Source organism: Fusarium vanettenii (genome assembly GCF_000151355.1).
Source record: "Fusarium vanettenii 77-13-4 chromosome 8 genomic scaffold NECHAsca_10_chr8_2_0, whole genome shotgun sequence".
Taxonomy (NCBI): Eukaryota; Fungi; Ascomycota; class Sordariomycetes; order Hypocreales; family Nectriaceae; genus Fusarium; species Fusarium vanettenii.
In genome coordinates, this window is record NW_003315874.1 from 484,656 (window position 1) to 586,895 (window position 102,240).

A 102,240-nucleotide genomic window follows, 5' to 3' on the forward strand; every position below is an offset into this window, starting at 1 on the left:
ATGATCAATTGACATGAATTGAAGCTCAGAATTCATTATCTCGACGACGGAATCATGATCTGCCCACCATTGAACCACCCCGTAGTAGCCCTGGAGCAGCCTGCAGCGGCATGCCCCTATAATTGGGCGTTGTAGAGGACACCTTAATGCTCACTACCGACGCTAATCTTGGAAACCTAGGGGGGTTCGTGGCCTTTCCCAACCAATGGGCGCCCCGAGAAGCTGCCGAGGACCCTGTTTTTTTCACCGCCCCTCTCTCAATTGGCAGTGACAGTGCAATTGCTCCAGGGTCAAAGCTCCCTCCCCTTCCCCCACGAAATATCCCATCCCATCCCGTCCCCTCAAAAAAAAAGAGCCGACTCTCCCTCCTACCATTTCTTCCTCTTTTCAACATCTACGAGGTTCTGGTAAAGTCATTGGGTTCTGTCGACACCATGGCAAAGCCCGCCAACGTTACAGGCGTAGACTTTGAGTTTGTCAAAACTCCCGTCTACCCCAAGCCCGACTTTGATAAGCTCGAGGATTGCGGTGTTCCCACTACCAGGGTGAGTTTTTGCGCCGCTGCATGATGTTTGCTGTCCTTTTGGGAGAGTTGACGAGCTACTCCGAGCTTGGTTCGGGGTCAATTGGACCCTCACACTCACGATATCAACGCCAATGGCCTTGTTCAACACAATTCTAACACCTTTCTTCAGTTCCCCGCCATCAAGAATGCTCCTCTTCCCGCCGACGGCTCTGGCGCCGACACCTTCAACAACTATGTCCTGATCTCCATCCTCACCCTTGTGCCTTGGTACATGAGCTGGAAGGTTGGTGGTGGCTTCAAGACCACCATCTTCTTCGCTCTCATCGTTGATCTTCCCCTCCTCGGCGCCTGGTGGTTGGTCATCTCCTCCATCAGCCCTCGCAAGACTGAAAAGGTCCGCCTGCCTGGTCGCCCTGTCGAGTTCTACCTCGACTTCAAGAAGGAATCGGACCGCCTCAAGTACCGCGGCCACAACAAGATCCCCATGGAGACCTTCCACGAGATGTACTTTGACGGCGAGGTCGACTTCAAGGGCGACTGCCTCGAGGTCATGGAGTACCGCCATGACTGGGCCAGCTTCCGCTTCACCATTGGCCTCATCAAGTTCTTCCTCTTTGGCATGATCCCCGAGGTCATCATGCACACTCGTTCTCAGGGTATGTATTTGCGCTCATGGCTGTTACCAACGGCGACTAACCTGGCATAGACGAGGAGCAGGTCCGTGACCACTACGACCGTGGTGATGACTTTTACGGTTGGTTCCTTGGCCCTCGCATGATCTACACTTCTGGTATCATTTCCAACATCAACCGCGAGGAGACTCTTGAGGAGCTCCAGGACAACAAGCTCACCGTCGTCTGCGAGAAGATCGGTCTGGAAGAGGGCGACAGCATGCTCGACATTGGCTGCGGCTGGGGTACCCTTGCCCGCTTTGCCAGTGAGCAGTATGGTGCTCGCGTCACCGGTGTTACTCTTGGCCGCAACCAGACCGCTTGGGGCAACAGCGCCATGCGCAAGGTTGGCATTCCTGAGGAGCAGAGCAAGATTCTTTGCATGGATTACCGTGACATTCCCGTTCCCGAGGGTGGCTACAAGAAGATTACCTCGCTCGAGATGTCCGAGCACGTTGGTATCCGTCACTTCTCCAGCTTCCTTACTCAGGTCTACAACATGCTTGACGACGATGGTGTCTTTTTCCTCCAGTACGCTGGTCTCCGCAAGGCTTGGCAGTACGAGGATTTCACCTGGGGTCTGTTCATGAACAAGTACATTTTCCCTGGTGCTGATGCTTCCACTCCTCTGGGCTGGGTTGTCGACAAGCTTGAGGGTACTGGCTTTGAGATTAAGCACATTGACACCATTGGTGTCCACTACTCTGCTACTCTCTGGAGGTGGTACCGCAACTGGATGAGCAACAAGGACAAGGTTGAGGCCAAGTACGGCAAGCGATGGTTCCGCGTAAGTTGATTCCTGCTGGTGTTGCAAGACAATGAGATGCTAATTGACGTACAGATCTGGGAATACTTCCTTGCCTACTCCACCATCATCTCTCGCCAGGGCAGTGCCACTTGCTTCCAGATCACTCTGGTCAAGAACATCAACTCGACACACCGAATTGAGGGTGTTCCCACCCAGTTCGCTCTGTCGGATGCTCTTAACAGCTGCCGGGCCGATATCGAGGCCTGGGCCGCCAAGAACAACGTCAAGACTCCTGCTGAGTATCTGTAAAGGTGCAGCCTAGAGATTGACGCGAACCCCTCGCGAGCTGCTGAGAATGCAGCAAGGCATCCAACTAAGATGCCCAACGAGAACCAGGGATCGAATTGTCACTTGGTTGATGACGGAAATTGGGAATTAGATCTATCCATATAAATGTCCCAGATTGCGCCCCCTTGGCCGATTGACTCGGTCAGGGCTGGTCCAGATGTGATTGGGAAGTTTCATGTTTCTTTACGACGATAGACGTGATGACGGCAGCGTTGAGGGAGGATATGAGACAGCAGAGCTGATAGAGTGCCACGGCACAATGATGAATTGAAAAGTTTTGACGGTGCTTGTTGAGTCAAGTGTAGGGTGAAGTCGATATGAAGTTTGAAGCTGGAGCTATCATGGCTATCATGACACCTCGCTCAGCCTCTCCAATACCTCGAACTGTGGCGTCATGCTTCACCTTGAAAAAACTTGTTATCAACTTGACGTGAATTATTGTAACCTCATTGTGCGATCTCGACTCGACAGCTCAGGATTGTCAGTTGAGTTGAAACTCGGCTATCAGCGGCAGTAACCTTTTCGGGTGAAACGAAACATTCAGCTCAACTCTCACTCGGCATACGAAATCGATCATCAACCAACCACCAGACATCAACCCATCTAGCAACAGCAATACAGAGCTGAGGGCATACAAACAATACCCAGCCAACATGAGGATCCCACTAAGAAGCGTCTCTGCCGTCAGCAGCCGCCTCGGACGCAGGACATACAGCTCACCACCAAAAACCCTCCCCTCAGCGGTAGAAGCCATCAAAGCGCATCCTCCCAAGATAATACCAGACTACCTCACCCCGATGCCCTCACACCTCCTCACAACAACCCTCACAGACCTCATATCCCCTCAAGCCCCAACCACATCCTCTCCCAAGATATCTTCCCCGCCTATCCCTCTTCTACAGGGCCATCACCTCGTCTACTTCCCCATCCAACTTCCCCCATCAAAACTCATCCCCGACGGCGCGGATCCAGATCATTCGCCTGGACCGCCGTTTACGAGACGTGTTTGGGCGGGTGGAGAGGTTATTTATGGGAAGGGGTGGAGGGAGATGGCGCTTGATGGGAGAGATGTTGTGTGTAGGGAAAAAGTGGAGGATGTTGGCTTGAGGGGGAGGGAGGGTGAGGAGAAAGTGTTTGTGGATGTTTGGAGGAGATATGGGGTTGGGCATGATCAAGTTGAGGAGAGGAAGGAGTGGGAGATTGAGGAGAGGAGGACGTTGGTGTTTATGAGAGAAGAGGAGAACTCGACATCATCGCCACCTCGTCTCATCAAGTGTGAGTTCCCATACCAACGATGCGAGTTAAACAGTGCTAAGGTATCTAGATCCCCATCCTCCATCTCACTCTATATCCCTAACTCCCACGGCAACTCACCTATTTCACTTCTCAGCCCTCTCCTTCAACGCCCACTCGATCCACATTGACCCCGTCTACGCAAAAGAAGTCGACGGCCACAGAGCCCTTCTTGTTCATGGACCTCTTACCCTCGCGTTGATGCTCCGCGTGCTAAACGACCACATTGGCCCAGCCTTGTCAGTAAACAAGTTTTCCTACAGAAACTACGCACCTCTCTATGTCGATGAACAAATGACGATTCATCTCCGTAAAGTCTCACGAGAGGATGCCGTAGAGGAACGTTGGGATGTATGGATTGAAGGACCTGAGGGAGGCATGGCAGTCAAGGGTACTGCCCATGTTGCCCCGGTAAATACAGACACATCATGATAGAGAGGATATTTCAAACATGTAAAGAACTCGATTTGTATTCTAGAAAAAATGCCGACAGGCTACAATTGACCAGTCCAACACTGGCATGACCCAAGGTAGACAGAACGCCCCTTTGTCACCCCTTCTATTATCCAGCATCCATCCATCAATTTTCCTTTTTCACATAGTATCACACAAGATACACTGCCACTAAATCGTGACAAGATGTACGCCATTAGCTATTGTACAGAGTAAAAAAACACATCTACTCGGCCCATCCAAACACCTCACTTAAAGCAAGCGTGTTGCTGCGCAGACCTGTCAACGTGACCACAATAGCCACGAGATCAAGCACTAAGAGCGTCACGCCCGCAAAGATGAATCGAGGGTTGAACACGCGGTAGAGCATCAGGTGACGGCGCAACCAACCGGCCCAGCTCATGGTAGCGAGGGCTTCAACGGCAAAGTAAGCGATAAACACACCCAGTCCGCGAGTCGCCGTCTCCAGCACTCCCCTCTGCTTAGGTCCAACCTTCCAAAGAGCGAGGAGAGGCACCGACGCCACAGCCAGGATCTGGGCGCCAAAGGTGTTGAGAGCAAGGACAATGGGTGTCCAGGGGTAACGAACAGTAAAGAGCGGGATAAAGGCACTGTCCCACTGGATGCTGGAAAGAACCGCCTGGTGACCTGTCTTGAAGAAGTAAAAGTTTCCAAGGACGGCGAGCATGACGGGTCCGATCGGGTTCGTCTTGAGCTCGTTGAGGTCCAGCAACTCAGCCAAGGTGAGGATCTGCCAGAACATGAGAGCAAGTGCTCCACCACCCATAGGCTTGGTGAGGAGGAAGCAGCCCAAGAGAAAGTTGAGAGGGAGCAGCAGATAGCGGGCGCCGATAGCGTTGCCATATCCGAGAATGCTCACAAGAGGTCGGCCATTGGCTCCAGCGGACGACAGGATAGACACGCAAGGAGGCGCCCAGACAAAAGCGGTGCTTCCAGCAACAAAGGCCAGGGCGAGCACCATTTGAGCCACATAGACTCCAATCGTCTTGGGGGTTCCCTCAGGGAGTCTTCCATCAAGCCAGCCTCCGTTGTCTGCGGCGTCGAGAACCCAGTGGGCAGCAGCAAGAAAAAGACCTCCGCGGAAGACATAGCCGATCCAGGTGGGTGCGAGACCTTCGTAGGATCTGCTTGAGACGAGGAACGACTTGATGATGGCCGGAAGAACAATGAATACAACAAAAGGAATGATGAGTTGCCACGTCGCAGAAGTCGATGAAGTTGACGAGGCATAGTAGGTCGAAGTACAGTACGGCATCTGCTCCTCACGACAGAGCTTGGAGTATGAAGCAAGACGACCAAGAACAATGAAAGCGACTGAGTGGTAGACCGCCAGGGTCTTGTCGCGACGAGACTCGATTCGGAGTCCAGCAACAGCGCTGGCTACACCGAACGTAGTGATGAAAAAGAGGAGGATGGAATCTTCCCAGATGGTGTAAGAGTTGGACGCAAATCCAATCGACTGACTGACAGTAAAGACGACAGCCATCCAGCCCCAGAAGGACGTTGGAAGAACGTTTAGAATAGTCTTGCCGACTTCATGGAGAGACGATGCGACGCCAGCCATGAACAACACTGCCACGAGAGCAGCAAGGCCATCCATTGGCTGCTGACGATACAAGCCGACTCCGGTGAGAACAGAAACAGTAAAGAGAATCTTGGGATCCCAAAGGCCCTTGAGAATGTTCCTGTGAAAGACCTCGGCTTCGTCCTTCTCGTTCTCCTTAAAGGCCAGAAGCTCTAGCTTCTTCTCGGCGTAATCAAGCTCAGCATCGTTCAGGACAACATAGTCGTCCGCCTCATCTCGAGACGAGTACATGAGAAGTAGGATAACACCGACGCCAAAGACAACAATGCCCATGATCATGCGAGGGACATCGAAGCGAGCCCAGAGATCCTTGCAGACCGTCAGAGTTCCCTCCTGGAATTTGGAGAAGGCGGTGTAGATGTCGCGGTCATTCTTGACAATTTCGAGAGCAGAAGACCAGAGAGCCGCGGGTGATCCAGCCTCGTTGCTCTGCGAAATACCCTGAGCCTTGTGGTAAGATTCTTGGTATCTTTCAATACCAGCCGAGGCGACACGCGACACGGCGGCAAGGTTGCGCCAGTCGTTACCCTTGACACCAGCAAAAGCCTCCTCGATGGGACCTCCGAGGTTGTTGTAGGGAATAGGGATTCCCAGAAGCAGAGCAAGAGTCGGCACGAGATCAATCTGGTTCACTGGTCGGATCTTGGCATTGGCTGGAGGTGTGGCGTACTCGGGTGAAGTTCTACCGAAGAAGGGCTTCTTCGAGTACATCCACAGCGCAGCCTCAACTTCGTCATCACTCTCACCACCATGATCACCCTTGCTGTCCATGCCGTGATCTCCCATAACAACGAGGAGAGTCTTGTCGTCCAGGGTCTCAACAACCTTGCGGACAAACTCGTCCATCTGTCGAAGCTTGGCACCCATGGCGGGATGATCAGGTCCGTATCGATGACCGGCATGATCAACACCCAAGCAGTGCCCAATAAGCAGATCCCAATCACCCTTGCGCTTCGAGTCCAACAAAGGGAAAATGTTGTCAATGACACCATTATCAACAGTGTGAAGGTCCCAAACGTTGAAGCTGTCGTAGGCCTTGCTGATGTTGGGCTCAAAGTACCCAGGGAAGAGAGACCACCACGTATCGTCACCAAGATGAGCAATCTTCTTGCCAGCATCCCTCAGCTGCATCAACAAGTTATCCTCCTCGATGGCCGTTCCCGCAAAGTTGCTACCCGCGTCAAGAAAGGTCGGCAGGGTTCCGGTGGTGAGACCCTTGAGCCTCTGCAGCGTAGTCGTGGGAGGATCGGCGATGAAGGGACGAAGAAAGGCATTCTGAGGCGACTTGGATGCTGTCTCATAGAGATAGGGGAAGCCATTGTGGAAGTGGTGGGCCTGCTCCGGATCCTCGGGAACCGTAAAGTCGTAGCGAAGCGCGTCGACCAGAATGACAACAGCTCGATCAAAAGACTTGGGATGCCAGCAGCCGCGGTCGACGTTTAAGTAGCCCTTGGTGTTTTCAATTGGAGGCAACGTGCAGTTGGACTTTTCCTCTAGCACCATCCGGGTGAGGAGGAAGCCGCTGGTGAAGAGCCAGATGCCAAGGGCGTGAACGGCGAGCACCCAGACCCAAAAGGCTACAGCCCATCGCCAACGCTTCTCGTACGTCTTGGATCGCCTCTTATCTAGAGCTGCGCGTCGTCGCTCGAGAGCCTCGACATTCTCGTCGGCGGGAGGAAGACCCTGGGTGGCAGCAGCTGCGCGCTGTGCTTCGCGGGCACGTTCAGCCTTGGCCCATTGTTCGGCGATCTTTTGGTGTTCGGACTGGGGTTGTTGCTTGGCCTTGGCCTTTGGTTTGGGGCTCTTCGGAGGCATCTTGGGAGTCTCTTTCTTGGGAATCAGGGTCGCAATGGCAATCGAATCGAAACCGTCGTAGGGGCCATTGGGTTGCCCACGCGGCGAAGTTGGAGGTTAAGAGAAGACGGTGTTGTTGGGTTGGACGTGGCCTGTGAGGGACATGCAAGTGATAAATGCCCTGAGAGACTTTTGTGGTGGAGCTCCCGTCGTTTCAGTGGAGTCTCTAGCCTCGGTCTCCAGGGGAGCTCCAAACAGGGACTCAATGATGTCAGTCTATTACTGCGCACCTCGATGGCCTCTTGGCAGTTGAAGTACATGTTACTGTAACAATTATTGTTGTAGGAGAGAAAATAGGATTTCATTATCATCAGTCTGTACATGAATACGTATTGCTCTAGTACAAAATCACAATCCCAACCAACAGCTGTCCTTCTCAAGCCAAATTGCCCTCTCACTCTTTGAGACGTCAGAGTATGGTCGTTCGTTCATATCTATCTGCAAACACAAAAACATGAAAGTCGACGTGGCATGATTCCATCCCTGAAATTCCACCCAAAACGCCTTTCAAATGCTTGGAACCTGTCCCACCATGCATTACCTTTTTCAAACTTGTCGTCCCCTGAATTTCGAGATTGAGCTGCAAAGCATCATTCTCTAGTCATACATATCAGCATTGGTCTGAGGGATGTCACCAGCTCCGCTGGCTCGTCTCCTTTCTTGTCGTCGTCTTTGACGTCGATTGTCCGCTGTGGATCCAGCCTCAGTTGGTGGCCCAGGAGGAGGTTGGGTTGGTCCAGACGCTATAGGAGGCGATGGAGATAGACCACTCCATGTACCGTGGCTCTCTGGACCTCCCATACTTCCCAGACTCGAGACTGTCTGGCCTCCAAACGGCGTCATTCCGGATGGTCCAGCTTGCGCCGGCTGTCCAGAGTAGTAGGCCGAGTCCTTGGGTCGTCGTTGCTTAGCAAAGGACGGGTTAGGGGGAGATAGAGTAGGCTCTTCCGCTCTTTGCTCAGCTCCCGTCTCGCCCCGCCGTTGACTCGAGTCTCGTCTGTATCGTCGCCGCCCATGAGTTGGAGATTCCAATCCGGAGATGCTACTCTCAGAGTCCCTGCGGCCGCGAGCACGGATCGCCTCTTCCTCTGTGAGTCGTCGAAGAGTCACGTTCCTTTCCTTGTCGTCGTGAACCTTGAGCTTGACACTGAGACTGGCTGGTGACGCATACCGCTCATGAGGGTCTCCGTCGCCGCCTGTCAATCTGATCGTGCTTCGTTCACCCTGTCTGCTCTGGCGAGATCGATGGGGTCGAGAACCTGGAGATATCCCTGAACCAGTAGTTTCAGTAGGTACCAGCGCAGGTGCAAGAATACCCTGAGGATCCGGTGGCATCGATGGCATGGAGGCATGCTCGACGTCTTGTCTCGAGCGAGATGCTCCTTGACCGCTGGTGGCTGGTTCAGGGGGTAACGTGCTCATTTCCGTAGGGGGGATGTAGTTGCCACGAGGAGGCCGGGGTTCAATGGTCGACTCGGACATCTCGGTTGAAAGCACCGTCTCTGCGGCAGGATAGCCCGTCTGTCGCCGTTGTTGAACAGGTCGGCGAGATGCTCTCCTCGTGGGAGAGGGGTGTCCATCTCCAGTAAACCTAGACAGCGAGGTACCGGATCTCAAGTCCTCTTCGTCCCTCACGCGCTCTTCCTCCTTTGCGTTCCTCCTGTCTGCCATCTTCTTGGCAAACCAGCCCATACCGAATCCACCAAATAGTCCCTTAGCAAATCCACCACTTGGTTTCTCAGGTTGCGGCCGACGAGACGGGCTCACATATGATGAATAATCCGATTCTTCGAAGACGCTACGCCGAGAAGCCGGTGGTCGACGCGCTGCTCGTGGTGTTACTGACGGCGGGGGAGAGCTCATCATGGATTCAGTTCCGTCAGCCGCGCTCCTAAGCTGAGACATGACGGGCGGTGGACGACGGTTTCCAGAGGGTGGGATAAGTGAAGTTTTGGTGATGTCTGGTTCTCTCCTGTGTTCCGGTGTGACTGTGCTGGTGTAGTCGGTCCTGCTAAGATCGGTTCTCGTAAACTCAGTCCTTGTGTAATCCGTCATCGTAGGAGCGCTCCGGCTTGAACGATGTCGCCGTGGTGTTTCGGTTGATACAGCCGTATACTCGGAATAGTCTTCGTCTCGGGCTCGATCCTTTTTGGCAAAGAGTTTTCCAAGACCCAAGATGGCCAAGAACTTTGCGAATCCACCACCTCCCTCTGCCTTCCTGGTTGGAGCCTCCGAGTACTTTTCCCCTGTCATGCCGGTAAGATAGCTAGCCGAGCCATTCCGAGATGGGAGGACTTCAGGTCCGCGGCTTCGGTCGAGAGATGGAGATCGGCTGCGAATTCGACTCCGGTCGTCTCCGTCCTTGTTCTTGTTTCGTCCTCGAGCCAGAGCCGCAAGTCCTGCTCCTGCAGCGAGAGGGCCCAACCATTTAGCCTTGCTAGTGTGACCAGTTTGACCAGTATGATCAGTCCTATAGTCGGAGAAATACTCAGACTCGGTGATTCGTGTACGTGTATCCTCAGAGGGAGGCACCTCGGATCTCGCCCCACTCATGTAATACTCTCGTCGATCTGCTGACCTCCAGCTCAGAATAAAGTAAAAGATGAGCAGGAAGAACATCCAGACAGCGTAGAGAATGAAACAGTATAGAGGTGAGCCGTATAGGGTGAGACCCAGTGGGACCTGGACAATACCCAAAAGGGCAATCGTCCTGCCGAACCATTGGTGGAGCATGATGCGGAGCGATCGGGACTTGGTGATCCTGAGTACCAGACGACCTCCAAAAAGTTGGATGAGGAAGAGGGTAAATATGGCGACACCGATTCCATGGTGAGGGTTCGTAAGGCTTCTCTCGGGTCCAACAGCAAAATATCCGAGAACGAATACGGCTATCAACATCAATCCGGCAAAGATGTTGACCTGGGCATGATATTTGACGGCCCAGCCCGGACGGTTGGCGTAGAATCTTGCCGTCATGACGGAGAAGGGGATGAGGAAGAGGAATATTATCACGGCCATGATGGCGTGGGCTAGAACGAGGCTGTGGTATTGTTTAACCGTGGAAAATCTGTTTCCCATGCCTATGACGAGCTGTTAGTCTTGCCACCAGTAGAGGCAATGAAGGACCAAATACCATTGTATCGCATGGTTTCGTAATTGAGGCCCTGAAGATTGGGCAGTAGAAAGGTATTCTTGTCAAAGTCCCATGTTCCATCCCCTACAACCATGGTCTCCGAATCATAACTCACTGCACCAGGTGCAGAGAGTTCATCTGTTGCCGGCGCCATGATGGCGACGACGAGATGGAACGAAGTGTTTCAGTCAGGACGGGTATAGTGTCTCGATGGCAGACAAGGAAATAGTCGATTTGGTGAAGCGGAGGTGGTCTCAAGATAGGAATGCTGTGGCTGTCGTCAACGATATCGTAGGGCCGTTTTGTAGGTTGGAAAGCGGTGACGAGTGTCTTAGGCCAAAGAGCCTGGCGAACACATGTTGGTCGAGGGTGATGTAGTCGTCGTCGTCCAAGATAAGGGGAGTTTATTGATTATCGCAATCAATTTTAGGGAGTAAGTTTTGTGCGAGGAAAAGGAAGCTTGAAAAAGCCAAGCACACGTCACGGCGTAAACTAAGAGCGAAGACCTCGGAGGCAGCTCTTCAAGTTCTGACCCGACTCGGTTGCTGGGACTCGTTGGTGGGGAAACGACAGCGCATGTGGCTGCCGAGCTGCTATCTTTGTTTTGTGGGGCGAATCCTGGAGTTGTGGCTGGGGAGTTCGTATTCTTTTGTTGGGATGGAGTTGTGGCTGGGAGAAGGTTCACGTGATGAAGCACGTGCACCCTTGTTACCCATCATGATTCATGATGGACAACCTTGTCATGATGTCAAGTTGCACAAATCATCAGCACAATTAACTGCCTATAATTTTGCTGGCACGTGCATAATCTTTTCGAACCCTCTGCCAAGATGGAAATACTTGTCGGTAATCCATAGAATTGGCGGCCGACCCTTGCGCCACTCCATTGTTTCAGCCGTAGTCCGAATCATCCGTTTCCATCCTCCTGCCTGAAGCGGCCACGCTCTCATGATGTTCAGACGATGCTAGCGCTTAGAAGTTAACTTACCTCTGACAATAAAAACACTAGGGCCTTGGTTTATTCCAGGATCTGGAAACATTCTTCGTCCCAATGCAACCCGGTTGGTGATCGGTCGATCCTCGATCAGCGTCTTCAGCCCCTTTCCATCAACAGATCTCTCCGCAGTAGCACCTGACTTTATGCGTTTCTCACATTTACATAGAACGTTTCATCATCTTTAATTAAGGCAACTGTACAATGAAACGTTTACCTGCAGCTCTATGAGCCCCCTGAGAGCGGCCCCACCGTTGATCGAAACATCAGAACCAGGGTTGTGGGATGAGATGCATCTTTGCAATGCTCCAGGGCTGAAGATTCCCTGTACAGATCAATCGGTCCGCAAAGACTCAGCTTCAAGGTCAGGGTTGTATCCTTTGCCTTCAAACGTTGTACTGCATGTGAATCCTTCTCGGGGGCATGAACTAGCAGTCCCTTCATGTTATTAGATCCGGTTCTACCCACCAAGATGGTGGCTTATAAATTCGGCCTTTCCGTTCATCTTGTATCTATTCATTGACTTTCAAATCAACCATCTTTCTTTCTCTACTCTCTCTGATTATCCCTGTGACTGACTTTCGAGTGCTGGTCACTTGGTTCATTCGAAATGTTGACTTCTTCCTTTTTGACTGCCCTCGCGGCTTTGGCTTCGTCCGCCCACGCCTGGCTCCCTACCGATGACTCTCATGCCGGCCTTAACAAGCGTGACGTCGCCCTTTTCACGTACCCTCTGCACCCAGACTCAAACAAGAGATGGCTTCCCAGCAGCAACAAGATTCGAGGAGTTAATCTTGGTTCGCTCTTTGTCTACGAGCCCTGGATCGACAGTCAAGAGTGGGCCAACACTGGATGCGAGGGGGAGAAGTCCGAGTTTGACTGTGTCATGAACAAGGGCCAAGAAAGTGCAGATAATGCTTTTCAGGAGCACTGGAAGCGCTTCATTACCCAGGAGGACCTTGATGAGATGGCCAGCTACGGCTTGAACACAATCCGAGTTCCTCTGGGATATTGGCTGAAGGAGGATCTTGTGGATGCCTCGGAGCACTTCCCCAAGGTATGACTATCAGAAAGTCAGCCAGAATGTCACTAACATCATCGAGGGAGGGCTGGACTACCTGACTCAGCTCTGCGGATGGGCCAGTGACCGAGGCTTCTACATTATCCTTGAGTAGGTAATATGTCCAAGATGATCAACCCTTCTAACATCAAGTAGTCTTCACGGTGCCCCCGGTGCTCAGGAGCCCAACCAGCCCTTCACCGGCCAATACGCTCCCGCAGTCGGATTTTATAACGACTACAATTATGGCCGCGCCGTTGAGTGGCTCGAGTGGGTCACCGATATCATCCATACCAAGAACGAGTATCGCAACGTCGGCATGTTGGAGATCGTGAACGAGCCTCTGAACTGGGACAAGGCGGTTGACTCTCTGCGAAACACCTACTATCCCAATGCCTACAAGGTGACCAAAGTCCCCCTTTTCTATCTTCAAATGCTCATATTGTCAGGCCATCCGCAAGGTCGAAGACAACCTCAAGGTCGCCACCAACGACCGCCTCCACATCCAGATGATGGGCTCCCTCTGGGGTAGCGGCAACCCCACCGAGTTCCTCGACGACAAATCCTTCACGGCATTTGACGATCACCGCTACCTCAAGTGGGACACGAGCGTCGAAGTCTCACAGAGCGCCTACATCCAAAAGTCGTGCCAGGACGATCGCAACACCGACGGACCTACCATCGTTGGCGAGTGGAGCATCGCCGTGCCTGATAATGTTGAACAGACGGATGCTTGGAAGCCTCAGAGTCAAAAGGACTTTTATAGCAAGTGGTTTGCTGCTCAGGTTCATGCTTATGAGCAGCATACTCTTGGTTGGGTGTTTTGGACTTGGAAGACCAACCTTGGTGATGACTACCGTTGGTCTTACAGAGGTACGTGGGTTTAACTATTGACAGGGATCTGATACTAATGATTTACAGATGCTGCGAGGGCCGGTGTTATCCCCAAGGACCTCAACTCTCTCCCAAGCGTCTGCTAGACGACTGCCCTAGGGCTGAGCTAGCTTTGAGTCGACAACAGCTCCTGTGGAGCATGTACATTATTTCTTTCGCTGTCTGTCGTTCATGGATTTGCCTCGCTTATCGTTCCCTGTACATAAAGCATCTTACTTTGAATTATAGAATCAGCACATTGGAACTTGAGGCCGTATGGAGCTGGCTTACAGCTGCTATAACACCAAGAGAGAGCACAAGCAAGACTAAGCAACAACATGCACTTATTACTCGATATTATAATTCTAACTCACAGGCAGTCATAGTTTCCTATCCAAGATGCCTCCACATTAATTACCTCCTCAAGATCAGAACAAGCCAAGCCGCCAAACGATATCCAGCAATGATGGAAATCATGATTCCGACATCCCGTCCCATATGCCCTGTCGAATATCCATATTGATCCAGCACAGCCTGTCCATCAATCTTGCATTGATCCGCCAAAGGCGAGTCATACATGCAGCGACATCCATCACCACAACCATACACGCGCTCCGAGAATTCGTTGACCATCATGCCCTCAAAGACGTACTTCTGGTAATCCCAGTAGTGAAACACGTACTTGTAAAACACGTTGAGAACAGTGGGAGGAACCATAAATCCACCGACAGACATCCACAGGCCGTTCGCAAAGGCCACGAGTGCTAGCGAAATAACGAAGCTGGGGAACAGCGACGTCATGAACACGACGAGCGACTCAGCCGCCAAAAGGTCAAGGAACAGCCACATAACCCACGTAAAGAAGGCAGTCGCCGTAGGCTGAAAGTTGGAAAGCCAGTAAGAGATGACGGAGAAGAGTATCGAGATGAGGAACAGGTACGGGATGCCGATGAAGAAGTTGGACAGGATCAGCTCTGTCGCTCCGTATAGACCGTTGTGGTGCTCCTTGACGTACTGCAGCCTGTCTTCGAGGAACGCTGGGACGTATGCGACGGCCATGAAGCTCATGAATGCGGATCCGAAGAAGAGGGCGTTGATGAAAGGTTGGATTGACTCTTGGTCTGCGTCGAGACGCACCCACACGGTACCCATCATGATGGCAAGACCAAGATACATTGCAATGCGGATACCATACGCCACCACGTCGCGATAGCTCTTGACAAAGCTCCGGTGAAGGAGCGTGAGCGTCAGACTAGGCATGCTAGGCCTCTTCTCAACTGCTTCGATGCTCAAGTTGCCCCCAACCGACTCGGCGGTCGTGATGGCGCTGCTCAACTCACTTGCTTGTCGAGATGACTGCCAGGCTGCATGAAGCTTGTCCAGCTTACGCGCCGCCTCTTCCCTATCCTGGGCAAAGTCAATGTTAACCAACTCGAGCAGATGCTCAGCCGGGTTAACATATTGCGGCAGCGCAGCGCCAGCCTCTGCATAGTAAGTCGCAACATCTGCCACAGGACCAAAGTAATGCGTCTTGCCTCCAGATAAAAGCAACAACTTGTCAAACAAGTTGAACGTCGACGTAGAAGGTTGATGGATGGAGCACACGACGACTAGGTTGTTTCGTTTGGCGACGGCGCGTAGGTACCGGACGACCTCGCAGCTAGCAGCTGAGTCGAGGCCGCTGGTAGGCTCGTCGAGGAAGAGCAGCTTTGGGCTTGTGATGAGTTGGCTAGCAACACCAACACGGCGTTTCTGACCGCCAGAGATACCCTTGCGAATGGGTGTGCCGATGAGTGTGTTGGCTTGGCCAACGAGACCGAAGGATTCGAGGAGGCTGTCGATGCGCATGAGGCGTTCGCGCTTAGGGAGAGAGCTGTCGACCATGTTAGAAGTGTACTCATGATATCAGTCATGGATCAACATACCTGGTGCTGGCAAGTCGTGAAGAAAACTCGAGCGTCTCGCGCACGGTCAAAGATCCGATAAGAGCATCCTCCTGCTCAACAAAGCACGACACTTCTCTAAAAGCCGCTCGCGATAGGCGACTCCCATTGACGAGAACTTCAGCCTCGACATCGCTCGCGTTTGTCGGTCGACGAGCTAGGACGTTGAGAAGTGTCGTCTTGCCACAGCCTGAAGGGCCCATGAGGGCGCAGATCTCGCCTAAATTCGTAAACAAAGTCAGATACAGTCGTCAGCGACGGGCGGACTCAAGGTCAACTCACCTGCTTCAACGACACCCTCGACATTATCGACAATAGCCTTTGGCTCCTTCGTCTCGCGATCCTTCACCGTAACCGTAACACCTCGCCACGTAAGGTTCTTGACAGTCGTGTTAAGCAAATGCTTCTCAGCAACGGGACGCTCTTCAAGATCCATGTTGGGCTCGAGGTTATCCATGAGATAATACTGATCAACCCTCATGGAGAAGAAGAAAAAAAAAGAGCGGGGGGAGAGAGGCAAGATATATAAAGGGTAGATCGATCTGCCTGGGCAACACAAATTATGTCAAATTTGGGAACGAGAAGGGCGGCGTAAGTGAGACAGCTAGCTCGCAGCCAGGTGGCACCCACACAATCTTGGAGATTTGATATCGGATCTCGGGGTGGTGTAGAACTTGGCTCAAACCTTGTTGATTTTCACCATTGATAGCTGTAACCAAGTCTATATATTGTCATCCAAGGCCTCCTTTCACTGCCTCTCCTTCTTTTATCGAACGACATTCCAGTTGCTCTAAAAATTTTCCAGACTCAAGCAAAAACCCCAGCTGAAGCATCCCAAAATCTGACATGCGTAACACAGACCCATGCCTGCATCTCCTAGCTACCGAAGCTAGGCAATCAACTCTACAGCGTGTAAGCGCGTCCACCCCGGACCAAAGATACCAGAAAGGAAGTGCCCCGGCGCCTCTCGTCCATTCCTGTGGTACGGCACGAGGCCCGGTATCCGCCCCCGAGACCCTCAGCCCCGACTGTGGAGCCCGGTGTCCCGTTCCCGCTTCGGGGACCTGTGACTCCCTTGATTCGCCCGTTTATTTTCACTTGGTCGGCGACTAGGGGACTTTCCAGGTTGTAGGGCTGAGGCGCAAGGTCGCCGACGGCCCGATACGGAGTGAGCGGCCACTCTCGTCGGTCTCGGCCGATGGCAGCGTCACAGCCACTCCTACCGGTATAGTGGTACGGATACTCTTGTCTGGTTATAGCAGGTGCCGATAATCCGTATTGTATCATTCGTCTAATTGAAGCTTTCCATCACTCCGCAACAAATGGGGCTATTATGCTTGATCCATCTTGATGCAAGGTACCAAGAGGGATCCATCCATACAGGACACACTCTGTCCACCAGAATAGCCAAGACTCACCCTCAGATCAAACGATTCTTGTAGTTTCATATGAATTTAATATCAAGAGTTGAGTGAAGTACAGTAAATAGTCGTAACTTGTGGATATCTGCATGGCCCTTAACGCCCTTTCAAACTCTCCAGAGTCTACTCCCAATCAATCCCAGGAACACTTCCTTTTGTCTAATATCCATCCCATAAATCCATGCCAAGCAAATGTCACATTAAACCAATCAATGCATTTCCATCTCAAAACCGTCATGTTGAGCCCGTAATCAACCTATCATGCCTGACAATGCTGGCATGCTCTGCATGTTTTCAATCTCGTTGATGATAGAATCGTCGGCCGCAATGCTATTCAAAACCTCCTCTTGAGAAAGACCGAGCCAGTACTGGGGTGTCATCTGCTGCTGCTTCTTGGCCCTGTAAATCTCCTGCGCAACACCTTTGACCTGGCGTCCGGCGCGGTCGGCGTTGCCCCAAACTAGAGACATCTTGGAAAGGGCCCCGATGTTGAGGCGAATCTGCTGGCGAAGGTTGTCGTCGTCGTGAGGAACAAAGAAGAGAGCCCACTTGCTCAGATGCACAATGGAAGAAAGCGTAATCACGCAGGTAAAGAAATGCGTGTGAGAAAGCAGCGAAACGCGTTGGGTGATCAACTTGCTGATCTCGCCCGCCGACTGGATCGTGTGTTTGGTGTGGGCGTTGAAGGCATCGCCAGAGGGAACAGGGGCGTGAGGCGCGCAAGAGTTGACCGGGCGAGTCGAAGAAGAGTCTAACTGTGAGTGTGGCTGATGAAGAAGAATCGATGTGGCATGCATCATCATATGAGCTTGAAACATCATTTCGTCTAGACGGCCGTCTTTGCCGAGGGAATCCTGTTTCGATGCTGGGAGATGCAGGCGCCAGTTGGTAAGGAGCGTTTCGATGCGAGCAAGATTCTCGTCGTCGGGCCCGTAGATGGGAGGAACTCTCATAAATTTCCCCAGATTTCGAGCACATTGAATACGGTAGGCAAAGGATGAAAACTCGCGATCCTCGCCCGAAAAATCGATATCGTCCATGTCTTCAAGATACATGGGCTGCGGTATGTCCTTGACACGGCGCATTAGCATGTGAGGCAATCAGAGAGAACGAGGTCGTCATACTCCTGAAAGATACTGGTATTCCTCGCATGGCAACGCGACATCACAGGGTTCATCAAAGAGGAGGAAATTGGTGCTGCGATGAACGCCGGCAATCATTCCGTCCACCACATAGAGATCCCACCACGTCCGTCGCCAACTCTCTTCAAGCACCGCCATTCCGCGGCCATGAAGGGTAGCAAACGGGCGGGTGTTGAGCCCAATTCGAACAGCCAGGCGCTCAGCATCGGCCAAAATCTCCCGTGCCTTGTCTTGGTGGCCTTGTCCATCAAGACCAATCAGGAGAAGCAGCAGGGCTTGCACCAAGAATCCGTCCTTAGAACGATTAGAATCGTACGCAAGACGGCGGGCTTCTTGGAAGAAACTGGCACGATGTGGACACGCCTCGATGTAAAGCGAGCCGATCCAGCGCATGGCAGCCAATAGTGGCTCAAGGGTGGTCTCTTTAGCGATGCGAAGGAGATACTCCTTGGGCAACACAAAAGGGTGGGCGGCATGAAAGTGGTGGTAAAATGAGTCGAGGCAACGCTCAGCTGGTGTTGGTATAGGGACCTGTGCAGGAACAACACCCTGGTGGTGGCTCAAAGCCAGCTCTGATGCCTCGATCGCAGCTCCATCTGTCATGCCATAAGGACGAAAGAGTGAGATGTCGCTGTTGCCATTGCCATTGGAAGTCAGGGCGGGATCAAGGAGAGAAGTAGAAAAAGGAGACGCCGCAAGGTCATCGGTTAGAGCAGGGTTCAAGCAAGTGATGGATCTCATCGAGACTGAAGTCGCGGGCGCAAGGGACATTGGGCCCTCTGTGCTGCTGGTAGATTCTCTTGCGGGAGACGAAGCATGTCGCTTGTTAGGATTGCGCGCAGTACCGCGACGCGGGCCTTTGTAACCGCGTCGCGAGGCGACGTAGATGCATTCTGAATTGGAGCTGGTGCAGCGAGAACAGGGGTTCTGGCCGTCGCATTTAAGATGCTTACCACGCTGTTGGAATTGTTAGCAACTTGAACAATGAATCAGGCTGGCGCGTTATGCGTCAAGGGCAACATACACAAGCAAGACAAGCTGCTGGGACAGAGGGAATGTTGGCGCGAGACTCTGTCCCAGCAGAAGGCGACGCCGATGGGGATGCCATGCGATCGAGGCCGAGGATCTGTGAGTTGGGAGAGGCGGAATTGGATGGTGGGTCTTCGGGGCTGGAGAAGCCATCGTCTTTGCCGCCATTGGAAGGCGCTGGCTGTAGCGAGGTTGCGGCGTCCATTACGGGAGGATACCAGATGTAGGGGGTATTCGGTAGGCCGGCGTAAAACGTGTAGGGCGAGGCTGATGACGAGGGAGGATATGTATATGATGGAGTTGAAGAATAAGAAGTGAAAATGATCCGAGAGGAAGTACCCGGACCGCTTGCATAAGGGAACGACTTCATGAGGAAGGCGCGCCACCGGCCGGGCTGTCGGGAGTCGGTTCGGGATTGTTTGGTGTCGAGGCCGATTGAGCGGGCGCGCAAACACGGGGTACAAGTGTCTGGGCTGGGGAAAGCTTGGGACAACTTGTATATCTGATAGGGGGCGTTCGGGGTTTGAGTTGATCGGTAGGTAGTTGATCAGATAAGGGTTTTTGAGCTGATGATGTGTAAGCCTCTTGCTTAGATATTCGAAGGCAATGGAATCGGTTACATACAGAATGTGTTCTTTTTAGGTGCGGTCTAATCGTGTACTTGGCCGTTGAAGCAATCGTGTATGTATAGAGTCTCGTGGTTTCAAACGGCGATTGACTGAGTGTGGCTAGAGCTGCAACCACCTGGAAGTATCTATCTGTAGTTGCCCAAAATGATGGTGATATCTGAAGGAATGGATGAATGCTTCAAGCACCATGGAAACATATGGGATATCTCGGCATCTAATATCTCTCCTGGAACTCCCCCCAAACCCATTTTAACCCTAAGCCCAACTACCACCGATTGGAGCTATCGTCAACCCTGGCCCAACCACATGCACCCCTGGATCCTCACACTCAACTAGACTGTGAGATTGGATTGCCAAACCCCATGGCGCACGCAATTCGAGGCGTCAGGGTCTCTCGGCCATTAGACGGACGTTTTCCCATCTGGGAGTGGAGGCTGGGGCGTCCAGCACCGCCCAACCTGGCGTCCGCCGTTTGGATGGATGGATGACCCTCCCATCCATGCGTGCGTCTTACATGGAAGATGCAACTCCAGCCCTAGTGGGCTCTGGCATCCCCATCCCCATCCCCATCGGCCGCCTTTTCCAAACCGCTAGGTTGGGTCCCTTTGTCCCGCCGCCCCAGTATCCTGGTACTCTACAGTAGCTTCTGCAACGTGCCACTCGTCGTGGTGACAGGAACCTGGAACTCGTCAACAGAAGATGAGCGATGGCATCGGCTATCGCCGTAGCTCTGCGCGCCTATGCGGGGCAAGGATCCTTCTAGCGAGAAACACAACTGCTTTCTCGGACCTGGGCCAACGAACTGCCCTTGGTTGACTTCAAGAGACCAACTTCACCGGTGAGGGGGTTGAGCTAGCGTATCCAGAATGGCGGATGCACGAGGGGAAGCTTTCGCCTCGTGGCCGAATTGTCGGGACCGCCGCTGTATGCTGCCGGTGACCTTCTGGGGTATCATGTGAAGCTTTTGGATGTGTTGAGACATCTCGATGCAGCTGTCGTCGACCATCAGCTTCCACTACTGCACATTGAACATCTCTGCCATCAGCTATCAACGCTGCACATTAGACATCTCCGCCATTCACTATCACGGCCGCATATTCGGCACAACAATCGTCACTCTTGGTCCGTGGCTGCATCTGAGGCCAGATGGGTGGGCGCCATGATTGTAGGACAGGTGAGCTTGAGTCACCCGGTATAGCCCAAGCAGGCATGATATCAAAAACAACAATCAAAAGCCTCCATCCGTGTTTGTCTCTGTAAACGAAAACAAGAGAAAAAAAACGCCTATGATGTCGGCGTGGGTGCATGCATGCATGTGTGCACGCACGGTCTTGTCCCGTTGTACCGGCGGCTATGCATCTGAATCTCGGTGCTTGGGGGGGCTGTGCCCTCTCAACGTCAACAACGTGGAAGTGAAGCATCTAGACCCTCAATCGAAAACCCTCTATTCGAAATATCGGTACGTACTGTCACCGCTATTCTGCGTCTCTTGCCGGTGAAGCTGTCTCCATCTGGGCATCGGTTATCTGCGAGATGCAACCCCCCTTGCAGTTTTGATTTGAGTCGACGCCGCCATTTGGTGGTTGACGACCTTTGCGATTCCGCCTAGATCAAGTTTCTGCCCTACGCAGCAAGGGAGCCTACCCCCGGGATGAGGGTCACTTTGAACAGGCGGGCCTCTCTAGCGCATTGGCAACGGCTTGATACAACGTCGGGTTGGTTCAGTATCATCGCCCATTGAGTCCTTGGTGAGAATTGGAGAAGCAAGGGGTGTACATATAGATGACCGAAAGCGGAGGTTAAGCCACGCCTGTCGGATTCAATGCCATCGATGCTTGATCAACACGTCAATTCCAGATCAGCACGTCGCCTCGACAACTGTTCAGCTACTGCAGTTCATCAAGCCCCGACCCAAGCTTTCGCCAAGTAACGTCTTGCATTCATAGGTCGATACAGCCTCAAGCCACGCTCCCGGTGCGGCTGAGACATGCAGCTAGCTGGTCGTTGTCCATCCACAACAATCACAGGGCCCAAACATACCAAAAAATGATCCTTCCCGCGTTGAAGGAATATCAATCTCTGATATATCCTTGATCACGGAATCACCGTCTGCGTGTAACATGCCTTTTGCGTCTCTACGCAGTATTTTTCGCTTTCCCACTCTGTTTGGCTCCAGAAGGAATAAAAATTCTCCCAGCGAATAAAGACGATGGAAATGTGGAAGCCTTCGGTCCGCCGACAGGGTTCACTAGAGCCGTCCCTGTCGCAAACGGCCGTGATGTCATGCATGGCGTTTGCTAGCGAAATGCGGCACGTTTCAAACATGGGAGATGAGCGGTCTGCTTAACAATTTATTTCTTCAACCTCAGGCCAAGACAGGAGAGCATGGGTCAGTTGGCATTCTGGAACTAAGGAATAAGGTGAACCAAACTTCTTACAGCCGCGCCTATTCCAGAAGGAGGACGAGGTGAGAGATGTGAGAGAGCCATCTATCTTGTGAGAGCCCAGTATTTCACCCACACCCAGTGATTGACGCGTGAGAGATTGAATACATCAGCTAGCCACAGGGACCAGGACAATCCACAACCGTGTCAAAATTCCAAATTCTCTACTCCAGAAAGATCCATTATCAAGGCGTTACTCTCATCTACTTATAGATCTCATCCCCTTTTTTAAGCTCATTCTTAGTAACTTCTTACAACGAACTGTGCCCACCCAGCCAGCATAGGCAGATCTACACGGCATTGGACGATGCGACATAACCTCAGCGACCGCAATCAAACCGGGGGGATATACAGGCCAAGGTATTAGGCCGTGGCCAATCAAGCTCTTGAATTGCTCCCTTTCACCATCATCAGCCACATCCGCCTCGAAGAATGCTTCCTGTTCTGGCTTCAGTGGTGATCACTTCTATCAGCCCTATCCCCGTCCCTGTCCAGAATTGGTACTGTACCCGATGGGCCAGATACCAAAAATACTTTGCAGGGGTGACATGAGGAGGGGCTGTCAAAATAAAATGAACACATCACTAGCTAGATAACTCAAGACTGACCCTCTATTACTGTCACTGCTCTGTAAGCGCTGTGCATTTTGCTCATCTCTTACCAACAAACCCAGCCTCCGCCACACTTCAACACCCATCTCAACCTCAACCCAAGACCCTCTGCCACACGCCGCCCCTGTCCCTTCTGCTACGTAGTAGAACAACCTACCGGCAAAAAAGGGCTGAGTCTGTAGGGCAGACCATGGATCCCGTCTCCCTAGCCGGCTTGGCCATCGGCGTCGCTTCCATTGGCCTACAGGTCTATACAGGATGTATCCAAGGCACGTCGTCTAACTTCAGCGCAGATGTAACAATATCCTAACTTGCAACTTTGACTACTTCAGGGATTCAGCTTCTCGTAACGGCCTTGGGCTATGAGGATGACTGCAAATATCTCAACCTGCGCCTCCGCATGGAGCAGCAGCGCCTCTTTGCCTGGAGCGAGACGTCTGGCCTGCTTGACCTGGATGCGAAGAACCAGGACAAGATTCTCAACTCCAACGTCTTCAACTTGCACCGCCAGACGGTACTTGACCTTCTCGTGCAGATTCGATGTCTCTTTGATGAGTTTACAGAATATCAGCGGAAACACAACAATCTCTGCACCGTCGAGGATCATGATGGCATCTTGGGAGCCCCTGAGAAGGACGCCAAGTTGGCAAACTATCCCATGACAGAGAGGAAGCGAGACTTTATCAAGAAGGCCATGCTTGGGCTCAAGACCAAGTCGGTTGAGGGCATCACTAGGCTACGCTGGACGTCGTTTGACAAGACTGGGTTTGAGAGGCTGCTTGCCAAGTTTTCCATCCTTAATGATAACATGACCGATCTCCTTGACCACTCCCTCCAGGTCGAGATCAGGAACACTGTACAGGACACCAACAGGGGTGTCTTGCTCCTGCACCACAAGATCGCCGACCTGAGCCATCTCGTGCTGGCCCTCAAGTCCCAACTCGATGCTGGCAGTCCCGGTGGCCCATCTTCCATGTCCAAGATGGAGCGAGAAGCCAACGCTGATGCACTGAGGCAGTTGTCAAGACTGGCCAAGTTCAAGGCCTTTAATGAGACCATTGACCCAAAGTCTGAAGGTCCCGCTGTCATCGATGAAGCCGCTGCAAAGTTCCTCGAGCTTGCAAAGCCTGGCCATCAGCGCAACCTCTTCGTACCTCGTTACCTCGTCGAGGTAGAACCCGAAGTTGACGAATCGGACGAGCCAAGATGCGAAGCTCTCATGAAGACAGCAGAGGGGAAGAAGAAGGTCTGGATCGAGTGGAAAGATTACGATAATGCAGGACCCCGGCCAGGATCTCTATCCAAGGCAGACATCATCGAGAGAGTTCGGAAACTTGCTGCGCTGTTGAATCACAGTCCAAAACCTGAAGCCTTTCGCACTCCCCACTGCTTAGGCTTTTTCGACAAAGCCGATCCCAACATGCCCGAAGATGATGTTGATATTCTGGACCGCCGACTGGGTCTCATCTTTGAGCGTCCATCTGACGATAACCTCGACACCACACGTCCCCCAGTCTCGCTGCGTGAACTTCTCCAAGATCCAAAGATACGCAAACCTCGGGTTACTGAACGAGTCCGTCTCGCACACGCCATCAGTAACTGTCTCCTCTACCTGCACGCCGTACACTGGCTGCACAAGGGTCTCCGAAGCCACAACGTGCTCTTCTTCCTCACGCGGGATGGCCACGTGGAATACCGCCAACCATACCTTTCGGGCTTTGACTTCTCTCGCCCTGGTGGCTCTGACGAGATGACAGATGCCCCGGGAGATGATGCGGAGCATGATCTGTACCGACATCCCAACGCCCAGTCGAACCGCCGACGGGAGAGGGAGCGTTCCAAGAAGAGCTTCGATATTTACAGCCTAGGCGTCATTCTTGTCGAGCTCGCGCATTGGCGACCCATCGAAGAGGTGCTAGGCATCGATATGCGACGTGCACGAGGTCGCCCTGATGTAGTGCGAAAAGTGCGGGATGCTCTTCTGGCTGAAGATAGAGTCGCAGCTGTGGGCGCCGACATGGGTGAGAGATTTGAGGATGCGACTCGAAGGTGTCTGGCTGGTGGAGAAGAGCTGGGACTGCGAGATGGCGATGACGAGACCGAGGACGATGTTGCTGAACGCCTGTCAATCAAGTTCTATAAGGAGGTTGTGAAGCGATTAGAGGACGTGGTTGTATGAGCGTCAACAGCTCTAGCAAAACAATATACAAGACTTGGACGAAAAAGAGAGGATGAAGCATAAAACTTTGTATAATAAGTCTATCGAAAATTCGTTGCATCATTAATCGAGTGATGGCAAACCCAGCCTAATTCACTCGAACGATCCTGGCTCGTCCATTAAACGCCGGAGAAAGCAATTGAATCCCAAGTTCTCCAGGGATCGCGATTAACAGCAGCAGTCTAGACACTCGAAGCAGCAGAGTCCAGCGCAGATGCCGCAGCAGATGGCCTATAGAAAGTCAGTCAAGCTTGACAGTAGAGGGTCATTGGATCCTTACACCACCGTCACCCTTGCCTCCTCGCATTCCCATGGTGGGTTGATTCTCCATGGACATGGGCTGAACCGGGCGCTATCAATGAAATTCAATCAGTAAAATTCCCCAGAGTAAACGACCGCGCAGATAATCGAATCTGCGCATCAATGTCTTGGTAACGCAGCCAAGCCCGGAGGCCAAGACGGAGGGAATGCACGACGTACCGGCTGCTCGGCGTTGTTCTGTCCGGCCGGGAACGCGGCGGGAGCCGGCTCGCGGGGCATTTGCATCGGCGAAGTTGAAGTAGAAGCGGGCATGTTGATGATGGTTGATGGTACAGATATCGTTTGGTAGAGTAGTAAAAGGCAAATGAAGCAGGTGTATACGAGTGATTTACAAAGTATGGATGTAGAGGAAACAATCAGAGCTGTCACAAAGGGCGCGGGCCGTTGATTTAATAATGTCTTGGGTCGGCCGGCTGATGCAGGGTTCAACGTTTGGCGTGCGCGGGTCTTGGGCTCGAATTGGATCCCCTCTTCAAGCGAGCAAGGCAGGGCGTTTCGGTTCGGTATCTGGGGAGGGATCGTCATCAGCACATGGATTTTCAACTTCTAACAAGATCCATGCCTTCTAGGGCAACGCCTGACCAGGCCAGCTGCGAGATTGTGCCGTGACCTCCCGAGGGTCAGCAGGATTCCCCCATCAGGCAATATCGGCTGCTGCAGGTAGCACGGCAAGTCTCGCCATGACCTGAAAAGATACACTCTCCCACGGGGTCATTGCTATGGTGGTGAGAAGTCCCCCATGCCGGGTACCCATTGAGTCAAATCTGTCATGTGGCTGCTGATGGCAGATGCGAACCACCCAACGGCGTGCCCGACGCCCTGCAGTAGCATCCATGGCAAGGCCTTGTCAAAGAAGGAGCAAGAACAAAGACGAAAAGCGAAAGCGAAAAAAAGCAAAGTCCCCTGTTATCGGACCATGACGTATGCCTGACGAAGCAACTTGTTCATTTCGTAGAGTGTTTGCAGGCTATCCCTTGCTTTCCCATGTGGAGCGCGAATATTCAATTCGGCTCTTTGAAGAAATACGATCTATTTCTAGAAAAAAGTCCGAGCCAGAACCGCTTTTTCGGCTTCGCGGCAAGGCTGTTTGACACAAAGAGCCACAGCCGCGCGTCTTGCCAAGTCACAACGATAATAGTTCGGCCGAGAGAATGGTTCATGGCGGGTTTCCTGGACCCATAGGGCTGAGCCTAGGGTAGTTCACCTCGAGGAGCAGTCGGATCATCAGGTTGACAAACTGACAAGTGTAGGTTAAAAATACCGCATAATTCAAGGCAAATCTTAGATCCATGCTCATCTCATCACGTCTTGTTCTTCTCCAAGTCGACTCCTTTTCCGCAACCGGTCGAGTCGTTGTGGCGGCCGCGTATATGGATCCATAGCCTCGGCCGTACTAGGAGGCAGTGCCTCAACCTTGAACAACTCTGCCATGGAGTCCAGTATAAACGACACCAAAAGGCTTAGCAAGCACGCGTCAGCTAGCCATGGCCTCGAGGTTTATCGCCCCAAAGTAGAAGCGGAGGACGCAGCAGCATTTGCCGAGGATCAAGCTGTGAAGTCATCGCGACAGCCACCGCAGCCATGACTCGCTTTTTAGTTCTGGAGCTTGGGCCAAGATGTCAGGCAGACGGTGGGATTTCTTAAAGAGCACCGTCGGGAATGTGAAATGGATATTGAGCGGTTTCGGAGTCCAAATCATGGGGAACCAGAGAGTCACCGTTGAGCCGCTTTACTATACTGACAGATGATCTGAAGATAAGACAAGTTCAGTAGAAAGTCATAGTCGTCACCTATACCGTCATTGCTACTCATTTGAGACTCCTTGTATGAAGATCATGTCTCTCTTCTACCCATCAAAAGCTCCTTAAAGAGCTTCTTCTCAACAAAGGCTTTGTTTTCCTTGGCACCCAACCTCCCGAACAGCCTAAGGCGTTCTATCTGGAATTGGTTAGAAACCCGGAACTCTATCATCTAGCATCCTCGTATGGGTCACCCTCTGGATGACACTTACGAGCGTCTTTTGTAAAGCCTTAGAGATGTTTGCGCGGCTTTGACTTCGACCTAGACTTGTGCCGGTGCCCCGAGCATTCCACTTCGTGACAAGTGCTCGCGGGCTGTTGTCGGCGTTGTGGAATTATCATGAGATGATGATTACACCATGAGTTCAGGGCATATCTTTGTGATCTGTAAGATGAGATACTATCCTGTTGCCTGTTACACGTCCCCTGACGAAGCCAATCAATGATGTGCAGTCTGAGCCTCAATCAAGATATTGATCAACAGTTACGGCTCTACATTCAAGCAAAGATCATCACCTCCCTCGCAAAGAGAATGCCCACAAGTCCCGTTGAACATGGGAAAACGGTACTGCATCGGGAGAAATGTGATTACTGAAAGCCGCCTGGCCGCTCGCCAAGTCGGCTACAGCCTCCCCACGCACGTTTAACACGCAACTCAAGGTTGGCCATGACGTTGAAGAAACCCAAACGCACACGGGGAAGCTCTAGATAGAGTGCCGGGACGCTCGTCCCGCTCACCCACGAAACGTGAACGGCCCGGCGCGATTGGCCGCGAAGGCATCCCAAGCCCCAGATATCACATATCTCGCATGACAGCCACGTTTATCTGGGCGACCGTTTTCAGACAATATTGACTAGTTGCGTTCCTTGCATCGGACCACTCTCGGGAGCTGAAACATGACGACGAGGCTGGGTCTGGACGTGAACTGTATCGGGTTGATTTCATTGATCGCGTTGGAGATGAGTAGGTATAATAGACGGCCGTCACTTACACGACTTTGCATCTGATTATCCATACCAAGCAGTTTCACACAAACAAATAAACAAACAAACATCCTTAACACAACATAAACACACACAATGGTACAAGTCACAATTCTCACGGTCCTGGCCGCCTTTGCTTTCACTGGCGTCGATGCCGGCCTGCACAACCCCCTCGAATGTCTCATCGAGGCATTCTGCCCCCATACCGAAGACCCAGCACACCCACCAGTTCAAACCACCAAGGCTGCAGCTGCTCGGGACGTGTGGAGCTTGAAGGCTAGCACTCCCGAGTACACGGAGACGGCCCCTCCTCCAGAAAAAGACCTTGATCCGGAATGCTATAATGTCAAGAACCCCGGCTTCGAGGACGCGACAGTCTCCCCTTGGAAGGTGTCAGACCCTCGATCCATTAAAGTCCAGACTTCACGTGGACGATACCAAGCCCAGAGCGGTAGAAAATTCCTGTACGTTTCTCTGTGTCTGTCTCTGAAACTGCCGCTGACGAGACGCGATAGCCGTTTTACAGTTAATGATCCCAAGGTGGAGTTGAGCATCAGCCAACAACTACACGGTCTTGAGCCCGGCAACCACTGGATCAACTGGGCCGACACGTGGACTGAAAAGAACAACACGGGCGCGTCCGAGTGCACAATCAAGATCAAGCTTGACGACGAAGTCATCTTGGAAGATCACCACTGGGTGCTCGACCCCTTCTACTGGGGCGGAGGTTCCTTCATCAAGAAGATTGCCTCACCCGACCCAGTTCTCAGCTTCAACTTTCTGTGCCCAGATGCGCCCTCAGGTGGTGTCGAGTTTCTCATGGATGATATAAGTGTCTATCCTATTGGTACGAATTGTAATGGTGAGGAGGTTTCAGATCTTTAACTGGCGAGGCGTTGATGGACAATATTGGCTTTTAATGAATAATGTTGGTGGTTAGTAGTTTCTAAGAGACATACATTCTTAAGATGTTCCTCTCCATGTGGAGTGGTTTATGCAAGCGTAGCCATCCTTGACAGCTGAAACACATGAAACATGACGAGACGAGTAGAAGCTCTGCATCAACTTTTATGTGAGATTGAAGAGAAGCACCCGAGACCTTGTATCCGTCTCAACATGTCAAAAACCATGGACTTGGCTGATGTCAGTAACGAAACCCTGATTCCACCAAGTTGAGAACTGAAAAGTAACCTTATTTACCGACAATTTTCCGTCCAAAAGCCTGAGGCCTAAAATGGCAGCTGCCGTGGCTTGCACTGGTTTCTGGGGGCGGCCCAGCACTAACAGGTTACGGGGGAGGAGGCTGAGCCACTGAGCGCCCAGGCCAAGGACCGCTATGATATGCCCGCGGCCCCGTACTAGGCGGCCACTCCATGGATCGGTCCCTGGCACATCCAACATATCTCCCAAGGGGCCATGCAATGTGTTTCTCTGTCAACTTGACCATGCGCCCGCTCTGAATTGCTCAATCACTTGATTGTGTTTGATCCAATGCCTTGAATCTCCAACTTTGCCGTTCCTTATACATCGATCGATTCCTCTACCCTTCCAGCGCCGTCTCCCTCTCCCCTACGGGGCACCCCCTCGACCGCCCTCGCTTCCTTGGCTCTTCAATCTCGTGCCCGACGACCTCTCCGTCATCCATCACCGCGATCGCTCTTGAACCTCCCATCGTCGTCCTTGTTCATCGACCTCCCCGCTCGAGATGGCTTCGCACGGCCAGTATCCTCCGCCTCACCTGGCCCCAAAACACCATCATCATGCCCCCTATGGCACTCCGCCCGTGGCCGTCCCCGGTGGCGCCCCGGCCGGCACCTTCTCGCCCGGTACCAAGATCCAGGTCGGAAGCCACCGCGTCGTGATTCAAAAGTACCTCTCAGAGGGTGGCTTCGCACACGTGTACCTCGTCAAGATGCCCAAGCCCGTCGACGGCACCGACCTGGCGGTCCTGAAGAGAGTCGCGGTCCCTGATAAGGAGACCTTGCGGGGCATGCGCACCGAGGTCGAGACGATGAAGCGCCTCAAGGGCCACCGGCCGATCGTCACCTATATCGATTCGCACGCCTCTGAGCTCAGGGGCGGCGGCTACGAGGTGTTTCTGCTTATGGAGTTTTGCAACGGGGGTGGCCTCATCGACTTTATGAACACTAGGCTGCAGCATCGCCTAACCGAACCCGAGATCCTCAACATCTTTACCGACATCGCCGAGGGTGTCGCATGCATGCACTACCTAAAGCCCGCGCTTCTCCACCGCGATCTCAAGGTTGAAAATGTCCTCATCACCGCCAAGGGCTCCTCCAAGCGCTTCAAGCTCTGCGATTTTGGCTCGGCCGCGCCGCCGCGTCCCGCCCCCACAACCGTTGTCGAGTGTCGCCTCATGGACGAGGATGTCCAGAAGCATACCACCCTTCAGTATCGGAGTCCTGAAATGATTGATGTATACCGAAAGCAGCCTATAGACGAAAAGTCTGATATTTGGGCACTGGGAGTTTTGCTGTATAAACTATGCTATTATACGACCCCGTTCGAGGACCAAGGCCAATTGGCCATCCTCAATGCCAGCTTCAGGTTTCCGAGCCATCCTGTCTTTTCTGATCGACTCAAGAAGTTGATAGGTACAGTTTCGCACCTCGGATGAGTTTTTCATGAGACTGACCTTCTAGCGTCAATGTTGAGAGAAAACATGCAGTCGAGACCAAACATTTACCAGGTGCTCAAGGAAGGCTGCGCCATGCAAGGGCGAGATGTCCCTATTCAGGATGTAAGAGGATTGTTACCGTTAGTAGAATTCGTATTGACTTTACCCAGATCTACTCAGGCGAAGCCCGATCTCATGGTCGAAATGACAGCCCTCAGCGTAGGCAACAATCGTCAGAGCAAGCACCAGTCGTGGGTGCCGTCTTCTCACGAGCTGAGCCAGAAAGACAAGTTATCCCTGACGTTGTTCCTATGAGAAGAGGAAGACCGGCGGCGTCACCAGCTCCAACCAAGGCAGCACAGAAGCCAGAGCAATCTCCCATGCGAAAGACTGATGGAGATCCCTTCGCCGCTCTTGATTCCAAGTCAACTCCCCAGGCCGGATTTGACGAGCTATCATCGAGGTTCCCTACTCTTGACCAATTCTCACTATTACACGACCAAGGGAGCAAATTCGATTTTGACGCCTCCTCGCCAACCTCACCAACTCCTAATGCTCCGTCTGATCTCAACCAGAGGGTTATGGAGAGACTGGCGGATGAAGCCTTTGCCATGCCTCAGCCAGGCGATGCACGCACCCAGTCAAAATCGAGGCCGCACTCAGTCACGCCTGTTGCCCACCAAGCTGCGGTTGCCTCGCCTACCCCAGAACCTTCGCTGCAAAAGGTCTTGTCTGCACCAAGCAGGCCAGAAGTTAGCAGGGCGCAGTCCATCATTAGTAACAATCCCGAGCTGCAGGCGATTTCCTCTCAAACAAGCTCGAGATATGTGTCTACTGGCACGATGACTGCAACTCCACCGCCTGAGCCATACAGGGAGTTGGAGAGACCTGTTCAGCGAGAGTCTCACGAGTACGCACGATCCAGCAGCGCTACAAGGCAACCTGAGCAAAGTGCCGGACAATGGGGAGCTGAAGAGTCACGCCCTGCTTTCCCTGCCCGGGGTTCATCCTATCAACCATCTTCGCATACTCGCCAGCCGTCTTCTTCAAGACCCTCTCTTGAAGGCGGCCGCCCTCGCGCAGACTTTTTGGAGCCTACACCCCGTAATTCTGCCACAATCTCTCGACCACGACCTGCAAGCACAAACCTCGAGGGTACCACGCTTGATTTCCTGCGTGAAAGAGAGGCTGCTTCCCGATCCTCAAGTCGGCCACCCCACTACTCGTCTCAGGTTCCGTCCCCTGCCCAGGAACCTGTGGCTGATGACGATTCGCGAGTTGCATCCAGTGATATGGATTTCCTGAGGAGCCTGGAAGATTCGGAGCGGACCAAGGCGAGCAAGCGCTCTAGTCTGACATCATTGTCTGGGAACAAGAACATCCTTGCTGGCAAGTTTGGAGATGCCTTTAAGCGCTTTGAAGGCGGTTCTCCTGGAGGTGTGAGGAACCCTTCGCCACAAAGGGATGCGGCACGCCGTGATCTTACTCCTATCGCGGGCTCTGAGGCTACTGATGGGCGCAGCGATGACGGTCATATTCAGGAGGATGAGGATCACATGACGCCTGAGATGAGGCGTGAGATGGAACGCCTTAAGCTACAAGAAGAGGAACAACGTGTTGAGGCTGCCCAAGCTGAGTACCGTCGACGTGTGGCCTCAGGAAACCGTGGTCCACCTGTCCCGCCAAAGAGCATTGGGGGAGTTTCCCGTGCTGTCAGCATCCAGAACCGGGTCCAAAGTCTCTTGAACGAGGATCAGAAGTCTTCAAACGTGCAGAGAACTGCCCAAGGATATGGAAAGTACACCGACTCATCGGAAAGTGGAGGCAAGCCTGAGAAGCCGCTACCTGTCAGGAAACCCCTGAACATCGCCAAAACTAGAGTTGAGCCTCCTCAGAATCGGCCAGCCAGTACTGGCCCGGCCTCTACATCCTCTGCACCTCCAGCTCTCGGACCCAAGCCCCCAGCAAAGCCGGTCGCCCCTAAGAAACCGGTTCATCTGAACAGCCTCCCTACCGGACCACGTTCATCGTCACCTTCAAAACAGAGCCGGGCGCAGGCATCGTCAGCTCATGTGATTGCCGTGGACCTCCCTGGACAACCTCTGTTGGACATGACTGCCAAGGAGAAGGACGATTACATCCAGGACTTTACAAAGCGGTTCCCCAGCCTGGGCACGATTGAGATGGTGGAGCGGGAAATTGGCGGACAGAATGGGGCATCAGGACGGTAAGATAGACGACATTGAGAATCTAGTTTCTCATGCAGCATATACACTTGAATATACTCGGCGCATAGCATTATTGTGCTTGTGGACTTGAATCATTGGCGTATTCTTAGAGAAGGAGTTCAAGGGGACGGATGCATAAAGCGGGGCTATGCATATATGCCCTTTTATCTTATCGCACCCCAGCTCCAAACTTTTTTTTTCTGAAGCAAGCCAAGTCCCCGTAGCTTTTCGCGACAACTGCCAGCAGCAACGACAAGACTTTTACAACACGATACAATGGCCAAACGCAAGAGACAAGCCGTCGCGCAGAGCGAACCTGCTCCCGAGCCTGCATCCAACAAGAAGGCCAAGGCAGTTCAACCTCCAAAGGAAAAGCCTTCAAAGGAAAAGACTACGACTCCCGTCTCGACAACTACGACCGCCACCTCTACCGGCCCGGAGACGATCCAGATCGTGGTGGGATCTTACGATAGAATCCTTCATGGATTGACGGTGTCGATTGGACCCAAGGATCAGGCCGACTTTGCCGACACATTCCTCTTCAATGCCCATACCTCAGCGATCCGATGCGTCGCAACGTCGCCTGTCTCGGCGCCCGTCGCTGGCCAGACGCAGAACGTCATGCTCGCCTCTGGAAGCACCGACGAGCGCATCAACCTCTACAGTCTGTCGGCGCACCCCCCGAGCCGAAAGGACCAGGACCTGCTCGCCAAGGTAGCACCCCGACCGATCCTCGAGAACCCCAAGAACCGAGAGATTGGAGCGCTACTTCACCACTCGTCGACTGTGACAGCGCTGCGATTCCCCAATCGGTCGAAGCTGTTGTCATCAAGCGAGGACTCTACGATTGCTGTTACACGCACAAGGGACTGGTCGCTGCTCAGCAATATTAAGGCTCCTATCCCGAAGCCACAAGGGCGACCCAGTGGTGATACGGCACCTCTCGGAGGCACACCGTCTGGTGTCAACGACTTTGCGATCCACCCCAGCATGAAGCTCATGATCAGTGTCAGCAAGGGAGAGCGGGCAATGCGACTGTGGAACCTGGTGACGGGCAAGAAGGCTGGAGTGCTGAATTTTAGCAGGGAGATGCTACAGGAGGCTGGAGAGGGAAAGCACTCGACGGGCGAGGGCCGACGGGTCGTTTGGGGCAATGTGGATGATGCGGACGAGTTTGCAGTTGGATTCGACCGAGACATTGTGGTGTTTGGCATGGATAGTGTTCCCAAGTGCCGAGTTATGGGATCAATCCGCTCAAAGATTCACCAATTCTCTTATGTCCAGGTGGATGAGGAGGCGGACGTTACACTTTTGGCTGCGGCAACCGAGGACGGCCGAATCCTCTTCTTTTCGACCAAGGACGAAGACCTCACAAAGCCCGACGACGCGGACGACAAGAAATCCGAGTCTCTCCCCACAGCTAAGCTTGTCGGGCAGATCGGTGGCAAGGCAGACGGAGTGGATGGGCGGATCAAGGACTTTGTGGTTATCAAGAGCGCGACAGATGCGTCGAGAATGTACGTGGCGGGCGGTAGCAGTGACGGGCGGGTCCGGTTGTGGCGAGTGTCTGTGGATGAGTTGCAGGGGAAGAAGAAGAAGCAGGCCAAGAAGGGTGATGATGCTGCTGATTCTGCTGGTGTGGGGAAGCTGTTGGGGACGTACGAGACGCGGAACAGAATCACTTGCATGACGGCGTTTTTGATGATACCCCGACCCGAGGGAGTAGAAGAGAGCGAGTACGAGTTCTCGGACGAGGAGGATGAGGAGGAGAGTGATAGTGATGAGGATTGAGCGTGGGGGGGGGGGGGTTAGAAGGAGAGATAATTTGACCGCTATCATTTACATGATGATGGTGTTTCCATCATGACCTGACCTGAGGCGTACAGTACATTGACGTCGACCCATGAAGCCAAGTGACGCGCAAAATCACATGTCAATTGATTTGTCCTGTACCCATTCCACGTCGGACACAAAGTCCATTCCTCTTCTGCACACAGCCGAAACGGGTTGAATCTGTAAAACGCTGTTGCATCGCCAACCGCTTCCCCCCCTCTTACTCTCTTGCTGCTGACAGTGTCGCAGCGCGCGGCAACTTTGTTGGGAGGTGGCCGATCAATGGATCTTGGACAGAATCACGAGGGCGCGCAATACGATGGAGCCCCGAGATCTGGCCAACCAACGGGTGTGGAATTGGGGCATGTCACGCGGGTGAAGAAATAAACGAGACATGGGAACGAGAACGAGGGGGATCAAATGCCTTTCCAATGATATACATAAATAGATATAAAATAGAGGAAAATAGGACGAACAAGGATATTCTATTTAATGCAATTTCCTATCTCTTTTATGTATAATTCTATTACTCTTTAGGAGAGGAAAGCTAATGCCGTTGTACAACTGTCTGGTTTTTTCCTTGACCCGCGTGGTTGCTAGCAAGGCACCTAGTGACTTGACCCCTGTGCCGAAGCAAGCTCTTGTGGGGTAAAAAGCACATCCAAGGATGAATATTTCCTGGGGTCCAAACTCTTTGGTCTCCAGCAAGCATAAAGATCGAGTGTCTCAAAGCCTATCACACAAAATTCAACATGCAGAGTTTCTCAATCACCGCCTTCATTCCTATAGAGGTCAAAGCCCAAGTCTTATTCATGCCTTAATAGAGGACGTCCGTGAACAACGAGGCGGAAGAGCGGGCGGGGAAAGGACCCGACGCAAAGCATACCATCCTAAATGGATGGCAAACGCCCACTAAAAAGGACCAGATTTCGGACCCCAATGGACAAGGGGGCTGCATTGGATTGACCCTTCTCTCTACGTAACTGCTGGGCCCTTGGGGTCTGGGTCTGGTCTTGTGAGCATGTGAAGAGTCCGTCGTCGGTGGTTTGGGTTTCATGGCTTATTCTCCTCTTCCTTCTCTTCTTATTCAAGCTCGCATTCTTGACTTTCCTCTCTCTTACATCCAATCTTCATTGCTCTTCTCCGCATCGTTCATAAACCCTTCATCAACATCTCCAACAAGTAAAGCATTGATTTCCATATACGCGTATCCACGACGAGGCTCTCACCCGAGACCATTCATTCCCCCCCCCAAAGCCTTGCTGATTCGGATATCCCGGTTCTCAGCAAGCCACGTTTGGGCGCTCGTTCACCTGCGAACCGCACAGATCGGCCTCAACAATATCCCATCGTCCCGTCCCGACCGTCCCGGGAAGTGTAGCGTCAACATCGTGAACTGAGACCAGTTGAGACCAGTGAGTAACCTTGGCTTCCGAGACTTGTCATCTCGCCTTGCCTCCAGCTGAGGCGAGAAGACCTTGTTTGCCCTCTATCCCATCGAGTCTTCGCTCACAACTTATTCTAGACCCTCAACAACCACTCCAAGAACCTTGAAGTCGACTTCTCACAACACAATGGCCGACGACGGACCTCCTCTCCTCAGACCCATCCCCCGAAGACCCTTCGACCTGAGCCTGACGAGCCCAACACCTCCCGATGAGAACTCCTCGCCCGCGACGCCAGCCCCGGCGCAGTCTGTGGACCTGAACAACCTGCGCTTCCTGCAGCCGACCCCCGAGCCCGTGAGCCTGAGCCGGCCGCAGTCGTTCCTTAACTTGACGTCGTCGACACTGTTTGGCATCTACTCGCCCACCGCGTCCAACTCCCGCGACCGCATCTTTGCTGATAGAGACGAGCTGGACACACCTTGGGGTACTGGCGCCCAGACGCCCATTAAGAGGGCTAGCATTGATGAGGCGACCTATGAGCTCCTTCGCGACCGATCCCACCTTGTGCGTCGCCGATCATCATTCCGCCCTGTCGAGGCTCCGAGCCCTCTTGTCCCTGCGCCGTCGCCTGCGTCTTTAGCCCTACGAGGCCTCGTCCTTTTTGTGCTAGGTGTTGGCTATGGTATACTTGTCACCACGCGCCCGGACAGCCTGAAGTCCTTGAGGGGGAATATGATCCGCCCTGCATACAATTGGGCGCATCTGGCTTTCTGGGGCTTTGCTGGTGTAGCTCTGGGTGCGCTGCTTCCTTGGCTTGACCGTGTATGGGAGGAGTCGTTTGGGGACGACGGTGAGGAAGCCGTGGCTGAAAATGATGGCGCTTCGACCAAGGATGATGGCCCCAGCACCGACTGGGCGCTTGTCGTCCGAGCCATTGGCGCCTTTGTCGGCATTGTATTTGCTATTGTAAGTTGGATTCCTGAAGAATTTGTCTTTGTGTGCCGTCTAACAGGTTTGGCAGCGCAAGGTGGCCTGGGCGTCGACCCTCCAGGTATCACTGACATTGGCCCTCGTGAACCCCCTCCTGTGGTGGCTCATTGACCGATCCAAGCCGGGTCTGTTTCTTTCTGCGGTCGTTGGCCTCACGGGTTCGGTGCTGCTTCTCGGTGTCAACCCTGAAATTATGCCGGCGCCCACTCATGTCGCCCTTGGCAACTTCTCACTGGGACAGGATGGAGACCATGATCTGCCGGTACTCGGAGGCTTGGCTCGCCAAGAAACACTCGAGACGGGAGTGTGGATGCTCAGCGTACTGTTCTGCAGCTGCGTGTGCTTCGGCAACATTGGTCGACGACTTGCGGTTGGGCCTGCTGCGACTGCAAAGGGTCGCTGGGCCGGTGTACGATGACAGCTTAAAGCTATGTTTATCGTACTCTGTATATCATGATGTGTCCATGATGTTTTGTTTAGTATCTGGGACTTGGGTCTATGGTTTGGGGTTTCTTCTCGGACGGTACGGCTGGGTTGGTCACAAGACTGGATAAGGGGACTTGGGGGTAAATAAATGACCTGGGATGGGATATCAAGGGGAATATTCCTTACTCATGGGTTGGGTTGGGCTGGTGGTGGTGTGTTTATGACGGCTACATGTTTGAACTCGGCCTGGCAGCTTCAGGTTGACAGCGAATTGATAAAGCAGAGCTTGATGGAATTGTTAAGCATGATGAACCTGCTACCAATTGCATTACCCAGTTCCCAATTAATCGTGAATATGTCCGTGCCATGTTTTTGGCGGTGTGATTCCTCCACCGACCTGGAGCTCCTTCTGAGGTAGCTCATGCAAATGCCCTGATGATGATGATTTGTATTTTATATCCTTTTCATATTTTTTTTCTCCTTTTTGTTTTACTCATTCTACATCTATTCATCCACTATCCACCTACCACCCTGAGTAGGTAGATGCGTGGTGGACGATCCCTCGGCTCGGCACGACGTCATATCCATCAACGGGCCTTGGCGAGAGCTTCCTTGAGGGCACGTGACTTATCTCGGACGTTGTCGCCAAAGTCAATGTTGGACAAGCCGAGCATGACGAGCATTCGGGGGTTATGGATCATCTCGTCGATTGTGATGGTGCGAGTGAGGACGTCGTGGAAGGAGAGGGCGGCGGCTTGGGGGCCCGAGGTGGCTATATTCACGGGGAGAGATGAGGTAAGTCTGGGTGTTTCTTACGGAGAGGGAGAGATCAATTGGAGCAAGGAAAATAGGTATTGATTTGAACAAGGAGAGGTTTCATATCAATGGCATCAGGAGAAAAAGCTATAGGTACTCATCGTTCAAAAGGAGAACTTACCACGGTCATGCTTGGGAATCTGTTCCGGATGCTTAGTCGGCCTTCCGGCGTAGATGTTGTCAAGCTCAGTCATGATGTAACGGGAACGGCAGACAAAGTCCCAGACGTGAAAGAGACCACGCGGGGGAGACGGCGGTGTCCACGACGGGTGCGCCTCGAGGGCCGAGACGAGGTCGCTGAGGCAGGCGGTGATTTCCTCACGGACCTCCGGGGCGGGGAGGCCCGAGTCGGAGGTTGTACCGGGACGGGATGCGCTGATCATGGTGTGTGAATTGGGTAGATGACAAGCTGGATGAGAAGAGAAAGAAGCAGAAAACAAGAATATTAATAAAAAAGAAGAAGAGAAAGAGAGGAGAGAAAGAGGAGTAACGTCGAGGCAACGTCAGAAAAAGCTTCCCCGCTACCTTACGGCTTCTGTCCAATTGCCTCTAGATGCAAATCTTGGGGTCTCCCTCGTAGCTACCTACCCTTACCGCAACCAATCCCCTAATAAATACGGTAAAGGGTCATATCAGCCAGGGGGGCGGGCTCTCTTGAGTCGTGTCAACCCAGACTCGGTTCGATAGTTCCTAGGCCCCCCTTGTCACAGACCCTTGGAGTGACGCAAGTCCACCGCCGTCTGTTGTCAAGTTTTTTTTTTTTTTTGTGACGAGAGGAGCATTCGGTTAGGTAGGGCCATATCATGGGCCGTGTTCAGTGGATACGGAAACGGGGGATTTTCTACTCTGGCCGTTTCTGGAAAACGGGGTGTGTGTATTGTTTGGGGACGAGGGAGAAGAAGCCATCGTCAAAGGAGAGAGGCGGCGTTTTTTTGGGGCTGGCGGTAAGCCCAAGCCACCCCATGAACCTCGAGACATTGACATGTGATGGATGCGGGACGGAGTACGCCGTGAGATAGCTTTTCCTTCCTTGCATGGACATCAAAACATGACAAGATCCAGAAACCTGGAATAGACCAAGGAAAACGAGAACGATGAAGGTGGGAGAGCTTGTGTGGGGAACCCGAGGTTTCTTTGGTTCAGAGTCCTGGAGCTTGGGAATTTGTCGTGTGATGAGCTTCCCCCTCTGAACTTGAGAGAGAGAGAGAGAGAGAGCGTTCAATGGGAGCAGCAGCTGAGACAGAGATGGTCTGTCAGCCCCTGCGTCTTTGTTTGGCTGACTCGTCGTCATAGGTTTCATTGGTTGGCAGGGCCCTTGCTCTTCAGCTTTCAGCACGAACGCCAGCACCTTGATCCGGGAACCCAGGTCAAGCACCAGTACAAGGGCATTAGCCTATCCTATCCAAGGGATGTTGAATAACGTGCGATGAGAAGAACTGAACAATGGATAGAATGTATCTAAAATATTACCCCTCTTAAGATATCCCTTTTGTTAATTTTAGAAGATTTTATATGGATCTATGATGTGCTTGAGAGGAATAACTCGGCCTCAGCTGTTCTGGTGTCCCTTGACAAGGATGGAGGGGTCTAGATGGGCGTCATGAGTGAGCATGGGTTTCTGCGTCTTACCTCAGATGGTACTGCTGCTGGTACTTATCAAATGTACACACACACACGCGGGTTGCCAACGTTGCGCGGAGAAACCTGGAGCTGCATTTGTTGGCCATCTCGATCCGGGCCGCCACACCTTAAAAGTAGCTCATTGGACCAAGGTGATGGGTGACCACGCGGGCCATGATGCGTAGATTAGATTTTGTCAAACGTTGGCTTTTCCATCGTACTCTTTGATAAATGAGCAGTAATAGACTAGAGATGAATAGAGAGAGAGAGAAAAGATAAATGCCACCATTACTCAATAGGTATGCGGGGAGCATCGCCTCCATCATCATGGATAATCTACAGAACCAACAAGTCCCCCGTCCTTGGTGGCCAGCCTCATATGACGCCAACGACTTTTTTCCCCATCTTCTCACAGCCTCGCCTTTTTTTCCCATCCTATCCCGCGCCAATGGCGATCATCTCCCCCCCCCCTCTTTTTCCCGTCTTTTCCATGTCTCGGATCTTGCCAGCCCGTTGACGGATGCGATTTTCCCTCTCCATTAAGTACATAGCGCCGATGGCCGCTTCTTCTCCATTGACTTCTCGATCGCCAAAACGGCCTTGTCATCAGCATACAGCGCTGTCAACATGCCCCGAGGGAAAAAAGGGGACTCTTCTTTTTTGTCTCGTGGCAGTGGGCAATGAACTAGATCGGCGGAAAAGGTGGGATAATGTAGGGTCCCCTTGTCGCTGTCGAGTACCATCTACTTTGATCTTGTCTGGCTGTTGCATCGTGATCTGGGCTGTCATGGATGCAACGAGGCCATTGGCTGTGTGGTGCCCGCGATGCGAGTGCGAACGAAGGTTGCCGTTGATAGCTCGTTTCCCCCACAGCCATCGTCAACCTGGATGCTTCTTGTTGGACGAGAATCTTTGGGTTTGGTGTTTTTATTCATGATATGTTGATTTAAACCTCTACCTTTTGCTGCACGAAAGCGAAAGCAATGCTTCCACGGCGGTTTCTATCAACGGCCAACTCGCATCGTTTGCATATAACCGTTGGAGTAATAAAAAAAAAGCATGACAATTTATCCAACGTCATGAGTCCCACGTCCTAGATTGCTATCGTCATTCGTTTTTTAAAACTCTTGTTATGCTTGCTTGTGACACTGAGGAGAACTGGGGTCTAAGAGTTGTGCCGAGTACCTTACCTAGCTGTCATCGACAACTAGTCATGGGAAGAATGCACGGGACGGAATCATCATTTGAGGATGCCAGTTGAAAAGCGGAATAGGTTTTGACATATTTGATCATCTAGTTAGTCATCTCATAACAAAACCCAACAGTTCAGAGCATACACTCAAACTCACTGGCCAAAGACCAGAATCTAGACCCCCAAGCTACGCTACTACGCAGGGTCCTCCTCCACCTCAGGGACCAGACCCCAATGAAACCTCCAAGTATCCGGTACCCGTCAGCGACTCTCCCACATTTACTAGATCCCCATTGGTATCATCACCCCGAGCTGTGACGCCCTTGACTTTTCCCTTCTCCTTGATGATATGGATATTTCGGGTCCTCGCGCGTGCTACAAGTATCCACCCCTCCTTCTCTCCGTGCCTGCGAAGCTGTTCCGGATTGGTAAGATTTTCTTGATTGTATGACGATCTCTATCCTTGACGATTGCTTCTTTGGCTGGGACTCAAAGACACACCATCCTCTTTACTTTTCTTTCTTCTCCTCCTCTTCATCTTCTCTCCTTTCTTTTCTTCTGCTGTCAAACTCTCGCCCCGTTCATATTCGCATTAGACCCCTCATCTCGACTCTATCCCATCTCCCCTGGTCCTTCCCCCTGTCAGCTGTCAGTCAGCTCAGCGCAGCTTGTGGAGGCCCGTTTAAATCGTATCCATCCATCCATCACATCACCTCGCACCCACGACACCGCAGCGCATCCTCTTCCTCCACTGTCGCCATATATCCATGGCAATGCTGCACTCCTCGCCTCCGAGACGATACTTGTAGCATCTCCCTCACGCAGAATCCATGTCTATCTTGCATCCGGCTCGTCCCCGTATACTGGACAATCCCGCGTCCTCCTTCATGCACTCGAAACGAAGTCAACGGTTACGCGAAGACATCAGCAATATTCGTCTTCGACAACGAAGCCCTAGACAACCACGAAATCATCTGTTTTGGACAATTAGCGGACGAGAAACGACATAGATCCCTATCGACAGGCGCACCGATTTAAAATACCTCCCCCACCAACACATCATATCGAGGCTCGCACCTTATTAGAGAGTTTTGACGCCACGATAAGAAGAAATAACGAGTAACCAATTCGAAAAGATACGGGAAAAAATACTCATCGTTCGTCATCCCCCGAGAAAAAGACGCCAATGCCACCAAACGCTACGCCGCAGCAACCTGCGGCCAGACCCTCCCCCGGCCCCGGCCCCGAACCGGACCCCGGCCGATCGCAGTCGACGACTCCTGCTCCGACCCCTCGGCATCGCGATGTCGCCCCGCGCGACTTTGTCCGGCTCTTTCAATGCCGAGTGTGCTCGTTGCCTCTGCGCGAGCCCGTTAGCCTCCCATGCGGCAAGACCATGTGCCGACGTTGTCTCCCCGAGACGCACCGCCGATCAAACATCACCTACCCCGCCGCCCCGGACCGCCTCCGTGGCTTCAAGTGCCCCTTTTCCGACTGCGCGAGGGAGCACGCGCTAGACGACTGCGCCGTTGACGTCGTCCTCAACAAGACGGCCGGGCACGTACGCGACGAGATTGACCGGCGCAAGCTGATGGTCCATGAGTCCACGAGGGTCGAGTGGCCGGATCCGTGGGCTGCTGCTGGGATCACGTCGATGAGGGAGGACGATGCGTATTCAAAGGTGATACAGGGAGGAAAGGTGGTTGCGACGTATACCCTCGCAGAAGAGGGCGATCTGTCCTACGACACCGACATCACCTGCAGCTACATCCCCTCACCTCCGACATCGCCATCACCAACCCCAACCGTTGACGATGACGACGACGACGATACCAGCCTCATCCGCAAGGCGCAGGATGCCACGCGGGCTGAGATGGACTGCCAGGTCTGCTACGCCCTCTTCTATGATCCTCTGACGACACCTTGCGGCCATACGTTTTGCCGCTCGTGTCTTCATCGCATCCTCGACCACTCACGATATTGTCCCATCTGCCGTCGCCCCATGGCTATCAACCCCGTACTCAGCCAAAAATCTTCACCATCCAATGAAACGATCACACGCATTATCGAGGCCTTTTGGCTGGACGAGGTCGACGCCCGAAGGGAGGCTCTCGATGCTGAGCGCGCGAGTCAGATGCAGGACTTTGATCTGCCGCTCTTCGTCTGTACGCTGTCGTTCCCCCTCATGCCGACATTTTTGCACATATTTGAGCCGAGATATAGACTCATGATCCGTCGAGCTCTTGAGGGTGACCGGACTTTTGGCATGGTTCTCCCAAAGAGACCTCAACACCCTGATGATGTCGACTTTCACGACCTAGGCACGTTGCTCCGAATCGTCAATATCCAGTACTATCCCGATGGCCGGAGTCTCATCGAGACGGTTGGCCTGTCGCGCTTCCGTGTCCGCAACCACAGTTATCTTGATGGGTACACCGTCGCCAAGATCGAGCGCGTTGATGATGTCAGCCTCGAACAGGAGGAGGCCATGGAAGCTATGGAAGCCGTACCTCCCACGGAGCAGCCCTCAACCGGAGAAGATTCCTCCATTCAAGGCGACAAAGATTCACAAGATTCACCCTCATCAGCTTCTCCCCCTCCAACCATCGACAGTTTGCCCATGCCGGCCTCACCCGAGGACATTGACGCCATGTCGACACAGAGCCTCATGCAGTTCGCCTCATCTTTCGTCGCCCGGATGCGTGTCCAGAGCGTCCCGTGGCTTACGGAGCGTATGCTCACCATCTACGGCGAGTGTCCTGACGACGCCGCCATCTTCCCCTGGTGGTTCGCCAGCATGTTGCCCGTCAAGGACCTTGAAAAGTACCGCCTTCTAGGCACATCGAGCGTGCGAGAGCGCCTCAAGATCTGCTGTTCATGGATCATTGAATGGCAGACATCTCGATGGTAAGCTACCCCTTAACCAGAACTTCCCCCTGTCACATCACAACCCACCATGCCGTTACGCCTCTTACCCCCCTAATGACGCCCATGATTCCAATCCAATCCATCCAACCAACCCGCCGTCATGACAGCAAAAAAAAGAGGCCTGGGCTAAATCAAACGACGTCTTCCCCCTCAGGACCAAGCTGATTGACGGCCGATCAGGTCTCTCCACGGCTGCACAATCCTCTGATTGACTGCGACTGCCCTTCTACTTCACCCTCGGCATGCTTCTGCAACTGCTGCTTTTGCTCTGCTACTCGGCTGCTCAGGCACTACACAGAGAACAAGACTGCTAAAGAGAGAGACGTGTTGTTTTTTAAAATCTATTCTTTGCAATCTGACACGAACAGGACCATCATGACACGACAGATAGGGTGAGGCTGGGAGATTTACAGAAATGCAATATGGCATCGAACCACAAAAGCCTCGGAAAGGTGTTTACATATGGGATGGATATCAGTTTGGGAGGCATATAGCCATAGCCATTGCAGTACAGTGATTTTGCGGATACCAAGTTCATCTATACTAGATATATTTGTCGTCAAGACCTGCTTCACCAGACGACCCCTCCCTGTGTATCCACGGCCGCGTTAACGTCTCCCCAAGCAGGCACACCAGGTGTCTCAACCCATGATCCAGGCATAACGTTGTCAGGCTTCTCTTCATCCTTGCTCTTGTCGCTCTTTTTCGACTCGGGCGAAACCACCTCCACCACGCGGTCGGTAACAACGTCCCAGCCCACCACGTTGTTGTCTGCCGCCGGGCCCGTTGTGCTGGGAACAGTGTCTTTCTGTTCCTCCCATTTGTTGAAATTGTTGCCTCCAAGATGAGTATCGTTGCCCCAGTGATCACCACGCTTTCGAACTGTCCCGTTGCTTCTGTTCGATCCCGAGGCCCATTTCTGTCCGTTGTCTTCTTGTTTCCCACTGCCCGCATCCCAACCACTGTTCCCGTTCCCATTCTGATCCTGATTTTGATCCTGATTCTGCCCCCAAGTATTATCGTTCTGTCCACTTCCATTCTGGCTGTGGTCAGGCACCGGGTGCCAATCAGTCTGGCTGTTTTGCTGGTTGTTTCCATTCCCATCGTTCCATGATGTTACATTGTTGTTCCAGTTGTTCGACCCAGTGCGGGCAGATCCATCGCCCTTGGAAGCAGTGCGAGCGCCATGACTTCCATAGTTTTTGAAGACTGATCCTGCCCGCTGGGGAAGATAGGGGTTGTTTGGGCCCTGATATGGTGAGTTAAGCCCAGTGTGATGTCCATGTACTCCAACTTACGGTAATGCCTGGTGGCATAACATTGTTCTGGCTCGTCTTGTCCTTGTCTTTGCTGGGTGGCAGAGCAGCGTTCTCCGTTCCGCCCATGACTTGAGGGTGGGCCGGAGGAAATCCTTGAGGACCGTTCACAGCAGACCATGCGTGTCCAGGCATCCCCTGGGTAATAGGCACATGCATATATCCCTCCGGTGGTGGCATGGGATGATAGTACGGAGGATACGGTGGGTACTGACCATAACCTGGTTGAGGATAACCATAGTAGAAAGGGGTTTGAGGCACTGGAGACATTCCAGGAGGCGGTGTGCCACTGAAAGCGTTGTGCGCCGGATAGAGATTTCCGTGGCTGTTTACAGTCGGGAGGCTTTGGAACTGCCTCATGGTGTTGTTTTCTGGATCGTAGTAAGCATTTGGTACCGGATCTGATGGTACCTTGACGATACGCTCCATCTGAACGACTTGGGCGCGGATCGGCTCAACGAGTCGGGGATGGCGAGGATGCGGCAAAAGCAGGCCTTGGGGATGGGGTCCCCAGAAGAATCCATTCTGATGCCTGGAATTCTTAAAGGCCACACCCTTCGGCGCTGCGTTCTCCTTTTCTCCCTCCTTGGTCCTCTTTCCTCTTGTATTTTTGTACTTGCCTTGGTTCTCTTGGTTCGAAGCTTCGGCAGCCTCCTCGTCTTCAGCTTTGTCTTCTGGCTCCTCGGGTGCTTTCTTGGCTTGCTTTCCGGCCTTTTGCTTCCCTTTTTTTTTCTGCTTGTTGCCTTTCTGGTCCTGTTTGGCGTCCTTCTTTTCGTCTTCGTTCTTGGGACTATCAGCCTTGGCCTTGCCTTTGTTCTTCTGCTTCTGCTTCTTTTTCGGCTCGGGCTCAGGCTCGCTCTCTGCTTCTGTTTCGTTTGCCGAGTCAGAAGGCTCGGCGTCAGTCTCCGATTCCTCAGGCGTTTCGTCCTCCTTCGCGTCCGACTTGGGGGACCCTTTCTTCTTCTTCTTAGGCTTGGGGGACTCAGCTTCCGATTCAGACGTCTCGCCTCCGCTGGTCGATTCCTCGACTTTGGTGTTCTTCTTCCCTTGCTTCTTGGGTTGCTCCTTCTTTGGCTGCTGCTTCTTGGGAGGTGACTCTGATTCAGACTCTGAGGTCTCCTCAGCAGATTCAGAGGTGTCCGTCTCGGGCTCTGGTTCCTTAGCCTTCTTGCCACCCTTCTTTTCCTTACCACACTCCTTCTTCTTGGGCTTGGGGGGTTCTTCGGGTTCAGGATCGGGGGTCTCGGTGCTGGGGGAAGTGCTATCTTTGCTATGTTTCTTGCCTATCCTCCTCAATATCTCTCTCCCCTTGGTGCATCGCCGACACTCACAAGTAGGGTCCGGGTCCGAGTCCCAGTCGCTTTCGGCGTCTTCTGTCACTGGCTTCTGCTTGACCTTCTTCTTCTTTTTCTTCTTGGGGGATGGGGCAATGTCTGAGTTCTCTGCGTCAGAGTCACTGGCGTCCGAGCTCGAGACGTTATCCGACTGACTCGAATCTGATTCCGGCTCCGAACCAGAGTCGGACGCTTCTTCCAATGCTTCCACGGGGGTGGGAGACTTCTTCAAAGCCGACTTGGGGGTGTCTTCGAAGCGAACCCTCTTAACAATGGTCTTGGCTTCTTGGGGAGGCGGGGTGCTGCGTCCGGTGCGCGGGTATGTGATCTTGATGGTATCCTCTTCAGACTCGTCATCTGTGGTAACCTCGACTCTGACGACGTCGCGCTTCTTCGGTTTTTTCGGTTTCTTGGGGATGGGTCCGAGGGCGGACTCGATGGTGGTTCCAACTACCCATTCGCAAAAAAGCGACGGGCGTTGCTTCTTGTTCGCCATGATACAAAACTGATGTACCCAAGCGAGCTGAAGAAGGTTGAGGCGGCGATAGGACGAGGGGCAAAATTGAGATGGATGAGGTTTTTGTTCTGTAGGCGAGTGATGGAGATTGGTATGGCAGTGTCGGCGACGGGAAGCGAGTTGAGGGTGACAGCTACCGACAGCTGCCAACAGCTGCCAGGGACAAGTCGAGCCCAAGTGGCCAACTCCCTGATGATGGGGTCAGCTGCTTAGATGGAATGAAGTTGGCAAAGGTTTGAGTTGGCGATGAAGATGAGAGATGTAAAAGAGGATCTAGATATTGTTGGTAGATAGATGAAAGGTGGAGTTGAGAGAGGAAGGAGCGAAGCTGGGTGAATTCATCCTTCCTTCCATTTCTGCCTCCTCGCTAACGCTGAGAACCATCATTCACAACTTGTGCTTCAACTTCTTCTCCTCCCACTCCTCATTAATAATAATATTCTGCCAAAACCTCCACGCCGCAACAGCAACAGCCAGCGGAGGACAGCCAAGCAGGAACCATGACCACCAATCCGGACTCGTCCTCCTCAGCGACCCAATCGCCTTGTCCAGCTGCTCCCTCAGCTCCTCTTTCGTCCCGTCGTTCCAGAGAACCACACCCTTGCCTTCTCCTCGCTCCTCGCACCGGCGGGCCTTCTCTCTCACGTCGGTCTGGCTGCGAACCCGGTTCTCTGCATCTTCAGCGCTGAGATGCGGGTCGCGTGCGCGTAGTCGTTGCATTTGGATGGCTGGGTCACGGACTGCCACGACAGCAGCCACGCCGCAGAACCTATCGAGGCCACTCTCGAAGAGGAGGGGGATGTCGAGCACAACCGCCCAATGACCCCGGAAGTAACACCCGACAACCATCTTGAACATCTCCCACCGCACAGCTGGGTGCACGATCCCATTAAGAACTGCCCTGTCCTTCTTGCGCTCCTCGGTGTCGCCAAACACGCGGCGTCCCAGGGCCGGTCTGTTCAGTGGTCTGCCCTTGCCATCGGGGCCATTCTCGGGCATGTCCTCCGAAGGCTCAACCAGGAGATCAGGTGTTGTAGGTCCAAAGTGCTTCACGATGGCATTGTATCCGCGAGTACCGGGTTCCACGACCTTGCGTGCCAGGATGTCGGCATCCACGGTTGGGAGCTTGAACGGCTCACCAGCCAGTATCGATGAGACTGTCGATTTGCCGGTGGCAATCGAGCCTGTGAGGCCAATGAGAAGCATGGTTTCGGGTATCTGCCAATTGATTGAGTTAAAGATGAAATGAAATAGACACTGCGGATGAAGTGAGGTTGAATGATGATCTGATAGCCACTGGTGGGATGATGCAATTACCGAGGCTGTAACAGCTTGAGAACGCCAAGCTCGAACAAAAAGCTGGGGAAGTGGCTGGGGTATTCGAAGCACGTAATCAAGATTGGTAGACATAAATAATGCTTCATTTTTCACACAATTTTACGTCTTAATGTGGACTTTATTTTGGTCGAAAATTTTAACCTCAAGGTTGCATGCCGCATCCGACGACATGTGATGAATGTGACTTGGGCAATTGCATCGTTAACATAGCAACTTAGATCCATGATATCGGGGAATCCGATTAGGGTCATAACGGTAGGATTAATACAGCACAATAAGTGCAGTATTCCAAAAAGTTTTCATCTCAGAGACATCATCGCGCAAGAGGCGATGCGATGCAAGTTCCATGTCCACCTATCTCAACAATCAAGGTCCTTCCACAATCCCATGCCACTATCTCAGAACCATTGACCTCAAGTCCAGCATCCCTCATGCTTCATTTCAACCACGAGTGTGGATGAGTACGTCTTCCAGGTAGGATCCGATCGAAGTTGAGGATAGCCGAGACAAGGGTCTTTGAATGCAAATAGGTAGGGTTTCTGTCAGCAAAGGTCAGTTGCTGTTGCATGACAAAGGTCGAGTCCACATACTTGAGAGACACCAAAAAGAACGAGTATCAACCGTGAATAAGGCTGCTCCATCAGGTATATGCCGAACGAGAGTCGACTGGCCAGAGTCAGCACAAACCCTCGACACCGGAGTTGTGAACCTCACAGATATTCTATAGGTGCGCGCCAGTAGGGACGGTCCTTCGTATCGGGTACGTCTGCGATTGGCATCAGCTCCATGCCACCACCAGCACAACACGGATACTCACAGGGTTTGCCATCTAGCTAGGCAGGCGAACGGCATAGAACCAACCCTCGTCGGTCACGTACCAGCGGCAATCACCCATGTGATCAATGGTAAATCGGTTGCGCTGGGTCCAGTTCCCGTCAACTTCACGAACATAGTAGAAACGGGAAGGGTCATCATCAGCGGGCTTGAAGTCCTGGGGCTCGTAGAGCCTGTTCTCGTGCGCGAACTGGATCTGGCGGAGCTGCTCCTCGCCAGCAGTGCGGCCGATACCAGTGACATCGGGGATGTGGCCAGAATTACCTGCAATGATGGGGACTGCGCCGTGCATGGCAGCAACCCCACCCGCCATGCCGACCGCTGGGACAGCGCCTGCGACGTGCTGAACCTGGGGCACATAGTGCTGCTGAGGAGCATGCATGAGGACAGGCTGCTGCTGACCCATGGCCGGCTGCTGGACGAGGTAGGGCTGCTGATGAACGACATAGCTAGCATGGATACCAGGCTGGGGAGCCATGGCACCAACGACTGGCTGCTGTAGAGACGTTAGCAAGTGTTGATCAAGACTGCCAAGCGAAGAGAAAGAGAAGCGCGGACTGCTAGACCACTTGGCGATGCTGGGTGAACCACTTGATCCAAAGAGCAACAATGAGGGGAAGATTCAACAAGACCACTTGCATAATAGGTGTAGCCATTCAGATAAAACGTCTTTGGCAGCACCACGGTAGTGCATGCAGCGGTGGTGATGGGGGCGGGGGCAGAAACAAAATGAGCAGGAATGGGAACGGGAACAGGAACAGAGGCAAGAGCAGAAGCAGGAGCAGGAAGACCGACTTGAACACCAGCGAGTCCCCCATCAAAGCGAGGCACGTAAACATGCTGCATGGGCCCGAACGTGGTGTCGGGGACGGGAGGCTGGAAGTGGACGCCGTTGGTAGGCGGAGCGGCATTCTGATAATCGCCCATGGTGTTGCTGCTTGGGGGTCCGACGCCGATGTAGGTGACTGTGTTGTGGCCTGCGGGCGTGTTGATGTAGGATGCGGGATGAATTTGAGGATGATGTTGCTGAGGGAGAGAAAAATACGCTGCCGCCTGCTGAGGGGGAGGGGAGATGAAACCACCGGGACCGGTCGGCAGCTGGTGGCGGAGGCTCTGCGTAGGGTTGGCACTTGTATGCCACTGCAGCTGGCTGTTGGCCGCGACACCGAGCGCAGGGAAGCTCGTGGGCTGGTTATCTTCGCTCGCCGTGACTGCAGGAGGAGTCTTGGGCGGCGCTGCCTTGGAAGAACCGGTGACAGTGTTGGCGTTGAATCCTCCGCTGGGCGAACTAGCAGTCGTGTATCCCGTGATGTTTTGACCCTTGAGGATTCCCGGAGTCTCAAAGTGCACCTGGCGAGCTTCGGGGGTCTTTGGAGGTCGGCGAGGAGGTGCCTTTGGAGATTTGGTGTCGTTGGTGCCTGCCGCGGCCATGGTTGCACTCTCTTATGCTCGAGTCTCTTCGGAGAAGGTGGATCTTTGTCGTTGGCAAAGGCCGTGAATCAGGCCCCTCGTGAGGCTCGAAATTGTAGCCTCGAGGCCGCGATGTAGGAGGAGAGAAAGTTTTCGGGTTCCAATGCCTCAGGGGTCAAACTCGAGAGAAGGCCAAGGGACTCGAGTGCTCTTGGCCGTCCAAGTGCCACTCAAATCGAGTCCGAGAGAAAAACAACTGTGCTTTCGCTAGGAAAAGCAGGCCTTGTAATGTATTCTTCACTGCTTCACAGCTGGCAGCCAGCCGGCACAGTTCACATTTGCAATGGATCCATCACGGAAGCGCTCCAGCATTCACCGAGGCAACTCCCACAAGCCGCAATAATAAACAAATGGCAAGTGAATAACAACAAAACATTGCAGTAAAAGAAGAAAAAAAACTCATGCTCACCACTTTCTGTAGCTCCCAGCTCTGTCCGTCGTGCACCCAGACCGACTGCTCCGGAGCGTTGGCCAGGTTGTCGTAGGGATCCTCGTATTTGGTCCAAGTCCACGGAAAGCAAGGAAGGCACATTTTCGAGGATGTTCTAGAATCGGTTGGCCTGCGGTAATTGCAAATGTCGTCGCGTCTCTCTGAAGCGCTGCTGTGGAAATTGAAGTTGAAAAGATGGAGTGTGAACCTTGGCGGTCCGATCCCGAGCAGAGGAGAAACGGGTCGTCAGTGTCTATTGGCACCAACCAAATTATCCCCAGGAGTACCAAAACCTCTTTCAAGAGTAATACATCTAACAATGATTAACTTGTTGTGTTTTCAACATGAAAAGTTGCCCGACATCCATCACAGACCCTCTACATTCGACAACCAGTTCTACACTGGCACACGGCGACGTCCAACCTCTCCCAAACAGTCCCGCACAATCAAACCCATTCCCCTCTCCCACCTTTCTGGCTTCCTTCAATTTCTTCACGTTTAAAGGTCGCTTCGTCGTCCTTAGGCGGGAGGCTCGATGCCGTCCTGATCTCGACAATGTCCAGTTCCCCCTATTCATGTCCGACATCTGTTCATTCCAATGGCTTCCGGACCCTTTCTAATGCCTGGATAAACCGCCTCCCTTGCTGCCTTTCTTGATCGCTATGCTGCGCTAGGAGCTCATCGACGAGGTCAAGCTGCTCCAACGACAATTCTGGTTCGCCAGGAGCGGTTTCAGGCGGGAGTCCATCGTCAAGTTCGTCGATGTCGGGCCACATGCGTCGTAGTCGAATCTTCCAGGGCTGTACACATGTTAGCACAGATACAATAGACAGCCACAAACAGGATCGTTTGCAAGAGGTCTAGACTCACTCGGACAACAACTGGATGCTTTCCTGCACGAACCCCCTGGACGAATTCGTCAAAGGACGCCTCTTTGAGCCCTTTCCAGCGCCTGATATCGGCCGGCCCCTGCGCTGGACGGATGTAGTAGTTGACGTTGTGATTCAATTTGAAGACCCAAGTATCCATCTCGCTTCCTTCGCAATCCACCTTGAAGGCAGGTTTGTTCAGTTGGTCGAGCAAGTTTTGAGCCTTCTGTATCGCCGCCGTAGTACCGCGCAGCAAGACCCTCTCCAGCTTGGTGCGTACCAAGTCTAAAAGACGCCCATCGTCCTCGCTTTTGGAGACAGACCAGCTTTCGAGTCGTGATAGAAAGCCCTGTAGAGTGATGTCGGGCGGCATATTGACTCGTTGAAAAAGCATTTTGCCGTCGACGGCAAGGTCGAGGACGATGACTGTATAGTACCCTGGCAGTAGTGCTCTTCCATCGGCCAAACGACCTTTGGCCACCAGATTGACTTGTTCCGTGATGCCGTACTTGTGCCTTACGTCAGACCATTCCATCGGCGGCAAGTCCTTCTTATCCCAGTTCTGATCCCACTGGTTTTGACACTTGGTCTTGATCTCCTGTTCCAGGACAACCTGCAGCCGAGGTAGGATATACTCTCTCTTGGACTCGAAAATCTCCTTCATTTCCTTGCCCCGTCGTTCGAGATCGTCCGCAATGTGTTGCTTGTCCTCTGGAAGCGGCGTGGCGACATCAAAGGGGATGAACCAGGTGCGGTCAAACCCATCAAACAAGCTACAGCCTTTTTGTTGGGGGACAACGCCTGCCCATTGGGGGCTCCAGAGGGGAGTTGCATCTCTCTGACCGGTGGTGTAAACGACCGCGGCCCTCGCTCTCCAGTGGTCCAGGCGATACAGGATCATCTCTTCGGCGAGCTTTTTGACGTTGACGCTGCTGTTGTTGTTGCTGCTACCACCTTTCGGAGTTTGTTGGTCTCCTGTCTTGGGCGCTTTCTGTGGTCGTTTCGAGTCCTTCGTGGGTGGTGGGTTCGGTGTATCTGCATTTGTGGGTGTAGTCTCAGTATCAACAGCATCCGACGGCCGAGTCTTTCGAGCCTTCCGTGAAGTAGAACCTCGATCTGCACGAGTTGGGCCAGGGGCTGCATCAGGAGGTCGAAACTTGTTCGAGCGCGATCCTGCGTTGGTCGTCTTGTCGTTTGTATCCATGTTGGTGGTGTAAGCGGATAGGGGTATCGACAGCGTCCAGTTCGTTTCAATAAATTGACAGAGAAAGAGGCGGCAATAGCGCGATTGCTACTTAATAGGAATAAAGGGTGAAGGCGATGCTTTTTGAACTTGTTGGGATGGCAAACGGCAGACAAACAAACGCTGCAGTCACTATCACGGCAGGAGGCAGGTGTGGAATCGCACTGCCAACGCACTGTCACGGCCCGAGCAGCTCCAAACGCGCTTGAGTGAATTCCTGAAGGGTATCTGCCTAAGTTTAGGGGCCTGTCTGATAATGGGCATGTCTATTTTATATATCTTTTGTTTAAGAAGTTTAAAAAGAGAAGGAAGGAAATACTTTTTTTTAAGTCTTAAGTATAACTTTATTGCCTCTTTTCTTCTAAGATTATAAAAAAGTTAGCAAGATATACTTATATGTTTTGATTAGGATAGATGGTAGCCTTAGCCAGACATAGATGTTTAAGTTGGTGCCCTGAGTGCGCTCCTCACTCCGTGCATGAAGTGTTATTGGATGACTGCATCAATCCGTTTGCTTCTCAATTCCACTAACCGGCCTCATGCTCTACTACCGAAGTCCATGCAGGGTGTGTCATGTAAAACGTTGAAACCATCCATTCTTTTCATCAAGGACCAGACGCCAGCCCCCGTTGGTCTAATGCTCGCTGACCGAACCTCATGTAATGTACAGTTGTTAAACCCATGGGAGGAGAGATGTCCGTTAACCATGCTACCAAACTCCACCCAACGCTGTATCCCCAGCATATACAAGGGAAACGCTGCCCCGTGTCCCGTCTCCGGCCCGCGGCCTCCTCTCCCTTTTTCCAATAGATGGATTTCTTTCCTCCCATCCGCGTGTCCGCAATTAGAACTAACCGTCAAACCGGCCCGGCGCCAGCGGCAAATAAAGATGTCATAACGTAATTACAGAGTCAGCTCCTCGGTGGGTGCGGGAATAGGCTCTGGGATGGGGAAGAAGCTTCGTCGCACAACCTAGATGATCATTAGAAACGAGACGCCAAGCAATGGTTCCAGCGTTGTACTTACAGCCCAACCAGCGGCGACAGAAGCCACAATACCACCAGAGATCATCATAGGTCGAATACCACGAGTGCTCTTGAAGAGCATACCACTCAGCGCACCAGCCAGGACAGTGTTGCCGGCGTCGTGCTTTCCGCGCAGGCTACCAATCAGGGAGTTGATACAGTTGTAGATAATGGCGACAACACCAAGCGAGTTACCCAAGAAAGGACCCCGCCTAGTGACCGAGTTGAGAACAGCGTTCAATCGCAACTTAGGAGGCTGACCGGGTGACCTCCTGAGACCCTCCTGCAGACCCCAAGCACCTCCAATACCCAGACCAGCCAGGTATGTGACGCCGGTACCGTAACACAGGTCGTCTGTGAAGCCGCGCGAGGGCAGAACTGATTGGCCACCGGGCAGTTCGGACAGGGCTGAGTCTTCGAGGGAGATGTATTCGAGGGTGTCTCTGTTGAGGCCGGCGAGAGGGTGTAGTTGTGAGGGGTCGGCAAAGGCAGAGCTCTGCAAAAATGACTCGACGCCTTGTCCCTCGGTGGGATCGAAGGAGAGATGCGCGGGTTCTTGTGTCGTCTGAGGCTGGTGCTGCTGCTGTTGCTGCTGAGAGTGAGGAGGCTTGTTGCCGCCCGTGAAGGCGTTCCAGAGAGAAGCCATGACTGCGGATGGAGGATCGGGGATGCGAGGACACGGCGCGTGCGATGGAGAATTGGAGGGGGCACAATCGGCGGGCGTTGAAGAGTCGCAAGGTTTCTTATCCGAAGCTCGGGGGAGTCCCTCCTCAATGATGCCGGCTCAGAAAATTTTGGGAGCCACCCGCCCAGTTGGTCCGTGCACGCCGCCGGATTCCCCGACCTTCTTTAACTTCACGTGACTACGGCGGGCTTGGGCCATTGACCCGAGATATCAGATCACGGAGATGGTCGGGGGTTCATGGTCCGTAGATGCGCGGTTCGAATCACGGAGCGTGTAAATGGATTTGACCTGAGGACGGGTAAAATTTCTGCTTGGATTCATGACGCTAGGCTATGGTGCCGCCAACGACGTGAGCCTCCAAGCGCCTCTCGTTGTCTGTGCTCTCCAGAGAAGCACCTGGACAGCCAGAGCGCAGCATCAGGGTTCTCCGACGTCGCTCAAAGACTTGAGGTCCGATATGAGGTCCGGCAGCAAAGACGCAATATTACAGGATCGCCGCAATCGAGCTCGATGAACGATGAGTTGAGGAACAAGTCGAGCAAGCATTCTGGTCGTGACCAAGGCTTCATGCGCAACCTAGCCGCGGGCTTGGCACAAGAAAATTCTAGCGCCCCACGATGGTTGGTGAATTTTCCATGTCGCGTCAAACGTCGACAGGATAACCGTTGAAATAATCACGAAGCAGAGAAAGGAGTGTCGTTCTTCGCGACATTACAATCTACGTAGAAACCAAATCTGGAGATATGGTATGTCGAGACCACCCCACAGTCACAGTACCTTAGAGGTCTCCTGCGGCTGAATAGGAAAGAGTGTTCACATTTCTTCTTGGTGGCCGGGAACGGTGGGAGAGAGACTGAGGAGAGACACTAACCCACAGCAAGCCGCTTGCGCGGAGCCGCCGTATTAAAGTAATATTTCACATGACGGTGAAGTATTACCCCAATGATGACTGAAGAGAAAAGAAAACCAGGAAAGGTCGTCGGGAGGAAGAGATTTTATAGCTGAGGCTCCTGGGCCAAAAATGCGCTAGTGCGTTTTTGGTGGGGTGGGTTATGTAAGCCGTCGAGCCCTCCCAACCTCCTCCAAGAGAGATTGGACCTCCACTGTGAGGGTTCGAGTTACGACGTCGCAAGCAGAGTTTTCTCCTGTTGGTGGATATGGATTTTCATTACGGAGTAAGGATCCAATTTTCTGGATACTGTTTGTTTAGATTGAGTAATGAGAACTGTGAGACGGGATCCTGTACATCTCGTCCAAGAATTCTTGCTTTGCTGCGTCGTGATACGTAGAAACCAGCAGTCAAGAAAAAGGCCAGAACGATGACCAATTGACATGTATACATACTCAAGCTTGAAGAATAACCATGACTGAAGCATGTATTTCCACACAGAGTCCAATATTGGCCCATTATGTCGGCTTTGTAGACAGTTATCTCAGTCCTCTAGGGTACCACATCAGCATAAAGAGAAAACCCTTCATCAACGAGAAGAAACACATGAACTGCTAGTCCGCCTCGTCAGAGCATTGAGATTGAACGGGGCTTTGGCTCCGCATTATGGGCCATGGCTTATCTTGAGGCTGTTAGCTTCATGTGAATGAGGATTCTTCACTTGATGCTTGTCTCGCTTCCATGAGGCTCTCCACCCAAACATATGCCGTCGACTGTATGCCATGACCAACACAAGAAGGAAGAAGCAAATGTTTGGCATGATTTACGTTGATTTCTCGTTTGGTGCTGTGTTGTTACTCGCTCCAGCGGGTGGGCATCTTGCGGCGAACCGACAAGTCCACAGATGCCATTTCCTGGCCCTTGACTACCTCGAGGAGGAAGTCGAAACTCTGCAAGGGTGACTTGACGAATTGAAATTGAGCGCTAGCAAGTCCATAAATCGGTCAATTTCTTGGCAGAGTCCACCTCATGTCCATAGAGGCGCGTCTCTATGCTCTCATCGCGAATATATGCCTAAGTGAAACTGAAGTCTAGCACATACGACCATACCCACCGGAGAACTCGGGATCCCGTCCGCTCTCCCATAGATAAGCCGGTGAGGGGCGGATTAGTAGTTGGGTCGGTGACGACCAGCGAATCCCCGCTGTTGTATGTTTATGCTTTAAGATGTGATATCTTTTTGTAGTGTGGTTCTCTTTTGCACCTTGGTTGGACTACCCCCTCGGCTCGGGCCGGGACATCATGACCTGTCCAGGGTGGTGTTGTGAGCTCATCGCATAAAGCAAACCATGATAAAGAGCTAGAGGACGTCTTGAGATGCCCTTTGTGCTTGTTTGGTGCCCCAGTCCCCTGGTAACTGCCCTTTGGACCGGCCATTGGCCTTGGTTGGAGTTCACTCATTCTTCTGTCCTTCGTCGTCTAACAAGGGTCATAAAATAAAATAAAATAAAATACAAACTGATCTAATTCGAAGCCTAGTTCTTCTGAAGTCTCTTTATGTATTTTCCTTTCGTGAAGGCTTTTTTGTCTCATTCTAAACATCCACGAACTTCTATTCCCATGTATCATACAGGATCCACGGCACCCCAATGGATGATTAAGTACATGTGCCTTTGCTACATCTTCAATAATGATGCTTGTGCTTGTCCTCCTGACTCTATCGACCAAGCCAAGAATCACACCAACTTCACATGTTTCTTTCATCTTCTGCATCAACCTCAAAGCAGCACCATGACCAAACATCTTTCCATGCGCAATAATCGGTATCTTCTTTTTCGTACCTATAATGAACTCTAACCTATGACTAATGATTTTCAGAAAGCAATACGCATCTTGCAAACTCCTCCGAGTAACCAAACCCAAACTCGGCGCAGATTTTCCCGTTTTTATTTTACCTCGCGGTAGCGAACGCCTTTCATATTCCCGTTCTTTACATACCCTAGAAACGTTTAAGAGAAAGAGATGATAACAAAAAGAAAGTAGAAGCAAAACAAGAAACTGCCGTCTGAGGCGTAGACTTCAGAGTGTGATAAGAATCAGGGGTAGACAGAGTCGCCCCTCTGAAGCAATGGGCGTTGGTCCCAGCGATCCTCGTCAATGCTCTGATCGTCGTCGTACTCTTCTTCGTCTTCAATGGGGTTGTTGCGCCTTTGGCGACCATCAATGCTATTACTCTCGGGGTTGCTGTACATGAAGTACTGGGCAAAGACGCCGAGATCGAGGAACAGAGTGACAAGGCTGCCAGCGAGCCAGCTGAGGTTGACAAGGATGTATCGTCCATAAATGTGGCTGGCCTCGCCGGGCTTGCAGTGTTCGTGCTTGCACTTGGGCTCGTAGGCGAAGATGGAGAGGACGTAGGTGATGTTTCCGAGGCAGGCAAAGAGGAAGAAGAGCATGCTAAGCCCATCAGTCGTCTTGCGCCGCCAGTTGAGGATGAGCTGAGGAAGGCGAGAAGCGATATAGGCGACAGTGCAGAGATATCCAAAGATCTGACCAAGAAGATTGAACTCCAAAGAGTCCTGTTTTTCGCCACCAGTATTGTCCTTGTCGCCAGAGGCCTTTTGGCCGAGGAACCAACCAAGAATGCCGGCTGCGATGACCATCATGACGATGATGGAATTCCAGACCAGGGTTTGAAGGACAGTGGGTTCTTGCGGAGTGGCATCTTCAGCGATATGCGGAACAGCTGGAGACAGGCCCGACCAGTCTGAGCCTCGGCGCTCGTGGTGATGATACCCGTTTGACAGTAGACCAGTGCGCTCATTGGGTTCGCCCGGGGCTGGGTTGGCCGGTTTCGGAGTGTGGGCCGGAGGGTCGCGCCAGGTGAATCCGCGATAGTAAAAGCACTGGCCGAGGAGGACGAGATCGGCGATCGTATAGTAGATGGCGAGAATGATCTAGAGAGCAGATGGGTGAGCAATTGGCGTTTGGGTGAGGGGGCAAAAAACGCGAAATCGTACCATGGTCGGCAAGACGCCCTGCAGGACAGCACCAAGAATATTGAAGACATCGCCAAGTAGCCAGACGATGATGAATTGAATGGAAAGGGCATCGGCGCTGCTACGTTGGAAATTCTGGATGATTTGGGGAGAGAAGACAACAACTGGGCGAGGGAGTCAGCTTTGCTCGAGATGGTATGAAGGGAGGCGCAAGACTTACCCCAACAGGCGATGGAGATGGAGCTGCAGAGAAGGCCGAGTCAGCTACTGCATCGATTGAGAACAAAAGGACGGAATATACTAACCCACAAATGCCCGAGATGGCTTCAACATCGAGGTTGAGGATCTGAGTGGGAGGCGTCATGGTGCTGAACCAAGTCATGATAACCCTGGGCGAAGGATCGCAGAGCTCTGCAGCTGCAGCGGCACCCTAGCTTGCAGCAAACACGTCCAGCCGGGCCGATCGATGAGGTCGTTTGCTATCGTACTCTGTCGTCCCAGTGCATTCGCAGCTCAAAAAAGATCCAACCGATGTAAGGCGTAGTTGAAGTTGACGTCGAAGTAGGTTTTAAAGGGAGAGAAGAAATGTTTGGGGGGTGTGACTCGGAAAGAGAATGAAAGACTTTTTCCACAATCGCACGCACGCACGTTCGTTTGCGGGTGCAGGTGCCAAATTTTTTTTTTCTCCAGTCGCGACACAGCAGGAGCCTCCTTCCAGAAAATGGATGGTCCACGTGCCACCAAATATAGTTCCAAGGTAGCGGCGCAGACGTCACCGCACCTGGAAAGAATGCGGGGGAAGCATGCACTAGCGACATGCCCTGGACTTGGCCGACTCGCCTGGAGCATGTGCTGAAGAAGGATTTTTTCCAGGGGACCTCGGTGTGCCCGGGGCACCGCGGAGTGGCCCGGCGGGCGGGAGATGCAGATCTGGGCCTGTCCGTCTTGGGGCCTTTGAACGGCCAATGCATCCATGCTGTCCCAGGAAGGCTTGAGTTATCAGTTTGACCAATTGAAGCTGTTGAATAGATTGACAAGGGAAGCAAACCCAAAGCTGGGCAAGCAATTTCTTTGCATTCAACCTGAGACTTGTTGGCTGTGTTGAAAACAACGCTTGTGAGATCAAACAATGTGAATGAGGCAATTGGACGGCATCATGACGATCACCCAGGGCTTCAGGTTCCCCGGCTTACAAGACTGTTACAGCCTCCAACTCTGGATGGAACAAAAGCAACAAAGAAACCAATCACGATGCAGACCATATCAAGAAACTGACTCATCACTCAAGCTTCATCCCGCTCCGCAATTCATCCCGCTTTCGCCGCAACGCAACGTGGGTTGGGTTGTCTGTAAGCAACAGGTAGGTACGGAGCTGTAACCTCCCCTCACCGCTGGCCCACAATGGATCCCAAACAACGAGCGGACCCTAGATTTGAGTACGGGTACTTCGGAGTACAATCCGACGACCGTTTTTAAAATCTCGCCTCTTTTGCTGCAAACACCATCACAAAGTCATTGCCCGCGTTGAAAGATAGACTCAAGTTGAGTGTCGATATTCATTCACAACTTTACCCTTCACACAACTCTCACTGGGCACCTCCAACTATCAACACCTTTACGTTACACGCATTACAAATCCATCCCAGCGCCTCCGCGCAAGCCATCTATCCCACGTCCAATGCCAGCAGACGCCCCGCTGTCCGAGCTGCCCATCATTGCAGCTCTCCAAGACGACGACTCGATGCTGACTCGCCGCTTCGGAAAAGAGGTTGTCAACTACTATGCCGGTGGCCGCATCAACCGCTATTCATTCCTCCGCGCTGATGCTGCGTTCCTGCGGAAGGCTGCCGTGAGCCCCACCGCCCGGTACTTGGCTCTCAACGACCTGAACCCTCTTGTCGTGGACAAGAAGAAGCTCGCATATCTCACATTTGACGAGGTTCAGTCGCTGGTCGGCCCGGACCCGTTTGGTCTCACTGAGGATGAGGCTATTCAAGCGTTCGACTCGGCTCAGACCAAGCCTCTTATCGTATTCCTTGGCATGTTAGAAGGAGAAAATGAGACTGATCATATCGCTTCCGGAGATCACGGTGATATCAAGGGCCACCCTTACTTTGCTGTTGACATCACCCCCAAGGGAACCCATGCCGAAAAGGCGACGAGCTTCTTGGCGGACAAGGAGGGCAAGGGTCTCTCGCTTGACAAGAACCCCCGTGCAATGTCCCATAACCCCGACGCTGGTAAGCCACCTCCGATTACCCTGTGTATTACACAGTTGTTAACGTTCCTGCAGCCGCCCTGTACGCCCAGGCAAGGTCTATTGTTGACTGGAACGCCCGGAACCCCTTCTGCGCCGGCTGTGGACAGCCAAACCTCTCTGTTCATGCTGGTTACAAGCGAGTCTGCCCCTCAACGGACCGCAAGGGCGGCGACAGCGGGGAGCCTCGAGCTGACTGTCCCACACGCCACGGCGTCTCCAACGTTTGCTTCCCCAGAACCGATCCCACCATGATCGCTGCCGTTGTCTCCGCAGACGGTAAACGACTCTTGCTTGGACGCCAGAAGCGTTGGCCCCCTTACTGGTATAGCACTCTTGCTGGTTTCCTCGAGCCTGGTGAATCTATCGAGGAATCTGTGCGCCGAGAGGTTTGGGAGGAGAGTGGTGTTCGTGTTGGACGGGTTGTTATTCACTCGAGTCAGCCGTGGCCGTACCCCGCGAGTCTGATGATCGGTGCCATTGCTCAGGCGCTTCCCGGAGAGGGCGAGAAGATTACCCTGAACGACAAGGAACTGGAGGTGGCAAAGTGGTTTGAGATCGAGGAGGTCCGCAAAGCTCTTGAGACGGGGACGAGTCCCTTGGGAGAGGCTGCCCCTGAGGGATACAAGGAGGGAGATCTTAGACTGCCACCTATCCAGGCTATTGCCAACCGGTTGATTACTGCTGTTGTTGAGGGTTTTTTGAGCGCGGCTCCCAAGATCTAGGAGCGAGTCTTCATAGATACATAGAATAGGAAGGGAATATAGAAGCGTTGAAGCATGACTTATGCGTACTGGAGTAGATGGTTGGCACGCATCCACTGAGCGTTTGGCAGAAAGACAGGCTATGCTTAGTGAACTCTTATGGGTATCTCTCTATCACTTTATGTTAAAATAATCTAAGAATGAGTAAAACAAAGGATAATTATCGTAGTATTTTAGGTAAGAATCATCAACCTGTCGTCAGCACAGACTCGTTCCTTTCGGGGGTTGAACTCACGGCTCATTGATTGCAGCTGCTCCAACCGCAACGTTGTCTCATCGACCGTCAGGTTCTTCGATTGCTCATCTGCGAGCTCTCTCATCACCGACCGAAGGGCAGCACGTCGAATGATACGGTCGCGGTACTTCTTGGCGCGGGCACTCCCGTCATGGGTTCGCAGAGCTCCTCGTCAACAAGCGTGATTCGGTTACCTTGACTTGAATATTGGAAATAGGTAATTGCCTGCATCTTGCCTGTCTGGAGATGCTTCTCTAGCTTGTCCTTCCCATGTAATGAATGTGGGAACAGCCAGCCCTCCTGAGCCCCACACGCAGGCGCCCCCAGTGTATCCTCAATGCCCCGGTCGATGGTGAGGTTTGATGGATGGTCGTAGAAGCCTTGCTATTGTTCCTGACGAGTCACCACCACACAGCGATGGCACTTGGCCTCCTCTTCGGCCATGTGGGCAACGGGATCTGAAACATGAAATGCAAGTACCTTGGAGGACGAACGAGAGACTCCCTACGACGAGCGCGGGAAGGACATGGAGAGACCAAGATGACAGTTGGAGCTAGAGAGTTGTGAGAAGTTACCACTAGGACCCCTTTGGTGATCTTGGGTGGTGGAAAGATCAGTGACCGCAGGGGAAACACATTGGGACGAGCCTTGTTCAATAAATTCCCGCGAGACACGACAGGGCAAGATAAAAGAAGGCGACCTTAAAGATTCTTAAGGATAAGGGCCACTGGATCACTGCCGCCTGTACCCTAAACCTGATTGCTACTCAGCATAAGACACACCAGCAAATCCATTCACAAGTCGGCACTTTGAGAGAATGGGCTTTTCGGCCCACCAGGCTCATCAGCACGCTGAAACCTAAGTTTCTGAACCAACCTTCTCCTCTTTTGCTACCACCATTAGACCAGGACACTTTTAGGACATCCAATACCAAGACTGGGAAGGGCTTCCTACTCTACTAACTTGCTGAATTTCACACTCTCTTCATAATTTCCTTCGTGATACTTGTTGTCATGATGGGAGCAATTGAGGTCCTCCTCTTTACTGCCACCACCATTACCAGACCCAGCCTCCTCCTCACTGCCCCTTGTTGGAGCATCTACCCCCTCCTCTGAACCTGTAAGTCTATACTTGTCGCTTCTAATATCCATGGGGCCTTCAGGGCGAGGATTGGCGTCTTGGCCCCTGCTGCTGAGTAGGTTCTTGATAATAACTTTCAGACAAGGGGGCATTTGGAGAGACAAAAGACGCTCGCCTCGCCCTTAAAGGCACTGCTCTTCTTCGCCACCCCCATGGTAGTGTCTTGGGCTCTGATGGATTAGGCAAATGGTTATTCAACTTGGGAGCTCGGGGTAGCTCTCGAATAATCTTGTTGATGTCTGACTTGGAGAACGTCTCGTAGGACTCATCAGTGTGGATATCAACTGTACAGCCTGATCTAACAACTCAGCCGAAAATGGATATCCATGTCGTCCTTCCCAGTGAGATACTTTGACCAACACTAGATCTCGCCTTGAAAAGAAGTACTCAGAGCATAAGATTATGACAGACCTAGTCATACTGACGCATTATCTTTGCGAGAGTAATAGGAACAGGGTAAGGTATAAGACTGCCGTGACGTTATCTATTCATTAGGTGTAGTATAAGAAGCATCCCAGAAGGTTAATAGACACGCAGGTAAAATATTACAAGACCACTCGCCGCGTAGAACCTGTGTGAAGGGTCAGCTTTGTTTTCTATTTCGCGTGCCAAGGTTATATTTGGCGTAAACCATGGCGGTGGAATCTGTTGTCTCTGCTTTCAGCAATTCCGATGTGTGTAGGCTGGATGACCATGCGAAAGAAAGATCTATGGGAGGGTTATCAATGTTATGTCTTTTGTTCCTTGGGATAATTTTTGCCAGGTAAACCTTTTTGTCCTATGTAGGGACATGCTGCCGCGTTTACAGGGCGGCGATCCATGTTTATTCCCGTAGGAAATTACGAGAGAGTATATTTACAGAAGGATTATAAAAGATTAATATTCTTCATTTCATAAGACAGTGTCTCTCAGAGTGTTAGAGGTATTACTGAAACTAATACTTAGTTGCGGGTAAGTTCATTCATTCACAGGCAGTGTCTCTGGGAGCGTTTAAGGTGTTAGTTACCACCCAAGCTGCTGCATCGGCGTAATCCTCTGTTCTAGAAACCTCCTGTCCGGGCACTGTCTCTGAATTAAAACATTCACCAGAGTAGTAGATGTCGTTTGCTATTGTTCATGATTCACTCACAAAGCCCAACAGGGTCAGTTGGGTACCTTCTGCCGCAAGGCAGGTACGAGGAGGCAAGATTTTTGAGAATCACCCGAATTGGGCGGTTATGTCACTGTAAAACGGAGATCTAACAAATGTTTACCTACTCTTGACCTTGTCTCTCTTTTCGTTTCCATCACTCAGAGCAAAAGCCTCAACCCTCATCAACCATACCCTACCCTCCTCCTTGAATCCTCCTTCCCCCTCCCGCAACACCAACTGCTCTGGGGCCAATTTCCACCTCCCATTCGTACCAACGCCACTTCGTTCCATCCACCATCCGACTCGAGTTCAATATCCGTCCTGACACTCTCTCACCCCTCTCGCCTGTGGAGTATTGTCCGCGGGTCGTCCCTCAACTCATCTCCTGCCGACTCTGGGCCCGCCTTGATGAAACGAGAACCGAGGACCACCTGGAGTACGTCGCTCAGTGGATGCTGAAGGATCTCGAGGTGAGCTTCTCAACACCATCTTATACCGCTCGAACTCTTGAAATAAGGCTCTAACTGGCCGTTTGAAAGGCCCCGGGTATCAATGCGTTGTTTCTTCAACGACAGCGACTCTCCACCATGTCTTCCAGTGGCTCAAGCGACGATGAAGAGCAGCGTTTCGACCAGATGCTAGGGAATATAGAGGTCGATGATCTTCATGAGGCAGATATAGAAGCCATAATCAACCAAATGGTTTGCGAAGTGTTCAGGCCGGCTGGAAGAAACCCAACGGATCACTCGACCTGCTTCCAAGCCTGTGTTGACATGGTGAAGGATACAGATGTCATTCATGCTACCAACTTCAGGGAATGGGAGAAGCATCGGTACGTCCTGGCTGGCCTGTTTGCCCTGCGGTCAGTGGCGCTCGCAGCCAGGCCAGCTAACCCAGTTGAGTTTTGGATGATCAATGCTCCCGTGGCCGTCGCAGCTGCAGCAGCGCTCAGCCTACCCCGGATGCAAATTCAAAAGGACAGCCCACTCATCAACACTTTCAACGAGAGTAATCTCTGGGACTGGGTTGGATGTGCCATCGACCTTTGGGCAACATCAGCACGCCAATTCGTCTCCACACTCCCACGTGGATCGATTGTTCACCCCATGCAACAGGGGAAGAAGACAGACCTAAGCGGCCTGCTACCATGCACTGCCTACCCGTTGCAATCCGTTACCCTCTCACTCTTCGTTCATCTTCGCATCTTGAAAGCCACAATCCCGCGTCAGAGTTGGCTTCAGGAGCAGATGGTCCCGAGACTCGCCATCACTCGCCGAGAAGAAGCCATGGAGAAGGGAAAAGAGGTGCTGGCGAAGCTTGGGAGTGAGCACCATGACCAAGCCGCTCTCAGAGAGCCGTTGAATGAGTGGCTTACTTACAAGTTCCTCCTCGTTCTCCCAAGAGATGTCAAGGACAAGCTCTGGCTATGGTCTCGTCAACACAACTCATTATGGCAACCCTGGATTCTACGAGCCAGTCAAGACTTGACTGAACACCATAAAATTGTCCACTCATCACAGATTTCTGCACGGCTAGCATCTCAAGACCTCCGGCGATGGTTGGATCATGGACGATGTCTTGTCATTCTCCTCGAAGATCGAGTCTCTAGGGGCACCCTAGTCCAAATTGTCCATTGGATGCGATATGAACACGGGAACGAACGACACATTGTGTCGTCAGAGATCACCAAACTATGGAAGATGGTGACAGAGAACTTGAAATCAAAACTGACTCCTGAGCGCTTGCCTGTTCAGAGGTCCCAGGAGCCATTGTTCGTGGGCCCCAGAGATGAGGCTGACAGAGAGGCCTTGGTCAAAATCATCCAACAGATTCTTGATGCAAGCATCTGCGTGAGTCCAAAGTGTCCATCTATTGTGGATACCTGGCTGGTATTGCTTCCAAAGATGGGCGACACTCTGCTTCCCAGCTTCTGCTTCGACTCAGACAAGGCGAAACAGAGACGGGCTTTGGCCGAGAAGCGCCCCTGGCAAACAAGACTGGACGACGAAAAGTTTTCCGAAATGGCAGCTACGGTAAACAAGATTGATCCAGAGAGTCTGCTGATTGCCTTCATCGTTTTCCACGTCTACGTGCCTCAGATCCTGGACGATAAGGATTCCGAACTGCTGGCGCAGTGTCTCCAACCCCCCGAGGCGGTCTCAAAGACGTCGCCAAGGATCGTTTTCAGGAGAAAACGGAGATACTCAGAGGTTGAGCCTTGAGTATGAAGTGGTGATTTGTGCCTTCTGGGAGCCGAAGCTGGTGGCTTGGAGAGGAAAATCGCAAAGGGTGTAGGCGCAAAAGCCAAGATTGAGGACTCGAGAATTCAGGGGTTTTGGACGGGGCTTCTGTATTTCTAGACTTTCGCTTCAGTACAAATCGATTTACAACAATTTTACAAATCTGATTTATTCAGCGCTTATTGCTACCCGTAGGCATTAAAATATCCTTTAGAGGCAGTGATCATGCCAATGGGTAATGAAAATACTCGCCTTGGTAGAGATTGTCCATTCTAACAGGGCCACCCTTCACGAATTCTTACGATCATCTGATCTCATTTAATATCATAGTAATCCATAATTGCAAGAAAGAGATCTAAACCAAAGTAATGCTCTCATGGAGTTCTTTCAATTACTTATCCCATAAGACACAAGCCATGGATGTACTAATATCAAATGACCAAATCGGCGTGGTAAATATCTTCTCCCTGGATCATCAAGGAAGAAGTCCCAAAGGAGAGTCCCATTAGATAAAATAAAGAGCACATTGTGTGGCTTTTGGTAAGAAGGAAAAGAAGGTTGTACTTGATAGTTACATCTTGACAGAAATTAAGGGTGGGAGGCATCGACTTTGTTCAAGTGGGAATGCCCCTCTCCCAGGTACCACGGGAATCTCACCGGGAATCTTCAACAAGAGCACTCTAAAGAGACGAATAAAGTTCATCTATTATCAAGGCTATCTACAAGCCTTTAATTTACCAATTTTCATCATCATGTTGGTTTTATTGGACAGTCTGACAGACCTCAACACCATGGTCTATATGTGAAATTGCGAGACGAAAGAGGAGCGGGTTTTGCCAGTCACTCACCTTTTTTCGCACTCGTCGCAATAGGGTTACCGAATATGAGCAGAAATTCGAGATGAAGCACTGGTATCTTGAGACATCAAGGAGTTTCCCGGGCGCTTATACGCCAGTTGTAGTACATCACTTAGACAATACTAGAGTGAAGTCATCTACATTATATATCATCCCTACGCAGACTTTCATCTTTAATCAGGGCCATTCAAGTCTTCTATTCCCTACCAAATTATCATCCGGTATCTATTTCTTCTGCAGCCAGCTCTCCCATCATCATAAACTTTGATCAATCCCGTTGAAGCTTCAACCCTTCTCATCACTTGCAACCTTCAACCCCTTTCCACCTGCAAGTCTCAACTCTCGCTCAAGGACTTTGCCACTTCAGCCACCTATTTGGACCACCTAATCACCTCTGCCATCTCCTTCGCAGGCCTCGAGTGGAGCTAGATAAGCTAATACCTCAACAATCTCCATCCTTCACGGGTAGGACATCGACCCATGGGGCCTTGCTCAGCAGCACTGATCCAGATTATAGGAGAATTGAGTCTGACCCCCCAAGCACCAGTCAACATGGGTCTCTGGGAAGTCAAAGACGACAAGAAAACCCTGAACAAGGAACTATTCCTCGGCCTAATGGAGCAGCACTGGCTCGACTGGGGAGCAGAGAAGCTGTCGCGAAAGGAGAAGCAAGCATGGATTGGAATCACTGAGATTGTCTACAAAGGCAAGGTCAAGGTCATGACCGACCTTCCTGAGCCCGACACTTGGGCAGAGGTGACCACGTACAAGGTCCTCTTCCCCAAGGAGTTCTTCTACTCTCGATACGCCGCCGTTGCCCAGATCAAGTTCCCACAGGCCGATCTTGCAAAGTGGGAGCCCAATGTCAGCGGGCCTACGACTACCCACGCTTTCCAGCAGAATCGCTTCATCAAGCAGAAGAGACTGGGGGAGTGCTTCAGACAGGCTACGGAGCTCTCTAAGCGTGCCTGGACCCCCGAGCCGACACAGAGCGTGTACCCTCTTGCCAAGAGATCTCGCAACCTCCCAGCCAAGGAAGCCCCCGTTGAGACTGGCCCAGTGAACCAGGTGGACGGGCCTCTCATTTCTAAGCCGGAAGATGTTTCCAAGATCTTTGGCAACATTGAACAGCAGCTTGCTTCGGTTCGCGCCGCGGCTGAATCCAACACCAAGATTCATCAGCATGCCGTCGATGAGTTGCGGAAGTCTCACGAGCCAGAGCTCAAGAAAGTCCAGAAGTACGCTGAAGATACCATCAAGTCTATTCGCGAGGGCCACCGAAAGGAGATGGAGGATACCAAGAAGGCTCATGAGGAAGAGCTCACCAAGGTTTGCGGTACCTACCAGGCGGCCATCTCTACCCTCAACAATGCATGTCTCGATGGGATTGCCGCGCTTGAGAAGGCGCGTCAGAAGGCTCTCAAGGCCTGCCTCGATGGAGCCGAGTAGGCTTCTCCAGAGCAGAGTCAGGTGGTTTGGCCCTAGGACAAGGGGTAGAAAAGCTCATCATAAAACACCTGAGTGCTTATGACAAGTAGTGGACACTTCAGCTATGAATGGAAACCTAAAACCGTTGAAATCACATCACATGGCAGAAACATTTGAGATATTTTAAGAAATTGCACGTGCGTATTGTTTCTATTTGCAGAATATGCTAAGAACGCTACCCGCCTCGCTGATATTAAACGTTGAAGGATATTACAGTCCAAAATGTACAATTGTTACTTCTTCCGCTTTCATATATGGGTATCTCTCCATCTCATTCGCAATCAAACCACTTAGAACAGGTTTCGGAGGGCCCTCTTGGGCAGCTGGGACCAGACAAGGGGCTCCTTAGGCTCAGGCTCGTCAAGCATGACAGCACCAGTGGCCAGATCCATCTCGGAGGAGGGGATGTACATGCGCCACTGGCGGGTAAAGATCTTGTAGCCAAAGTAGAAGAGGGCGACGGTGAAGAAGGCGAGGTAGGAGCTGAAGAAGGCCTCGGCGTTGGGGGAGGCGCCGGAAGCAGGGTAGAGGGCAGTGTAGAAGGAGGCGACCAGGGCGAGGATGTTGAGGCCAAGACCGAAGTAGCTGCCAAAGACACCGAAGGGGGTCTTGTAAGGGATGAGATCCATGTTGAAGCCCTGAGCACGCATACCAGAGCGCATGCGGATGTGGGCCAGGCAGATGCTGCCCCAGACGAACAGGAAGCCGAGACCAGTAAGAGCCAGGAGCCAGCCGAAGATCTCACCACCGCTGGGGGCAGCGCCAATGTAGGCCAGGAGACCGAAGGCGATCTGGAGGAGGACACAGTACAGGGGGCGGCCCTTGGAGTCGATGTACTTGAAGAAGGAGGGGGCCATGTTGCGCTCAGCCATGGCCTGGATGGTTCGGGTAGAGCCGAAAGTGCAAGAGTTGGCGACACTGAGGACGGAGATGGTGATGACAGCGTTCATGATGCTGGGGAGGACCTTGATACCGGCATCCTGGATAGCAAGAACGAAAGGAGAGGCCTTGGTGTTGGCACCGCTGGCTCCCATGAGACGAGGGTCGTTGGCGGGAAGGATGAGACCGACGATGAACAGGTTCAGAATGTAGAAGATGGCAATTCGCCAGAAGACCTGCTTGGAAGCCATGGGGATGGACTTGCGAGGGTTGGCAGACTCGGCAGCGGCCAGACCAACCATCTCAGTACCACCGAAGGAGAAGGCGGCAACGACAAAAACACTGCAGAAACCCTTGAAGGTGGTGAAAGCACCGGGGTCGTGCCAGTACTTGGCGCCGATGTATCCCTTGTCGCCGGCACCACCGCAGTTGATGACAATACCGAGGATGATGAAACCAACACAGGCGCAGATCTTGATGATACTGAGGACGAATTCGACTTCTCCGTAGCCGCGGACTCCGAAGATCTGTACGATGATGAGGGCGACCAGGAAGACTGAAACCCACACTGCCATGTTGATATCTTCTCTCCAGAACTTGATGGTGATGGAGGCAGCGATCAGCTCGAAAGGAAGGACAGTTAACCAGGCAAGAGCGTATTGTACACCCATACTGAAGCCCCAGGAAGGATCGACGAATCGGCAGATGTAGGTGAAGAAGGCTCCGTTGATGGGGTAGAGGACGGCCATCTCGGCGAGGGCCAAACAGGTGCAGAGAAGCATGACACCGATAATCATGTAACCGATGACGAGAGAGGCAGGACCACCCTTCTGAAGGGCACCACCAGAACCGACGAAAAGACCAGCACCAATTGCGCCACCTGTTGTTGTTGGTTAGTTGTTGAGTTCCAGGGGTGGTGGAGTTGAGGTCATACCGATGGCAATCATCTGCATGTGGCGGTTCTTGAGATCTCTCTGGAGAGAACCAGTCTGAGTGGTCTCACCAGCCTCGACATCCTGAGAAGATCGGACGTCGGTGACGGCTTCCTTGCCGTAGTCGGCGGGAGGTGTGGAAGACATGATGTTGATGGTGTAAGTGAGAAAAGGTAGAGAGGGGATGTAGAGATGAGAGTGATGAAGCTCTTGGCCTTCGAAAACAGAAACGGAGGGGAGGAAGGGTGTCTATTTGTATCCGTTCCAGAAGGTGTCTCTATGTGATATCCTGTAAGGTCGTGTTCAAGATGCTGATGCTCCCCCTCCCCTCCTGGTCTAGAGTGGCGCCGGGGAGTTGGCCCCAAAAGATGGAGGGTGACCCATCACCTGGGGCGATGGTGTGCAGGGTCAGGCCCCGGGGACTCTAACCGGGTTGAGAAAAGCAGCTGCCTATCCTGCTCGTTGGCCCCGGAGAGTTTATCTTTGAGGCTAAAGAGGGTGCGCAAGCTTGGGTTGTGGACAGAAAAGGCTGAGAAGGCATGGTTTAAGGATGTGATGATACCCCAGATTTTAAAGAGGAAATTATGAAGATGAGGATAATTCTATAGAATAGACCTTGAACATTCTTGCAATGTCATTTTTGGTATTCTTAGACCCCGTTTAGAGACACAACCAAAGCGTCGAGTCGCGACCCCATTCTCAAGGCCTCGTCCTCTGTCTCTCCCCCACCGCGTATCGTGGGTGGATACAAGATTTTCCCACCCACCATCCGTTCGTTCGTTTGCCTCTACTAGTCTACTGGTTCCTCCCCATTTTAGTTTGCCCCTATCTCGGTGCCGCCCGTCGCGCTTAGCCTGCTAGCTTGTAACAAGTTGTTCGGCGAGAGCGAGAGAGTCGTCGTGCCGGTCGTGTCATGGGTGTTTACCGGCCCGGTTCGGCTTGGAGGCGCTTATCGCTTGTTCTTTTGAGTCTGCTTTGTTTGAAAGAGGGAGATTGAATGCCATGATGATCATGACTCGGACAATCAAGTCTGAATTTTCACATTGTGGCTTTTCTTTTCTTTACTCTGCTTGTTTTGGGGGATTTTTGTTTATGCACTGCTGATGCACCTCGTCACGCAACATTCCTTGGCCTCTCGACGTTGGCACGCCTCTTTCAACTGCCGCCGCAGCCACTGACCGTAAAGAACCTCTCGGTTGTTTTCCGTTGGGCCGCCCTTGTCCAAAAGATTCATGGATCTTTGGACTGGAGCAATGTCGTTAGGTGCCCGGTATGGGGCCACCAAGGATGTGATCCTCTTTCCCCCCCCTCCTCCGGGCTTCATACACCATGTCCACAAACGATAAGCAAGCTGGGCTGCTTTGGGAAGGTCATGATGATGTGTATTCCTTGTCTTGACCTCTAAACCCGGTTCAATCAACACGAGACGGACTTCAAATTGAAAGAGTCCATGTTTTGGTTGAGAGGAACCGACTGTTTGGTTATCCCAAGATGCCATCTCGCGATGCCAAGTAAAGTGCCTTGCAGGACAAGACCTTGGCATCTCGGGAAGCCGTCTCGGCGATTGCCAAGGACACATCTCAACGCCAAATCTACTTGGCACACACACATGTCTCGTGTTTTCTTGTGAGGGAGGGTAGCAAGCCTCGAGCTAGTCACCGACGCTAGAAGGCTTCTAGACTGCATCTCTGACCTGTTTTACTCTATGCCTCTGATTGGATCCCTCTCCGCTCCAACAAGCCAAAATCGACCAAGCCTCCGGTGGGATGGCCAGGGTGGATTAATTGACAAAATCTAGGCTTGCACCAACCGAGTTGGAGGCATCCCCCCCCCTCCCTCTTGTTTTCTCTTCAGCTGTCGCGACGCCAGACAGGGGTGCTATCTCTTCCATGAGACGAGCGTATCGAACACTATGGCTGATATCATCGGGGACCCCTTGATTGGCCGATGCCACTGATATCAGCGGCGGCAGCGAAGTGTGTGTATGTGTGTTGTGTAGCTCTCCTCTTCTTCTCCTCACCAGGTTGCTTTTTTTCCCCTCACGTTCAAACAGGCGCGCGTGTGAGGCTCAGCCCCTCCCAAACCCATCTCTTGGCTTTTCTGGGGAAATGGAGATTCAACCATCTGAGCGCAGTGGTCACGACGAGGACCCAGAATCCGGGGAGCGATCTGTAGGAGGATCCTCCCCCAGAGTCGAGACTGTTAAACTCGAGATTCCATTACGAAATCGTTTGCCCTTCTGCGGTCATGATGCGACCGCGTATCTGGGGTACTGTAAGATGGACGAGAGGGAAAGGGGTCAGACCAGAGGGGATCCAATACATTTCGGAGGGGGATACGTGCTACTCCAACTAATAGCCTCACGACGCTAGCCCCTTGAAGAAGGTGTGAATAGAGACCCATACCCATGAGGCCTGCTCAGGACCCCATGGTCTGGTCGGTGCGGAGAAGTTTGGCCAATGTTCCCACTGCGGAACCGTCCACCATCAAGATCTAGGCCTTGGCCTCTTTATTTTTTCCCCACGTAAGCTTGTCCTGTCATCGGATCAATCTGTTGAACTATTCAACTTCTCGATCCACGAAGAAGCCATCGCGGCTACTGTACTCCAAAAAGCCCTTGGACGGTTTGTCCGGTGGCGCCCCTAGCATGGCCTGCTAGCCCCGCGAGCCGCGCGAGACATAATGAATCGTACCACCGGCATTGGTGATGCCGGTTCTGACTGACCATTCCAGAGACGCTCCATGGCATGATTGGCAAATGTCCATCCTGGGTACGGGTTTCAGCTGTTTTACTCTAGTTTGTCGGGATTCGCTTCGTTAGGGCATTGCGACGGTAGCTGGCCCAAGGGAGTGGTAAGTTCTCTCTTACTGTACTGACACTCGTGTCATCCTCGCCACACCTAGGTAGGTTAAGCATAGTCGCATGTGACTTGACTTTCCGTAGATCCCTCCCCCTATCCTAGGGCAGGTACAGTATTATAATGTATAGTATAGGTGCCATTGTAAGAGCTTCTTCAGATGAGTTATCTTTGCCTGTGTGTCAACGACTACTAAAGGCCCAGAAACCAGGATCAACTAAACAGATACCAAATATCTGGCTGAATGGATTCGCATCTTACCTACTTCTTCCAGCCTGCTAAAAGATACTCAAATCTCCCGCAGAGCTGTCAGCAGACTTCTGCATGTCTACACCGAGGTTATCACGCCAAAGCATATCTGCCTGAATGTCATTTAAACCACCAACCAACTCGTGCAGACTAGTTCCCGTTGAAACCTTGACGTAAATCTTTCTCTGTAAATGTGCCAATTAGGAAACTCGTTGCCAGGTGGCGTCTCTAGCATGCTTTGCTGATAGCTAATCACGGAAAGGCCAAGTCCCTTGGCCGGCAACGAGTGTGCCGGCTTGCATCATCATTCCAAAGCCTTGATACTGCAGTCTCTACCTTTACTGAGCTATTGCCATGGCAGCAAATACAATGCCATCCATCTGAGGTGTTGGTAGAGGCTCGACATTCCCTCGCTCGTATCGTACCAGCCACACCGCGTCCCCGTTGACAGCCTCCAATGCCTCCCGCACCCTGACGTTGCGCTCCAAAACATCTGACAGTAGGTCCAGAATGTCGTCAAACATGTCCTCATCCACGTGAACGTGCGACACTATTGCTGTCAATAGCTCGATCGTGGCCTCCCACACTCGCGCCGGCGATGCAAATCTCCCCAGGTCACCACCAGAGTACGGTGCCACCGCCTGCGGGTTGCCACCGAAGCTGCCTCCGCTCCTCAGGGGCATCACAATTCGGCTATCGTCGCTCTCTCGTCCCCGCGTAATCCTAACTTCCCCACGGGGTTTGGTCTGCCCCGGTCGCCCGGAAGCTTCAAGCTTAGCCTTGCGACACCAACCCCGAAGCCAATCGGCCCAGTCCGTCTTGAACCGAGAGCTGAGAAAGTCTCCTGCTGCTGCGCAGAGCCCAGCCAGAGCGTGGCACGCCTCGACCGCGATATAAGCTTCAGGATCATGCAGCCTGTCAATCACCACAGGCCAGATCGAGTTGACCAGTGGCAAGAATGCGTCCTCATCGGGAGCCAGAGCTGTAGATGCCGTCGTCAGCAGCTCCAGCAGTGACCTCCGCAGTGTTGGCGTCGGGGATGTCAGATAGTGCTGGGTTAGGTTTGCCACTCTCAGCAGCAACTGGTACGTTTGAGAGTTTGGAGGTTTTTCTTCCTCGGCTGGAGGATTTGCCCCTTCTTCGTCGTCGTCTTCCTTCTTGTCCTCCTTCTTCCAAGGTATTTTTGGGTGGCCGCGCACTTGATCTGTCTCTGTCTCGTCGCGAGAAGTTCTCTCTTTTCTCTTTGCCAGGCTATCCAAGAGAGAAGATATGTCATCCGTCTTCTGTGCTTTCTTTCGGTGGTCTGGCTTTGAGCTCGTCTGGTGTTCTAGCAAGAGCATGTCCGAACGAACACCTTGATTCACCACCTCTTTAAGCACACTAAAGAGGTTTTCCACAAACACCGGGTAACCGTGATAGTTGTCCAACGCTCCGAAAATGGAGTCAATGACGTCGTCAAGGTAAGGAACTAGTCGAGGGCCTGCTAATCGGATCATCATAGTCAAGACATTGATCGATGCTGGTGAGATATCCAAAGTGTTCAGCCGCAGAGAGACAGAGTTGACCATGTAATCAACGTTGCTGATTATGAGCTCCGAAACACTGGAGTATCCACATGAAGCTGCTATGCTGTTCAACGTGACGATAGCGTGCTTCTGTAGGCCTTGGCTACTAGACCCCAAGAATGTTGCGATTGGAAACAACACATCAATCAATTCTGGTCGAAATGATTCTCCTGATCTCTGGGCTGTGTAGGCAGTAACCTCCAAAGCAAGAGCTTCCAGTCGCCAATCAACAGGCTCTACCTCTGTGTGGCGGTCGAGAATTTGCACTGCCGTCGTATACAGCTCGTTGAAAACGCCCTCCACATCCCCAGCCGGGTCGCTGAGAGATGATAGGTTCAAGAACATGTCCTCCTCTGCTGAAGCACTATGGCTAGCCTTGACTAGTTGGAAGCAAAGCCAAAAGGCACAAACTTGCCCCACTGAGTTTCCAGACTCTTGGGCCTGCTCCAGCATACTGCTTGCGAGCCTCACTTTCTGGGAGGACGAGCCAAGGAAAGAAATAAGCGACGCCATCTCACCCCGAATATCTTTCTGGCTCTCGGAAGGTAGAAGAATCGGCTGGTATTGTGCGTCCCTGTATTCGCTTGAATCTCCCCCAGCAATCAATTTCACATCGTTGATCTCGTTTGTTGGCTGAATCTTCGATGCTTGAACAAGTGAAATAACGCTGTCCCGAAGCATGGTCGACATTGAATCTTCGAGAGTCGACGACTGTATGTGTAGGCTTCTGAGTAGCTCGAGTGCTTTCAAAACGTTGCGTATCGCGTCTCGTTTCGCTTGTTCGTCTGCCCCTTGCATCAAACGCGACAGACTAGACATCCAGTTGTAGGCGGTAGTCTTGACGATCTCGCCGAGTTCTGGATAGATGCTAACGAGATCCTGCAGGCTGGTTTGTGTCAGGGATGTCTTTTCCTCTGTCTCCCCAAGAACGACTGCCGTTTCGATCAAGATATTCGCGCAGTTGTCCAGGGTCTTGTGGCATTCATCCAAGATGATGACACAAAGTTTGTTGAGGGCAGACCTAACTTCGGCAGAATCATGGGCTCGTAGCCTCATCATCGTAGAGAGTGCCTTCTTCACCTGGATGGTGGATGCCTTGAGCCATGAAGGAGAGAGAATCTTGTTGTCATGGTCTTCATCCTCCTGTTCAGCCTCAGACTTGGCAAGTATTGACCGTGTCTTAAGATCAGCCAGAACGGTTGTCAACACCAGACTCACGGTCTCGAGACACTTTGCAAGAACGTTTCCTTTGTATCCCTTCGGTAAGGATGCAACCTTTGCCAGCGAAGATACAGTACCTGGAAGAAAACTAGCCAGCGCAGCAGGCTCTTTGATGGTGCGGTACACGGCTTGCAAGGCTCGCAACGCTTCTTGTTGTATTTGGGGTGTTGCGCCACTGACAACCCCATCCAGCATGACAGTGACACCGTGGCCGAGCGCAGGTATCGTTTCTGCTTCCGAGAGTCCCGATGCTGCCGTGGTGGACGTGCCAGCTGTGGTGAAAAGGGCAGTCAACCCACGAAAAGCTTCCAGCGCCGTCTCCTCGACCACAGGTCGTTTTGGGGCAGAGCCAGGTGTTCCGTCCAGTATAAAGGTCAGAAGACTCAATATTTGTTTCACTAGCTCTGCAGAAATTTTGGTCTTCCATCCGTGAGTGATCAAGATGGCGAGTGCCTTGATGCAGTTTTCGATCAAGGGCATAGGATACTGATCCATCTGACGGAAGATGTGGTAGAGCGGGAAGAAGACATATTCGGAGAGCTTTTCGTCAAGTGCAAACGGATTTTGCCGGATCTGCTCATTCAGAATTTCCAGTACTTGCCCTGTGAGCTCAGTCAACTCGCGAGCGGAAGCTGGATTGTCGGCCTCCCGTATGGCCAGCTGGCTGATCTTGACGCAGCATGGCTTGAGCTATTCATTTGTTAGATATTTTCGAGCAGTGAATAGAAAGGTAGCTAACCTTTTGGAAGAACTCATTCCTCTCCTGGCTGCTGGGTGTAGATGCCATTGTAGGTGAAGCGAGAAGCTTCTTACCAGCTACACATGCATACTCTCCACAGCCCAAAATCAAGAATAAGCGAATACGAAAGCGAATGCACCAAAACTCCCTGGCAAATGTGCAAAAGCGATGCTTATGTGAGTTTCTTGGCTTGACAACAGAGAAGGTGGTTTAGATGTGATGAGAAGCGTCGCTTGTGAAGCTAGAAAAGGTGGAGGGGCACTTCACGATCTTTAGGAACTGAGATGTGGCTGTACAGTGTGAGATTTCTAAAGACTGTACAAATGAGGGTCCTAAGGTGCTAAACAAGGCCAACAACACAACCAAGAGCTCAAAGCGTTAACAACCTGGGCAAGTAACACAATTGACAAAATTATGTTTCTACATATTCACCAGTCTCTCATTTTCTACTGCAATACTATTTCATTGTAGGAGCATTCTGCGCAACCTCTAAACCATCCCGCGCCTGGTGATGTCATCATGCACTGTGCTCTATCGTAATCGTATCCGTCCGATCTCGCAGCTACACACAGAGTTGAATGCTCTCAACTCCAGCATGAAGAGGCTTGTTTCCACTGGAAAACTACAGACTTGGCTCTTTCAACCAAAGTCTCCTCGATTGAACCATTCGGTAAGAGAACGAGGGACCCACTGTTCCAAACCCAGGACAGCAGCTTATATATACCGCATTAGTTTGTCAAGACGCTCTCCGCACCTGTGCTCTCAAGGAACAACCACCACAAAGCTCATTCAACCCCGACAACAAAGACCACGGCAAATAAATCAATCATGGCTCCTTCCGGTCCTTTTTCGGTTACCGTTCATCCTTTCGAGTCCAAGACTCGAGCCTCTTGCGCATACGAGATTGGACTTGCCTCAGCTAAGAATGCTGTCATTTTCATCGGTGGTCTCACAGATGGTCCTCACACTATCCCCTACACCCGGCTCCTAGCTCAGCGATTGGAGGAGGCCAAGGAACTTGGCTACTCTGTTTTCGAGATCCGCATGCGCAGCTCCTTTATCGGATTTGGTATCTCAAGCCTTTCCAACGATGTGGAGGACATCTCCTCTTTGGTCAAGTATCTTCGAAGCATCGGCAAGGAGAAGATTGTCCTGTTTGGTTCTTCCACTGGTTGCCAGGTATGTCCGCGAGTCACCTTCATTGGCAACTTCTGACATGTTATAGGATTGTATCGAGTACACCAACTACGCCAAGCACAACAATGAGCATGTCGACGGCTTCATCATGCAAGGCCCCATCTCGGATCGCGAGACACTGGACCTCATCATGCCTGACCCTCAGCCAAGCCTTGACCTTGCGGCCAAGATGATTGCCGAGGGAAAGGAAGGCGACTGTATGCCTTTCGACATGATTCCCGCCGTCTTGGGGGCACCCATCTCGGCCTATCGATTCCAGTCTCTTGCTGCCCCAGGGTATGTTCCATGGTGGAGTATGTTTGCCACAAGCTGACGCCGTGCACAGAGGTGATGACGACTACTTCTCGTCCGATCTTGACGAGGAGAGAGTTGCGGCGAATTGGGCTAAATTCGAGAAGCCAGTTCTGGTTCTTCACTCTGGAAACGACGAGTACGTGCCTGAGCGCGTTGACCAGGCAGCTCGCAACAAGAAGTACCAAGAACTGAACCCAGTGGTTAGCCCCTTGTCGGGGCTTATTCCTGGCGCGAGCCACACTGTTGACCAGCCTGAGGCTCAGGAATGGCTTACCAAGCGGGTGATTGAGTTCCTGGGAACTCTTGAAAAGTAATTGATCTATGTCAGTATAGTCATGTTTTTTGCTAGGTCCAGGTTGTAAGAACGGGGCCATACGCAGAGCTAAGGTGCCTATTGTAACTCTGTGAGTCAGTCAGGATTGCGTGGCGTCTCTGGGTAAGATTACGGGTTTTCAACACAAGCAGGATGACTCATTAACAACGCCTCAACAAGATAGCACAAAGGAATTCAAGATGAAAGCAATTGAGACTCTAAATCACGTGAAGATATTTATCAGAAAGGTTAATTGAAGCTGCAAACAGCGAATGACCGGAAACGTCGTATCAAAACACCAACATGATTCCATCCATTCAATGTGCAGGGTAAGTTCACAATGGCTTAGATACATACAATTGCTGCAGGGTTAGGTAAGCACGCAAGCGCAAGTAATCCAGGCAACTATCGCCGACATCTCCGTGATTGCCATGCTCATCCCCACCTGCCCCCCCAGCTGCGATGCCTGGGGTCTGCGTTAGCGCGTACCTTTACGTAGGATTTTTGACGATTTTTAGGACCCCAGCTTACCAACCATCAGCAGGTCATTTCGACAGGATTCTCGCTCTCGTTCTGCGGCTGGACTTTAGTCGGAAGTCGCCCAGGCAATTTTTATCTTTGCTCCTCCATCTCTCGTTAAAGCGCTGACCGGATCTGGATCTGGCAGCATCAATCAGCGCAAGCCACAGGCAGATCTTGGCCTGCCGAGCAGATCCCGACCCATCTTGCGCCGTCGCGAACAGCGACCTGACGCTCTGACGTCGCGCAAGCTTGCCGAGCCGCACCCAAGCCTTGACGGCCTGCAACTCCGAGCCCCGACCGATTCTGACGCGCCACCGACTCTGCAGCCTTGCCTTGCAAGAGACGAGAGCTCTTTGCTCTAGCATGCGGCGATAGTTACACCAGACACTCGCAACCCCGCAGTCTTTCTCGAGCCACGGGACACAATGGCTCTTTACGACGAGCAAAAGGTTCTCTATGAGACCGGCTCGTTCACGGGTCTCCGCCCTCTCCGCGAGCTGGGCGTCAACTACCTCTCTGCGAGCCCCTTCAAGCAACCTCTCTGCGGAAACGAAGAGGGTTGGGGCCCTCTGAGCCCTCATCGATACGATTTTACGCCATGCTTCATCGACGTCTGGATCGCTACCGTCTCCGTCTTCGGCCTCGTCTTTGGATCGCTCGCCGTATGGTGGCTCCTCGTAAGGAAGCAGCAGCAGGAATCGCAAGCCAAGAACACGCAATTCTACATCAAGCAGGTAATTAACCGCCGCGACAAACTGGGACTTCGTCATGGTTCAATTGAGCTAACTGTGCTTGCCACTACTAGACCCTCCTCGCCGTCATCATCGTCGACGTCATTGCTCAGCTTGTCATCCAGATTATCTCTATGCCAGCCATTTGGTATGGCGACTTCAGAGTATTGACCACATTCTTGACAATTCTTTCGCTTTGCGTCGTCTTCTCCATCCAATGGGTCGAGCACTCGCGCATTCGATATCCTAGCGGAGTTGCCCTCTTCTACTGGCTCCTGCTCCTTATCTCATTTGCCGTCAAGCTGCGATCCCTTATCTCGCAGCAGCTCTACCGATCGGAATTGCCCTACTTTATCGTCTATTGTGTTGGTGTTGGATTGTCTCTTGTCGAGTTTCTCATTGAGTGGCTCTGGCCGCGAAACGTTGGTCCCAATGGCTACGAAGCGATTGAGGAAGAGGAGGAGTGCCCTGTCGAGTACTGCAACGCCTTCTCCCAGTTGACCTTCTCCTGGATGACCCCGATGATGAGATATGGCTACAAGGTGTTCCTGACCGAGGATGACCTCTGGGCATTGGCCAAGGACGACCAGACTAAGAACACCGGATCACGCTTCGATAAGGCCTGGCAATACGAGCTGGAGCATCGGAAGAACCCCTCTCTGTGGATCGTCCTGTTCAAGGCGTATGGCGGACCCTACATGCTGGCTGCTGTCTACAAGATCGGAAACGACATCTCGCAGTATATCCAGCCTCAACTGTTGCGTCTCCTCATCGCGTTTGTGTATTCGTACCATGACCCCAACCAAACCAAGCAGCCCGTGATCCAGGGTGCTGCAATTGCGCTGGCTATGTTCGCCTGTGCTGTCTTCCAGACAACCATGGTGGTAAGTGTCGAGCACCTCACTCAACATATTCTTTACTGACATGGTCGCAGCACCAATACTTCCAGCTCGCTTTTGTGACGGGTATGCACATCAAGGGTGGATTGTCTTCGGCCATTTACCGAAAGTCACTTAGGCTGTCGAACGAAGGCAGAGCCTCCAAGTCAACCGGCGACATTGTTAACTACATGGCTGTTGATGCTCAGCGTCTGCAGGATCTCACCCAGTTTGCTCAGCAGATCTGGTCCGCTCCGTTCCAGATTATCATTTGCATGGTCTCTCTGTACAACTTGGTCGGATGGTCCATGATGGCGGGCATTGTCGTCATGATCATCATGATGCCAGTGCAGGGCCTCGTCGCTCGTATCATGAAGAACATGCAGAAGACCCAGATGAAGAACAAGGACGCTCGAAGCCGTCTCATCAATGAGATCATCAACAACATGAAGAGCATCAAGTTGTACGCCTGGGGTTCTGCCTTCATGAACAAGCTAAACTATGTCCGAAATGAACAAGAGCTGAAGAACCTGCGAAAGATCGGCGCTACTCAGGCTTTTGCCAACTTCACCTGGACAACAGCCCCCTTCTTTGTGTCCTGCTCGACCTTTACCGTCTTTGTCCTTACCCAGGATAAGCCCCTTACCACCGATATTGTCTTCCCTGCGTTGGCCCTGTTCAACCTCTTGACTTTCCCTCTGGCTATCCTCCCCATGGTCATCACTTCGATTGTCGAGGCTTCTGTCGCTATTGGACGTCTCACTGACTTCCTCAAGGCTGAGGAGCTCCAGCCTAATGCCATCACCATCAAGCCTGCTCCTGAGCAGCTTGGTGAGGAGAGCATCATTATCCGCGATGGTACCTTCTCCTGGAACCGACACGAGGACAAGAATGCCCTCAAGGACATCGACTACACCGCCTATAAGGGAGAACTCTCGTGCGTCGTCGGACGTGTGGGCGCTGGTAAATCATCCTTCCTTCAGAGCATCCTCGGTGATCTGTGGAAGGTCAAGGGTTCTGTTGAGGTGCGAGGGACTGTTGCCTATGCTTCTCAGCAAACCTGGATCTTGAACGCCACCGTCAAGGAGAACATCATCTTTGGTTACCGATACGACCCTGAGTTCTACGAGAAGACCGTTCAGGCTTGTGCCCTCTTGGACGACTTTGCCCAGCTCCCTGACGGCGATGAGACCGTTGTCGGTGAGCGAGGTATCTCGCTGAGCGGTGGTCAAAAGGCTCGTGTTTCCCTGGCCCGTGCCGTCTACGCCCGTGCAGATATCTACCTCCTCGACGACGTTCTCTCTGCTGTGGACTCCCACGTTGGCCGACATATCATTGACAATGTCCTCGGTCCTCGCGGTCTGCTCTCCTCGAAGACCCGTATCCTTGCTACCAACGCCATCGCTGTTCTTCGCCAGGCTAGCTACGTGACCCTCCTCAAGGATGGAGAAGTCGCTGAAAGGGGTACCTACAAGCAGCTGGTCGCCATGAAGGGTCTTGTTGCGGATCTTCTCAGGACAGCCGGTCATGAATCTGGTAGCAACAACAGCAGCGAGCCCAGCTCCAGCGCCTCGAGCAGCAAGGCGGCCACCATTATCGAGCCCGACTCCAGCCAGGCCAAGGAAGAAATGGAAGAGGCACAAGAGCAGGTTCCCGAGATGGCCCCTATCAAGGCCGGCCCCGGATCCAAGCCTCGCTCGAGCAGCATGGCCACTCTCCGTCGCGCCAGCACTGCCAGTTTCAGGGGTCCCCGTGGCAAGCTCACTGATGAGGAGCTGGCTGGTACCTCCAAGACTAAGCAGGCTAAGGAACATGTTGAGCAGGGCAAGGTCAAATGGTCTGTCTATGGCGAGTACGCCAAGATGAACAACATCTACGCTGTCGGTCTCTACCTGTTCATGCTTCTCGCTGCGCAGACAACCAGCATGCTTGCCTCTGTCTGGCTGAAGACGTGGTCCGATGAGAACCAGAAGAACCACTCGAACGAGCACGTTGGCAAGTTTATTGGCATTTACTTTGCCGCTGGTATGGGATCCTCGGCCCTCACTGTCATCCAGACCCTGATTCTGTGGATATTCTGCTCAATTGAGGTTCGTATTGTGCCATGGCTCTGATATCACTCCAGCTGACTTATTGAATAGGCGTCTCGAAAGCTTCACGAGCGAATGGCCAATGCCATCTTCAGGTCTCCCATGTCCTTCTTTGATACTACCCCTGCAGGACGAATTCTGAACCGATTCTCGAGGTGAGTTGATGAATAAGCCTGTTAATGAGATCTATGCTAATGTGTCGAAAGTGATATCTACCGTGTCGATGAGGTCTTGGCTAGGACATTCAACATGCTTTTTGTAAACATGGCTCGATCTGGCTTCACTTTGATGATTATCTCGGTCGCCGCGCCGGGCTTTATCGCCTTGATCATCCCCCTCAGCCTGGCCTACTACTGGATCCAGCGATACTACCTCCGGACCTCTCGCGAGCTTAAGAGACTCGACAGCGTGAGCCGCAGTCCCATCTACGCCCACTTCCAAGAGTCTCTCGGTGGCATTACCACTATCCGCGCCTACCGCCAGCAGCAGCGCTTCGAGCTTGAGAACGAATGGCGCGTCGACGCCAACTTGCGGGCTTACTTCCCTTCCATCAGCGCCAACCGCTGGCTCGCTGTTCGCCTGGAGTTCATCGGTGCTGTTGTCATCTTTTCGGCTGCGGGCTTTTTCGTCATCTCCGTGACCACCTATGGACGCCCAAGCCCTGGTCTTGTCGGTCTGGCCATGTCATATGCCCTGCAGATCACCACCTCGCTCAACTGGATCGTTCGCCAGACTGTCGAAGTCGAGACTAACATCGTGTCGGTGGAGCGTGTTCTCGAGTATGCGGCTCTGCCTAGCGAAGCCCCCGAGATTATCGCCAAGAACCGGCCCGCCGTCTCGTGGCCCGCCAAGGGCGAGGTTGACTTTGTCAACTACAGCACCCGGTACCGAGAGGGTCTGGACCTGGTTCTCAAGAACATCAACCTTGATATCAAGTCGCACGAGAAGATCGGCGTGGTCGGTCGTACAGGCGCGGGCAAGTCATCCCTCACGCTCGCCCTGTTCCGCCTGATCGAGCCTGCGACTGGCCACATCGGCATCGACAGTGTCAACACATCCTCGATCGGCCTGCTTGATCTCCGGCGCAGATTGGCCATCATTCCCCAGGATGCGGCTCTCTTCGAGGGTACCGTCCGCGATAACCTTGACCCTGGTCACGTCCACGATGACACTGAACTCTGGAGCGTCCTCGGTAAGTTGAACCACCCACGTTGCACCCCTACCACGCCGCGCCCTTGCGGATGTTTTGTCAGCAGACGTTGTGTGACATGTGTGCTGACATGTAACTAACCGCCCTACAGAGCACGCACGATTGAAGGACCACGTTTCTAGCATGGATGGTGGGCTGGAGGCCAAGATCAATGAAGGAGGTGAGTCGCCGCCCCATGCGCTTTCTGTCGGCATTCCTTGACCGGTCGGCGATTTCGTCTGACCGGTTCACCAACCGTCTGGTTCGATCCGTCATGGCTCCTTCGGATGCCCATGCCTTGCCTTCCCTTCCCCTTGCCACGACGCTTGCAACATGTTCCATGCATCCATCTTCTAAACAAGATTCGCTTGCATGAGCGTCTCGCATGAAGATCAAGTCTCGTGGCCTGGGTAGCTTGGCAAAGTGACTCCGTCTCACGGATCGGTCACGATGCAAGCTCTCGAGTTGCGCGCTCGTACCTCCACCAAACTCGGTAGCAGCAGCAGCTAACGCATCTTCTCCGCAGGCTCCAACCTCTCCCAGGGACAGAGGCAGCTCGTCTCCCTGGCGCGCGCGATGCTCACACCCTCTAACATCCTGGTTCTCGACGAGGCTACGGCCGCTGTCGACGTCGAGACCGACGCCATGCTCCAGAGCACCCTCCGATCACCCCTGTTTGCCAACCGAACCATCATCACTGTCGCTCACCGTCTGAACACCATCCTCGATAGCGACCGTGTGGTGGTACTGGATAAGGGCGAGGTGGTCGAGTTTGATACTCCAGCGAATCTCTTGAAGAAGGAGGGCATCTTCCACGGCTTGATGAAGCAGGCCGGACTGGAACTCGAGTAGACAGACTGACGTGGGATCTCTTTTTGGTATTAGCGAGGAAGATCAAAGACAGAATGCAGCGAGATCATGTAAACGAACGAAAGAGGAGGAACTTTTTGTATAATTGGAAAAGGTTTGACGATTTCTCGCAATGTAGCACCGCATAGAGTAGCAGCGAGGCACGGAAAACAGGCCAAAAAAGTGTTATACCGTATGTATTATCTTCATGGGTTCGCTTGCTTGTTTCTTGCACATTCCAAGCATCTGATGAAACGGTCAAGACGGCGACGGGGGAGCCTTGCTGATGCTGCGTAGATCACGCCGCCTTGACAGAGCGGCAAGCGGTCGAACCATTGCGGCCGCACATGTTGGCATTATCCCCGGTGATAGCGTGTCATCGCCTGGATGAGATGGTGGTGAGTGACTGGTTGACCGTCAGGATTGGAGCAGGGATCATGGCCCCCCTCCCCCTTGAACGAACCTGAGGAGACACAGAGTTGACCAGGGAGTCCGGCGGCCGGCAGTCAAGCACATCCATCCCATCTGCTAGGTAAAGCTACCTTACTGCTGGGGTAGCATGCCCATGCCTTGACTAGTACTGCATCGGGATGTCCAATGAGCCTTAGCATCACCAAGTGAGCCTCCCGCAGCTTGACCGCACCTACCTACATACATCAACAGGTAGCATCACGTAAGATAGCAACTCCAAGATTCCAATCGACTTGGGCCCCGTTTCAGTTGATTCGGAATGTCCGTGACACCTCATACGGCCCCGGAGCCGTCTCTCCGGGGCGCCGGACGTACGTTGAGGCATCCGTGGCGTCAGCGGTCTGTGTGCTGCTCAATGCAGAGTGCGCTAGGCCAGGCCGGTCTTTGTGTAACCCAACAGACGACATCTAGACGCAGTGGCAACATGATGCCTGGCCAGCCCCGGCATCAATACCGTATTCTGGAGCAATAAGACGGGGGCTGAGTGCAAGCTGCGCAACCTGCCTGCTGACACCTTTCGAGCCCTTGTCCTTGATGCCCCAGATCTCCGGATGAGCCTGAAACCTGATGTGTTGCAATGTAAGCCTTGGGAGGCAACGCATCTGACGTACCCCGTATCTTCAACTAGCTTGATCATGGCTTCTTGAGCAAAGACTCCTGGCGGAGATTAATGCCATGGCACCGGTGTATAGGACTCTCGCTAGCGTGTAGGAGAAAGCATTGAGGTGCTGTCTCGTAACGGCCCTAGTTTCCCTTGGACAGATTGGCATCTCTGTCTCTGTAAACCTGCGTAGTAGTGAGGTGACTAGAGACACGTGTGTCACCAGAAAACCATTGACCAAATCAGCGCCATGGTCAAGCAACCCATGGCCAACATCTGACCGAGCCTAACTGATGCTGGGAAGTGCTGCAGACGATAGTCCCATTGGTGGCGTTGCGTGACGAAATCTGTTATTTGCCAAGCAACGAGATATGGATGTTGAGCAAGTCTTCATGTACGATCCTGGAGGCTAGTGGTGATGCAGGGATGGCGAAGACGCAGGCCACATAGGAGGTGAAAGGAGAGACCAACGAAGACGTCCGGATGTCGACCCGGCATACGTCCAGCATAGAAGCCATGCAAGTCTCAAAGGGCTGGCAGGAACTCTTTTGTTGCAGAAACATCTGTCGTACCTCGGCCACAACGGTCCAGGAACGCATTGCCTCTGTATGCTTGACGGCAGGCAGCGTCGATCATAATGACACCAACAGTCTCATGTCTTTACCAAGTCTGGGTCAACAGGAGTCCCGACTGTAGGTCAAGACGCCCTTCAAGCCAGCCCCTTCATAGTTGCGAGGATCCAACATCATGATGATGATCATGGCTGATTCTTTAGATGCATTGGCCTGGCTCGTAACCGTTCCATTCATCGTAGGAAGGATTCCACTGGAACTCTGTTAAAAAAAAGTAACTTCAGAGAAGAATCGCCAGAGACTAGAAAGTAGTCTTGAGTCATTCTGCGCCCTTATTCAAGGCCACAGGAGCAACCCATTGTTTCGAATGGTTGTCCCCTAACGTTGAGGCCCGAGTCAGACTACCAGGAAGCACAAGCAGCAACCGGAGAGGCCGTATCCCCAGGTTGAGGAGGCCGTTTGCCAAATGTAGCCATGCGAGAGTTAACTTGATCACTGTGTGAATATCCTTTAAACCGAACAGAACCAACCAGGCGAGACAGTTCGAGTTAAATGTGCTGGTCGCGTGGAAACATGGCAGCGGGCCGAAGACTGACACTGGATATGTAAATCATCATGCTGCCCTAGTGCGTTGACTCCTTGCCTACAGCAAATAAAGCCATAGTGTAGCTCATGCCACGCTTGTGCAACGGCTGTATATTGTGAGGATCTGTTTCTGAAGCTCGTGGGTTGTGACACTACTGCGCAGCAGACGCCTCCCTGCGGTCGGCCCTTGTGCGATCCAACCACAACTGTAAGCGGAATTTTGAGAAGAAGGGTCCGATGGAAATGGCGTCCATAGTTGAGCTCATGACGTTAGGCAATTGCCAGTTGGCAGCAACAAGGTCCAGAATCGTCCCTGGGCTCTGGCGTGGGGGCCTTCCCATATCGCAGTCGTGGACTGTCGGCTTTGGATGCCAGGACAGTGCGGATCTGGCGAGGGATCGGCCAACCTCAAGAGACAAGAGCCGGGCTGCTCAAGAGCCGTGGACGCAAGATAAGGCGGCCTTCGCTTTGCCCCCGGGGACCATTCGCAAAATGCTCGCGGAATGGCTGATGCGGGGTTTAGCGACCGTCCTTGAGACATTGCAAGGCAACGCGTCCTCAAGCGAGGTATTGACTGGCCAGAATGGCCTCGCTCTCAGAGGAATGAGGAGCTAGTGTAGTTTTCCCGGGGAATCTATAATTGCTTCTGAACACACATGGTTGAGACCAGGTCCGTTGTGCAGCTGCAGAGACGCCGAACCTGGAAAAGATCTGCCAGGGCGCCCACAACCCGTGCCAATCTGATGAATGATATCCACCTGAAGCCAGGTCAAGGCGAACAGAACAACCTAAAAGTGTCATGGCCAAGCTGTCCTGGCTGTGGCAGCCAACCTCGCAAGTCAGTCTCGACAAGCCTCAGGTCGGCAACGGCGATAAAAAACCTGCACGCGAGACGATAAATAACGCCGCGCGGACGCCACAATAACCTTCCTTTTTCCTCCCCGTTCCACGCCTTAACTTACTGCACAGCCTAGCGACTGTTGAACAGGTAGGCGTTGAACTGCCGGTAAGCACTGACTGCATCATGCTGGGTGGAAAGTTTCTCATGGTCGTGGTATGGATCCGTCCCGATGCGGTGCGCCTGGTCATTATTCATGATCTGTTCCTGCATACGAGGAGCGAGGAACGCGGAGCCCAAGCGAGCGAGATGATAGAAATCCTTGACGAGCTGTGTTCTGATGCCAAGGCGATGGGCGATGTGCTGCCAAGCTTGTTTTGCTCCGGGAGCTACCTAGATACATGGCAGGTCGAATCGATGGCCAGGTCGGTAGGTATGTATGAGTTCGGTTCGTGTGTTGAGACGATTCTTTCCCTTCTGGATCGCCCACAGGTCGACCACAGGCGCGAGGTCCGCACGAGTAAGTCGACATTACTCCACATGTCCAAGCAAAAGCCGAAGCCGTTCATGGGGCAAAAGCTGTGGCTGACGCACTGTGCCATCCCTGCCTGTGCAGCCGACGCGCCGGGACCGCCAACGAGCGCACAAACGTGCTTGTGTGCGCTTCCCGCTCCCTGTTGATGGAGATGTGGCCCAAGTGGGCAGTGGGCTGGCAAAAGAGCCTGGTCAGTGCTTCGTGCCGTCCGGAGTACGGAGCGGTAGCGTGTGCTTTGCATCTGCATTTCGTGGTCGTGGTGGACCTGGAAGGATTGATTGCGCAGGTCTGGCCCAGCAAAGGGAGAGGTCTGATTTCTTCTTTCTTGGGCATCCGTCAATGCCGAACTGGTCCTTCAGCCTGCGATGCTGTATCAAGTGCCGATGAATCCAATCTCCGCTCACTGTACAGTAATATGGATGCATGCTTGTTGGAGTCGAATGCTTGCTTCCCTGGACCAGGTCGAGCTGTGTCACTGCAGCGATGGCACGTGTCACCAAGGAACAACTCCCATCGAGAGAAGCTAATTCCAGAAGGGGAGCCGGCAAAGCCTTCAATACCGTAGAGCGGAGCTGGCTTATGGAGAATGAAGACGGTAGTCCATTCGGATGACCCAATGTACTGCGCATGAAATACGTTTGTTTCAAGGCTAACAAAGGAGCCGAGCCGGACCGCGTGCCTCCCGCCTGTCCATCGCCCCAGGTCCGGTCCAGAGTTTGGTGGTCGCTTGTCGGCTTCGGCCGAGAACCTTGATACGAACAAGGTGATTTTTGACTTCTGACAGTACGTGTCCGGGGGAGTTAGGATGAATGGTGGTGGTGCCGGTGCAACTGTAGACTGCCGTATCGTCCATCGGCGGAGGGGAGGCTCAGGTCCGATCGTACCGAACCAGGTGGTGACGGCTAGTGCGAGCTGGCGCCGGAGCGGAATGTCTTGAAGTTTCTACTAGGATGCCGCGTATAGCAGTAGAGAAGGTATTGGAATACCTGAAGTGCCAGCGCTGGCGCGTGATTCATCACAGGATCGCAGGTGTCGATCTTTTCGCATGAAAGGAAACTGCTGCATGTCTCGCCCAGCGTTCCTTCCACAGCTGAATTCCACCGCCCGCAGCCTTCAACTTCCTAGCTGGGAAGGACAGTTGCACGGTACCTTGCCTTTGCGCGCGCAATAGGATAGGATAGTACTTTGGATTTGACACAACTAGGTAGTGTTGACAACGACTCATGTAGCTCACTCGAAACTCGAACGTAGTACCACGTAATGCGTAACTGCATAGTTGTATTCGTAGGCAGGTTGTACATGATTCAACCACGCACGCATTGGATCCTCCAAGTTGTGTGCAAGGTGTGTGAATCCCGGCGGGTGGCTGCCCAGGCCTAGCAAGTTGGCAGGCACTTGGACCATCAGGGCACCACCAGGACCACCACCCTTCCTCCTTCCTCCTCGTCCTAGCATCAATGTGGAAAGCAGGGGCCACCCACCCCTTGGAAGGTGGCCTTTAGACCCTTCAACTGGCCGATGGACCCTCCGGATTGGCGGCGCCATTGGGTCCAAGCCCAGCCACCAAAAGCCGGCTGGAACTTCTTCCCACTTCTTTTCGCCGGACTCTGGACCATGGATGATGGATGGATGGATGGATGGATGCTATCACTCGCCCTGGCTACCGTCCGTCATATTCTGCTAACATGATCTGAGATCTCGCCTGGCCTGGGGCTGATGGTCAACTCTCCTCTGCATATGCGCATAAGAGTACCGTACCGTACACCGCGGGACTGTACACTACAGAGGTACCAACCAGCTTAGTGCTGCCGTACCGATGTGAGATGCTGCGTTGGGCGATAGTGGATGAGCCGGTCCTGCAGGGTTACACGTTTCGAGCAAAGCTCCCTGGAGCTCATGGCCCCGAAATCCCCCAAGAGGCCGACCCCATCTCACCAGATCTCGAATGCAGTAATCCAGCTGCCGCCTTGGAGTCTAGCGGCAGCACTTCGGGAGAGAACAAGCACACGCGAGGCCGGCCGCCAGACCAGTCCACCACCATGGACGATGGAAGACAAGATCGACCTGAGCTGGCTGCTTCATCCCCTGTCTGTCTCTGCTGAGGCGCACGACGACTAACCACTCCTAGTATCAAGGCATCGATACTGTCACCTCCGTCTGAACCTACTCTCTCCGCCTCGTCGCCTGTCATGACGGTCCCAGCCAGGCACGACGTGCCGGCAAGCTTAGCTACGAATCGAGATCCGAAATGAGGTCTGGCAGATTCTGCTCACCCTGGCCCCGGCTGGGAAAACAACCTCGCTTCCTTGAGTCCCTCACTCCGTGCAATCCCCGCCCTGGAATTCTGGAGAATGGCACATCGCCATTCCCACCCACAGCATCGAATCAGCGACTTGCCATTGATATTGCCAGGCATCCATGCCCTGGCCTCATTAACCACGGCCAATCCCTTCCCCAGCAGTTCCCTCAAGCAGGTGTTCAGATGCGTGCGGTACGCAGAGCAGAGGCAGAACAGAGCACGCATGTTCTGGCCCCTCAAGACGAAACGTCTCGACAGTCAACGGCTTTACGTACGTACGGACACGGACGGATGATGGACCACCCTGCCGTCTCAAGCCGCCGTCCCAGCAAAAGCAACAATGGCGGATGATGCAATACGACTACCTAGAGATGCAGCAAGGTCATGGCAGCATCACCGGCTCTTTTGTGACTCTGGCTGGTTCAATCACCAGCCTAATCGCGCACCCTGTCTCACTCTTAGTACCTTTGCAGACGGTGCTACTCGGTGTTGTCGCCCCAGGACCCGCGCTCTCAGTCATGCGTTGCTGAAGAGGGTGGCTTTTTTTCCCTCTGCCCTTTCTTTTTCCTTTTCTTTTTTCCTCGTCTTGGTCGCAACTATTGGGCTCGTCCCCATCTAACCTACTCTACTCTGGGCCCACCATTTCAGCCATCGTCAACGCAACCCCTGCCTCTCCGAGGCCGGTCTAATCCCTCGTTGCGGGTCGGAGCTGGAGCTGGAGCTGGCTGGTCTTGTCGTCCATTACTCGTCGTCCTGGCGTTTGGAGCCTCAACAGCCTGAAGGATCGCAAAACGCCAAACTTTGTCGTATTGATGGATGCTGCATGGAACCATGATAATCTAAAGCACAGAAGCCAATCTGATTTGTTGATGCCGTTTGGCACCTGTGCCCTGTCTCTTGGAAGCCACATTTGGATCCGTCCACCTGTGGGGGCGTCGGAAGCTAAGCGTGGACCAACCGCCGTCTCTCGTCAACACCCTTGACATGAAGCCCTGTCAGCCAGGTCGGTGGATCATGGGATTGGCATACTACGTACATACAAGTCAAGACCGTCTCGGCCTTGAGTGGTTAGCGTCTTGTCCTCTCAATCCATACGTACTGTGCGACACTGACGACTAGGGGGTCTTGCTTCCTTTCCCTGCCACTCTCTCACCCTTGGCTTCGTTTTTACGGCTCATCGACATCCCGGCGATAGCTGAATGTCCCTTCTTGTCGAGCTGCTGCTACCACTATCAAGACCACTACCGCTACGGATACCACTAGACCTGGGGTGTCGCGGCCACGGATCTGATCCAGAGACGTCCGTCGTCAAGCTTCACTGCACCCCTCCTCTCTCGCTCGCTCGCTCTCTCGTCTTCTCTGGCCAGACATCTGCTGCGATCGGAGACCCTGGGGCGTCCATCCTGGTAGCTCACTACACCACACGCACCGGTCCCTGATCCCCCACCGTCCGTCAAAGATCACCCTAGCACTCATCTTGTGTGCGTGCTTGTTGGAACCAAGGCGGTCCCTGTCCTGTGCTCCCATCCCAACCCATCCAATCCATTCACTACCAGTCGCCTACGTCTACCTGAACCTCTTCCTCCCCTTTACTGACTGGGAAGCGCCCATCCTGGTATACAAGCGGCACGCGAATCTGGCTACTCTGGAGCTAAAGGTCGCGAGAAGAGAGACAACGTCGGTCCAGTGCGGGGCCTCCTACTTGGACTCGTCCCTCATTCCCCGGCTTTGCGTCTGTCCCGGTCCCGCAACCTTGTCATATCAACCTCGTCTTCTTTCTCAAGATCGCAAACCTGTCGCCCATCCCATCTCAGCTCAGCTTAACCTTGTCTTGCCGCTAGCAGCGCTCAATCCCAATCCCATCCCAATCCCAATCCCAGTGCTGCTCAATTCTCCGTCGACCAGGTGCCGTCGCGATCTCCCCCCCCCCTTGACTGAGGCCACTCATCCTCTCCTCGCCAGTTAAGATCCTGGACCGTTGCCACCTCAGCAGCCCAGGCTCGCATCACTCTCTTGCAGACTACTACGACGCTGGAGTCCGATTTTTCTCCCTTGGAAGACGATATATCCCCTTGCTTCGAGCTTGCTCCTTGGTCGGTAAATCCGTCCTGCATGTTCTTTTCGCCCACATCCGGTTGGAGATAGCCGACGACATTTTGCAATCAACCACGAACTCAGACCACCCACGGACGACCCTCCTCTCGGCTGCGGCTTGTTGACCAAAGAATCCTAGTGCAGCATCCTCCCGCTGCGAGAACATTGCAGCAGGTGACAGGCCTGGTTGCGCCGCACCCCATTCTCAGAACCGTTCGTTTCTTGCAAGCAAAGCAAACCACCAGAGTCCTGCCATCGACAAGACCAATTCCTCACTCGCGTCTTTGTTGCTCTGAGGCGTCTCCTGACAATCCACAATCTGCAACTTGGGTCGCTTTCACGCCATTGTCGAGCCCATTCCATCCCTAGGAGTCAACTCGCGTCTTTAACCCCCCGGAGAAGTTCTGACCAGAGGCAAAGTCACCACTCTCGACACCATTTTGACATCGTTCTTTGGTGCTTATTAGTACCTGCAACCTGCTCACAGAACGCTCATCCAACTCACATTGGACTCATCGCATTCTATCAAGCATCTTCACCTCATTTAAGCCATCGGGCTACTGACGTTTTCGCTCACGACGCGCCTCATATTCACTGTACACCGCCCAGCCACGGCATGTACTAGTGTTGCTTGCCCCAACAGTCATCTCGTGTTTTGCCGTATCATTATTCAGCATCTCCTGTTCGATTCAGACCACACTTTTTTTGACCTCGACGCGTTGAAGCAAAACACAGTTTGCGCCGGAAACGAAACTATTATTCCCGTCTACCAACCTTAGATATACGAAGCTCGGACGGACTTTGACTCACGACCTTCTAACTGCCCCATCCAATCGAGTTGCAGCCTGCAACGCATTGCATTGGCGCATCCGTGACTGTCTTTAGCTACTGTTGGATTTTCAAGATAAACCTGGACCAGCCTACGACTCGCGGGAGTCGCAAGGAAGATGGTCAGAGATGTCAGAGACTGGCCGAGGGACAGTTTCCCTCGGCACCACTCTTACATATCCGAGCGGTTTGTTGGTGATGGGGTCGAAGATGGCCGCTTCCCAGAGGTTCAGGAAATGCACCGCCGACAACCCCCAATTGTATAACTCGCTCAACTCTGCATGCTTCATTCAACTGCTAACGTGAGTCAAGCAAATTGACGAAGCCCTTCGCCAGCACTGTGCGATTGCGGCAAGACGATACTTTGTTGCTGTGATAATGGACGACGGGAGCCCTATGACCTTCTCTGGTCCCGGTACTTCGACGAAACTCCCCAGCGATGTTGTGAAGCAATTCTTTGATCTCGACAAATATCAGAGAGTTATGGAACGCTTGGACTCCGGTTGGTCAGCCCATGCACGATATTTGTTTGGACTCAAGACTGAGTAATAACCAGGAGCGAGCCCTGTTGTCGATGATGCCTTCGGGTTTGACAGCGGCTACAAGCAGCAAGCCCTTGATTTCCCACGGAACCGCCTACAGGATCGCCGCAGACTATCCAACTTTGACGACTGGGAGGCGCCAACACGACCAGGCCGCAAGAGACCACGAGCACGCCACCCCATCAATGACGAGGAAGAGATGCCCATGACTGTCTCGACAACGCTCAAGGGCATCAAGATCGGTAACTCGGAGGATGTCTGGAACTTTTACGAACAACGATTCAAGAACTGTCAGCAAACTGCCTGCAAACTGATCGCCAAAGCATGGGTGAAGGCCGTGGAGCCAAAGAAGCAGTCGACGCACCCCTACACGGGCAGTGATGAGAAAGCTCCTGACTGGTGGCCTAAGCCATGGGGTCCTACCAAGGAGGATAAAGTTCGTCACAAGGAGCCGGATCATCTCTACAAACGAGGCAAGTCATGATTGTAATGGAGCCGATGATGGGCCATGCCTTGCTAACATTGTGTTCCAGAGCGAGTGCATCTTCTCAACCACATCCTCAGGATGATTGTGGAGCCCAACAGCAGACAGCATCCAGACATCCAGAAGCTGAATCTCAACGTCAAGAAGCTTGAAGAGATTACGATTGAAGCACTGTCGGGTTTCTTTGCCGACAAGGAGAACCCGGCCAACGCGAGGAAGCGTCCGTACTTGACCGAGATCTTCAAGGTGGCTAAGCAAGAGGAACGATACAAGAATGATGAAATTGGTAGGTTTTCTTGGCTCGGCTTATGTTTGCTTGGGATATTGACGGCTTGTAGATGGAACGATGGAGATATATGTGATGGCGGACGACAAGATCCCCGAGACGTACGCATCAGGAAACGACGACGAGGGGTCCATCCCTAAGGACGAGGAGGATCAGGACGCGCCATCAACCAAGCTCTCGACAGTGCATGGGCTTATGCCATCCTCGACGAGCCACAGCCACAGTTCTGGTCCGTCGCTGCATGGAACACCCTTCCTTGACAACCTGCCGGTGCGAGGCAACCAGTACCCTTCTTCTATGATGGCAGAGATGCCACAGGAGCAGCACACGTTCGTTGAGGGCAATAACCTGCCCGTCAACAGTCAGTCCTCAGTTCATTCGACGGGAGGAAGTCTCGCTATGGATATGGGTGTACCTCCTCCAGCCCATGATTCAGGCCGCCGCTCTTCCATCTTTAGCGCTCCAGCAGAGTACGGAGGACAGAACGGATCGACCATGTATGCGCAACAGTGGCAGCAGCCCGGCTCCACGGCGCCCAACGCATCGTCCATGTACACGTTTACGCAGCAGCCAGCCAACCCCTCTGCATCAGCATTTGTGAACCCGTCGGTTCCCATGAACCAGACGCAGCCGTACATGGGTGCGTCGTTTGACGGACTCCCGCGCGGATACGATCCGAACCAACCTCCGATATTCCGCTCCGGGGCCGTACCACACCCTCCGCAGGTACACGCCACGCAGGGCTACGACTACATGGCCCACGACAACCGAGGGCTTCCCGGCGTGAAAGTTGACGATGTGCCACGAAACCCGATGCACTAGCTGCGACATAAGCGTGTACGACACGGCTATTGTAGCCAACGCTCTTTGATGACGCAGCTTCTCTTCGGTCTTGGGATACACTTGCTTTTCTTATATCTATATAGATTACGCATGACGAAGGACCTGGTCAGACAGCACAGGTTATTCAAAGACAGACCGGACGTGGAACCACGGGCAATATCGATATCCCTCTCGGCCCGGGTTTCAACGCCGGCTCCAGGCACGGCGGAATTTCTCGATTGCTTCAGACGACGGGCGCTCTTCTATTGTCTTGCCCACATCCATGACTCGATACCCCAAACGATATACTTGAAACAAAAACCTCGGGGCGGCTTGCTTGATTTTTGCGAACTACAGCGGCATTTTGCATCATATCATTATCACATCATATCACATACTTGGTTTGATCTTGGTTGTCTTGTATTTCTGTGGAGGTCTTTCCTTGGCTCTCTTTCTACGGCGGGTTGGCATAACGGATGGAGTGTGTTCCGTTGCTCAACAAGGGGGAATGTGTGCGTACGAACAGTGCAACTCGATGCCAAGCTTGGTGTCTGTTAGGACCTTGCCACTTGGCTGATGACTTCGCTTGGCTTCAACTCAAGCGAGGACCTATTGGCGAATGGATCAAGGGGTTATTTTCTTTGATGTTGACGACTAGAAACGCGACGACGATTTGATGGCGGCGAACGTATTTGTCATTGGCTATTCTTCTGCTCTTGCTCGTTTACGCTCGATAAGCACAAAGGATACGAGTATAGAGTTTCTTTTGAGTGGACGCTGTTTGGTTTTCTCATCTTTCGAACTGGCTCCGTATCCTCTCTTTGTCCTCTTCACACGTTTCCAAAGGCAGTGGAGAGTGGCTACAGGAGTGGATGTTGGACCATCAGATCAGGTTTCAGCCTGCGCTCACTTTCATTCTGGTGCGAGTCGGATGTGTGCTCTTGGTGGCCTAAGAGCCGTCACGCTGTGCTTGTGCGGAAAGTTGGAGAGATGGGGGAGGTTGATGGGAAGACAACAAGTTGTATGCTAGGTGTGTGTATGATTGGGATGACCAATCAGACACCTGTGTGGATATTCGAAAGGAACTTGAACGAAAGCTCAAATGCAGAAAAAAAGGGGTTAGGGACAGTCAGTGACCATGATGATAGCTGTAGGCTTGATAGGACCTAATTGTAAGCGTTTGAACGCAAGCAGCCAGATGGCTTTCGTGATCCATCATGTTGCTACCAAGAACCATTATCTCATAACGACAAGGAAGTCAGTCGGCCACAATGGCATGCGTAGCCAACTTTAATAGATAACTCGTTTCAGCGCTCAAGCTATTGTATTGATTGCACCATGAATCAGTCCTGTTACCTCAACCCTCTGCCAACCTGGAAGTGAATCCGTCCATCCATCCATCCATCCACCAACGCCAAGCTACTGAAAATCGATCAAATCAAACTAAACTCAAGGCAACATGATTCAAGCCAGGCAACTGACGACCGTACTCGGATGCACAAAGACGATCCTCGCCCCGAGTATCTCTATCGCTCCTGGCCGATGGAGTAATGTTGCCCGAGGCTCCGCAGTAAAACATAAAAGCAAAGTATAGAATCAAGACGAAAGATAGAGAGGGTGCCACAGCTGCTGCTGCTGCTGCTGCTGGGCAAGGCAGGTGCATGTGAGCGGCAACATTAGACGGGGGTATACGTTAGAATGATGGCAGCGTCGACAGGGAAGCCAATGCCAACGCTGACGTCGGCTCCTAGCTCGATGTAGTGGTGGCAGTGTTTTCCTCCTTGGGCTGGGGAGGCTCCAGGCCAGCGTTCTGGGCCACCCGTTTCCAAGTTTCGAGCTCGCGGTAAAGGCGCTCGCATTCTTGCTTGAGCTTGTCATTGGAAGCACTCAACTCTGTTATGGCTTGCTCCGTAAGCAGCTTTTCCAGAGTCCACTTCTCAATGTTCTGTTGCTCGTTCTCCTTGAGCTGAGAGATGAAACTGACGGCTCGTTGCAGGATGGACCCCTTGTTCTTTTCACAGCCGGGTACAATCTTGGCCAGCTCGTTGATGCCTTCATTGATGGTTTCACGGCGACGACGTTCCACTAAGCCGGGGTTAGTTATTTCCAGTATCAAACACTAGCAACAAGCAATGCCAGCCATACCTTCTTTGTGGTTATCCTTTCTCATCTTGTGCCATTCCTCCGAGCCCACAGTCGGCTTCGGGTTGGGAGCCGCAGGAGGGTACCGGGGTGGTTGGTGCTGCACCCCATTTGGTGGTGTGGGCTGATGCTGGGGAGGGGCAACCGGAGGGGGTGGAGGTTCCATGATGCCGTCAACGTTGGGTGGTGGCACATCTGGGTTGAACTGGGCATCATGGCCATGATCGCCATCGGCGGTTGCCTGAGCTGCAAATTGTTCCTCTGTCGACGGCGGAACGTGGAGAGTGGGATACATTCCCAGGGCAGCCTGGGCGGTGCTGGTAGCACTGGCGGGGTCCGGAGCCTCGGGGTGGTCGGCCTGGGCCGCCTGCTGCAAGGCGTTAAAGTCGGCGACATTGACGCCATTCGCATTGGCAACCTGGGTGTCCATGGCACTGTCGATGAAGGACGCGGCGTCGGTCGACATGTGGGCAGCTGGCGCAGGACGCTTATTCCTGGTCAGATCAGGGCTGCCTGACTCACGCTTCCGCTTCTGACCAGGCGAGCCGGTCAGGCTGGAGAGATCTGGCTGTTCGGCAACAACGGACTCAGCCATGGTTCAGTTCAGTTGGTAAGATGCTGGCAATAAGTGCCGAGGAGAAAATGAGATAGATTTAGGCGGGGGTTGTTCGATCAGACGCGTGCGCCGGATGTCAAGACCGTGCGCAAGGCTTGACGATGTCGAGGCCACAGATGAGACGTTGACAATCGGTCAGAGATCTGAGGAGGGGAGGGCAGTTAGAACGAAAGCTCTGCGAGGCAAGATTTGGGTTGGGCGAGACGAAGCATAAAAAAGTTCAAGGCGACTGGCGGGATCCAATCTGGGGTGTAGAGTTGTCAAGAATCAAGCAACCGTTTGAGTGCAAGTCTCAACCAAGACATGTAGGCTAGGGAGGCGCTTGCCTTGTTGCCAGACAGACAGAACAAGCTTTAGCCCGTGAATGAAGCATGCGACGAGTTGTATGAGCCAGGAAGAGGCAGGGCCACGGCGTGGTCAGGCCTTGGTCTCACTCGAGAATAAAGGTGACTGAACAACAGCGAAGTGAAGATGTCAATGACCGTCGCGTGGATGCGACAGAGCGGCAGCGGAAATGCGCTGATGCTGATTCAAGTACTCGAATCTAGACGATAGCACGACGTGTGATCGACCAGGCGATGATACACGCCCGACTAGACAAACGTGAAGAAGATGATATCTCGAGGCGGGTTGTGGTGATGACGATGATGATGGTGATGATAGCAAGAGGCAAGAGGCACGAGGACGCGACAGCGATGGTGATGAAGAAAGAACGGCCACTTGGCGAAGAGGAGGAGGAGCATCACCGATCAAAAGGCGCAAATAATTCCCTCGTGCCATAGCGCAAACAGAAGACGGCAAGGGAGACATGGTGCATCGCATCAAGCGAAAAGCATCACATCGCGAACAAGTGAATGAGATGCATAGAAGCCGACATACCTCCCAGATCATGTGCTTAGAGGCGAGCACTGCAGGTAGCGTAGCGTAGGCGGGCCTGCTTTGGAGATCACGAGTTTCTCGTCTCACGTGTTTGGCGTGATCGACCTCGTGATATCGCGCGAGTCCCAGTTGATAAGTCGAGAGGGTTCGCGTCGTCAACTCCTCCTTTGGGGGAAAAACCAAACTCCAACGGAAATAAATGAAGAGGGTTAAAAAAAGGGGAGGGAAGGTCTCGATACGCGTTCGGAGAATACCCGCGGGGTTTCTTATGTTTTAAACCAGGGGGGAAAAGAGGACAAGGAGATTGAAATCTCGCCCAGAGGGCGCTTCTTTTTGCTGGCGCGAACGAGGTCGCGGGCTGCTGGGCTTGGGCTTGGGCTGGCTGGTACTGCTGGGCGAACGAGTCGGGTCACGCGGCGGAGGAAGAGGGTGAACACGTGCAAGTGGGTGAGGCTGGTAAGATAAATAATGCGGGTGAGGTGAGAGGTGGCCTGGCGATGTGGTGCCTGAGGCAGAGACCCAAGTGCGGGCGCGACCAATCACAATAGCGGGCGTGCCACATATGGTCGAAATGGGGTGGTTGCCTTTGCGGAAAGGCGCACTGAGTGTGGGAAAGAGCCAGGGAACGAGAAGGCAACAGCTGAGAAGACAGATTAACGCGATGAAAAGGTGATGAAATGCTTGATGAACTCGTCTTCAAGTCAATATTACAATGATTCTCTTCCCTTACTGCTAGCTACCTACTTGTTCCCTCTCGATCCCCGTGTACATCCCTAGCAAACACGATACAAGTCCATGTACTTGGCCCACGCAAACTACCTACGCAACAAGCCTCGACGGCCCGAGGCATTCACTGCCTCAATAGCTGGAGCCAACACGCAAACCTGCCTGCTCTCTTGGACCCCTCAACAAGGGTCTCTACACCCAAAAGAGAACCAACAACCCATGCTCGCCCCTCCATCAAGTGACTTGGGTTGACGCGGGTAACTGCACTGTAACTCGACGTACCAAAGTACCGCCCGTACCTTTAATGACCTGGCAACAAGCCGCGCTTCAAATGAGAAATCCTCCTTTTACACTTTCTGGTTCCTCTTCCTCAATGTCAAGCTTTCCCGCCCAGATTCCCAAATGCGGGAAGAGGAATCGCACGGACCAATAGGGATCGATCGTCGTACGTCTTCCCATCACCACACCATCCGGAGGGGGAGGGGGGAAGGGGACCCGGCGAGAATGAGGAGCCCAGCCTAGCAATCAATCACCTGATCCATCCGGCAAACATCACTTGACGCCAACGAGGTGAAACAGATTGCGTCCTAAAGATAACCGGGTCCCTCTTGCTCGTCTGACACGGGATCTCGTCGTGAATCATGGCTCAGACCGTGGTCCAAGATGGGTTCTGTTGTCTCAGGATCGATTCCCGATATGGGGGCTTTTTTTTTTTGGTCAGCGCAAGCCTCAGGATCCAAAGGCTGGGTGTCACAGCGGGATCCCGGCGGCTGAGGAGTCACAACAAGTTGCTGATGGAGTGACATGGCGTACCGTAGTAAGCCAAGCCAGCTGTTGCTATCCTGAAGATCCATCCATGGGAACTTGAATAAGCCCATGTCAGTCTCCGCTGCGGCATGCACCCGGCCGATGTTGGGAACCGCGGGAGCCTTTTGGTACAAGTACATGAGCGGCAAAAGTGTATTTACGAATACATTGATGCCAAATAGTTCGTTCGGGAGCTTTCGAATCGTGGATATGTTGGGTGAGTTGCTCATGTACTTATCCATCCATGCCTTCATTGGCGAAAGTAGCTGGTCGCACCAATTCCTAAGACGCTGGACTCGACAACTCCTCACTTTGTGCATCCGAGGGCAATGTTACTCTAAATCGTGTTCCTAGACAAATGCAAAGAAGACGCAATTTTCTGTCCA

At 52.7% G+C, this 102,240-nt stretch overlaps 29 protein-coding genes across 29 annotated transcripts; 15 read left to right on the forward strand and 14 right to left on the reverse strand.

Annotated features, from left to right (window-relative positions):
* Positions 1 to 434: 434 nt before the first annotated feature.
* NECHADRAFT_47156 (uncharacterized protein) lies at positions 435 to 2,254 on the forward strand (the record flags this gene model as incomplete). Its single annotated transcript, XM_003048685.1, has 4 exons — positions 435 to 545; positions 696 to 1,182; positions 1,233 to 1,984; positions 2,039 to 2,254. The coding sequence occupies 4 exons, from the start codon at positions 435 to 437 to the stop codon at positions 2,252 to 2,254; spliced, it is 1,566 nt and encodes a 521-aa protein (XP_003048731.1).
* A 631-nt stretch (positions 2,255 to 2,885) lies between these two features.
* Positions 2,886 to 4,115, forward strand: NECHADRAFT_62758 (uncharacterized protein). The gene is made up of 2 exons (XM_003048686.1): positions 2,886 to 3,568; positions 3,618 to 4,115. Exons 1-2 carry the CDS (start codon positions 2,947 to 2,949, stop codon positions 4,016 to 4,018), a joined length of 1,023 nt encoding a protein of 340 aa, XP_003048732.1. The 5' UTR covers positions 2,886 to 2,946; the 3' UTR covers positions 4,019 to 4,115.
* Positions 4,116 to 4,265: 150 nt separating this feature from the next.
* Positions 4,266 to 7,460, reverse strand: NECHADRAFT_71025 (uncharacterized protein; the record flags this gene model as incomplete). The annotated part of the gene is made up of 1 exon (XM_003048872.1): positions 4,266 to 7,460. The coding sequence occupies one exon, from the start codon at positions 7,458 to 7,460 to the stop codon at positions 4,266 to 4,268; it is 3,195 nt and encodes a 1,064-aa protein (XP_003048918.1).
* Positions 7,461 to 8,096: 636 nt separating this feature from the next.
* NECHADRAFT_47257 (uncharacterized protein) lies at positions 8,097 to 10,786 on the reverse strand (the record flags this gene model as incomplete). The annotated part of the gene is made up of 2 exons (XM_003048873.1): positions 8,097 to 10,579; positions 10,633 to 10,786. The coding sequence occupies 2 exons, from the start codon at positions 10,784 to 10,786 to the stop codon at positions 8,097 to 8,099; spliced, it is 2,637 nt and encodes an 878-aa protein (XP_003048919.1).
* A 1,450-nt stretch (positions 10,787 to 12,236) lies between these two features.
* NECHADRAFT_47058 (uncharacterized protein) lies at positions 12,237 to 13,666 on the forward strand (the record flags this gene model as incomplete). The annotated part of the gene is made up of 5 exons (XM_003048687.1): positions 12,237 to 12,683; positions 12,730 to 12,797; positions 12,843 to 13,089; positions 13,136 to 13,559; positions 13,608 to 13,666. 5 exons carry the CDS (start codon positions 12,237 to 12,239, stop codon positions 13,664 to 13,666), a joined length of 1,245 nt encoding a protein of 414 aa, XP_003048733.1.
* A 307-nt stretch (positions 13,667 to 13,973) lies between these two features.
* Positions 13,974 to 15,938, reverse strand: NECHADRAFT_95486 (uncharacterized protein; the record flags this gene model as incomplete). Its single annotated transcript, XM_003048874.1, has 3 exons — positions 13,974 to 15,432; positions 15,485 to 15,722; positions 15,785 to 15,938. 3 exons carry the CDS (start codon positions 15,936 to 15,938, stop codon positions 13,974 to 13,976), a joined length of 1,851 nt encoding a protein of 616 aa, XP_003048920.1.
* Positions 15,939 to 17,174: 1,236 nt separating this feature from the next.
* On the reverse strand, positions 17,175 to 19,173 carry NECHADRAFT_46703 (uncharacterized protein; the record flags this gene model as incomplete). Its single annotated transcript, XM_003048875.1, has 4 exons — positions 17,175 to 17,993; positions 18,048 to 18,862; positions 18,911 to 19,022; positions 19,090 to 19,173. The coding sequence occupies 4 exons, from the start codon at positions 19,171 to 19,173 to the stop codon at positions 17,175 to 17,177; spliced, it is 1,830 nt and encodes a 609-aa protein (XP_003048921.1).
* A 4,005-nt stretch (positions 19,174 to 23,178) lies between these two features.
* Positions 23,179 to 24,957, forward strand: NECHADRAFT_95488 (uncharacterized protein; the record flags this gene model as incomplete). The annotated part of the gene is made up of 1 exon (XM_003048688.1): positions 23,179 to 24,957. One exon carries the CDS (start codon positions 23,179 to 23,181, stop codon positions 24,955 to 24,957), a length of 1,779 nt encoding a protein of 592 aa, XP_003048734.1.
* Positions 24,958 to 28,196: 3,239 nt separating this feature from the next.
* Positions 28,197 to 28,985, forward strand: NECHADRAFT_83726 (uncharacterized protein; the record flags this gene model as incomplete). Its single annotated transcript, XM_003048689.1, has 2 exons — positions 28,197 to 28,564; positions 28,616 to 28,985. 2 exons carry the CDS (start codon positions 28,197 to 28,199, stop codon positions 28,983 to 28,985), a joined length of 738 nt encoding a protein of 245 aa, XP_003048735.1.
* An 820-nt stretch (positions 28,986 to 29,805) lies between these two features.
* On the forward strand, positions 29,806 to 32,969 carry NECHADRAFT_101274 (uncharacterized protein; the record flags this gene model as incomplete). Its single annotated transcript, XM_003048690.1, has 3 exons — positions 29,806 to 30,715; positions 30,764 to 30,861; positions 30,909 to 32,969. The coding sequence occupies 3 exons, from the start codon at positions 29,806 to 29,808 to the stop codon at positions 32,967 to 32,969; spliced, it is 3,069 nt and encodes a 1,022-aa protein (XP_003048736.1).
* A 273-nt stretch (positions 32,970 to 33,242) lies between these two features.
* NECHADRAFT_47038 (uncharacterized protein) lies at positions 33,243 to 34,757 on the forward strand (the record flags this gene model as incomplete). Its single annotated transcript, XM_003048691.1, has 2 exons — positions 33,243 to 34,535; positions 34,575 to 34,757. 2 exons carry the CDS (start codon positions 33,243 to 33,245, stop codon positions 34,755 to 34,757), a joined length of 1,476 nt encoding a protein of 491 aa, XP_003048737.1.
* A 1,616-nt stretch (positions 34,758 to 36,373) lies between these two features.
* NECHADRAFT_83729 (uncharacterized protein) lies at positions 36,374 to 37,595 on the forward strand (the record flags this gene model as incomplete). Its single annotated transcript, XM_003048692.1, has 2 exons — positions 36,374 to 37,153; positions 37,200 to 37,595. 2 exons carry the CDS (start codon positions 36,374 to 36,376, stop codon positions 37,593 to 37,595), a joined length of 1,176 nt encoding a protein of 391 aa, XP_003048738.1.
* Positions 37,596 to 38,033: 438 nt separating this feature from the next.
* NECHADRAFT_102771 (uncharacterized protein) lies at positions 38,034 to 38,850 on the reverse strand. Its single transcript, XM_003048876.1, has 2 exons — positions 38,541 to 38,850; positions 38,034 to 38,375 (listed from the first exon to the last, which is right to left on the reverse strand). The coding sequence occupies exons 1-2, from the start codon at positions 38,800 to 38,802 to the stop codon at positions 38,191 to 38,193; spliced, it is 447 nt and encodes a 148-aa protein (XP_003048922.1). The 5' UTR covers positions 38,803 to 38,850; the 3' UTR covers positions 38,034 to 38,190.
* A 3,567-nt stretch (positions 38,851 to 42,417) lies between these two features.
* NECHADRAFT_101277 (uncharacterized protein) lies at positions 42,418 to 44,502 on the forward strand (the record flags this gene model as incomplete). Its single annotated transcript, XM_003048693.1, has 1 exon — positions 42,418 to 44,502. The coding sequence occupies one exon, from the start codon at positions 42,418 to 42,420 to the stop codon at positions 44,140 to 44,142; it is 1,725 nt and encodes a 574-aa protein (XP_003048739.1). The 3' UTR covers positions 44,143 to 44,502.
* Positions 44,503 to 44,730: 228 nt separating this feature from the next.
* Positions 44,731 to 47,305, reverse strand: NECHADRAFT_83732 (uncharacterized protein; the record flags this gene model as incomplete). Its single annotated transcript, XM_003048877.1, has 2 exons — positions 44,731 to 45,408; positions 45,458 to 47,305. The coding sequence occupies 2 exons, from the start codon at positions 47,303 to 47,305 to the stop codon at positions 44,731 to 44,733; spliced, it is 2,526 nt and encodes an 841-aa protein (XP_003048923.1).
* Positions 47,306 to 47,568: 263 nt separating this feature from the next.
* On the reverse strand, positions 47,569 to 48,549 carry NECHADRAFT_71039 (uncharacterized protein). The gene has a single exon (XM_003048878.1). It carries the CDS (start codon positions 48,530 to 48,532, stop codon positions 47,714 to 47,716), a length of 819 nt encoding a protein of 272 aa, XP_003048924.1. The 5' UTR covers positions 48,533 to 48,549; the 3' UTR covers positions 47,569 to 47,713.
* Positions 48,550 to 49,550: 1,001 nt separating this feature from the next.
* Positions 49,551 to 51,500, reverse strand: NECHADRAFT_23236 (uncharacterized protein; the record flags this gene model as incomplete). The annotated part of the gene is made up of 3 exons (XM_003048879.1): positions 49,551 to 49,994; positions 50,087 to 50,940; positions 51,368 to 51,500. Coding segments are annotated over 3 exons (1,431 nt in total), but the record flags the coding sequence as incomplete, so codon positions are not given.
* A 503-nt stretch (positions 51,501 to 52,003) lies between these two features.
* NECHADRAFT_25209 (uncharacterized protein) lies at positions 52,004 to 53,201 on the reverse strand (the record flags this gene model as incomplete). Its single annotated transcript, XM_003048880.1, has 2 exons — positions 52,004 to 52,198; positions 52,269 to 53,201. Coding segments are annotated over 2 exons (1,128 nt in total), but the record flags the coding sequence as incomplete, so codon positions are not given.
* Positions 53,202 to 54,449: 1,248 nt separating this feature from the next.
* On the reverse strand, positions 54,450 to 55,181 carry NECHADRAFT_8467 (uncharacterized protein; the record flags this gene model as incomplete). Its single annotated transcript, XM_003048881.1, has 2 exons — positions 54,450 to 54,482; positions 54,537 to 55,181. Coding segments are annotated over 2 exons (678 nt in total), but the record flags the coding sequence as incomplete, so codon positions are not given.
* A 3,024-nt stretch (positions 55,182 to 58,205) lies between these two features.
* Positions 58,206 to 59,472, reverse strand: NECHADRAFT_46967 (uncharacterized protein; the record flags this gene model as incomplete). The annotated part of the gene is made up of 4 exons (XM_003048882.1): positions 58,206 to 59,066; positions 59,130 to 59,272; positions 59,329 to 59,351; positions 59,414 to 59,472. 4 exons carry the CDS (start codon positions 59,470 to 59,472, stop codon positions 58,206 to 58,208), a joined length of 1,086 nt encoding a protein of 361 aa, XP_003048928.1.
* A 1,314-nt stretch (positions 59,473 to 60,786) lies between these two features.
* NECHADRAFT_46920 (uncharacterized protein) lies at positions 60,787 to 62,090 on the forward strand (the record flags this gene model as incomplete). Its single annotated transcript, XM_003048694.1, has 2 exons — positions 60,787 to 61,348; positions 61,402 to 62,090. 2 exons carry the CDS (start codon positions 60,787 to 60,789, stop codon positions 62,088 to 62,090), a joined length of 1,251 nt encoding a protein of 416 aa, XP_003048740.1.
* A 3,133-nt stretch (positions 62,091 to 65,223) lies between these two features.
* On the forward strand, positions 65,224 to 66,858 carry NECHADRAFT_83739 (uncharacterized protein; the record flags this gene model as incomplete). The annotated part of the gene is made up of 1 exon (XM_003048695.1): positions 65,224 to 66,858. The coding sequence occupies one exon, from the start codon at positions 65,224 to 65,226 to the stop codon at positions 66,856 to 66,858; it is 1,635 nt and encodes a 544-aa protein (XP_003048741.1).
* A 1,427-nt stretch (positions 66,859 to 68,285) lies between these two features.
* Positions 68,286 to 69,182, forward strand: NECHADRAFT_83740 (uncharacterized protein; the record flags this gene model as incomplete). Its single annotated transcript, XM_003048696.1, has 1 exon — positions 68,286 to 69,182. The coding sequence occupies one exon, from the start codon at positions 68,286 to 68,288 to the stop codon at positions 69,180 to 69,182; it is 897 nt and encodes a 298-aa protein (XP_003048742.1).
* A 329-nt stretch (positions 69,183 to 69,511) lies between these two features.
* NECHADRAFT_46621 (uncharacterized protein) lies at positions 69,512 to 71,179 on the reverse strand (the record flags this gene model as incomplete). Its single annotated transcript, XM_003048883.1, has 2 exons — positions 69,512 to 70,980; positions 71,035 to 71,179. The coding sequence occupies 2 exons, from the start codon at positions 71,177 to 71,179 to the stop codon at positions 69,512 to 69,514; spliced, it is 1,614 nt and encodes a 537-aa protein (XP_003048929.1).
* A 3,298-nt stretch (positions 71,180 to 74,477) lies between these two features.
* NECHADRAFT_47102 (uncharacterized protein) lies at positions 74,478 to 77,712 on the reverse strand (the record flags this gene model as incomplete). Its single annotated transcript, XM_003048884.1, has 2 exons — positions 74,478 to 77,615; positions 77,665 to 77,712. 2 exons carry the CDS (start codon positions 77,710 to 77,712, stop codon positions 74,478 to 74,480), a joined length of 3,186 nt encoding a protein of 1,061 aa, XP_003048930.1.
* Positions 77,713 to 78,492: 780 nt separating this feature from the next.
* Positions 78,493 to 79,469, forward strand: NECHADRAFT_83743 (uncharacterized protein; the record flags this gene model as incomplete). Its single annotated transcript, XM_003048697.1, has 3 exons — positions 78,493 to 78,843; positions 78,890 to 79,137; positions 79,187 to 79,469. The coding sequence occupies 3 exons, from the start codon at positions 78,493 to 78,495 to the stop codon at positions 79,467 to 79,469; spliced, it is 882 nt and encodes a 293-aa protein (XP_003048743.1).
* Positions 79,470 to 80,415: 946 nt separating this feature from the next.
* On the forward strand, positions 80,416 to 85,920 carry NhYCF1 (uncharacterized protein; the record flags this gene model as incomplete). Its single annotated transcript, XM_003048698.1, has 7 exons — positions 80,416 to 80,724; positions 80,796 to 81,605; positions 81,656 to 83,689; positions 83,741 to 83,844; positions 83,896 to 84,881; positions 84,991 to 85,059; positions 85,405 to 85,920. 7 exons carry the CDS (start codon positions 80,416 to 80,418, stop codon positions 85,728 to 85,730), a joined length of 4,638 nt encoding a protein of 1,545 aa, XP_003048744.1. The 3' UTR covers positions 85,731 to 85,920.
* A 9,008-nt stretch (positions 85,921 to 94,928) lies between these two features.
* NECHADRAFT_101281 (uncharacterized protein) lies at positions 94,929 to 97,872 on the forward strand (the record flags this gene model as incomplete). The annotated part of the gene is made up of 4 exons (XM_003048699.1): positions 94,929 to 95,052; positions 95,107 to 95,532; positions 95,626 to 95,862; positions 95,915 to 97,872. The coding sequence occupies 4 exons, from the start codon at positions 94,929 to 94,931 to the stop codon at positions 96,682 to 96,684; spliced, it is 1,557 nt and encodes a 518-aa protein (XP_003048745.1). The 3' UTR covers positions 96,685 to 97,872.
* Positions 97,873 to 97,925: 53 nt separating this feature from the next.
* On the reverse strand, positions 97,926 to 99,421 carry NECHADRAFT_62784 (uncharacterized protein; the record flags this gene model as incomplete). Its single annotated transcript, XM_003048885.1, has 2 exons — positions 97,926 to 98,769; positions 98,830 to 99,421. 2 exons carry the CDS (start codon positions 99,419 to 99,421, stop codon positions 98,432 to 98,434), a joined length of 930 nt encoding a protein of 309 aa, XP_003048931.1. The 3' UTR covers positions 97,926 to 98,431.
* Positions 99,422 to 102,240: the final 2,819 nt, after the last annotated feature.

Coding starts and splice junctions, on each gene's coding strand:
- NECHADRAFT_62758 (XM_003048686.1), top strand. CDS start 2,947: ATGAGGATCCCACTAAGAAGCGTCTCTGCCGTCAGCAGCCGCCTCGGA. Junction 3,569..3,617: donor GCCACCTCGTCTCATCAAGT/GTGAGTTCCCAT, acceptor TAAGGTATCTAG/ATCCCCATCCTCCATCTCAC.
- NECHADRAFT_102771 (XM_003048876.1), bottom strand. CDS start 38,802: ATGATCAGCGCATCCCGTCCCGGTACAACCTCCGACTCGGGCCTCCCC. Junction 38,376..38,540: donor GATTCCCAAGCATGACCGTG/GTAAGTTCTCCT, acceptor CCGTGAATATAG/CCACCTCGGGCCCCCAAGCC.
- NECHADRAFT_71039 (XM_003048878.1), bottom strand. CDS start 48,532: ATGCTTCTCATTGGCCTCACAGGCTCGATTGCCACCGGCAAATCGACA.